Source organism: Lutjanus erythropterus, chromosome 18 (genome assembly GCF_056507025.1).
Source record: "Lutjanus erythropterus isolate fLutEry1 chromosome 18, fLutEry1.hap2, whole genome shotgun sequence".
Taxonomy (NCBI): domain Eukaryota; kingdom Metazoa; phylum Chordata; class Actinopteri; order Lutjaniformes; family Lutjanidae; genus Lutjanus; species Lutjanus erythropterus.
In genome coordinates, this window is record NC_139334.1 from 27,901,236 (window position 1) to 28,023,131 (window position 121,896).

General features: G+C 39.3%; 3 protein-coding genes across 8 annotated transcripts; 1 reads left to right on the plus strand and 2 right to left on the minus strand.

Moving 5' to 3' along the window:
- Window positions 1–44,877: 44,877 nt before the first annotated feature.
- letm1 (leucine zipper-EF-hand containing transmembrane protein 1) lies at window positions 44,878–75,141 on the minus strand. Of its 5 annotated transcripts, XM_084742219.1 has the most exons (16): window positions 74,794–75,141; window positions 65,839–65,896; window positions 64,480–64,972; window positions 57,568–57,711; window positions 56,657–56,794; window positions 56,131–56,334; window positions 55,862–55,981; window positions 55,520–55,651; window positions 55,128–55,286; window positions 54,627–54,725; window positions 53,865–53,897; window positions 52,790–52,924; window positions 52,448–52,641; window positions 51,453–51,485; window positions 50,705–50,861; window positions 44,878–49,866 (listed from the first exon to the last, which is right to left on the minus strand). In XM_084742219.1, the coding sequence occupies exons 1-16, from the start codon at window positions 74,870–74,872 to the stop codon at window positions 49,714–49,716; spliced, it is 2,331 nt and encodes a 776-aa protein (XP_084598345.1). In that variant the 5' UTR covers window positions 74,873–75,141; the 3' UTR covers window positions 44,878–49,713. The 5 variants fall into 5 exon arrangements, with proteins under 5 accessions (XP_084598345.1, XP_084598347.1, XP_084598349.1 ...); XM_084742221.1 differs by lacking the exon at window positions 53,865–53,897; XM_084742223.1 differs by lacking the exon at window positions 51,453–51,485 and having other exon boundaries at window positions 50,705–50,843.
- Window positions 75,142–79,109: 3,968 nt separating this feature from the next.
- On the plus strand, window positions 79,110–100,131 carry nsd2 (nuclear receptor binding SET domain protein 2). Its single transcript, XM_084742423.1, has 22 exons — window positions 79,110–79,236; window positions 81,004–81,659; window positions 82,604–82,772; window positions 82,961–83,127; window positions 84,038–84,463; window positions 85,349–85,568; window positions 87,272–87,372; window positions 87,568–87,676; window positions 87,794–87,909; window positions 88,173–88,262; window positions 88,579–88,705; window positions 90,143–90,346; window positions 91,420–91,599; window positions 92,263–92,419; window positions 93,069–93,271; window positions 93,422–93,525; window positions 93,743–94,012; window positions 94,839–94,955; window positions 95,299–95,440; window positions 95,616–95,722; window positions 96,534–96,732; window positions 96,891–100,131. Exons 2-22 carry the CDS (start codon window positions 81,033–81,035, stop codon window positions 97,163–97,165), a joined length of 4,110 nt encoding a protein of 1,369 aa, XP_084598549.1. The 5' UTR covers window positions 79,110–79,236; window positions 81,004–81,032; the 3' UTR covers window positions 97,166–100,131.
- Window positions 100,132–105,235: 5,104 nt separating this feature from the next.
- Window positions 105,236–121,452, minus strand: jade1 (jade family PHD finger 1). Of its 2 annotated transcripts, none has more exons than XM_084742109.1 (11): window positions 121,073–121,452; window positions 118,890–118,972; window positions 117,750–117,817; window positions 116,357–116,514; window positions 115,638–115,822; window positions 113,418–113,629; window positions 113,036–113,203; window positions 111,410–111,526; window positions 110,094–110,696; window positions 107,743–107,860; window positions 105,236–106,426 (listed from the first exon to the last, which is right to left on the minus strand). In XM_084742109.1, exons 2-11 carry the CDS (start codon window positions 118,936–118,938, stop codon window positions 105,375–105,377), a joined length of 2,730 nt encoding a protein of 909 aa, XP_084598235.1. In that variant the 5' UTR covers window positions 118,939–118,972; window positions 121,073–121,452; the 3' UTR covers window positions 105,236–105,374. The 2 variants fall into 2 exon arrangements, with proteins under 2 accessions (XP_084598235.1, XP_084598236.1); XM_084742110.1 differs by lacking the exon at window positions 121,073–121,452 and adding an exon at window positions 119,398–120,167.
- Window positions 121,453–121,896: the final 444 nt, after the last annotated feature.

Genomic DNA, 121,896 nt, shown 5'->3' on the forward strand with positions numbered 1-121,896 from the left:
AGATATTTACAGTTTCATGGCTCAGAGTGAGCTGTTGTCAGGGGGCTGGAATAAAAAAAAATAACAATGTGCATAAGCAAAATCACAACTGCAATCAAACAACAGCTGTGTAAGCACAGTTGTGTAAGTCCAAATTCATAATGTGAAATATGTAAAAGACGGTGCAGCGCTGCGAGAACGCGAGCCCGTCCACGGTCAGGAGATGAGAAGGTGAAATCGAGGGAAGAGGAAGGAAAAAGGAAGCGGAGATTATGTTTATGAAGCACCCTCATTATGTAACCTTATAGCACCACATTACAATCACGGCCATTCCAGGAATTTCTCATGGAGTTCACATGGAGTAAAATGGCGTCCGTTGTTTTTCTGGCTTTGGCAGCTGTCGCCCTGCTCGGCCCTGTGGTCGCTGAGGATTGTGGCCCCGATGAGGCACGACATTGTTGAGGGAGCATAAGTGCAGCAAAATGCAATACCCCAAGAATGTAAACCCTGACGCCCCCCAACCCCCCTGAGTGCTGTTCTTACAATTATCACACTCCCATGTTCATCACATACATTTGTGCCAGAGGTTTTCTTCAAGACATTACTATGTAGAGGACTAAAGATGGCCCTTTTTGGAAGCGTTGAGTCCTAAAATTCTATAATTATAAGTTGACACCAGTTTTCAGGATATGTTCTCTTATTTAAGGGTTTAATCTTGATGAAACTTCTGTCTTCCTCTTCTTCTTTGGGGAAGAATCCTGAATGTGATGGTCCATTTCTTTTCTTGCTCTTTACTGTGTTAATAACTAAGTATATTAAATCAACTGTCCTTGAATATAGTTGCACTTGCACTTATCCATTTCTCTAATTGGTTTACATCAAATGTTTTCTGGCCTTTTTCCAGTCTGCTGTTTTTTTAAATAAAAGAAAATCCTAAAAAAGTATTTAAAGTGTCCTTTCCATTTAAAATGTCCTTCTTGTAGTGTGTAGTTATGTGTATAGTCTTGCAGAGATTTATTTATTTGCTGCTCTTCTGGGGTGCTCCAAGATGCAGCGGACCACTTTTTGCAGCATATTTCATACATCCAAAGCACAGACTGTAAACTGTTCCCAAAGATATAACATTTCAATGTCTGCATTTAAATGACTAAAAACACTACATATGATATATATGTTGTTGAGTTCTGTACTTACTTTATCCAAATGTTTCCAACAATTTCTAAACATCGGTTCATCATGTCCCCTTGACTATGAGCTAGTTGGTTCCTACATGCCTTTGTTTTGTTTGCTGTACTCCTAAGTTGCTTTTGTTTGCACTGCCTTGCCGATTTGGTGATCATTACAGTTGAAACAGACTTTATCTTATTCGGTAAAACAATGAAAAGAGTGTAATAAATCAGGATATGTTATCACAACACTCAGCATATCAAAAAAGTATGAAATAAATCGCAATAATATCAAGTGTCATGACTTGCATATCATGGTAATACCATATCTTGAGGCCAGTTGTTTCTAAAACAATTTTCAGCAGTTTTCCATCTTTGTCTTATGCCTTTAATCAAGACCTACAAACACAAGTGACAGTATAATATTTCACTACTCATAATTTTGAAGTACTTGTGTTGTACTTTTCCCTTTTTATTTGTTTATTCCACAGATTTTCTGGCCTTTCTTTCTTTTGTTGGCTTCTTAATGCTTGGCGTTTTCTGGCTGCATTAATTCATCAAGCGCACAATCTTAGTGAGATTAATGAAGAGAAATACTGATGTATTTATGCTTGCAAACCTGCCAGACAGAAAATCTGGGTCACAGATTGAGCAGTTAGGAACACCGGACTGCATATATCACTTTGTATAACGTAGACAAAACAAGGCTTTTATCCCTGTGGTCTGCAGCCAAAGATGCAGTGGAGCAACTTTTCACGTTCTAATGTGAAAAGCATATTACCCTGTGAACAAATCATCTGTTAAAAAAAAAAATTGCCTTAACTGTGGCTTGCTACGTCATTAATTTCTCCATTGACTGTATAAGCAAAGGCAAACCTATAATTTAGCCATGAGTGATCCATGAGTCAATGCAGAGCGCATTAATGCTTGAAGTATTGAAGTCTCTGTGAGAGCGAAAGCGGCTCAACACGACCCGCTGCAAATGTTTACCCTGCCTCTTCATCTATCACACTGTACTTCTAACCACCCAATTTATCCATCGTGACTTCTCCACACACCAGATTCACGATTTTGTTTATCCTGTCTCCGATGAATGGAAGGTTCCTGCCCCCAGGTCTTTCTGAAAGTACAATAATGATGATCCTGAATGCAAAGGACCATTTTTTGGCCTCTTGAGTAGTCATGAACCATGTTTAATCCCTCCAGAAGCCGAGTAAAGTACAAATTCAAATTATGTGCACAAACTTCTTCTTGCACAAATTATATTTACATTCAGTGTTTCCCTCTAAAACTCATCTTGTGTATCCTTGAGCTCTTACAAATCTGTTGAATGCATTTCTTCATACATAAAACATTGCCAAGCTGAATCCCTCTCCACTCAAAAAAATGTTTTTCCTCTTGTTTCTATAATTGGATGTTTGAGCTTCAGTGAGACTACATACACACTACTACATTTTTGTTTTAAAACAAAAACTATCTCTGTCCAGACAGGCACTTTGGCACCGTTTCAGTAATAATCTCTGTCAAAGTCAATACCAACACGCCTGAAAATGCGTTTCACATGAACATTCACGTACACTGGGCATGTGCTTGCCAGTGTAAACAGGAAGGAAAAGGACAACAGAACAAAAATGATGAGGCAGAGGAATGTGACTGCTTTCACGTAGTCTTTTCACAGAATGTTATTTTTATTTTTTATTTTCCATTGTTGTATTTTTAGTGTCCATTTGTGTCTAAAGTGGCTAGCTGTGTAGCTGTGTTAGCCATGTTGTGGTGTCAGCTGTCAGCAGCTCAAAACTCGGATCATAAACTTTTTAAAAGAGCATTAAAACTCAAGCAATCACGTGAAAGCCAGCCTCAAATTATCTGTAAGGTTGCAGTGTGACGAATCGGGGTAAGACGTGACGTGACTGATAGACCCACTCAGGAAGCGCAGGTGGAGTTTTACGTCTCTGTTTTAGGTAAAACTTTAAGATGAAACGTAGTCGTATGGATGTAGCCTGAATGATGCTTATGTGCAGAGTTTGTAACTGTAAGGCTGTTTTCACATCCTTACACTCAAAGTTGAAAGTTTCTCTGTGCTCACTGAAAGACAGAGTGATTTTAAGGGGCGGGGTCTACAAGCATGATTTGTGACATCACAACTAGTGTGGAAGTTGAGTTTGCGACCTATACAAGTGTGATGTAGCGATTTCAAGCAGCCAGTGCACATACACTGAGAACAGACCTCACAGTGAAGTTGGAGACCAGCAGGAAAACTTAACAAATTAACAAAATGTGCAGGAGGAGTAGAAGCCTTTTTAAGGATTTTGATGTGGAAATTCAAATCAGACACACATTATTGTTCAAAGTAGTCTATTTGTATGTATTAACATGTCTGGAAGGGATCTTTTAAGTATTTAAAATCCATAATTGTTTACATGCATATTTAATAGCTTGCAGTCTTCTTCCCCTGGTGCCTTTAGCCAACATTTTTGCTAATACTTTTGCTATTTTAAATGCAGGATTTTTACTTTTATTAAGTACTTTCACATTTATAATAATTAAGCCTAGTCTTAATCTGTGGTTTTGAATTTTTTTTTTTTTTTTAGCCCATTCTGCTAATTATTTAATACAAAAGGTGACCATTGAGCATTTTAAGAAATCGGGCGTCAGTGGGTTTTAATTTCCATAATGATATGACAGATTTGCACAACACAGAACACACTACTTTCAATGAAGGCTCAGAGTCTTGAGGAGGACAAACGGCACGAGATGGATGTGGTGAAACTACGGAGAAACAGAGTGTCTGGAACATACTGATCATGCAGATCGATGTCTGAGACGTGGATTATGCTGCAGAAGAGCTTTGAGATGTTTTGATATGTTGTTAGAGCCTCCATCTAACCTACAGAATATTTATATTTAATACTTTAATATTTCACTCAAAATACCCTATAAGAATATATGATTTGTAGTCCAGCACTGACACAACAGGGTCATTTTTAAAGCCAAAGTTCAGATTATTTAAGCGTGGTTGTATGAGGTTCTATGAGTGTTTTACCTGCAGTAGATGATGGTCAGCAAGATCAAAGTTTGAAGAAGTTTGTAGGAAACCAAGCTGCTGTGAACAGGCTGAGCAGGAAAATATATGTAGCCACTTAAAAAAATTACTAGTTTACATGTATGCTGTATTTTCTGTTTCTTCTGCTGTGTTTTCAGCGCTTTAAATTACTGTCAGACAACCATTTCCGATGGGAAACCGGCACTATGTAAGCCAAATATTGCTCTCCCGAAACCAACCAGACTCTATAGGTAAAATCTGTAATTTTATCTTGCAGAACACAAGAGTTGCTGGTCTACCACTGCCTCAGTCTGTTAGTTTTTTTGTGTTACATTAATTCCAATAGACACAGAACAACTGCCCCACAGTTCTGATCCGTCGTCCACATGACTGCATGCAGCAGATCATTTTTGCCCACCTGACTGTGTTAACTCAGATTTTTCTTTCCTTGCTTTTTGTGCTTCTACCATGAATAAGTCGACTATATAGTTAAATTTCTTTTTTTGTCTGTTTTATTTTGTAAATTGACCAGATTCTCTGTGGTGTTTCTTTGTCTGACTTCCTGTCCACTCTGCTCAGGTGCAGATTGAAGCTGCACCCGTCAAAAAGAAGCTCAGCGCTGCGGCACTGTTGGCGGAATTGCAAGCATTGTGTAGGATAGCCACGATTAGCTCTGGTGGACGTGGCGCAGCCATAAGGCGACGCAGCTGAACCTTGTGAAAATAAGCCATTAGTGTGTGACTGGTTTAAAGCAGTCTAAGCAGAGACTGGGCCACATGAGATTTCATTTGGGTCACCAAATAAAAAAAGACTGTAGAAGAAATTCTGCAAATTTACGATTTTTATCTTACGTACACCTTGCATTGCATTTATCTCTCATTCATAAAGCATTTAGCATGTGTATATATTTTCACTGACATGCACCACAATAATAAAAAAGTTGTGCAGAAATGGACAGGAGCATTAATTTATGCACAAATTAATTCTTCCCATGATTTCTTGGTAAGGCCTGTTGTGAATTGGGTAACGATGGTTTGTCACTTTTAAAAAGCGGGTCCCCAGAAAAAAAAAGTTTGAGAAACACTGATTTAAAAGTTTAGTTCGACCAAAGTCACACAACAGCACAAACTACCAGATGAGGCAGCGGTAGACCGGCAACTCCTGTTTTCTGCAAAGTAAAATTTCATCTTTGGAGTTTAGTTGTGCGCCTTTTCAAAGAAATACGTTTTGCCGCTGACCCTCCAGAACAGTGCATTGCTTATCTTCCACGCTCGTACCCTTCTGCTTTTCCAAACTGGTGGCGTGTCGACTGCCGTCTACTGTAAATAATAAACTGACTATCCCTCATACAACCTCACTTCAAATAATCCAAACTATCCCTTTAAGTAAAAGCTCTGAGCACTTCTTTCTTCCTCCACTGGCTCTGTGGGATATCACATGAGACCCTGAGACACTGGACATGAGATCTGAACATATCCCACAAGCCAATCCCCCACCCCTCCAAAAAGTCACAGCTAATCCTGCCCCTGCAGCCCCGTGTCAGCTGTCTGCACCCCCTTCCAGCTGTCTCCCTAATGATATACCTAATGAGACATCTGGGGGGTCTCTCTCTCACACTGAGACAGTATGAGCTAACCGGAGGGGGAGTGCTGGGGAGCGCCAAGGGGGGCGGACCACAGCAACTTTCCCACGTGTCCCAGTATAGCAGTGTGACTAACTCCTGGTTGCTCTTTCATGAAATTTCATCAACTGCTCCTTGAGGTTTTTGACCTGTAGTAGCACAAATCCACAGAGAGAGATAAAGCTGAGCGTGACGTGAAGCTGGAGCGTCGGGGTTATCCGTGAAATCAACCAATATTTGAGATTCATAAGTGCCCACGCACTTGAAAGGATAAGCCTGAGTCAATCAATCATATCTATCCCAGTAGTTCTGCATAATGTCATGGCAAATAAGTTAAGCCTCTGGCTTTAATTCTTATTTCAGCTCAAATCTTTTGAGACTTACACGCAGCCTTTGTGAGTATTTTCAGTCGAGTGTACTGAGAGAATAAATCTACTGTATTAGACGATTCATTGTGCTTTTAGAGGATTTAAATACTCACAGTTGTAGAGGAAGTATTAAGAGCTGTAACTTGAGTAACAGCACTAATAACACACTGTAAAAAATATTCCATTACAAGCAAAGGTCCTGCATTGAAAATTATAACCTACTTAAAAGAGCAGTGTGTGATTATATATTAAAATAAAAATAAAATTTCAAGAAAGAAAATACTTTCACACCTGTCTCTCTTCTGCTGAACAGGTGGGACACATTTTGAACTGAGATATAAAACTCCTTTGAGAGCTCCATTGTTTGTTTTTGGTGCAATGGCTGATGGGTAATCTGTTGTTCACTTCTTTTCTAGTTCACAGTTCCCTCTGAACTGAGCATGTTTTGCTCACTCCAGTTTGGATCTGACTTAACTTTGCTGCATTTGGATTCGCACGTTGTTTTGCTCCGCTCAGCAGGTTTGCTCGATTCCAATCAGGTTAGTCTGTCGCAGTCTGCTGATCAGATCCCAGATGTTGTTAACCTTCATTCATCAGGAAGAAGTTCCCGCAGCAAACTGCTGCTTCACATTCATGTCACACAGTCCTCAGATAGTCCAAACTAACCACTGCTTAGTAAGCATCGATTTGTTGATGTGCAGGTTGCACGGCTCCTGGAGCGTGAGGAATAAAATCTGAGTTCGTTTTTAGGAAGTTGGACTATATTCATCTGTTGTAGTTACTGAAATTGTGTGAAAACATCTTAAAACCTTCAGTTTCCAAACAAGCTTTAGTTGGGTCTTGTCTTGAACTTTGTCTTTTCAAAATGACCAAATCGATGTTTACTGGATTGTGATTACAGAGGAGCAACACTATTGCAGCTAAGGTTTCGATCAGTGGCTCTTCAGAAGTATTTAAGAAATTCCTCACAACCGTCACGTGATATCAACCTCATTAGAGCTCATTAGATGCTGAATGGTTAGAGATCTTGGAGATGCCAAATGAGAAGGGTTTGTGTTGAGATTCTTCTCTCTTTTTTTTTTTTGACAAACCTTTACCATAGCAGCTCATGAATATGCAGATAGTCCCTGTCCTCTCCACCTAGTAGCTGCACCTGGCTTGTCCTCTGTTTTGCTATAGCTAATCGGATTGGTTCCTTAGGTTTATGACATCATATACCCAGCCTGACTGGATCTGTTTTTTTTTGAGGATGCCCTCGCCCAGTAGAGGCAAAGCATGACCCTGTCACGGTGGACCAGTGGGTCCATTGCTTTGGCGTAATACTGGTTTTTCCCATAGCGGTGACAATTTAGAAAAAAATCATTAAAATCTTTGTAATTTTTAGCATTTTCTGTCCTTGTCTACCTCTTCCCTGTAGACTAAACTGCATGATAAAACTTTCTTGGTCATAAACAAAAACTTTTTTCTAACTATCCTGTGGATTATAGGCACATCAGAAGTAGTTACACCTTTCATTATAAAGTGCTGTGCAGTGACTTGGCACCTCATAAGTCTCAAAACTCACAGAGGTATTACTCCAACTGGACCTTAATCTTCTCACAGTACCTTTGGCAACACACCCACACCTTTTATTTTTTTTTATCTGAATGTGCTCGAAGCTGCGACACACATTATGTAACTGCCACATCCAAAACTTTATTCCTTTTATGACAGTTGTCAAATGCACCTCCACCCAAGTCTCTCTGTCTGTCTTTCCAATTTATAGAATGTCACACTCACTGGTTCGAGAGAGAAAAACGGTGTTTTAATGTAATCCATTTCAAAGTTTTTCAGTGGAACCGACACTGAAACACCTCGGGGAGTTTTGTCTCGACGTGTAGCTGAAGGCTTCAAAATGTCTTGTGTTGTCGTGCTCCAAAATAAAAACAATTGTCGTTTGTGGTCCGTGTTTTTTCACTTGTATTTAAGTGTCTGTCTGCGTCTGGATAAGAAGAAAAGAAGATTTGTCCCCGGAGAGTATAACTCTATCACACAGCCTGTCCACAGACAACAAAACACATTACTGTGAGCGGAATGGGCTGCCGCTAACGCCGACCCTGTGGGAAGCTCCTGAGACGGAGCTGATGGCGAGGAAATCACAGAGAGGCGGTTAAAATGGACTCTCGGCTATCGACATGTGAGGTGTGCAGCGAGTCGAGCCATTCATCTTCCTGCTGAAGTCTCAGTTTAACCTGCAGACTTTTACACTCACTCATTCTTAAGAATTGGGATGAAACCGTATTTTTACAGTGTGCTCCTTTTGATTTAATTTTTTATTAAATAGCATTTTTTGCTCAGACTGATTTTCTATGACTTCTCTAAAGCTGATTTTTCCCACTGGGCGGCTCAAGTGGGGTAGTTATTCATTTATTTATTTATTAAACAGAAAAAGTACTAATTTCAAACATTTTATTCAATTATTAAAGAAAACTGAGAGCCATGCCACCTCTGTCAGCATAGATGTAAACTCCGTAAGATGATTTTTTTTTTTTTTCATTTCACAGCACAGTCATAGTGAGCAGCCATTTTATTTTTTAAAGTTGCTCTGAGTTATCTTAATGCTAAACATAATCTTTATTTAGCTGTGATTTAGAAGGGCTACAGAGTTGACAGGATATGGTTGAGACACATTAAATGGCAAAATTATTTAATGAGTTTGTCGAAAAATAGGAAGCGTACCGGTGCTTGAGCAGTATTTCTGCCCTTTTTTTTTAAACCAGGAAGTGAGACAGGTATAGCTAAACATTTCATTTTATGTTTTTGTAAATATCAGATTTGACAAAAATCTGAGACACACATTTTAAGGGCCAACATTTGAATTAAAAAAAAATTTAAAACAAAGATGATTATAATAGTACATTTTTAAACCATGCGTTACAGTACAGTATATTTTATTTTATTTATATTCAGTTCATTTTAGAGTTAGAAGGCTTTTAACACGTTTTTAAATTGTTTGTTGTGAAGTTTTGTTTGCGACAAGGATGCTTTCTGACTCGGAGTTTAGAATTTTTAAAAAATTTAAGTAAATCAAAACATTTTTTAAATGAAATATATTTCATGTGAAGCCTTAAATGGACAGTTCACCCCAACATTAAAACATTTTTTTTTTTTCCTTCAGCCTGTAGTGCTCTTTATCCATCTCTGCTGGTTTGATGTAAGTTCCAGAGTTTTGGAGATATTGGCCATATAGAGATTTCTGCCTTTGCTAAGATATAATGGGACACAATGGCACAAGTGCTGTGGTGTTCAAAGCACCAAAAAAATACATTTAAAAAGACTTTATTGAGGGCAGTTTCATGTAGAAACTACTTTCTTTCTGCAGAAGAATCTACCAGAACTACTTTCTTTCTAATGGTGGTTTAAAGAAAGACAGGACCACTGCTCCAGCACTTGTACACTTTCTATTTTTGATGTGGGAACTATTTTCGTTCTAATAGAAAGAAAATAATTCACAGACCTTGTTGTCAGCAGTTTCATCTGGGAACTATCTCTAAGTATCTGGGTCATGATTTTTGGAGAGAAAAAATCTGATTTCTCCAAAACTCTGCAACTTACACCAAAAAAATCTAGATGGATAAATATGTAGCACTACAGGCCAGGAGGAAAAAAAATATATATTTTTTTTTTTTTTTTATGTTGGGGTCAGAAATGTTTGTTGTTGTTTTTTGCCACACTCTTCATCATACATGAACAATGATAGACTCCACTAAATCCATACTGTGCTCTTCCTCTGTCTCTCCATCCGGTGAGGTTGTTTTGGCTGCGTAATGAAAATAAATGGTGATGTAGCCGCGCTGCAGCGACTCAGCACGCGGCCTCATCCATCCCCATCTGAATGAGATCTATTCGCCCTTACAGCGAGAGGACGCGGAGCTCCCACTGCAGTTAACACCTCCAGACGGGGCTCAGGTTGCTAAATGTGTTTAAATCAGTTGATGTGAGAACTTTGCACTGAACTTCGTCCTCACAGTCACACCGAACCAACCTACGAGACTTATTTTCAAACACAGGATGAGTCCGGTTGAGGGAGAGGAGGTGTCATCTTTCTCTGAAAAAGTGTTTTGAGTGTGTGAATTTCTCAAGTGTGTCCTCAACAGAATATTGTCAGCATTGCCCGTCTGCTTAAATGCATAAAACAACTTTTATAATAATAGACTTTATAAAAGCAGTGGACATAGCGACCATGGCATCACCCACTGGTTTGTGGACTATCCTGATTGAGAGGCCGCCGTGGTAGAGACTTGTAGATCACAAGGTCACCAGGCCCTAAAGCAAATCCTACTTTATTGTCTATAAAATGAGCGTCATGAAGAAGTAGAGAGACCATAAACACAGTAGGAAACTGTTTACCAAAGTCATAAATCAATTGAGAAGTAGCTTTATTTTGCCATAGACTTCAATACAATCTGACTTCTTCTAGTAACCAGTGGAGTCGCCCCCTGCTAGCCATTAGAAAGGATGCAGGTTTAAGGCACTTTAAGGCATTTGCTTCACATTACTTTGGTCAGAGTTGCCAAAGTCAGAATTGTTCTAATCCGTCTCATATGGGCATTAATCATATGTGACAGATTGTAAAACGTTCATACGGGTCATTTTGAAAGGCACTGATAACATTCTGTCTGAATACTCAGCAAGACTGTGTATGAGACTGGTTATCAAAAACAAGTCCACATACTCAAGCAACAAAATATGTTAGGTGAATTTAAGAAGTGGCATGATGGCATACAAAGTCAAAGGGAGGACACATATTCATCCAGGGCAGCGTGAACTGACAGGAAGACGTGCAGAGGAGTTAAAATTGTTTCAGCAGTTTCTGGTAAGCTCTGAGATCAGTCAACAGCTGAGCTGAACACAAAAACACACAAATACACTCCCACAAACACAGCTACTGCTTCCCTTTCAGACTAGCTCACAGCTAACATCTGTACAGTCACTACATTGGCTGTTTGTGGCGAGTTAACGCAAACAGTCCAGCGGTCATATTCATGCGAATGACGTGAGGTGGAAATTTGCCTGGTTTTCTGTCTGAACACACTTTTATTGGACTTAAATTAAAGCAGCAGCTGGTAACGTTGTTTTAGTGCAGTTTCACAAAGGACTGATGTGCACAACCTTCAGATAAATCTGCGAATTTCCAGGGCTTTCATGCTCATACGCTTGTCACAAGTATGCTGCTGGTTTTGACTAATTAAACTAGTTCAAATGATCATCAGGAAATCATTGTTGCACACATATCCATGCAAATGTATAGAAAATCCAACACCTATAAACTTCACACGTTTGTGTTTACCAACAGCTGTGATATTACTTGAGAAAAAAAAAGGCATAATGCAGATTTTCAAACTTGAATCAAATGCAAATAGCTGCCTCAGTCCAGATGAGAACACCCAACACAACACCGCAAAGTTTACTAATGAAGTTCGCTCCCTCCAACCTGGATTTGATATTATAGAAGACTGAGGTTCCCCGCACATATAGTGTTCATCTGAGTTCATTATGGCCTGAGGAGAGGCATAAATTGGTTCATTTGCTGTTTATACTCAGGACTTTTGCCTGCTGGGGCCTTAAAATTACCAATCAACTGAGTGACGGGGGTCGCCCATGCAAAACCAAACAAAACACGAAGAAAAAAAGACTGACGACAAAGAGGGGAAGTAATGAGCAATTCTGGACACGATGCAACACTTGTTGATGGACATGTGCACCTGAATCACAAGTGCTATATGTGAGGCAAGGAACATAAAATAACTGCAGTGCTATATTACAGAAATGACACTATATTTACAATAAAATCACACCGGGAACAACATACATGATGAGTTTCACTGCTTTAGATGTCTTCAAGCTCATTTTTAGGTCAATGGATTGCAATGTCTTTTAATCCAGACCAAAATATTGTAACAACTCGTGGATGGATTGACACGAAATTTGGTTCAGACATTTTTATTTCCTACAGGACTAATTGCAACTTTGATCTCTTAACTTTTCCTCTAGCACCATCATCAGGACAAAATTTTTAATCTGTCCTATGCTAATCTGTCCTATTTCACCCAGTGTGATGAAACAAAAGATATAAATAGAAATTTTCTCTAAATAATGAGTTTGTATCTCAAAATAACGGTAAGCTTTCTCAAAATGAGGAGTTACAAATAAAATATGATAAAATAATTTACTAAACCATTATTTTGAGATACTAATCCGTGAAAAACATAAATATTGCAAACCATTTAGTATGACATCTTTATATACACAGATATTAAACTGAAGATGATGCACAACTACAATAGGCAGCCACAAAGAAATTATTCTTAGGGCAATGAAATGTCCAGGAGCCTCATGCTACACTTTGTGTTTAGTGCTGATTAGCAAGTGTTAGCATGCTACCACACTAATGGAGAACATGGCAAACACTCCAACCACTTAACATCAATATGTTAGCATTATCATCATTAGGGCCCGAGCACCGAAGGCGGTGCGAGGCCCTATTGAAACTGAAGGAATTATTCTTCTTCTTATTATTATTTATCTTTTTCCCCTAAGATCGCATTTTTGAGGGACTAAACAGGCTCAAAAAGTCCCAGATTTTTGCACACTCATCAGGTCTTGCGAAAAATTCGATATTTTATGGTCGTTACAAAGGGGCGTGGCAAAATGGCTCAATGGCGCCCCCTAACAGTTTTCAAAATTGAAGCCCCCTGCTTTAACTTTGACCTAGGCGTACGAAATTTGGTACACATATGTATCATGCCGGGACAGACAAAAAAGCCTCTTGGAGCAACCCCCTAAACCCAACAGGAAGTCGGCCATTTTGAATTGTATTTTCAAAATAAGGTCATTTTTGGCCATTTTCACACGTCATACTTTAACGAACTCCTCCTACAGATTTCATCGAAATGACTTCAAAATCGGTTTGTGTGAGCTCCACAACTGTGTGATCAAAAGTTATTAAAAGATCTTCGTATCGTTGAAGGGCGCGGTCGCTGCGGAAGGGCGAATTTTGATATCTCGCAACACCCACATCAAAAACCACGAAATTGCTATAACTTTAGCATAAATGGTTCGATCTGCACCAAACTTGCTGTGATGGATAATAGTCCCGCCCTGAACACATCTATGTCACAATATTCTGTGATTGTCATAGCGCCCCCTGGTGGCGACAGGAAATGACATGTTTTACTCTTTGAGGTCCTGCTCCAAGCACGTTGACCATATCCAACTCAAATCTGGTCAAACCGTCTTTAACATGTTGATAATCGTGTATTATGAAAATCGTGCCATGATGTCACACTGTCTTTCCGTGACGGAGCGGCGAAGTTGATGTTTCGCCAAAAATGAAAAATTAGCATTAACTTCACTATACTTAGTCGAATCTGCCTGAAACTTGACATGTGCGTTAACGGTCCAGGCCTGAACATGTGATACGAGTTTCGTTAATGGGCGTGGCCAAATAGTTTGGCCACGCCCCTTAAACATCAGCCCCTGCGGCACGTTTCACCGACATGCACGAAACTTGGTACACATATGTATCACACCCAGACGCACAAAAAAGCCTCTTGGACCCATTGCCCAAACCCAACAGGAAGTCAGCCATTTTGAATTTTGCGTCCATTTTTGGCGTTTCTCACGTGTCGTATTTTAACGAACTCCTCCTACAGGATTGATCAGAACGGGTTCAAAATCACTGTGTACCATCTAGACAACATTGTGATCAAAAGGTATTAAAGATTTACGCCCTCATTGAAGGGTGTGGCCGTCAGGTGGCGGCGAAGTTTGATGTCTCGCCATGAAACACGAAATTGCCATAACTTGGGCGGACATGGTCCGATCCCCACCAAACTTCACAAGTGTCATAGAAGTCCTGGTCTGAACACATCCACGTGACAAGCAGGAGACATACTCACAGCGCCACCTAGCGGCGTCAGGAAGCGACGTCGAATTCCTTAAGGGGATGTCAAAAGGCCGTGACAATCACAGAGCCTCTTCGCCCGGGGCGAATCCTGCCACGAGGCCGCGGCCGCAGGCCCCCCCGAGTGGCGCGGGGGTGCGAGGGCCCGTAAAACGCTGCTTGCAGCTTTAATTATTATTATTATCAATTGTGACTTTGATTGTTTGGTCTCTTTTTAGACCGCACTGTTTTTACACTGCAGATAAACCAATGATTTAACCTCAGTACATTTTACACTGAAATCTTCAAAATGTCCACTTTCCCAGACAAACAGATTGACAGTTAAAGAAAATATTCAACCCAGTGTGTATTTTTGGTGTATCATGTGACATTTATTTGTGACAATAACGTTTTTAGTTGTAATTGTTAGTCTTTTGCTTTTTTTATGTTTTGTGCTACTTTTATAAACCTGAGCAACAGTGAATATTTTTGTCATAAATTATTTTTTTTTCTTTTTATAATTCAAATTTTTATTGATTTTAAACCTTCCCTTTTCAAGATAATAATAAAACTTTATTTGGACATCACATTTCATACAAATACTAGGTGCTTCACCATCGGTGAAAAATGCACAGACAAAGACAGGTACAAAAAGTAGAAACTTTAAAATCAAAGATGTGTTCGGAAGCCTCTTGTTTTTGTTTACTGTCACCTGTGCAGTTTCAATTAATTTTTTTCCCCCTTTGATCTAATCTTTAAATAATAATATTAAACTGAAAAGTGGATTCTTTTGTTCTCCTCCGAGTTAGAGGCAGTAAACAAAGAGCGGCGGCGCTGCTGCCGGTGTTGGTTGTTGGTTGTTGGTGGGTGGGGATGAGAGCTGGCTCAGGACTGCATCCGTCACTGTAAAGACTTCTCTCCCTCTCATCAACAGCAGCAGCAACCTGGCACACTTCCACAGACAGCCTTCTGTGTGTGTGTGTGTGTGTGTGTGTGTGTGTGTGTGTGTGTGTGTGTGTGTCTGTGTGTCTGTGTGTCTGTGTGTGTGCAGACGCCCTTCAAACACACTGGACTTGGCCGTATAAATGAGAATGCAGTTACACAGAGAGAAGGAGCACAAGGGAGGAGGAGGGAGCTCCACCTGTCTTCCCCTCCTGCCAGAATGCACCTGGGTGTGTGTGTGTGTGTGTGTGTTGGGGGGGATTGGGATGAGGGATAGGTCTCCACCTGAGTCTCCTTCTAAACAAGGTGTGCCCCACCCCTCCACCTCCTCCAATCTCCTTCCCGTGTTCCCCTTTTCTCCTCCCCCTCATCCTCCTCTCCTCCATCCTGCCAGACGAGGCTGAATTGGTGGATGCTGGGAGGGTGAGGAGGGGTGGGTGGAGAGGTGAGGATGCCAGAGGAGAACCCTCCCCCCACCAACCCCGTCACCCTCCCTCGTTGCTGTTAAGGTGGTCGACTCAGGAGAGGTGAGAAGCTCCGCCTCTCTGCCTCTCTCCTCCTGACACCATCTTCCTGCTCACCTTGCCAGACTGTGTTTGTGTGCGGGGGGGGGGGGTGGGGTGGGGGCTTCCACTTCTGTCTCCTCCCCTCCCCTCCCTAAATTCAGCGCTCAGAAGGTCCCGTCTGTTTCATTGCCAAGGTGGCGGCAGGTCGTCCAGGCGGAGCTCTGCCAGACCCTCAGCCGTCCAAAACACTGTGAAAAGTGAAAAAAGCGTGTGTGTTTGTGTGTGTGTGTGTGTGTGTCCTCGGGTCACCTGCCTGCAGAGGGGGTGGGGGGGGGGGGGGGTGGGGGTGGGGGTGGGGGTGGGGGGGGGGGGGGGGGGGGGGTGCTGAACAGCTTCTGGAAAAGGTGTGGTGCAACAGTTGGGGCGGGTGGAGTCTCATGCACACACGCATTCATCCACACACAGAGCTGTCAGAGTAACTAAGAAGCAACATTCATGAGGACGCCGGCTCGGAGGAATTTATTTTATTCCAAAATTTCCAGAAAATGTACATAAAAGACCGCGTGCATCTATTTCACAGATGGTTTCACAAAGTTACTGACTGTGACATGCAACTTTGACCAGCTGTAGAAAGTTACTAAGTACATTTACTCAAGTACTGCGCTGAAAGGAGCAGTGTGTAGGATTTAGTGTGTAGTGGTGATTTTGCAGACTGCAAAGCCCCTCAATTAATCCTCTCCTTCCAGGCGTGTAGGAGAAACTACAGTGGCCACAAAACTCGCAAGAAATGTGAAAGTCCCTCTCTAGAGCCAGTGTTTGGTTTGTCCACTCTGGCCTACTGGAGAAAAACAAAAACAACATGGCGGACTCAGTGGAAGACGATCTGTGCCCTCTGTATGCTGTAAAAAAAAAAAAAAAAAAAAAAAAACAAGTTGAGAGGACTTAAAATTTTCAATGCAACGCATTGCAATAGATTTTTGAGTTTTGAGTCCAACACAAGTTTTTAAATAAACTTTGGTTGAGAGAATTCACTTTTCGTCTTTAGATAAACTTGAATCTTTGAGTTGTAGAAACAAAAAAAAGAAAGTTTTAAAAACTGGTCACAGTGAGCTGTGAACCTGATTAACATTTACTTTCACTTCAGTTATTTACTCAGTATTATTTTTAAATACAATGTTTTGAGTTTATAAAATTCAAAGCTTTAATCTAAAGAGGAACAGTGAATTATCTAAACAAACTTTTTTAGAACTTAAGGCAACGGACTAAGTTTTGAGCCCAACTTAAATTCTTGAGTTTTCTCAACTTTTTCATTTTAAAGCATGAATATAAAGGGCTCATTCTAAGGTAATATAATATAATAGTCATAAGTTTTCATTAGTGTTTAATCATTTGAAAATAAGGATTGTTGTTTTTCTATTTGTTCTATATTCTGATAATAAATTCTACACACTCTTTGAGTGTTGAATGGTTTAGGGTACTGGAAACACCAGGTAAGAAGACCTCACGCTGAGATTGTTTTTTTGTTTGTTTTTTTTGCCGAACTGCTATTTTCGACATCAAGAATTAACCCCCCAATACACACACACACACACACATACACACACACACACACACACACACACACACACACACACACAAGTAGAGCAGATTGAGGATCACTTCAGTTCAATGAGGAAAGTGATGAAGCTGTAGTAGAAAAAGGAACCCTGCGGTGGAGACGCTGATGGTGATGATGGGATGAAATTGATGCTGATGAAGAGAGTGGACGTCGAGCTTCCAGCGTGCCCGGATCTGATGAACTGGAGGTGAATGAGGTGGAGGAGGGACACAACGATTGTGTAAAATGACAGCTGACGGCAGCAGAGAAAAGAACAGATGTAAAGTTTGACAGCAGCAAAATAACTGGCTGACGGAGATCAAAAATAATTTATTTTTACTATACTCTGTTTTATTGTTGGTCTTAACTACATGATGAAACTTTCTTGCTCATACAAAACCAGCATTTTGGCACAAACAAACAACGTTGTCCAGCCTGGTCAAAAAAAACCCTGTGGTCGTTTTTGTAGTTACTGACAAACAACCTTTTGCGGTTTTGGATTGGACGCTGAGGAAGTGAAGCATGTTTCCTTTTCAAGATGATAAGATGTCAAGCTATTAAACTAATGAAACTAAACGGGACACACAGAAAACCTTTGCAGCAGTTACAGGCGCCATCATGATTAAGAAACCCTTTGGCACCGGTATTCATGGTAGAAGAAAATGATTTACACACAGGTAGAGAGAGAAAAATCAAGGTGACACTGATGAAAAGGCATCTAAGTTGAGCATCTGTTCCTGTTACATTCTGCCGTTTTGGCACTCAGGTCGTCTTTCTGCATATTTTTGTTGGCTTTTATTTTGAAATTAGATGCTATTTATTTTTTTAAAACAAGTGACAACTAATCCTGAAAACTGACTGACGGATCAAATTCAGTCGTTGGACTTGTTCAGGTTTCTTTGAAAACACTGAAAGGATCCATTGTACGAAGATAATCCTTTTATCCTCTTGCAGAACGGGGGGTGTGATTTATGGTTCCCTCTGCCAAAAACGACTCATTTTTCACCCTTATTAGTGTGTTTGTCTGCCTGGCTGCCGGCAGAACGTCTCGATACCTGATCAACACATTACCGTGACGTTTGACGGACAGACCCGGGTCAAAGAACAGTTTCTGCTGCTGATCAGGAATTTCCACCGAGGGATGATTATCATTTTTCAGCCATAGCTATGCGAGTAATGAAAATAAAGGCTTGATTCCAAATCCTGAGGGAGGTTTTCATGGCAGAGAAAGTCAGTTTTGAGTGACAGCTGAGATGCCTCTGACTGTGGCAGGAAGTTAATGATTTGTTTAGCATTAGTACTTTAACTTCTGCAGTTATTTCTGGAGGCTTAAAATGTGGATTCAGACTCCAGCGTCTCTATTTCACCGGATTTTAGGCCTCGATGTCTCTTTAATTCAGTTACAGGCCATTTTATCAAGGTCAGTTAGCGTACTGTTGGATTCAAAGTGCACTCTCAGAAGTAAGGGTTCCAAGAGGGTTCTAACTAAAGGGGTGAGGCTCTGCCCAGAACCATTTGCTTCTGAAGAACCATTTTTTTAGAGGATGGTTTGTCAGTGGTTCTTTGTAAGACTGAGGGTTCCATAAAGAATTCTTTTCATCCAAAGAACGCTTTTGGAAGAAAAAGTTCTTCAAGAACGACAGAACTCTTTCGTCGAGGGTTCTTTGTAGTGTAATATAAAATGGTTCTCTCTAGGTTGGGTAGGTTTAGAGGTTCTCTGTGGGTTATTGCTCACTGAGTGAGTGTTATGGATAAAAACCTTGGATTCTTAGTAGAACCCCCAAGAAAAAACCCTTGTAATATGGGTTTTCAGTAGACCCACCCTAAGTGTATTCCAGAAAAAAAAATGGAATTTAAAAGGTTCTGAATAGGACCCCTTTGGTGGGTTCTTGATAAAACCCTTGGAACATGAAAAGGTTCCCAGTAGAAACCCCTGAGTGTGTTCTAGATAAAACCATTGGAATATAGAAGGGTTCTTGGTAGGACCCTCTTGGTGGGTTCTTGACAAAACACTTGGAAAATAAAAATGTTCTCTGTAGACCCCTCTGAGTGCATGTTCTTGATAAAACACTTGGAATATAAAATGGTTCCTAGCAGAACCTCCTGAGTGTGTGCTAGATAAGACCCTTGGAATATAGAAGGATTTTGGTAGAACCAACTTGGAGGATTCTAGATAAAACTCTTGAAATAGAAAAAGGTTCCAGGTAGAACCCCCTGGACGTGGTCCTGTTAGCACCCTTGTAGCATGAAACAGTTCTGGATAGAACCATTACAACACAGACGAGTTGTCGGCAGAACCTCTCATGAGGGGTTCTGGGTGAAACCTTTCTCTTCTTTTATGTTGGGCTTAAGGTAGAACTCTGGGTGAAAGGGTTCCAAGTAGAACATTTATAAGCAGGAACCAAAAAGGTTTCTCCTATGGGGACAAGCTGAAGAACCCTGTGTGGTTCTCATTAGAACCTTTATTTTTAAGAGTGTACTCTAAGTGCTTCTCAGTCAAGGTTGAGTTCACTGATTAAATCTTCTCTGTCTCACTCTCTCACCTTTATTTATGTCTGATGCATTTTTGATCACAAGCTTGAGAGAAAATCTGCCTGTTTCAGCATCAAAGCGACCTCACATTCTTCTGCATCCCACTGTTTCTTCATATAACTTTTTCACTCTCGCTTTCCTCTCGCCGGTCTCTAATTTCAAAGCGAGCGTTTAGAGATGGGGACGGCCTCGCTTCTCTTTTTCGTCTGTCGTCATCGCCAAAGTGGAACACATCAATCGCACATTTGTTTTCCATTTAACAGAGACGCTTTTAAGAAAGATGGAAATATCCTCTTGGCAGAGCATCGGTGCGCTCTTCCTCTTTCAAGCCGTCTTATTTAGCTGCTTTTATTTCTCCCCCCTCCTCCTCCTCCTCCTCCCACAGCAGAGGTCCCACCACATCTGTAGTGTGGTTTTAAGGAGCAGGAGTGGGAGGGAGGAGGAGTGTGTGTGGTGTAGGAGAGAGTTAAACTTTCTGTGCTCACTCCTGCAGCTCCATCACACCTCCACTGATTACCTTGAGAGCAGGACTCAAGATGGGCTGGGTGTGGTGCTAAGCTAGCTCCGTCAAAGATGATGAAACTGCATCAGCATAGAGGAGAGAATAAAGCATCTTATCTCACCGGGAAACTGCTGGAGGGGGTTCAAATTTGGTCTTTAGGGCAAATGTGGTGAAGCCACAGCCAGAGTCACGGCACATTTCCTGGCCTGCTGGATGCCACTTGAAAGCACCATGGTGGTTTTGCACGTTTTCACTTATTATCCATAAATCTCAAGTGACTATCAGGATTTATTTCCTTCTTGTAGGCGGCTACTGGCAGAGACAGAAACTTTAGGAGTGAACTTAAAGATCTCTTCCACTCAAAAATGTGCTTCTCTTTTGTTCGTGTCCCCTAAAACAGCGGTTCTCAACCTGGGGGTCAGTTGTTTACCTCGCAAGGCAGCTGGATCATGCAAGAATCCATCTTGTTTGTGTCCGCACCAAAAGCGGTGCAGCCAATCAGCGTCCTCAGAGGAACTACTGGTTTTAGGTGTGCCAAAGTGTCCATGTAAGCGACTCGTGTCGAACAAACAATGGCGGCCCCTGAAGAGGTTAGCGTAGCTACTGCAATAGCATCAGTTAAATCAGAACTGGAGAGAGATTTCTTCATTGAAAGAAGGGAAAAGAAGAGCACTGATGGCTTTTATCAATATTGAAAAGATGTTTTTGGTTCAGTGAGTTGAAGTGATTGGTTGAAGTTAGCCAAATGGTTCATCCAATCACCTGCCAAGGGTTTTGTTGAAAGTGCCCTTTTCCAAACAGCTTCTATGGACGGTTTCACAGATGGTTCTGTGTAACAAACCATCTGGCGTGTCAGGTTAGTCGGCTGTGGAGAATAAAGTAAAATATTGTGGCGAATACACACAATGAAATCCAGGAATCAAGCACTCGTGAATCGTAGCGCCACTTTAATTACTTAAAAGTATCGAGTTTGGTACCCAATCCGCATGAAAGCTAGATTTGGTATGTAACTAATGCAAAAGACATAGATTGTCATGCAGGACAATAAACTTTAAAACCTGCAGTGCAGAGTAGACTTGTCAGTACAGAGAGCTAGTGTTAGCATTAGCTGTGTCAACCGCTGCCAGTTACAAGCTAACAAGCAAACATCATAAACAAATAAAAGATGCAAACTACACTCACCATCCTGTCACAAACTCTGTGCACAATCTGAGTCTGAATCCTGGTCTTTCTTGCCACATAAAATATTATTTCACTTTGCGCTCTGTTTTTAACATACAGTAAAAAAAAAAAAAAAAACAGGGACATTTCCAGGGACAGCATCAGCTGGGGACAGGCCAACAAAAACAGGGACTGTCCTCAGAAAACAGGGATGTCTGGCCAATCTCTCTAATGTTTCCTCAAATGACAACACTGAAAAAATATCTACTTGCGAGTATTTTGACTGGTATTATAATTGTGATATGATTTGCAATATTAGAAATAATGATAATTTTTACATTATTCTTACTTTGATAGGACAGGACATATCTTCCTCACCACATATATTATTTTGACACACATTAAGCCTTTAACAAATATTGCACCTGAAATTTGAGTCATGGCGATTTTGATAAAATTTCGATTAATTGTGCAGCCCAACTAACACCAGCCATCTTGATGTACACTGCTGTTTTCTAGTGGTTGGAGCGGATCCAGAATCTCTCATGGAGGGAGAAAGAGTAACCAGGATGTGCCTCCAGTCCCCTTTTTTATTATTATTTTGTATGTGGGGAAAACATGTTCAACAAAATATTAATCATAGCAGTCTAGGAGGAGAACTTTGAGGCAGATTTACGTCACAAAAATATTTCTAATTCTCTTTCTAATATTTCTGAAACTCAACTTTGACTCAGCTGTTGCAAGATTTGATTTTCTTCACATCTGGCTGCCCTAAGACTCAATTAGATGGACTTGAGTCTGAGGAAAAGGCAAACACTGAAAAGCAAATATTCCTTCGGTTGAAACTTCAAAAAGGTTGGGGGGATGGTGGGCACTTCAAATACTTTTTTGATGCTGAGGAGTCTTACTTCATTTCATCTCAGTGAACTACGAAAATCAACTGGCCGTGACTTCAAACTCTCTTGAGAAACATACTCTGTTACTGTAAACATTTAATTTCCTTCATTTTTAAGTTATCATTGCAGGCTAATGCAAATATACAAATGCACTGCTGAAATAAATAAAAAGCCTGTGTTGCTTTTGGGAGGCCGTTACAAATTTAGGGATCATGCATCAGGAGGAATAAAGCAATAAAAGTAGAGTTTTATGTTTAGGTTGCAGCTGATTGTTGCTTTACACATTGCACGCTGGAGTCAGACATCAGATTAAGGGACGAAAAACTCCTCTGACTCTGCCGTCTGGAGTGGAAGAATGTGTGCTTACTAAACATGACGTTGGTTTCAGAGCAGGATACGAATTCTCTCACTTTACCTGCACCGGCTGCTCCCGGCTGACTGAGGGGTTATTTATAAAGCCAGACTTTCTCTTTTCCATTTATTCAGGATGTATAACAGCACACAGGAACAGAAAGCGTCTCGGTCTGTGCGGCGGTGTGAATTAGCCATAATGGTGATAAAATGCTGATGATGGCCCTTAAAAAGCCCTCAGTGAGAGAGCTGCCAATTAGAGGGAGGAGGGTGATTAAATGGGAACAATAAAGCTTTATCTGCTCTGCCTCACACACACACACACACAAGTTTGTACTTATACACTTGTGAGGGCCCTTACTTAAATAATGCATTTCCGGTCCCTTATCCTAACCTCAACCCTAACACTAAATCTGAACCCTCAAACAGTGATTTCAAATAGTTAAAACCAGACAAAATGCCCTAATCCCCCACAGGATATCCTCGCCTTTACAAATATGTCCTCATTTATAAAATGCCACTTTATGTCCTTGCTTTTTAGCCACTTTTTAGCCATGTGAGTGGCTCCACAGATGGAAATGTCAGTCAGACATTGCCCTCAACAACCACTGGATGGATTGCCTGTACAACTATTCAGTAAGTATCAGGGATGACACACGTTGCATTAACGTGCTCCTCAGATGGTCCCATTTCTCGAGATGGGAAGTTGCTCTTCCTGAGCTTTTAAGTCGTAATGTGGCAACAACATGGACGCTACAAAGGGTAGGGTTGTTTTTTTATGTACTTGTTATAGCATCTGGGTGACTGAGATCAGCGTCCCAGTAAAGGTTTATTTGCTATTCAAGTATGTGTAAACAGTTTTAATCTTTATATTATATTTATTTTTCATTATTATTGTTATCGTCATTATTATTTTATTTATTTATTATTATACAGGAAAAGATTAAAAGTTACATAATGAAATCAGTTACAATTGACCCTTCACTAAGCCCCACTTCGAACAGCAACTGTCCAATCATAGCTTAGCAACCCTACCTAGGGCTGAAAGTTTTCCATTTCTCTCCATGTTGAAGCTGTGCAGGAGGCTCAGAGGAGAGTGATACTCAGTGGACGGTGGCATCTTTTCTGCAGTCTCTCAAAAACATGAAACACAAGAGCACATGCGTGGTGAATGGATTAAACTCTGTCTTCATCTGCTCTGACATGAGCTGCAAAGGACTCAAAGACCTCGTGTTTCAACAATTACCCACAATTTCAATGTTATATCTGCCACTGTTATCACTGTAAACTGCATAAATGCAGCGCGAGAATAGAAAGCTTGGCAGGCTTAGCAACAGTAACTAAGGAGGGCGGGGCTTAGCAAAGGGTCAGTTAAACAGGCCTGACTAAGTTAAAGCAGGTTCACATTCTGCAGCACAAAAACAGAGACAGTCAACAAAACAACAAAAACAGCAACACAGACACTTAGAGAGGAGATTCTGCGTTAAATCAGTGGTTGCAAGTGTGTCCTTCCATCAGATAATGTTTGCATGCCAGTTTAAAATTTATAACAGAGATTATTGTTCTAATATAGTAAAGGATCTCATTCCAGAGTTTGGTGCATGTGTGAAAAAAATTATCCCTGACCATAGCTATTTTTATAAGCTGTTTGTTGTTGTGTTCTGGCACTCAGTGAGGGTTGGAGACGTGTTATTGCTTAGAATATGTTAATAATTTAATAGCTTTACTTCAGTTCTGAAAAGTCATAGCATTAGACTATTACAGTGATATTGTCCCAGACTTGTTGCTGCACCAGTTCAGTCCCTAAACCACTAACATGTTGCTTTACCTGATGTATTTTCCCACTCAGGAACTCATTTTTCTGATCATTCTGACACCTTGTGTGGAAACAGTCCGTGTGTGTGAGTCAAGGATCACACCGGCTTAGGACAAAACTGCAGGATTTATTTTAAAGATGCAAAGCAGACCAGGTGAATACAAATGACATCCCGCATCTTCCCGCATTACTGAGCTCACTGCATTCTGATTGGCCGGTCGCAAACAGAGCTACAAGTATGTTGGCTTGTAGAGGGCAAACGGAACAAACATTTGGCCAGATGATCTACACCATGAATACAGGTAGTTGATTTTGATCTGTAGTGTGTGGGCAGGTTGATGCTACACAAGAAACAAGACAAAAAAGCAGATAAAACAACATCAAAGCACATGAAGTATAACAACATCCACTAGACCAGACCTTGGCCAGACGTGGACCACTGAGAGGTTTCATGTGACCCACAGTGCCATCATGGAATACCAAAAATTAAAAGTCTAGCAAAGACAGTCAGTAGCATTTTGCTCACCATTAAACTGTGATTATACTTTTATTTTGAAAGGGGTCAGTGTTGTGTGGTAATGATAATGAACTGTATTTTTTATATCAAACTAACTTAATTCACTCAGTGCTGCACATCCATGTTGTTTATGTTGTGTTCTTCTATTTATGCTGTTATTGTTGCAACCTGTATGTAGCCTTCATGGTACACTGTAAAAAATAAAGTTCTGGACATTACCAACTAAATATTAGCCCACAGTTCATCACATGGCAATTCAGAAAGGGTGACCAACAGTAGAAGTGCCCTACGTAGAACACTTCTGACCAGTCCATTATTAGAGATTTGGCCGTTATTAGGACCTTATATCATTTGTGTCTGGCCCACAGCAGCCTGATCCATTTCTCATGTGGCCCCTCATGAAAAATAATTGCTCACCCCTGTACCAGATGGTACCTGTAGGTGCTAGATTGGCTGCTGTTAAATTTGCTACTGTCATTCATGCTGCCATCAGGATTAACGTTAATTACTTTTGTGAGACCCTAATATTTCCACACGCAACATCAGAAAGTCAAACTTTTAATTTATTCAAAACTAACGACAAACCCTGCCTCAGCTCTACAGTGTTTAATGCTAATCAACATTAGCATTACATCGCATTAAAGATGATGAACATGGTTGTCATTACTTGCTAAACATCAGCATGTTAGCATGGTCATTATGTGCTATTAGCATGCTGATGTTAGCATTTAGCTCAAAGCACCACTGTGCCAAAGTTTAGCCCTACAGAGCTGCGTGCAAAGCTGTAGACTCACAGTCTTGTTACCAAATGTCCTCTCTTTTTTTTTTTATTTCCTCCCTCAGACTCAGAAATACGACAGTACATGTAGACTGTGCAAGCAGGTTATGACACATATTTACGTTTGCTGTTTGATCTCTAGGGGCCAGGTGACTGACCCTTATGGAGAAAGGAAAGGGGGAAGAGACAGCTGGTCATCACCAAAAGTCAACACTGACTTTTTAACTTATATATGTAAATGGCATACTAATTTCATCCAAAACCATGATATTTCCCTAAACCTAACCAATTTTTGGTGCTTAAACTGAACCAAACTGTGACATAACATCTCCAGTGGTCATATAAGTCATTGGCAAACAACCTATTCTAACATGTTACAAAAATAGCATGACCTTGTTGGTCCCCATGCAGGGAAATTCACGTTTGACAAAATGTCTTCACTTTCCAAAAGTGGAAGGACTAAAGTACTAATTGGTCCTCACAGAGATAGCTGTACTAGAGCATGGACACATACATCTTCTACTCACTCAGTGCACAACACACATTCGTGCACAAGTATCATTCTGTCCAATACAACAGCTCACACACACACACACTCACACACACACAGAGCAGTTTTGCTGCCAGTGGAGCGGCGGCGGCAGCAGTCGGGGGTCTGCTTTGTTTCTCTGGAGTTTGTCAGTTGAACTCGGTGATGCCACCAGACACCGGGACCCACTGGAACTCTTAATGAGTCTCTGAGGAACGGCCAGCTGTGCAGCGGCCAGGAAACCCCGTTTAAAAACGATCATTTCGTCCCCACTACTCGCTTCCCTTCCAGACACGCCAACACTGCAACCTGCGTCAGGCCTGACCACCTGCCACACTGCTGCAGTCTCCCTCCCTCCCTCCATCTCTCTGCACTAAACTGTGAACCTGCAGCAGCCGGCCAAACGCTTGGCCTCCAGTCACCTGAAAACATCATCTGCATTTAAATTGAAAACTCGCTTTGGTGACTCATTATCACTCCAGAGGTTCAGGCTGTTTCATTAAGAGGATTTGCATGCAGGAGAGTCGGTAACGTAAACATGTTGCAGTTGCCGTGACTCATGATAAACAGACAAAGACTTTTTTGTGGGTATTGGTGAGTGTGATTAAAAGGTAGAAGTGGGCAGCATATGATATGAGCATGCAGAGAGCAGAGAGACAAATGTACTCCTCTAATAAATATTGTAAGCCGGATATACACTGTAGGATTTTTTGTGAAAGAAACGTGGCGATATCTTTAGTCGTGGCTCCAAAACAGAAGTGATATCTCGGAGATCATAGACTGGGACAAAATTCTGTCAGTGTCTGCTCACTAATAGCAGGAATGTAGTGTGTGTTGGCGTGCAAAGGTCATATCAGTAGACACTACATAGCACAAACGTAGATTTATGTCTGCGATTTTAGCATTTGTAGGTAATGTAATGTAGTAACACAAAAAAAAAAAATTTTTATCAAAAGTAAGGACATAAAATTAAAATAATGCTTTATGTTAATCAAAAACAAGATATTTAATGAATAATTGGGGATATTAGCTCTTTCCCTGCCAGTTTTTTTTTTTTTTTAAGTTTCCAGCCAGCACCAGCTTTTTTGACACTATGAATATGTTAACATGTAATATATCCAAAGAAAGAACAGATCTTCTAGTTTCAGACACAAAAAAACATTTTGTTCTAGCTTCATTCATTATTTTTTTGTAAACACTTGAATCTTGCTTGGTGGCATCAAAAAATCCACTTTCCACATTTTTGTGAAAGACATTTTTAAGCAGAATATCGACTTTATGTTTTTATTTTGTTTTTTTTTTTATCTCTTCATATCACATTTGTGACATCACTTACACCTGTGTGGCTAGTGTTAGGTGTGTGTCCTGCCCCACCCCACCTGAAACACTCTGTACGAGAGGCCAGAGAGACGCTGTCCACTGTCTGTGGCCAGGTCACAATGCTCTCTGACCCACGGATCTGCCGCTGAGCACCGCTGTTTTCATGCTAGATAACACCATTCGTCTTCTGCTGCTCGTTCCAGCAGTTCTTTTCTGCTTAGAGTGACAATTTTTTGACAGATGATTCATCACAGCGTCCCCTACCGCCTGCTGGCAGTGAAAACAGCAACTGACGAGGTATCTCATCAATGGTGGGGAAAAGATAGGCCAAAGAAACACTCATCGTCATTTTAGACCCCCGTTGTGCATGAGAAGGTGTTTGGAAAGCTTGTGCATCAAAGGGTTAAATGGGCTGACTTGCTGTGTTCATGCCCCCATCCCAGTTTTCCCTCTCCATGGAAGCTCCGCCCACTGACTCTCACTGGCAGCTACACACCTGCAGACTATTCTTTCATTAAGGCAGGCACTCACTCTTGCTGCTTTTTGTTCAGTGTGGCTCAGGAACAGTCAAAAGGTATTTTAGCTACCTTTAAAAAAAAGGCCCACCTAAATAAATACAATCCCACTTCAACAAATCCAAACTATCCCTTCGAGAACATAAACCAAGAACACAGCAGCCTCTTTGATGGAGAATATAGTGGCAGTTTGAGAAGTTCCCAGACAGTATCTCCCCCATCCGTGTAGCTCCAGCAGAGCAAAGAAACACTGTGAGAAGTTTGGGAAGTTTTATGACCCCTTTAAAAACTTCTGTATGTACTCTTGGTGACTGCGAGGCGCGTCGGTGAAGCTCTCCAAGACGTTCATCATCATCTACCCACCAATACCGATTCCTGTGAGCGACCACAGAGGCTGGGTGGCCTCCGGTGACGAGCCAGGCTGTTTACGGACGCCAGAGTGAAGGTTAAGTCGACGCCAGATAGCAGAGGTCACCGGCAGCCCGGGAGACGGAGATGGATGTGTGTTTGGTCTGGAAGGCAGACAGGCCTGGAGTCGCTCTCTCTGCTACAGAGAGGCCTCAGTGCAGCTCACCCACTAACTCGCACATAAAAACTCACTGAGCCGTATACAAAGAGCAGAGCTGTAAAATCACCATATACCTTCACTCAAGTACTGGACTCAGGAGGAATGGTGCAGTACTGGTACTTTACCTGCGTTATATTTCCATTTTCCCGATACCTTCTATCTCTACAACAAGGCTGCACAGTCACATTTGTTTGTTTAATAACATCCTATGTGGCCAAAAGTATGTGGACACCCAAACATTACACTCATGTGAATCATGGGTATCAGTCTGCAGCTACAACAGCCGCCACTCTTCTGGTTTCAGGCTTTTGACTGAGGTTGCAACAGCTGACCACTGTTCCCTCCACCACTGCAACATCAGTAGTGTGTCCACTCAGAGTTGCCATAGAGTTACCATTTTTGACACGTTGGAGAGAAAAGACAAAGACACTGTTGCTGCCGGCCATTACGCTACGTCTCCATGCCGGGTTTATTTTTACAGACATGATGAAGACCCACATCATCGTCCATCAGCCGACACTGTCATATGCCAGTTTGGTAGATATCGCCCAACCCTGCTTTCAACCACATTTCAGCCACAAGAACATTAGTGAGACCCAACACTGATCCCACGTAGGAGGGGACGATCTTCGGGGTGAGAACTTTGCATAATGTTCCCTAAAAGTTCTCTAAAGGTGACAAATCTCCTAAACCTTACGGAACATTAGGGACTTTCCTGAACCATCTTCTTTTGGTTATGAACAGGGCTGCAACAGCTTCTATCTTTGAGTTTTTTTCATGACATAAAGGTTTCTGTAATGTCACTAAAGATTCTGCTAATGTCGTAGAAATGTAGTGCAGAGACCTAAAGGGAACATTCTATAGTAATCATCTCTGAAATGTTCCCATAACATCCTGAATGTTCTCTAAAATCCGCCAAATAACGTTCCCCTACCCTTTAAAGAACTCCACATTGTCTCTGGGAACATTACGAGAAGATGTCCTTTACATGAGTTGGTGTTCTGGGATTGTTAAATTTCCAGCTGGGATGTTGGGCAATAAGGTCTGGACTCAAAGTCACCGTTCCAGTTCATCCCAGAGGTGTTGGATGTGGTTGAGGTCGGTTCTGTGTGGGCCACTCAAGTTTCTCCACACCAAACCATCACTGGCTTTTTGCACGGGCACATTGTCATGTTGATGCAGAGCAAAACAAAAACTGTCGCCACAAAGCTGGAAGAACGCTATTGTCTAAAAATACTGCGTCATTGTTTGCTTGTAACAACAAAAACCCTTAATTGAAACAAAGGAGCCCCAAACCATGAAAAACAGATGAAAGAATTTTGGCCAGATTGCAAAATTCTTACAGGGCAACTTCAGTATTTTTCAACCTGGATCCTATTTTCCAACATTTTGTGTTTAAATTAGGGATCTTGACGAGTCCACCCAAACCCTAGGACCTGAGATCTGATCCAGGACCATTACAGGTTTGGATCCACGCTTTATACAATCAATCGAATGCAGGTCGGGTTGTTCTATTTCTGCATGTCCTGGGTCTGTTTAACATCATGTGTAGATGCGAGAGCACCCAGCTGCAATCAGACAGCTCTGATCATGATGGAAGCGCCGTGTGTCTGTTAAACAAGCAACCTGCAGAGTGTAGCTGTGGCCACAAGGTGGCGCCAAATGTGCGTGAGCGAGCACCCCTGCTCAGGAGGTCAAGGGTCAGAGAGCCTGGATGACAAATTAGCAGTGCTAGCATTAGCAGACGTGAGAACTAACAAGCAGATATTGTTTGGTTCAAAAGGGCAAACAGTGGAAGTTGATGCAAGAAAACTGCAAAGCTGATTCTAAACAAACTGTATCATCTGTCATCATGACAGCAAAGTGGAGTGGATTAAACCATGCTGTTTCAACAAGATGAAATATTCCTATATTAGTTCCACAACAGGGAAATTTACAGGGTTACAGCAGCAAAATTGATAGCAAAAATATAAAGAAGCATCAATAAAAAATAGTTAAAAATAAGATGTTAAAATATCAGTACCAAACCTGGGTGTATTTTACCAAAATTTTTGGCAGAGGGATGAATTATATTCATCACAGCCAGGCATGGTGGAGGAGGCTAAACATTTTAAATGAGAAAAGACATACAGTTTTGTTTTGACAACTTGCAAATTAATCTTAACTTGTTAACAGGAATTAGCTGTGACGTCAACGCGGATCGAGTCTGTGTGTCCTGCTGGGTCGGGCTTGACATTTGTTGCACCTACATTGGTTGGGTCAGCTGCAGCTTTCAAATAATAGATGGACCTGGTTTTGAGGTTTTCCGGGTTCAGGCACAAAGTCAACAGTTTGTGGAACGAGTCTAATATTGAGCAAAGTCGCTGCAGCCATCAGCCATGAAACAGGCTGCAATGTAAATCCTTACGGGCAATTTCATCCATCAAAGTGCATCTACTGAAAGACTGTTATTCTAAGTATCTGACAACATTTTGGAAAGGATCGCTACAGTGATAGAGGTTTTTATAAAGAGTAAGATCCTTTTTGTTTAACCAGAAACACAGATTTGTTGCTCTCGCCAAACCCACCAGACTCCATTTACATAAACACACTTCTATCAAACTGGACTGAAACAAAATAAAACTCACCAAAACTGTCTCAGTTCATCTTTCCACTGCTCCAACAACCTCAGCTCTGGTTTGTTAGAAATAAACTCTAGAGTTCGATGTGAAAATATCAGGAGAGGACTGAGAGGGAGGTCGGACATCAGAGAGGCGGCGGGGAAGAAAAAAACACGTACCGCCAGAATATTCTCACAGACTTAAAAATACCGACGTTATCCTTTAATCTGCATCTGGATCCAAATCTACAAAGATACAAACTGTGATAGTCAAAGATGTATGTGCAAGTTTATTTTTCATTAAAGTGCAAAAGTTAATAAGAAAATGGTGTCAGTGTTACAATAAATGTCAGCAGACGAAATCGGGTAAAGTTCTCCAAAACATCAAAGTTTCAGGAAATCCATTAAAATATATATTTATAAAAACGCTTATGGAGACGTTTTAGACAGAAGTAAATCCCTCAGGTGAGCTAAAAGCATATTGGGAAGCAAATCTTGTACAGACATTTTTTTTTTCATTATATCATTTTTTTAAATGAGGATTTTCATCACTGATGCACTAACATAAAAATAGGCACCATTTCCCTCAATTAGTTACTTTTATTTCTCACACCTGGGACAATTTTGATGCTTTTAAAGTAAAAGATCCGAGTAGTCTTCCTCCCAGCCCGCCTGGTGCTGAATATTCAGTAGACCCTGAATCATTGTGACATTTTAAAACAAGCAGAATGATGTCCATTTTGCCAACGTACCCATAACTGACAAGTTAACTACCCATTAAGGACATCCAGTTCAATTCTGCTCAGTTTCATGAGGCCTTTTGAAAACACTTTTCATGGTTTGTTTTCCCTGCTGAGATGCCAGGGAGGTGGAGTTTCCCTATGAGGAACCTTAATGAGAACAGAGAGATTTCAGTGTTTGTGAGTCAATTAGTTCACCAACGTACCTGACACCGTAAGACTCCTCCCACCTGAGCTGCAGCTCCAAGTGTGTGAGGACACACTCTTTTTTTTTTTTTTTTTTTGTTCTTTTGTTTTCAGTCTGTGTGTGTCTGACCTTGGTCTGCTCATTCATCACTCACAAGAACAAGAAGTTTGCCAGTGAGAACATGTATTCACCAGAACACTGTCACACACTGCCATCTAGTGTTCAGACTGAAAACAACATGAAACTGAATGATGAGAATCAGTCAGCTGAAGTTTTTGAAGGCTGATTTTTTGTTTGTTTTGTATTAATTAAGTCATTTATTTTAACTTTTACTTTAATTTGTTTCTCAGTGGTTCTTTCATGGTTCCTTTAAACAGGTCTTTTAGAACACTTTGTGGAACATTTATTTATATTGTCTGAGTTTATGCTGGTTTATTAATTTATATTATTAAGTTTAATAAATGTGAACAATGTCATTCATCTCAACTTTTAAACATAAACTTCTATGTAAAGTACACATTTCTATGAATTTCATGCTTCTGCTTTGTCTGGAAACTTTGTTTTTATCTTTAAAATTAATTTACATCATCTGAGTTTGTTGGTTTAATTGACTTATTTAATTATTTACTTAATTGAGTTTTTAATTAATTTATGTAATTAACTTTAACAAACATGATTATTATAATTAGTAGTAGTAGTCTTCTGATGAAGGAGAAGGTGAAGCTCAACTTTTAAACATATACTTTAATGTAAATTGCACATTTCTATCAATTTTGTGTTACTGCTTAGTCTTGAAAGTTTGTTTTTATCTTTTTTTTAAGTATAACTATTGATAGTTTTATAGAGGTGCCCCCCCAACAAACTTCAAAGTATTTCTTTAATCCCTAGTGTCTTGTTTTTGTGCAAATAAACCCAACTAACACTAAACTTAACAAAATCTTTTGCACAATGAGAAGTCATGAGCTGATAGTCAGGATTTAATTCACTAATTTATTTAATTTGTTTTGTCACATTGATGCCAAAAGTTTTTTGTTTTTTTTTTAAATTGCAACTTTTTTCCACCCTTTTTTATTTCTCTGTGATGGGAAAACAGATCTCTCCACTGAAAACTCTTGAGTGAAAGCCAGAAAATTTTAATTAAGTCAAAATAAAAGGGACCCACTACGTGTTTTCAACAGACAGGGGAATTTCCAGAATTAATGCTGCTTTCCAGTGAAGAATTAATTTACATAACAGCATTATTAAAGGACTTAATGAAAACATTAAACATGGAAAACACAATTATTAGGGATTACAGGGAGGAGAACAGCCTGATATTTAATAATAAAGTGGAACACAAGCTGACAGCATCAGCATGAAGAGATTATTGATTACAACAGGAACAGCACCGGGGGGGCAAGTGGTCAGAGGGGGTCCTGAGTCACAGCTTTCATGCTGGTAAGTCAATTAAATCACTGCAAAGAGACATGAAAACAACTACAAAGAGACAAAGCAACCACTGAGATGTAATATGGCCATAAGAGACATAAAATGACCACAAAGAGAGTTAAAATGACCACAAAGAGAGACAAAATGACCAGAAAGAGATGCAGAACTACGACCAAGAGATGTAAAATGTCCACAAAAACACACAAAATGACTACAAAGAGAGACGAAATGACCACAAAGAGACTTAAAATGACCACAAGAGACACAAAATGACCACAAAGAGGTGCATGATGACCCCAAAAAGATGCAAAATAACAGCAAAGAGACACAAAATGACTACGAGGAGATGCAAAATAACTACAGAAACAAAAACTGACAGGAAAGAGACACAAAATGACAGCAAAGAGACAGAAATTGACCACAAAGAGACAGAAAATGGCAGCAAAGAGACACAGATGATATGTCCTTTCCCAGGAGCTCACTGTCTCATCATCCATCCGTGAGCAGCAGTGTTGCTCTGTTTAAAATGAGTTACGTTTAATAAGAGGTAAACAGAAAAGACAGTCGCAGACAGATGCTGTGTTGAGAGATTTATTGCAGTTTGTTTCAAGCGATGTGAAGAACAGCGTGATCACAGCAGCTTCTGAACAATCCAGACGTCTCAGATGTGTTCAGGTCTCCTCTGTTTAGGAGCAGAATAGGTTTGCATCAGACTACAAGCAGAGCAGACAGACAGCACTGTGTGGTTCATACTGCAGCACACAACATGTGCGGTGACAAAACCAGCGTGTAAAAAACAGTTTTCACCCCAAACGGGGATCAGTTTCTTCTTTCATTAACGTCTTTGTGAATAAGAACTTTGTCTACTTCTACCACAACAACGACGCCCTTCAGATCCTGTGTAGATTTCAAGCTTTTCTTACGCTCACGACTTTTCCGAGCTTTTTAAAGTGGTGCACGGGGCCTTAAATGTGACACAACATTCAGCTGTCGCGACTGATGGAAGAACGGCGGTGACCATAAACGGTGACATGGCTTTGAACTCGCAGAAAACCTGAACTGATGAAGCCTCAAACAGTATGATGCCTGTGTAATAAAGCCTTCAAATGACACCATTCAGATGTTATAACATCATGTCATTAGAGTAGCTTATTACGCCACAAACGATGACTTGAAAATAACAATGATTGGATGTACATCCTCTAGCTTTTACATTATTAATCAATATTATTGCATTATTGCAGAGCCCTCAAAATGTAATTAAGTGGGGGATTTCTTAAATGAACAGATTTTGTTTTGCTTCCGAGCATCACAGAGGGGACACTTTACAAATTAGCACCATTGTGGTTCAGCCAGGTTTGTGTTTGTGTGGCATAATGTAAACTAAACGTGGGCAGATTCTTGCAGCGTGCAGCCTCTTTAAACTCAGTTTATCTGTAGGTGTTTCACAGCAGAGTCACTAAACCACAAAACTCTGCAGAGATTTGTAGTCTATTTTGGATCAACATTTGGGGTTCGTGTTGCACAAACTCTTTTTCAGCAAAAAAAAAAAAATTGAAAAACACAAAGTTAGACACAGTGAAGCTACCAAAAAGAAAGATATTGGTGGTGGAGACCAAAAACAGAGCTAAAAGGAGAGTTAATTTTGGGCTCACATTCAACAAGGAGGCTTGAAACACAACTTTAAATGAATGTTAGTGTTGCTCTGTGTGTGCAGCTAACAGTGTCAGCACTGAAGATCTCTTAATCTGCTCCGTGCAGCTGTGAACAGGCTAAGCAACATGTTGCTCATTTGAGAGACAAATCGGTTCTGTTTTTGCAAAGTTTTGTGCACCTGCATCACCTCCTCGACGTTTCATTTTGCCTGCAGTCAGCACCATTTTTATAAGGATATCTTAAAAAAAAAAATAATAAGGATGAGGCTTGGAAGGAAATCAGGACATTACAGGTGAACTGTCCCTCAGCTATATAGAAACCAGGCTGACCTACAGGAATTACTTTAGTTATGAATAAATAACTTTGACATTTGACTTACTCATTTGCAGAGGGAGGAAAAAAGAAGCTGAGCTGCTGTAACTGCACTTGTAGTATGTTGTATGTTAGGAAAGAAGTGTCACACTCATAACTTTATAAGATCATTGTATGTCAGTGTTGTGTTTACGGCTTGTTCTGCCCCACGTGGCCGATAAAAATCAATGAATGCAGCTTTATAAAAGATGATAAAGTCTGACAAGTGACTGAAATTAAACTTTATATCAAGACTAAGCAACGTAAATGGAAACAGTTAATGGTAAATAAGTTTTCCTTGAGGCAGTGAAGGCAGCGGAGTGAGTGATATTGTTTCCACTTGTAAGGCTGTTTGTTTGGATCTGCACACTGCAAGACTTCAACCCAGCGTTCGCCCACACAACAACAACAGTCAATAACGTGAAGGTCAAAGGTCAGAGGGATGGTGGGAAAACGTATGACCTGAATAAAGAGCTTTACAGATGAATTTCTTTTAACTCTCCTGTTCTTTCCTATCAGTATCATGTGTACTGGTCTTTGATTTATTTGTTATATCGTTGTTATTTTCTATTCAATTTTTGTTTAATGCATTTTTTTGCCTTAAAGCACGTTGAATTGCCTCTGCGTATGAAAGGTGATATACACATAAAGTTGCCTTGTTTTCTTTTTTAAAAGCTCAAAATGTAAATCGGCAATTTGCTTTGTCTCCATGAAAGCTGAGTGAGAACACAACTGTGTCCTATTTATGTCAAGAAATCATATTTTTCTATTTTAACCCACATTTGTTACTGACTAACAGCGGTAAAATAACTTCAAAGTTTGTCTTCAAGCCTGACAAACAAAATGTTGACGCATGACTGAGTAGAAAATCATATTTCTTGGTATTAAACGCCCTCTTTTTTTTTTTTTTTGTTATGAAATCCTAACTCCTTAAATGACATTTCTCCCTCAGAACATACAAACAAAACAAAACAAAAAAAAAAAAACAATGCTTCTCTGGAGGAAATGAGAAATTAACATAAAAGTTCAGTTGAAACCACAATCTCCTTTCGGGACCAAAAACAAGATGTTAACAATTAATGTGTTTACAACCATAAAACATCTGAGGAACAACTTTTTTTTTTAAGCACAGTGACCAGAACTGGGAAGAATAACAGACGACGGATGTGGAGCCAGAATTAACATGATCCCCAGGCACTGATGTCACAGAGAAACATAAAGAAAACAGATGAAATAATTTAAAAAAAAGTTACAGTACAGTACATGAGCACCTGTGATGAGATGGCAGTTCAGCTGAAGAGACTTCAGCTGCGTCGAAACACGTCTTCCTCTTCTTCTTCTTCAGTTTTAACAGTGAGATCTTTTTTTTTTTCTTTCCTCAGTCTCTGCTGGATGAAGCAGCTCGTCCAGTCAGTTTACATATCTGAGAAAACTTCACAGCTACCGGATCAACACGGGAGCTGTGAGGAGGAGAGTCTCCACGCTCAAATATACAGAATGACAGTTTGTGGAGGTGTTTTCTCTGCAGCGGCAGCAGCAGCAGGAAAAATCCCCCAACTTTACAAAACATGACAGACTCAGCTATTACAGTTACACTGATAGAACATCTGGATCTGTAAACATGCAACCCGATAAATGATTATTTCTTCTTCAGCGTGCAGTCAGTGATGGTTCTTACCGCTGCACGGGGAGCTTCTTAACATATTTACATTTTAAAATAAGGCCTAAATATACTTTATACAACAGTTAGGAACTTAAAACGATCCATCTGCTGTCTCAAGTGTCCACTTAATGCAACTGAGTCCCACAGCAAAACACACTTTCTTCACCCCCTTTTGTTATTTTAAATAACTGATCATCGGGATCATATTGAGAAGGACTTAAATAGATTTTTAGTCAGAGAGACTTGACTTTGTCATGAAGGCTGTAGCCACCACTGAGTGTATTTACATGCACACTAGGATCCAAAGTTACAGTATGATTGTGTTTTTGGAGCATCTCAGTTTTGTGTTTCACATGTAAACATCTTATCCAGGGTCCATATTTATCAAAAGTCTAAGAATTAAACTTAAAATGTTCCAAAAGCAACCTTACAGGGTCAAAAAACCTGTTATTATTTGGATTTTTTAGTAAAAGGTAATTAATTTTGTGTAAAATCATCAATATCTCCAGTATAAAAGAGATCAAGAATCTGTATATTTGTGAAAAAACAAACAAAAAAACAGAGATTAAAGTTGGAGAATGGAGCTGGAGTGAGGTTCATGTGACGTAACATCAGATCAAAATCTCCGTTTGGATATAAACAGCTTAGAGGAAAGCAGCTGCAGAGATAAAACACTGTATGTGTCTGATTGCTTATTGTTTATCATGTACTGTAAAAGTATTTAAAAAAAATATCTGATAAGGTGTGAGCTCACAACTGGAGCTCCACTAAATCAAAAAGCATTTTTAGGTCAGTAAAAACTTGAGAGATCGCCATTTTTTTCCCAACAACTGAGTCCAAAATTTTGCTTTTAGTTTTTGATAACTACAGGCCCAGGTTTCTGATCATTCTTTGACGTGTGTGTGTGTGTGTGTGTGTGTAAAGAAGCCAGACACCAAACTCCTCCTCATCCTCAGTTATTGAAGAAATGAATGATCTGGATGTTCAGAAGTGAGAGACACACCTGCACCAATACAGATGATCAGAAACACTCCGCTCAAGACTGAAAACCAGAATACTGGTGTGCATGTAAACGCTCTCTGAGGTCATGTGTTCCGTCCTCATGAAATTACATTTATATGCAATTAATCTGCGACGGCGAATAACATTTTGAAAGGGACGTCATGCCGTCTGGATCCCGTTTTTTTGTAACATAATGAGGAAACATTCATTAAAGTACCTGCCAAATGAACGTCTAAGTTCAATGGCAACATACAATATTTCATTTGTTTTCCCAATAATAACCACTTGCAGCAACGAAAGCATTATTCAGCTTTTTGAGGTTATGTTCAGCCGCTCATTGAACTTCAGGGAAATGATTGTGGTCTTGGTTCAATACTGAAAAAGTCAAAACAGGAGAAGTTTACTTTATTAACATGTAACCCAAACTGAGATCCAGCAATCAAAATGTAAATTATTAAATTTCTGGGAAAGATATTTGCCGCAAATATGGGAGAGAAGCGTCCAATTTTGTAGCAGCGGGAGGCTGATGAAACATTTTTAAGACTTTAAATTTGATTATTCTGAGGCCTACGGGAAAGAATTAATGCATTAAATAATCCAATGCAAAACTTTTATTCCCAGACTCATTTCCTTCGTCTCATGGAGGGAAATTCTGGGACAAGACTCATGACCTCAGTGTTCCTAAAATTCTGGCTACAGGCCTGATTGTCAACATTTGTGCACATTTTTTACAAACCAGATAAAACCTAAACGCATCGGTTACATTTTAATGAGCAGATTACTTTCTAAACATTTCTAAATAACTTCAAGAACATATTTTTTATATCTTATATGCAATAATACCCATATTTACAGACCATACTGTGCAAACATTGTTCATTTCTGATATCCACACACTGCCATTAGCTTCACATGGTAACATGCTGCTCTAAAATAGGTAGTTTTTCTGTATAATCAAGCACTTCTATACCTTTTACCCTGAATTCCTATAAATATACCAATAATCTATAAAGACACTTTCAAAAATCTTTCAGTACTGCGTCAGAACAATTCAATATCAAGGTAAAGACTTTGATTTCCAGTGCAAAAATACATTTCCAGGCTTCACATTTGAAGTTTTTCGCTAAAATTGGATGAGACACAACTGTATCACCCACATTCCTGCAGCTGACCTCTGGCATCGTGCACTGACGTCTTTGAGTCTCAAAAAATAAAAAGGGACTCAGGACTTTGTCTCTGTGAACCCAATTACAAGCAGCACATACAAAACTGTCAGCATCATCTCTTTTGTGTTTTTGAAGCCACTCAAAGACTTTTTTTTCTCTCTCCCTGCTCTGTAATCAACACCTCCTCATCAGAAAACAGAAACTCCCTGCAGCAGACTCGGCTCACACTTCCTGAGATCAATGCGCCTCCTCTCCGTTTAGAGGCTGCGGGCCTGAAACGCCGTCGTTGTGAGCGGGTTTACAGACACGCTTCAGCGTCCTGACAGGCAGCCCAGACAAACTCCTGACACCCAACCGGTGAACTGACTGAAATATCTTTGATTCTCTGCAGAGACGTGATGACGGATGGAAACAGGAGCAGGAACAAAGTGGGAGAGCGTTTAACTGTCTGTTACAGGACAGGCTGTCTGCAGCGTTCAGGTCGACATGTTTTTAGACCTCTGCTGCTGGGTGTTTAAACTTTGCCACAAAACTTCAGCGTGACTAAGTTTACTTTTAACAGACTGAGAAAACAGCCTATTTTTATAGTTGTTTTTACTGTTTTAAGGCTGCACTAAGAAATATATGGAGATCGGTGACCTCAAAATGGTGCGTTTTGACATTTTAACATCTTTTTGTCGCTCCAGTTTAAAAATGTTGGGGTTTTACTCTTCAATTTCACTTTATGACCCATAAACTAAAGTAAGAAATGACTATATCTGACATCTTTAAAATGTGCAGAACCTACAGGACCTCAAATGTTTCCATTTTCCATATTTTCTCCAATAAATCCAGTGTATGATTGTCACTTTTTAAACAAGCCAAAGGTCTGCAACATACATAAAGGGTGTTATGTCTTAAAGTTGTTACCGTTTGCTCACTTTTTTCTGCTTTAATAATTAACATTTTTGCACTAAAATTCAAGCAGTGGATAGATGGGCCCTAAGCCCCCAAATTTGGTGGACAAAGTACATTTTTTTGTGGCTTGATTGTGAACTAAAAGCAGTACAGAAAAGACAAATCAATGCGACTGAACACAGCCATCCTATACTGCGACACCTGGAAAAAGTTGTGTCTGCATCTGTCCAAGACACAATCAGGATTCGTCTCGTCCCAAACAACCCTTAAGACGATTTTTCAGCTCAGTGGTTTAAAAAAAATGTATCAAACACAGGAAAGTTGTGTCAGCCTGCAGTAGGTTTTAGACAGTTATATTACTGGAAAACAGTCTGTGGTCACAAATGGATTAAATCCAAGTTAAACATTTATCTTTCCTGGTTGACTGCAAACATGCTGCAAATCATGACTAAGATGCAACCAACTGTTTTGGAAAATCTGTGGAAAAATATAAAACTCTTTTTTTTTTTTTCTTTTTTCGTTAACGTCCATTGGCTCACAGCTCATGAACTCAAACTACAAACAGGAATCTTAATCATGCTAATGAGAACTTCTCTGGATACATTTACTGGGAACTCTGAGAGTTTGACATTAGACATTTTTTCTGAATGAATACTGACAACTTGTTTTGTTGTGTTCTTTGTTTTTGAACATGTTTCTTTACATATGGTGTGACTTTGCTCACTAAAAATACACTATAGTACTGTATATAACGGCTATTTAGTCCTTTAGGGAGTAACGACCAGGGATACATGGTTTGCATGTTTATATACTGTGTATATACAGTGTTTTTTGTATGCACCTTTTCTATACACGTAGCATAGATATATCATTCTGTGTATTTACTTATTATGACATGCTTAATATTAAATATGAAAGTGATCCATCGACTCCATCAAAGTGATCCATTTGAAATCACTTATTAAAACACTTTCATCCAAGAGCCGTTCCTGATTTTAGCTGTTTTAACTGTTTTAAACTGTTTTTATTTCTTAAAATGTTTTTATTTTCATATTCTTGCCATTTTACACTGAATTATTTTATCTGTTGTCTTTTAAAACCTGACGATTTTCCAACCTGTCTGTTTTATTTGCTGCCCTTTGTGAAGCACTTGTGACGTGAATTTTTAATTATTAATCATTCTCGTGACACCTTACACCACACATGTGGCTGAATGGTTGTTTGTTGGTATTTAATATGGAAACTATCTATCTATTTAATAGAAGACTAAGCAGAAGCCTGGTGCTTGAAACATCACTGATAATAAAAATCCTCTTTTTTTTACAGTAGCTATTATTACAACTCCACTTTAAGTCATCACAAAATATGACAAGAGTGTTGAGGTCATAAATGAGACTAGAGTTATTCAGATGTCCAGCAGAGACATTAGAAGTCAGAGTGAGTCTGCTCTCTTCTTGGTAGATGAGAATCGTGTCCTGTAGTTTTACATCAAGTCTTAGTGCAGCCTTAAAGGTTATATTTCAGATAATTATAGAGATTGAATGACCTTAAAGGACCTATGAGAGAGAACATGTGGTTGAATCTTAAAACCACATCCCCAATATTAACCAGGAAAACTTTTTATCCTTCGTGACAGAGTTTTGAACCTTTTCATCTTTTCTTTTCTGCCACAAAAAGATCAGATCTGCGGACATTCGAGCTCCTGGTTACGAGGTCTCTACCAGTGAACTCTGGTTTCCTGATTTGCACAGGACCATCGGGGCACGTAAAGGGTTACAAACCAGATCTTTTATGCCTTTTATGTGTTTGTGTATCCTGCTTCAGTCTGTTAAAACAACCACTTATACACAGACGTTAAAAATGTCGCTGGAAAAATAAGTCTGGTTGCATTCCAGCGGCGGAGGACGGAGGCTCTGTGGGGAGTGGCAGCGCGTGTGGCGAGGCTGGTAAGGACTCAGGAATGACGGTTTGGGATGACAAATAATAAAAAATGGCTGCGTGGAAGGATTTCAAGATGACAAACGCACACACACAACCTAAAATGGCTGTGTGGAAGTGATGAGTGACGTACGGTGAGTGATGGGAAACATGAGATGTAAAACGGGGGGAAAAAAAATCAAAGAAAATGAAACAAAGAAGAATCCAGGATCATCCATGATTTATTCAAGACTTATGATTCATTTTGTAAATGATGTTTCTTTACATGAACACTTGATTTTATGTTAGAAAAAGAAAACTGATGCTTTTCATACATTCGAGATACTAAAATTAAATCCAGTTGAAGAACATCTCCACATTTGGATGAATAAAAAAAAAAAAAACTTTGGAAACTCTGATTAAATAAATAAATAAATAAACATGATAATTATCTCAAAACAAAAACTCCAGTGGGCTACATTTTTTTAGATTTATTCAATTACTAAAAGCAAAAACATAACGTAACCAAGTTTATACTGCAACATGTCGCCTCACCTTTCAGTCTGAGCAGATTTTTCCTGATTTGTCTTTTTTTTTTTTTGTCTTTCAAAACCACAAAGGATCAACAGTTGATTCCTGTTTTTTGTCTTTCTATGGTACATTTGAAACTTGGAGTCTGGAGTTTAATATCATGTTAGAGAAGCTAAAAACAGCCATACTTGCAGTTATGTTAAGATCACAAGTTATTTATCTTACTATCTCAAGATAACAAAATAATTAACCTGTTATCACGAGAAAACAAGTTTTATTATCTTGAGATAACATCATGAAATTGTTATCTCATGGGAAAGAAACAATTAACCTGTTATCACAAAACAATGAGCTTTGCCATCTTAAGATAATGAAATAATTAAGCCATGATTTCTCAGTAATGAAATAAATAACCCATTATCATGAGAAAACAAACTTTATATCTCAAGATAATGAAATAATTAGACCACTGTCATGAGAAATCGAGCTTTGTTACCTCAATAACGATAAGATAAAAAATAAAACACCGCAAGTATGGCTGTTCTCAGCTTTTATATATCGTGACTGCTAAATATGGGACTAAGAAATTGCTCTTTTGTGTGTGTTCAGACAGAAATTGGCTTCAAATCGCATCTTTCTATTTCCAGTTGAGCGAAACATTCTTGAGTATCCCTGGGTTTTATGAATCTGAGAGACTGAATGAAAGAAACAGATAATCAAGGTGAAAGCGCACCTTGCTTTCTGTCTGAACACATCCTCAGAACAAAAAAGTTTCCTGTGTAAAAAGATGGTGGCTGCACTATTATTTAAAATGCAGTTAGGTCTGAGAGGTCTGAGCTGCTCTTTTGGGTCTGTGTCTATGGAAGCAGACGGGTTTTATTAAAAACGCTGCTGATGCTGCTTTCAGTCTCCTTTCCTCCACCTCAAGAGAAAACTCACATTTTTATATATTCTACAAAACATAGCATTCCTCTAGTGATAAAAAGGGCTAGTGCAAAATACTTAAAAAAGGAAAAAAGTGAGTACATCTGTCCTCAAGCAGTCTGTACAACTACAAGTGCATCAACTCTTAAATAAGCAGCCCGATATCAAGAAGAGAAGCAGAATCCAAACATTACTTTCTTTACTTTTTAAATATAGCATCCTTTTTCTCTAAATTACGTATATTACAATATAATTTTTAACAAATTATACACACTTGTTCCACCTCAAAAAAGGGAGAAAAACAAAATTCAAAAAGTTACACGATGCATAAATGACTTATTGCTTTAAATATTTGTTCTTCTAATACACAAGATCGACAACTTGTCTCCTCAGTCTCAACAGGAATCTTTTAGGACGGTTCGTATCGTGGGTCGCACCACACGCTGACTTCAGCTCAAACCACATCTGACTGCACATTCACACACCTGAATCCAAACATGAACACAGCACCGACTCAAGAAAAAATGAATAGTGCATTTACACAGTGGCAATACTCCACAGAAAACAGCAAAACAGTTGAGACAGCAAGCTAAAATGAGACGGTCCTTCTTCTAACGAGCCTAAAATATCAAATTAAAGTCACTAAAAGGAAAAAAATCAAGGCAGAAAATGACTCTCGGCTTGGTTGCTGAGCTTGACAATGACAAACGACCGATTTAAGCTCGCTGTCAAGACGCTTCTGCTCCAACTGCATCTCTCCCTCCCCTCCTCCCTTACTGTAGGTAGACTCTTATTAAAGACAGCAGCTTCAACAACACAGTGCAACACTGCTGCCAGCGGTGAGCCTGAACTCTGCACGACTGCTCACACTGCAGCCAAAGACGAGGACGCACGATCATACGCTGCCATCACGGCTGCAGAGGCCTTCGTTTGGGGGGTTTCGTAAATAAGAAGTCAGGGGAAATATAAGCAAACATGTTGTTTTTGTTTGTCTGTATTCAGTGACGGGCATGTGGCATTCTGCTGATACTCATATCAGGTTCCCTGCACATTCTTCATTCCAAAATTTGATTATTTTTTCCAGGATTTCTTGAATGCATCTGAAGGTTTGACAGGTTTTCATAAATCATAATCATATTCTGGTTGCATGTGGGAAATATGACTGTCATGTCACATCACAGCTGACATATACATCCCCACAATAAATATACCAGTGCATTAAATGATACTATAGACCTGCAGGAGCACAAACTGTGCAGGAATACAAACACTCTGATGATTGGTAAATTATTTTAGTAATTTATAAAGAAAAAATTAGAAACATTCTCAGCTTCCTGCTCCTCATATGAAAGAATTTGCTGATTTTCTCAGTTTATATATTGAATATCTTTAGATTTTAGACATTTTTTAGAAAAAAGAAACACTTTAAACTGAAAAGGTCATGATTATAAGACAGTTATTTGATTGATTGATTGCTGGATAAACTAAAAATTGATCAAGGACAATTATGATTAGTGATAAATTGTTGATGTCTTTCATCAAGCCAAACACTCGTTAGTTCCAGCTTCTGAAATATGAAGGTTTGGTGCTTTTCACTGCATTAAAAAAATATGCACCTGTGAGGCAATGACATATGATCCAGAAAGTCTGGTTGCAATTATTTATTTTTTTTATCATCATTCTTGATTAATTGCTGAAAGTGTAAAATGTCAGAAAATTGTGAAAATGCCCAAAGTGACGTCTTCAAATAGCTTTCTACTGTAGGGAAAACGGTCTAAAACCAAAAAATATTAAGATTACAACAATCTAATACAGATGAAAGCAGCAAATCCACACACTGGTGAAGCTGGAAGTTGTGAATTTGTGATTTTTTGGCATCCTTGCTCGAAAAATACCTGAAACGACTACTCGATTTTCTGAAAACTGACTTACTGACTACTCATTGGTCTGAAGCCTGAAGCATTGGTCTCCATCAGCCTACATACCTTCCTGGTATTTGTCACTGTCATACAGCTCCCCCTCTGACCTTTGACCCCCTCAGTGCCTAGAAACAGTGGCAGCGCTGCTAACGTACACAGGCCGACCTGCCAGGCGCGGGGACACAAACACCACTCTCTTCTCCTGCCAAGTGTAATCGAGAAGTTGTCACAACGTTCCCGTGACGTGTTTACACTGACTGCTGATTTATGCGGCGGAGAGCATGCCATGTCCCGCCGGATCGTCCCTAACCTAAACACAACCCTCCAGTGGAGCTGGCTGTGGCCCATGTATGGGCCGAGTGTTTACCCCGCGCCCATCAGTGTGACTGGTCCCAGGCGAAGCAGAGCCCTCGCCCTGTCAGGCAGCGCAGTGTCTGAACTGGGACAGAGCCTGACGGGAGACGAACCACCTCTTAATCATCCACGCGTCTGACAGCGGATTCCGGGAACGGATTAAACGGAGCGTCGTCCGCTCAGCGTTATCTCAAGTACCACTTTGTCTTCTGGTGTGAGTTCACACCTGAGCTGAGGGTCGACTGTGACCACGAACTACCCGAAATTCAATTTAATCCAACAGTGAAAATGGATCAGCCTTTTACTGCGAGTTCAGACTGCAAGCAGCGTGAGAAAAACCTTCATGTTTGGACGATAATGAGTCCTGTCAGCTGAGAAATTAATCAGCAGTCAAAAAAATTAGCACCAGCCACATGCTGGTAAAATATAAGAGTAGCTGGTAGACTTCAGACACAATATTATGATTTACTATTGACTGGCTGGTGAATTTGAACATTTATTCTTCAGCAGCTGGTTGATCACATTTTAAAAAATGAATTCCTTTCCTCAAAGCTTCCCAGTTTCTCCATCTAGGCCTGTTATTTAACAGATGACTGATGTAATGCAAACTGTTACTTTCATTTTCAGGCTTGTATTTTAGATTTATACTCATTCCTTCTATGTATTGTATGTATGAACCCATTTTTTCCATACAGTTTATCATTAAGTTTAATGATCAGATTATTTTAACATTACAAATGTTAATTTACAGCTTCATAAAATTAAACTATTGCAGCTTCTTGCACTGACCGACATTCCTTGAAATTAGTGCCGAGTCATTTACAGGGATGCATAACAAATATTGGGGTCAATAAAGGGACATTTATATTATAAATATAATAATTCATGATTTGACAGATTATGTCAAAGCACCTAATCTGAATTATTTGGCAAAATGTTCCATAAAAGCCAAAGGATATTTGTGAAGTTTTGATTAACTTTACTAGAAAAAATATATAAACTTTTAAAGAGTCAGAACTGTGGTTTGTTTTTGTTGCAATAGTGACGTCAAATAGTTAAGTAAGAGTTATTGGATATTAAATTATCCATCTGCTCACCATATCTTAGCCTTTCTTACCCTCGGGTGTGCATGAAACTACAGGTTATATTTACTTAAAATTATCAGTCATCTTATCGGTATCTGCCATCAGAAGCAGGTAATTATGGGTTACTGGCTGAAAGTAAAGTAAAGTACTGATTTTCTCTACATGTAAATTAAGTCCAAAGATAATGGGTGCTGCACAAACAAAACATATGATTTGTTAATGTCTGCTCAGGCTCTTGTGATTGGAATTTTCTCAGGTTTCTCTACTCTTAACATATCAAACAAAACAAATTAAATATTGGAAAGATAATCATTAGTTGCAGCCATAATTGGAATATGTTGTCAGAGTACACAAGATTACAAAAAGCCAAGCTGCTTGCAGTGTGAACATAGTTGAACAAATACCAACAGGCAGTGAGATTACTTCACTTTGTCCTTGTTTACCTACAACCCACACACACATTCACTGCTACAGTGCAAATGAAACACAACTAAAGGACTCAGTTTGTGCATCATACGAGCTATAACTAATATTCACCAGGACTCCATCAGTCCAAAACTAAGTAACATCGAGTAACTCCTCGAGAAGAGAGGAATATCAGAGCTCAACTATCTTCTGAAAATACTCAAAAAATAAATATACAACAGTATATGATCCATAATATCTGTGTGAAGAGAAGGCCACTTTGCAATTAAACTATGGAGCTCAAGATTACCACGGTCATCGAACTACTCATGCGCACAAAATAAACTATTTAACATTCACAAGGAGACACTTTCATCCTCTGACGAGACGACCTCAAAACAACTGACGACTATTTTCTTGAACAGAAATCTAACTCTAACACTTTTCACAGCAGCAACTGACCAATATTAGTTGGACGTGCTGTTTCAATGTCGCTATACTGATTTTACGATCCTTATTCCTCTCAAATATCAGTCAGTCTTAGCTGGTTTGTTCGTTGATTTTTGGGAATAATCAGAATCTGGTAATAAACGTGCCACAGTGCAACTTTGGCATTTTACAGAAATCTATTGAACACAACAGGAATAGATATGAAGAGCTGTGCTTAAATGAGACAAAAGAGTATTATGTAATCAGTACAAAATAAAAAATAAATTACAGTACAGTCGTTTTAATGTTAAAGGAATAGTTCAGATTTTTTTGAAGTGGCGTACTTGTCCATACTCTGTATTACCTACAGCATGCCCCTGGTTTGGAGAGGCAGGCTGGAGTACCTGAGCTGAAGCTAAGCAACGTGCTGCTGTCAATATTACCACCTTAAAACAGCCTGTTCTGATGGGAAACTGTCATTATACGATCCAAATATCACTCTCTCCAAAGCAACTAGACTCCATTGGCAAAAACACTAATTTTACTTCACAGACCACAGCAGTCGTTGAACTACCGCTGCCACTATCTGTTAGTTTGTTTGCATTATATTGTGACATTAGTGAATCTAAACTAGCTGTTAAAAACACCAAAGTCACACAATAACACAAACTAACTAACCGATCAAGTCAACTTTACACCAGCAACTCCAATTCTCTGCAAAGTAAAATTACTGTTTTTGTGAAAGGAGTCTGGTGCTTTAGGATAGAGCGATACTTGGCTTGTGTAACGGCAGTTTCCCATCAGAAAAGGCTGTCTGACGGCACGGTAAAGCTGTAAAAAATATTCTTAATACAGTGTACATGTAATACACTGACCTCATACCCCACTTCAAATAATCCAAACCAATCCTTTCAAGTAAATTGTTACTAATTTCAGTCCTTTGTTGTTTGGACAAACATCCAACACTTCCACAGCATGGATCCTCCATTACTGTTTTAGTGGGAATGATGAACGTAAAGCTGTCGTTTAATTGTTAGAATTAATATATAGCATTTTTAAAATTCAACTCTTTAAACTTGCACACATAATTTGATGTTTTTTTAGTGAATTTCTCAGCTGTGTGTAATTATATTTGGTTGCAGCCACCATATAAAGATCCTATAGCCAGCAATAAGCTACCCTGTCCAGGTACAATTCAGGGAAAATAACCTGACAATATGTGAGTATGAGGGATAAACAAAATGTAAGAGGAAAGAAAATTATGGTGATGACGATGATTTTTACTGTGCAAAGTCCAGAAATGATCTCTCATTTCTCTGAGATGATGACATGATTGAAATGAAAGGCAAGACGGTTCACCTCAAACTTTAAACAATAAATCTCCTATTAATATATTTTCCAAACATAATTTTTCATCATTTTTCTCCTTTTCCAACTCTAAGGTTAGGAGAACAACCATGGTTTCATGTCACTGTGTTCCCTCTTGTTAATTAATTACTGAGTAAAATTACACAAAACCAAATATCCACATATAATACATGATCAGTCTAAAGGAGTTTAACATAATGGCAATTTAAGTTTCTTTGCGATTTTGTGCGTTTTAAAGGCAATATGCCTTTTTTCTTTTCATTTTTAAACTATTTTTAAGAGCTGAATTTCTGTTGAAATGACATTTTGAGAAGGCAGCTGTTACCTCTCAGCTGTGACTCTCCCTCCATCAGCTGTCCAGAGTCTTCTGTGACCGGGAACCAGCCACAACTTCTCACTGGTCTTTTTTTTGTGTGTGTGTATTTTTTTACAAGTTGTTATGTGTCTTTGTGAAAAATGAGTTAGCTGTTGAGTGTGGCTGCCTTTTCCTTTTCAGCCTTGTCTTTGGCCTTTTCCTTCTCCATCAGCTTCTCCTCCTTCTGCAGCATCACCATGATGTCGGCCACCTGAGAGGTGGAGATGTCCACGTCTTCCTTGTCGATCAGTTCCACCACCTGAGATAAAGCAAGACAAAAGGAATTCATTAAAACATTTTGATTGATTGATTTTAAATCTTCAGTATTTCTATATAATGTTATCCATTCATGGCTAAATAAACAAAGTTAAGTTTAGAAAGAAACATTCACAGATAACATCAAAAACTCATCAAATCTGCTTCATCAGGAGTGTTTGTTTGTTTTGATCAGATTTGACTCGCAAGATATTAGATTTTGATTCAAACCATTTTCCAACAGAGCCACAGTCACTTCAAACCAGTGAAAGAAACAAAAATACAGAAATCTCTCATGTGAAATAATCAAACTTGTCTACGCTAAAGAAGTCGTAAGTACAGCAAGTAAGAAGCTGATTGAGAAAAATATGTTTTGAAAGCCCTTAGGACATTTGAAATAATGTATTATCTATCAAAAGAACAATATATTCTGGCCTCAGCTTTCATTGGTGGTGTCACAATGTCAGTATAAAATTGAAAATCAATCGAAATGAGCTTTTAGTTTAAAACATTGAAATCAAAGGCACGTTCAGCGATTCTCGCAGTGTTACAACGTAGCTCACCAGCTGTTATATCACACTTGATACCTACACTTGATCTTTTTAAAGAAGAATTTCAAAATGTAGGTGACAGATGACAGGGCATAATACCAATGATCTGTTGACCTTTACAAATCAAAATATCGATAGCAGAACAAAGAAGAGGTAAAATCAACATGTTATAAGACACACTTTGGGTTGAACTATAGAACAAACCTCTTAAAACTCAGACAGACTTTAATTTTACCTGGCAATTTAAGAAAACTACAAAATGAAAAACACAAAACAGGTCAGGGAACGTACCTTGATGACGTCGTCGATGTCGATCTTCCCGTCCTTGTTGTCGTCGAGCGCCTCGGCGATGCTCTGCAGCTTGTGCTCTGGAATGTTCTGGATCTGCCGCATGACGTTGATCAGCTCGTCGATGCTGACGAGGTTCTCCCTGAAGGTGTAGAAGAGACTGCATACAGGAAACGGTTTGTAACCAGATGTTATGGAAAAGTGGTGGAGAAAATCTGAGGTCAAACATGCTGCATTCAAGGTTCCCAGATCACACCAATCAAACCAATTTTCAACTTTCATTTCTAGTCATGGCAGGTTAAATTATGGTCAAAATAGTCAATTCATGCTCCTTAAAATTAACAGATGGTCTTAACTGATTTGTTAAATAAAGTTTGAAGCTGCTCTGGGCAACTTTAAACACTGGCAACACAGAAACAGCAGCAAAAGGAATCAATTTTGGCATTTAAAGAAGACGTTTAATCACATCTAATGTTTGTTAATTCTCAGTTATGGTCAAACATCCCTGACAAATCTAAACAAATACAGCTTGGACTGTTAAATCTTTCAAATCAAGCAGTTAGATATTTGTATTCAATCTGATTTCATTCATTCAGGAACATTAACTGTTTAAAATGGGTCCACAGCAACCAGTGGGCGGCACTCTAGTGATCCTTTACAGCACAGTTTCAGCAGCTGATGGTTGACAACCATGATGCAATGTTAGCATTTGGCGAGCATGCAAATGGCGGTGAGCCACAGTTAAGCTTACCTTGAGGCATCACTATGTTTAGTAAAGAATAATCTGTAAAATTTTGAATAAATTAGGATTTGGTCTTACAATTCCATAGTCTGATAACTTTGCAGTATATGTTTTTGTTGTTTTTTTTTTCTCTGGGAAACCTTTTTTTTATTTGTTTTATCTCCACCACCATTTTAAAATGGAACTAATGTTGATGAAGATGATGATGATGATGATGATGATGATGATGACAGCAACATAAAATCCAGCATAAAACTAGATCACAGCTAAAGAAAACAAGTAACTTTAACAGCTGAAATAACTGATAAATACACCAAATTATCCATCATGAGAGTCAAAGAAAATGATACAAAGTCAACAATTTAAAAGCTTTTCACTAAATAAACAACATTAGTTGTTTGAACAAAGACTCGTGTTTGCAAGAGTCTTCTTTCAGTTGTGCTAATAAAGACGGTTCCTTCCATCAAATGTTGTCTTTGTGTCATTTACTTTCAAAAGCTTTATGTCGTTGACAGAAACACAAACCACAGCCTGTGAAATGAAGCAAAGCCAAGAGACACAGCAGAGCGTTTTCCTTTAAGGAACAGTTCAGCATTTTGTGGAGCATGAACACACACACTGTAGTTTATTTCGATTCGCATACATGGTTCTCCTCCTGTAAATATTAACCAAATGTGTATTGATCCGCCACTGAAAATAGTCCCTTACAAATGCACTCTTTAGTCCTGATGAAATCAAGTTTGCTAAAAAACTACGATGACCAGCTGATTTGGAAATTACCAAGCCCTTTTTATGCTACATTTCTGACCTGTTTTTCAAGATGGAGATGGATTAACATATTGTTTGTTTTGGTCTTTCAATGGAGGGAGATGTCGATATCAAAGGCCAGCCCAAACACACTGTAAACACAGATTTACTGCACCTTGAAATGAGACCCTTCACTAGGATCCTGAACTACCACAGACAGCAGCATTAGTAGTTAAAACAACACAATCAGCTCTTACCCAACAGGCGGGCTGGACCCACTGTCCATCTGTCCGTCCAGGATGACTTTGTCCTTCTCCAGCTCCAGGATGATCTTGTCAATGCGACCGATCATACGGTTTACTCTCTTCGACAGACGCTGGCTCGCCTTTGACTCCTCTATTGCCTTCTCTTGGCCTGTCTTAGAAAGCTCCTTCTTTATCTCTTCCAGATCCTGGAAAACAAACACAGATGAAACACACCCTCACTCACATACAGAGCAATCATAGGCACATCACAGATTGAGACAAAATACTCTTGAAACTCTTCTCTAAAACTTTTGATTTGGATGGCAATAAATGTCAGTTCTTCAAGACAGGCACCTCGTTGTATTCTTGGACGTCATCCTTCAGTTCCTCGAGCTCTTCCTTCTCCAGGGTCAACAGCTTCTTCTGCTCCTTCAGCTTTGTGCACGCATCACTCAACAGGTCAATTTCTTCTTTAGTGATCTCCTCACCCTGGAACACAAACACATGATTGAAGAAATTCGTTCCTAAATCAATTTGGACTTGTTACAGTACCTCCTTTGAAGCAGACTACATTAAAACTTTTTACATACTGAAGGATAAACTCAGAAGCTTAATGTCATATTTTCCCTCGAAATTGGACTCATGTCACTATTTACTCTAGTTACTTTTAAGAGGTAGGTCGAAAGTGCATTCACTTAACAAGCACCACATGTGCATTTAATATAAACCCACGTAAGAGGCTGACCCAAACACAGAAAATGGGTAAAAGAGGGAAGCTCTGGAGGACGCTGGGATACTCCCCATAACCCCCAAAACACATTACCACATGAGGAAGAAACTCTGTGGAGCTACAAATGCTGTTAGTTACAGTACGGGAGGAAAGGTTCGACTTGGTCAGCCTGGAAGGATCGACAAGGAAAAGAGAAGGAGAAGTCTGTGTAGATGTGGGTCAAACAGAACTTGCAAATCATATTTAGCGTTTTTGTTAGCGATTTCAGAGCACAAGATGAGTGGAATTTTCTGTAATAAGCAAGGAGCTACAATTTTTGTTTCATTCTTAAAAAACAGAGACTTATACTTGTGGCATAAATGGTCAAAAAAAGATATAATTTGACTCTAGTCCTTGTAAATTGTCTGTGATTTGTCTGCACTCTTTGCTTTAATTTACTTCGTCTGCTTTTCATCCTATTTAAGAACACACAAAGCTCATTTCTTGTCATTTGGATTATATTCTTACTCTTACTGAACCTGATATCAAATGGCAGTCTGAAATAGCTTAAACAAATGCCAGAATTTGATGCAGGTGCTGTTTAACCCTCATCTGGGTCCGCTGAGAGAAAAGACCAGATATACTGTGGCGTGCAGGGATAAACTGGTTGGTGTGAGGATGTGAGGGTCGTTTGGGAGGAGAGACATCATTAAACCTAACCTGGTAGCGCAGGAATGTCTGCCACTGTTCAAACTGTGTGGTACAGAAGATGCAGAGGTCATCACATGAACAACAAGTGAACGACACATAAATTACAGTCTGGGTAACAGTCAGTAAACAAATTAAAGTAGAACTCTTTCAGTCATATTGTACATATTGTTTTTATACTTTTTTTATTCTCTATTCATGCTTCTTCACTTTCAGTACTTGATTTCATCTTTATTTTTATTTTTCTTATACTATATTTACTGTTATACACCAATATATCAAGACAACCTACTTGGAAAAAAACTCAGTTCTGATTCTGGTACAAAGCTGGTTAAAGGTTAATAGTACCACTGGGGAAAGAATTATAATAATAAAATATTAGGTGACAATAAATTTAGTTTCTGTTAAAGATATGACATGTTAGTTTAAAAGACAATGACCTCTTAACACCATATAGAAATATGAGTTTTACTAATGTCCGAGAGGGATTTCAGAAAAAAACAGTAATGATGACATGTTAATATTTACACAAATTCATTGAAATGCAAAGAAGTATTATATATAGACGTCATCTGATACTAACCACAGCTTTTTAGTGAGGATAATGTCTGTTGTCTTAGTCATTTTTTTATAATACTGGTATATAAAAATGCAAGCAGAGTTCTTCAAAGTAAGAAACTCTGATTGCAAGATTGCAACTAAAGGTAAAAAAAATGTAAGCAGCATTTCACAGATATCTGCTGATCTCACAATCTATATGTTTAAAGACTTTACCTTGACTCCTTCTATGACAGGCGCCGTGTCCCTCAGTGTCTCTGACTGAGCAGCCATGTCAGCTTTAGCCGGCTCGGCTTGAAGCTCCAGCTCACCCTCCTGTAGAAGACAGTGATGGGGCAAAGCACAACAACAACAAGGCTAAATAACATCATGAAAGTTGAAGAAGATGCTCCTTGTGCATTTAGCTAAAATAATCACATATAAACACCTCATGAACTGACAAGAAAACAGGTGTCTAAGGCTGGGTGTTGTACCAAAACACTATTAAAGAACAGACCAAAGTATGTCCACAATGTCCAGGAACTTAAAATTGGCACAAAAGCTTCTTAACATTCTTAAATCAGACATTTCTTGATCTACAGTCAGAATTTTGGAAATGTTCTGTATTTTGTTTGACCAAGTTCTTGCTTTAAATGTCAAGATTGCACTCAAAGGAATTTGAATATTTTCATACGCAAAAAAAACAAAACAATAAAAACAAATGATCAGACTTGTTACCCTGGCAGCCTTCTCCGCAGCATCCGCCAACCTCTCCATCTCCCTGTCCTTGTTGTCCTGGCGTATTGCCTCCTCCTCCTGTAGTGTTGTCTCCAGCTTGGCCTTATTGTCCACTTTGGAAAGCTCCATCTCTGCCACCATCAACTGGGCCTCCTTTGTCTGGAGAGGAGAGGGTAGAGTAGAGCAGAGTAGCAAAATATTTACCTTTATAACAAAAATACAACCATAAATTGTACCTTAAATTTCCACAGCTGAGCAAAGATGCAGCTTTTCTATTTTTTTAAATACTGTTTAAAAACTTCTTCACGTTTTATCAACCGAGAATTATGATTTCACCACTGCAAACAAGACCATAATGGAGTCAAATATCCCAGCTCTGTCTCTTAACATACCACCATCTCAGGCAGCGTCTGCAGTGTTGTCTTCAGCTGGTCGGCGGGGGACAGGGTGTCGGGGAGGTACATGGCTCGGGACAGCAGCAGCAGGGACGTGGGGATCTGCTGGGTCAGATGCAGCTCCAACCACTACGAGAGCCAAACAGAACGTGACCTTAAATCTCCAGAACCTTATTGTTTGAGTCTATATAGTCTCTGATAAATCATAAAATAGAAGAATATTTCAGGTGTTGAGCCTACGACTACTAAAATTAACAGAATTAATAGTTAGTTCGTTTTCTAACCAAAGTAAAACGCAAAAACAATGGAAATCCTTCATCTATTGTTTGCTGTTGTTACCTGGCTGAGTTGTTCTCTCAGTCGCTCTTCTGTGACCCCAAGAGATCTCATTCCTCTGACACGACAGGCTGCCTGCACCTCGTTCACGTTCAGACTCTCCACCCCTTCCTCTGCTATCAGCTGGAAAAATGGAGTTCACACACAGTGTTTAGTGATCAAACATTTCTGATTTTACTCTTAATGAAAGTGTAGCTGTACAGTGCTGGTAATGATAAGGACAAATGTGATCATTTCGAGAGGACAACTTTACCACAGAGGTTTGTTCATACCTTGTCATCTGCACGAATGGCCCTCAGCTTCATGATGAGCTGGAAGCGGAGGAAGTTGTTGGTCCCAATGGACTGGAGCTCCAGGAGGCGGCAGAGAGCCACCAGCTGAGGTCGGGTCAGGTTGTCCAGAGTCAGCTCATCCTCAAACAGTTTGGAAAATTTTATGATCTGCTCATTACTGGGACGCTCTCCAGAGTCCCGTATCTGCAAAGATTAAAAAGTTATGGTTTGTTAATCATTCCAGACGAAGGAAATCTAAAGCAGGACAGATTTTCATGCAAAAACACATGCAATAAGACTGAGAGGCCTGGTTTTGCTCTATTTTCCCACATTTTTGTGTCATAGACAGGATGTACTGAAATAAAACTTAAAACAACGGATAACAATGAATACAGAACTTATTTTCTTAACCAACTGTGCATTATATCAAGCAGACACAGTTCATCATTTCCACCACCAGAGGGCAGTACTGAGCCTGTTTTCACTCATCTCATGATGCTCTGTCACAGTCAACACAGACACCAACCTTCTGGAAGAAGGTGGAGAACTCCTCCGTCACGTTGCCCTGGGCAGCCTTGTTCCGCAGAGCGATCTCCTCGATGGTGTCCTGCAAGAACTTGGCCATCTCCAGTTTGACTCTCAGCTCCGTTTTTAATCTCTCCTCCTAGAAACAACAGCATGTTACAAATTTATTTAATTAAATTTATCAGTATAGTTTACAACAATAACACCAGCATAATGGATTTTACAGTGTTTGTGCCTTGTGGTGAAAGTGACTCTGATTAAGACAACAGAAAGTAAAGAAAACAAAAAAAGTGACAAAATAAAAAAGAAAATATTTTAAAAATTGCAGAATTATAAGCATTAGCCAAACGTAAACAGAATATTAGAACAGGTCAGGGATCTCTTTATGCTGTGGTTCAGACTGTAAGTAGGATTAACCCTTGTCAGGATGAGACACCAGCCTGATCACCTCATCAGGATCCTGGGTGAAAGTTCATGTCATGGATTATTCAAATCTGAATATATTTTCACTGATACAACATATGGGGCACTGCAATACTCATTATTTAGAAACATCAATCTGCAAAATAGTTAGATAAACTCCCACAATATGCTGCTGCTGAGCTCAGCGCTGCGACACTCTCTGGGTCTAGCTTCTCAAATGTGAGGAGGAGATGAGTTTTGGATTAAATAAAACAAGCAATGTGAATAAATCCTCTTAACAATTAATCAAGAAATTAAACAGAAGATTCATTTATGATAAGAATAATTGTTAGTTGCCGTCTTAGTTGAGCTTTTGTGTCTCAAACCCCATTGGCTTACAATGTAAACCTAAAAACAGACCACAGTTTTTAATCACAACTACAACAGCAAGCAAAATAACTGTCAAAATTCATATTACGCATCTTTTCTATGTTGTGCAGGATTGATTACCTTCTTTGACTGTGTCTCGAAGGTGGACGGCAGCATGTTGGGGAAAAGTTTCAGAGCTACAGGAAGAAGGAACTCCATGAAGGGGACGATGATGAACACCAGGAAGGGAAGAAGTCTGAAGACGTCGGCACATGTTCTGAGGAACTAGAGAGAAAATATGGAAAAACTGGAATTAGAATCGACCCATTAAAAAGAGACCTTTGTGAAAAAAAAGAGAAATGTGTGTGTCTTGGAGGTGATTTTAATAAATGTCCATGTTTGGTTTTGACAAATTAATGCAACATTAATCACATTAGACCTGTCAGGATGTTATTGACTTATCATACATTATACGGACATTACTTTAATAACTTTACTGACCTGCATGTTGCCTGTTATATTTACATGCATTTTGTTTTGTTTGTGCATTTCCCTTCAAGTGATAGTTGAACATGAAATCAATCAATAAAAAAACAATAAGTCTCTGCCCCTGGTTTTATTTTATTTTTTGTTTTATTTATTGAGGATATTTCTCTTCACACTCCAATTCCAATGTATGAATATGCTTTAAAAATTTAAAATAATTGCTCTTTGAAATAGTGTACTTGTGTTATTATACCATTATATTATCTTGATAACAGTGTAGGGCTGGGCAGTAAATAGATATTATGGATATCGTGAATGAGACTAGATATGGTCTTAGATTTTGGATATCATGGTATCGTTTATATTGTGATATGGTGTAAAGCGTTGTCTTTTTTTCCTGGCTTTAAAGGCTGCATTACAGTAAAGTGAAATAATTTTCTAAACCTATCAGATTGTTTTATTATTTGTCTTTACCCATGTAGTCATTTTATCCACATTACTGATATTTAATTATGAAATATCTGATTGTGTTAATATTTTTTCAGAACTACCAATACTCATCCCTGCAATATTTTTGAAATATTTATATTTGGTATTTGTTCAACAGTATTGTGTTATTTAATTTTAATGATATCGTCCAGCCCTAACAGTATATTATTTTAGACAAGATGTGTATACTGAGATGTATATATTGTGGTGTATATATAGTGGAATAGCTTAAAAATATCAAGATATTATTTATAAGCCACATCACCCGACCCTTTTTAAGGGGTGGTCTTAAAATGACAATAATACTGTTTATCACAATTATTTCTGGGACAATGTATCAGCCATAATAAGTAGTTATCATGACAGGGTTAGTTCACATTTGGTGACCAAGTGTCTGCTTGTGTTTGGATTTTCAACAATGACTGCAGGGCACGGGCCCCCAGGTACCATTCATTACCAGCAGGCTGAAGTTTGCACATGCCTCCAGCAGGGAGCGACAGAGAGCAACAGCGAGCAGAAAAGCCACCAGGGATTCATGTGAAAATGTGTACCTCATCTTCCTTTGTCCCTTTGTACAATCACCCTGCTCAATCCCTCTTATAACAGTTTCCACAGTCAGCACTTCTAACCCTGTGCCCATACATCCCCGGAGCAACAGAAACCTCCTAATTCATCAGTGCGTCATTTGCATGGAGCTGTATGGACCAAAGTGAACATTCTGCCTCACAAGGCTCAAAAACTGTCCTCTTGAGCCAACAGGAAGCTCATTTGTTCGGCACGGACCTGAACAATCCTCAGAGTATAGAAGTACCAGGCCAACACTGGTCGACTTCATTGTACGGCTGTCCAACTGTGGCTTACTGACCGAGCCGGGACACAATCCCAAACAGCCGGCTACAGAAATGGCCCCGAGGGGAGAAGGCCAAAACACGAGTCCCTCTTTCTCTGCCCTTTCCACCTGCATGTCAGAGGAAAAGTAGGGTGAAGGAATTAGGCCAGCATGAGTGAAAGAGCCTTTGTCCGCAGCCCCATTGACATGTATATCATCTCCCAGAGTTCCACATCAAAGCAGGGAGGAGGGGGTGACAGATTAAAATAGAAGGAGCCTTAAATGGAGGCCTGAGTATTGTAAGTGAATATGAAAGGGGGAGATTAAGGAGGCAAAACCAGTCCAGGTTAGATGAATGGGGTGTAGATGGGTTCGGGACAGGAGCTCCGAGGGAGTCAGCTGCATTTGAAAAGGTGCAGATGGGACGGTGGTGTGGGTTTAATGGGGGTGAAATGACCACAGCACTGACCACAGCACTGACCAGCAGCTCTGTGGTGAGGCTTTATTCCCACTGCTTCTTAAATACAACCACGCAGAACGTGGTACCTGGTACCTGTTGAATGTATATACTGTAATGTCGGGCTTGGCAGTAACTAAATTATATTGTTTATAGTTTCACTTTCCCTGAGTCATACTGAGACGTTCTGATATTTCCCAAAATTCAGTTGAGCGAATACAAGCAAATAGAAAAACTTACAACATAAGTTTTTGTTTGACATGTTTTTAGTTTTCTCAAAAGTAATTAATTAATGTGACACTGCAATAAAATGTTTCAATATGTAATAATGCATCGTTTTGCCAATTATTTTATATATACTGATATTTAAAAAAGGAAACATTAATACTAAGATACTGACTTAAACTACACTGACCATCAGTAACTGTTATGTACCTACACACTATAGTACAGACTGTTACGCTTCATTATTTCATTTGTCAAATAACAGGATTCAAATATGACTGACTCTGACGATAAGTAGTAAAGATAAACATTAATGCTGCAGGTCAATTTCCCATTAATTTTACGATAGCAAAATTAATTATTTACAGGATCAAACAATAAGGATTGTCTAACAGTCCAGGGCCAGTAAATGTCAGACATGTAAGTGTAATCAGCCAGATCATTTGCCTGATCAGGCCACTGCTCTGAAAAGTTTTTAAAAAACAATTCAAGACTTCGCTCTGCTCCGTCTGTTTCTGTCTGTCCTTGTGCAAATGGAGCGTGCCGACACAGACTCAGGCCGGCACGCTTGTTTACTTCATAGATGAAATGGGAGTCATTCCTAAAACAGCATATGAGTTGAAACCAGGGCACAAAATCATCACAGCCAACAGCCAAATGCCGGTAAAATTTTTAAGTGGCAGGTTATTTGCTTCATTCACCAGCCCCAGAAAATCAAAGGTAATCTATGAGTGACTAATAAAATTTGAACATTCATTAGCCATTTGTGCGATGGAACATGCAGCTGAGTTGAGGATGAGGATTCAATACACAGGATACTCAGGTTTTGTCATAAGTACTCAATAAAGTCTGATAAGTCGGGACTGTTTAGGGACCAATAACTATCAGAAACAGACACTTTACAGCCAAAATCTGCCAGTGGAGCCACTTATACATATTCACAGTATATATTAACATATACTGTGTAAACTTTTGTGTGAAATTTTAATCAGGGACAGTAGGAATTTTGTGTGGGCTACTAGATTCTTGACCCACTTGCCCACCTGGAGAATGTCAATGGAAACATGAACCTCCACATCAAGAGTCACTGAAACAGGGAGCAGGCACATTTCAGCTCTTCACTGTACTGTTGCACCATCCCTTTGCAAAGCAATGAGAGGTCCCACTGTCATCACGTGTCAGGATGACTTGTGAAACTACATTGCAAACATGTCTCTGCACTGATGTCTGAAAGTGTACCACTTGTACATTCCTCTCAAAGGGATTTTTTTTTTGAATTGGGGTTGTATGAGGCACCCATTCAGAGTCTGTGTATTCTTACAGTAGATGGCAGAGGGCATTTCCTGAGTTCGGAGAGGCAGCAGCAGAGTACTGGTGTGGGAAGCTAAGCAGTGTTTAAAGAGTTAGTTTGGATTCATCAAAGTCATACAATCACACAAACTAACAGTATGAGGCAGTGGAAGACGAGCAACTCCTGTGTTCTGTGAGGTAAAACTCTGATTTATCCAAAGAAGAGAGCAATATTTGGCTTAAATAATGGCGGTTTCCTGACAGAAAAGGCTGTCTGACAACAAGATGGCAGTGAAAATATTCTAATTATAGCATACACTTAAACTGATACAGATTTGTTATGTGGTTTAAATACATTTTGTTGCTGACCCTGTCCAAAGCATTACATTGCTTCACTTTCCTGCTCATACTCTCTGCTTCTCCACACCCGGGGCATGTCGACTGACATCTACTGTAGGTTATACACTGACTATGGATAAAGTACCTCACACAATCCCACTTAAAATAATCCAAACTATCCCTTTAAGTTCCTGTACTGCACTCTAATTACATATGAGCAGGTATTTCATCATCTTCTATTATTTTTAAATGTTGTGCAAGATGCAAAGATGGATGAATGCTGGAAGGTGGGAATTCTCTGACACTGCATGATTTTGTCCGTTTCTCAAAAAGTCTGCAGCTCTTGAGGCTCAAAGCAAATTAAATCAAATAAACATATACACATGGAGCTACAGTAGCTTAGCTAAAATGTGCTTACCAATGCTAAATACTATATAGTATTGAAGATATTCAGTTAAGTGTGTTGATTATGGTAAAGTCTACTCATCAGCCTCGCTGTAAAAGCTTCAATGTAAATTTCTGAATCTGGATTTTCAGGAATAGTTCCTGTCAGCCGCACTGGCAAATAAACAATCATCATTTAAAGGGAAATGTTTTCGTTTTAACTCACTCTGTGTAGTTAAATAGCACAAGCAGTTGGTGAATTCTGAATCTGTGTCTTGTATCTCGGCCAAAGCACATGGAAAGTTTCCCAGATAGACACCAGAGGGCTTGTCAACCACAGCAGCGACTTGCACTTTAAGTGCCAATAATGGCCACTAAGTCTGTACCTTCCTGTACTATTGAGGGACATGTAACAGTAAGAGTGATCTAAGCTGACCTGCTCATCTTCCCTGAAATGACACCTGTGTACCTTCACCTGCATTAGGTGACTGCAGCAGGCCTCAATCCAGACAGCAAGAGGCAGATGATGTCAAAGAATGAGATTAAGCTCCCCTTCACAGATTTTGTAATACTTCATTCCATGCAAATGGGTGAAAATAATGAATTTTAACTTCAATTTCCACAGTAACTGGCTGTAAACTCTTTATAAATTCAATCGTAACTGTGTTTATTCTGCATCAGGTTTAATTGGTAAGTATAAAACCTTCTTATTATCCATGTATGAATGAATAATCTGATTACATCGCAAATTAAAATCTAATTACACACATCTTATACCCCTTGTACTGTAATCACTGTATAACCCAGAAACACTTTATTTATTTATTCAACATGTTTCAGCCAAGTAAAAATTTGTTTTATGGGTATTTTGACAAGATAATTCATCACATAGCAGTTGTATCATCATCAGATGCTGCAAATGTTTTAGAAAAATGAATTCAGGTTATGATGGTTTTGCATTTTTTCTACTGCCAGGGATTGTGTTGTGGAAAACATGGTAATTGAATCGATGATGAGAAACTAACTATAAACAATAGGTGAAATCACAGTTAAATAAAGAGGGTTTTTTTAAGTCAAAGAGGCAACACGTAAAGCTTGTTCCTAAAGAGCTTTAATCAGGCAGCGCAATCTGCTGAGCGCCTGGTGAGTAAACACTCAGTGTGCAGCCAATTTCTGTAATTGATCCCATTAGGTTTGCGAAGCTGTGGATTAAACATTATAGAACAAGATGTCTGTGGAACTGCGCTGTCAGAGTTAAACCACGCTCAGTCATCTCTGATCTCTAAACTCATGCTGGTTATCTGCTCTTTAAACTCTGAGCTGCCTTCCACTGGAAATACTGGCTCATGGATTTAAGGTTTACCTACGACCTTTTCTTCAGGCCTTTTAACAGATCTTTGAATGTCCAATCAAAATCGATTTAAAGGTCCAGTTCTAGATTTATGGGCAGAATATGGCAGAAATGGAATATAATATTTACAAGTATTTTTCATTAATGTATAATCACCTGATAATAAGAGTTGTTGTGTTTTGTAAACTTACAATGAGCCCTTTATATCTATAGAGGATGCAGGTACTCTTCCATGGAGGCAGCCATGTTGCATCACCGTGTTTCTACAATATCCCAGAACAGACAAACCAAATACTGACTCTAGATACAGCCTTTTGCGTTTTTGGCAGGTCTAGCAGCCACCATAGATTCTCCTATATGCTTGGAAAGGGAGGATGAGGTGAAACGTTTGCAGTCTGCAAGCTCACTGCTAGTAGCTACTAAATCCTTCACACTGGTCCTTCAGGTTTGCTCAGTCATGCCCCCCTTAGTTACTGTTGTTTCACCTGGCAAGTGTTCATTTCCCCACATAATGCTGTTTACAGTGGTAACCATGACACAGGGCCCAACAAAAAGGATTGCCTGCTTGCCCAGGGAAGGTGAAAAAAAAAAACAGACAACAATCAATTTGTTCACTGATATAACAACTGTCTCTGATTTTTTTTTCTGATTTTAACAGCTGTAGCTAGCTAGCTGATTAAGCTAATTTTAACAATGTTTTAAGTAGCTCTGTTTGGCTGTATTTTGAATTATTCCAAGTGACTAGTTAGAAAACAAGAACCCCATAAGAGGTTCTCACGCAGCTGATGGCGACATATGATACTGTGCTAAAAGGCTGAGGCTAAAGTCATGCATGCATGCAGAACAAAGCTAGACAGACCTGCTGTGCCTAGTTACAGTTGCTAAGCTATGATGAAACAGTCGTTCAGGGCAGGGGTTTAGCAAATGGTTAAAACTGCTTCATCACTGTTAGCAAAGTGAAAATCAAGATTTATGGCATTAAATTATACACTTATCATTGCTCATTGCTTCTCACGGAAAAGAAATGAACACCTAATACTCCAAGGGAGCTGCTCACAAGCTAATTGTAGGACACTTGTTATCACAGGTGTATGAATGTGAGTGCATTCCAAGTAACATTAATAAAAACATCATTACCATCATCTCATCATCATCTCTACAGGAACTACAGAATACCTATATTTAATTCCCTGCAGACCTCACCTGTCTCCTCTCACGGCGGGACAGGGCATGTCCGTTCAGCACCCTCCACAACATTCGTCCAGCAATGGTGGTATCAATCCACAGCAGCCTGAAGCCGTGGTAGTAGTGCTTTATTTCATCTATAACCCGTTGTCTGAGCGTCCTTCTCACAGGTTCTGCGTCCAGCGTGGGGCTGTACACCGGCCCTCCTTCCTCCAGCTTCTTCTTCTTGTCCTTTAACGAACGCAGCGACTTCTCCACCTTGGAGTCGTCCCATCTCCTCCTCGAGGTGTGTATCCACCGAACACCAGGGATGTCCTGCGGCCGTGCTATCGTCCACTGGGGCCCCGTTGTGATCGCTGGGTTTAGTGAAGGAGAGGCCCCCAGCACAAAACCACAGTAGAGCCGCTGTGAGTCCGAGCTCTGGCAGGGGCCCACGTAGCCGTCTGACAAGGGGAGGGAAGGACCGTATGTGGAGACCTGGGACAAACTGCCGGGTCGGAGACCATCAAGTCTGAGGAGACAACAGGATGAAGAGCTTCAGAATACAAAATATAGACTGAGTCTCAGATAAAATAAGACGTACTGCTTCAAAATAAAATACTGACTTTAAAGACAAAATCCACACACCCAGTTGTGAGCAGTTTCATGTATGAACTACGTTCTTTCCAGTACTTTCTTTCTAGTTGAAAGGGAAAGTTAAAAAAAGCAATTCTGATAGGAAACTACTCACAACAATGTCTGTGGATTATCTTTAGTAACCAGGTCATGATTTTTGAAAGGAGGCATTGCTGTTGAGTTTTTCACTTGTGTGTCATCTGTTTCTCTTATATTCAAGAGAAGGCAGACATCTCTACGGACGATATCGTTAATATTCAGCAACACCAAAACTGTCTAGATGGATAAAGGACAGAGGAAAAATGTGTATTTTTGATTTTGGGGTGGACTGTCCCTTTAAGACAGTAGTTCTCAAACCGTGAGGCAAGCCTGATTGGTGGGGTGTAGAGTTGTCTGATGTTATTGTGCTAATGTTTATTTTGCTAAATTCATCCTTTTTTAGTAGTTGCTCCCTTTATCATTATTAATGATTGATTAAAAAAATGTGGGTGGGGGATGTGAACATTTTTCCTGCTTCTGCACGACAGTATGCCTAATTTAAGACAAGATGTGGGGAACAGAACGCCAATCTGGCTTGAACAGGGATTTATTTCTAATGTAAAAGCAGCCTCTAAGAAACTACAATGCTTTAAAGACCTCTGACACTCAAAATGTTATATAACACTGTCTGCTAGATCCTTATCTATCATATTATATAAGTCATCTTCAGATTTTGTAGGAACTGCAGACACTGTATGGGCCCAGCGCATGTAATTGGCTTACTTTTGACTGGAGAGTCTGAGTGCTGTGCAGTTGAAACAGGCACCATCTTGTAGTTTCCCTGAAAGGAAGAAAAAAAACATGAGCAGCTGTGTTCTGATAATAAGCCATTAGACAGAGAGGGACATAAACACACATAAGAGCATACTGTATTCAGGGATTACATGAACTGCTGCTGATGAGCAAATATCTGCTGGCTCTGGTGGGTCTCAGACAGTAATGGAACATGTTCTTTCTGAATTCACTGACCCAGCGATGACACCAGCAAAGACACACACACACACACACACACACACACACACACACACACACACACACACACACACACACACACACACACACACACACACAAGTGCTTTTAACTGGTTAAGACAGGATATAACGTGAAGTTACGCCTGATGTCTTTCACAACAGTTTCGGCAGGAATGTATAATGAAAGTGTTCTGCAAACTTAGACAGGACTTTTCACTGTTTCCAGGCTTTAAAGCCACACCTTTATCACATGGTAGCATGCAAAAGCTCGACCCAAAGGTTGATCAAGATAGCCTCAATTCAGTTGCCAAAATGTATATTATATTGAATAATCTTCTTGTGTGGTGGGATTTTTATTTGTCTATAACCTATTTAGAGATTATCTTAGCTACTTCTTTTTTAAAAATAGTTTGTAGTGTATATTATCTGTAAAGATCTCTACCAAACACATGAAGTGTATTCACGCTCTGTTAATACACTGATCTGTCTTGGAGGGCAGGATATTCACACCCTCTGTGAGGCCCCACAGAGGGGCTCCCAAACCCCTGAGGCCCACTGTCCGCTGTGACGTACATGCAGAGAGAGAGAGGGCGGAGTGGGGAGACACTTTAAACCAATCACGTCGGAGCACATGGCTAAGCCACGCCCTTGCTCTGGCGCTCACATGGCCGGCTGGAGTGAATCCAGCAAGGCCTGGTTGAACATGACAGGCCGTGGCCTGCAGCCAGGAGGACACAGAGTTTACTGGAACAGTGTCACCTTTGTGGCTCAACAGCCGGCAACTGTAGCACAGAAAGAAAACCCTGGAAATACAGTAGATTAGCTAACCCTCCACCATTCACCTGCACTGTACAAGCAGCTACACTCTGCTGCAGAGTTAACACTGTGGTTTTATCCCCTAAGGTTTTTTTTTACAGTTTTGGTTTCACATTCACGCCCTTGGATAGATATTTTTGTAACTGTGGTTGCACAGCTAATACACTTACTAATTACAATATGCTACTAATACTACAGTATTAAGTATAGCACAATTGTGTATGAAAATATTTCTTTATCATAGATCAAAATATTATTTGGACATTAGGACTGTCCTGTATAGCTTTTTTGAGCTACAAAACTTCAGCTGCAATTATTTGAAATTTTTCAAAATGACACCTGGCAAAAAACATCTTTATCACCATAGTAGACAGGGATGATATCTACTCCAATATTATATGGTCAATTATTTTCTTATTTTTATTTTATTATATAGGCTAAAAGGACTGCTAATGACTGCTGACTGATATTTTGCACATGCTTATATTTTATTTTTTTAAAGGAAAGCAGAAGCATTTAAGAAAAACAAATTTTATACAAACAAAAAATGCTGTTCACATCAGATTTATTATTTGATAAAGCATATTTTTTCACATTATTTTTCTTTGTTTTTTTAATATTGCGATAAATGTATCTTGAGTTTTTGGTAATGTTACATCCCTATCAAATACTAATTTTGGTGTTGGAACACCATGGCATCAAACGAAGCTTCAAAGCATTCAGTGCAGCCCTACTAGAAATACAGGATACTGTGTTTTCTCTTAATCATATGTACAAAAAGTCTACAGGTGAGGTGTGGTCTTCATCTGAAGCTTCCACGATGTGCTGCTTTTACACACAGACACAACCATTAAAATGGCTAAGTGTCATGCATTACGCCACGTTGGCATAAATACTAAACCTTGAGAACCTTAGTTGATTTTTTTTTAAACCAAGTCAGTTTTATTTATAGAGCCCAAAAACACAAATTTGCTCCCAAGGCCTTTATAATCTGTTCAGCACATGACACCCTCTATTCTTAGACCTTAGATATGGAAAAAGACAAGAAACACTTTAACAAAAAAAAAACACTAGAGCTCCCAGGAAGAGCAGCAGGCTTCCCACACATGCAATAAATGCCAGAATACTTATTTTAAAGGGTTAATTTTTATACAATTTAATTGTCAGCTTCTCTGGCAATGTGGTCACAGCATGCTATGTAGCCACAAAGCTGCAGAACACAGAGGAGATTGTGACTCATTCACAAAACCTCATTCAAGAGAAAGTAAAACTACAAATGATTACAGTTAATGCAAAGCTTCTGGCGACTAGTAACCACAGTAATATAAAACCAAGTACATTTATTAAACCTTGATTAGAGTAAACATCTTATGGTAAAAGTGACATGAGGACATAAATCAAATGCAATGCTCCCATCAAGTTTTTCTCATCTACTGAAGATTAATGTTCATAAAGGAAATCAGGTTTTGTAACCAACATAATATTGACATTATAGTTCTCTGTGCAGCTGAGGAGTTTATGTTTTCATGAATTTGGAGAGTGTTCCACACAAAAATACCTAGTAGTTAATGATTAGCACTTGCTAAAGCAAGAAACTGTATCTTGTATTATATGAAGCATGTCTACTGAACCTGCTGAACTTGGCTCTGATCCAAACTGCAGTGAAATTAGTTGGAATTCTGCACAACGTGGATGTTGATGACTGTAATACAGGACTTAAACAGAAACATCTCAATCTCTGTTGACATCTTAAGCATCACTGTTGCATTTTAAATTAATCTATAGGCAAGTATTAATTAGCCATTTTGAAGTTGGGTAGGACTTTGTTTAATATGTTTATGGCCTTGATTTGGTCTTGATCCCCTTTAAAGCTCATCTTGACTCAAACTAAACTAGGTCAGGCCTCGGGAGGTCATGACTAGGTCATGCTTTTACGTGCAGTGCAACAGCTAACTCAAACGTGACCCACAGCCTGCAGCTGTCTGACTGTGGTAAAACTGCAGTCTAATAACACTTCCTCATTCACTGTGTGAGACCAGCATATCACCCAACAGGCCTGGAGCGACCTCTTTGAAGTGCTCCTGTAATGAGCTTGAATAAAGACACATCGGTTGTTAAATTTAATCTCACCTTTTTCAAAACAGATGCAGCTGTCTTGTGCAAAAGCAACCCATATATGTGCAATATTTTAAGGTGTAACTGAATACCTAAGAACAACATATTGGAGCTAAAGTAAAATATCTGTTGTTTTACCCAAATTGTGAGCTCACATGTATACTGTAAGTCAGGACTGTTGGTATGGTGACATAATTCAATTATCAACTGGACAACTCCCATGACATTTGTTTCTTTTGGTGTACTGGTGGTGCTCTGAATCTAATGCAAATAGTTCAATGAGCTCTAAACCCAGGTCTAAACCTGGGCTATAAACCAATAATGATATGTATTGGAAAAACAGACACTTCATCAATAGCTATAAAAAAAAGTGTTCAATAAAATGTTCAAAGGTTTCACTTAAACATATTAAATGCAAACCACCATGAAAGCATATAATAAGCACACTTATTTCTTTTTATTTATTTGTGTAAATTTATTTATTAGCATCTGTTTTTCGTTGCTGAATTATTACCTGTATGCCTGGATATTCCCAATCTTTATTTAAAAACAGGTCATAAAAATCTATCAATATAAACTGAAATAAAACATTTTATTATGATACATTTTCCAGATATACATCTCAGTCACCCTACCTAGGTCTCTTTGGAAATGTTTAGCTACTTCACTTAACCTATATTCTTTATATATCTGTTCAGCTCCATAGTGGACTCTTGTAAACAAACCATAGCCTGGAAACAAACGTGACATGACTCAGAAGAAGCGTGTTTATTGGACAGAATGCTGGTGAGCCAAAGTCCAGACTGTGGTTTAGTGGCTCTCAAATGTCGAGCATCTTATTTCACAGTGCCCACATAATGTGACGTTTCTGGGTCGCCTCCAGTTGGACAACACTCTCACTAATACTGAGACTGAAACTCACATTTTTAAGGGTTCTCAGAAGTGTGTGAACTCAGTTTAAATGACAGCGGTTCCAGCTGGATAAACAACACAAAATGAGTAAACGCTTTAGGTAATCAAACGCACCGCTCTGTCCATATGTTGTTGCAGATGCTCCCTGACAAACCACTGAGTGCACCTACACAATGCATGTTGTGCTATCACTTAATCACAAGCGAAACTTTTTTGTGCCAGCTGTATTTCAATGAGGCTGTGTTATATAATGCTATAATCTTTACTACTTCTGACCCTACAACCTTTGATTGACGACAGCTACAGATCAATTCTGCAGAGACAGTATACTGGTCAATGTTCAACAGTCACAGCAGGACCTAAAGCCAAACAGGCAACTCAAGATTTTCCTCATTATCCTTATTTATTCTTAGTAAGTTGATTGTTACAACAGGGGCCACTTACAACCTCTGTGAAATCAGAGGTAAAATTTCCACAGATTGATTGTTATCAATTGTGAGATGTTCACAAGCAAGATATGATTTTATAATGTAAAATATTTCAACAAGAATAGGAGGCAGTGTCTCCTCGTCACACTACAGGTATGCAATAGCACTCATATCAGCACAGACATGAAAACAAAATGAGAAAATTAAGCTCAGTCTGTCTCAGGTGCAGTTATAAGAGGCTCTGACCTTTCCTCATGGAAGCAGTGCAATTTGTCTGATAATCTGGGCCTAAAGCCAAGAGCACAGTCTCAGTCCAGCCAGTGCAGACAGACGAATTCCCTTTATGACCCTCTCATCTATTTATAAGCATGGCTTTAATGCAACAACTAAACTACAGAGATAACAATGTTCTTCTGTAGAATTGTCCTCTAATGTCTTGAACACCACTCCCTGACAGCTGTGATATACAGCAGCTAACATACAACTCTTATCAAAATCATGTGGTGATATGAAATTACTGAGTTGGTCTGGAGCCATGTTCAGCACTCAGTTTGACCAGTGCCCAGTTCAGTCAGTCACTGGAGAGATAAGCTTGCAGAAAAAAAAACTGGGGACCTGGATAAAATAATTAGGTAGGCAATTAAGGTAGTGCTAACTACTAATATATTAGTTTTGGGAGTTAATAATACAATACGACTTTATATCATAATATTACTATGTATTGTGAAGCTGTGAATGTTCTTAAAACTTGCGTGAAAAACTGGCAAATAGCTAAAATAACCTACAGTTTTTTACCTAATCCAGTGTTTTAAATATCTGAAAAATTAAAGTAAGCTTTCATGTCATATACCAAGTGTGACAAAATGTCTGGCAGTTAATAAAATCATATCAGACTTGCTAGTATTGCAATACTTATTTTGATAATTATTTACTGTTGCAACACTAAATATCTGCTGCACAAATAGAAAGTGCTGGTTATTTTTCTCTGTATTATATAAAATTACAGTTACAAGTACAAAGTAGTATGCCAATACTGATATTATGGAGTAAAGAAATTCAGATATTGACATTGGACAATATTCTTCATACAGAATGTAGAATATATAAATAAACTCTGACTGTTCGCAACAATAAAAGTGGTTAATAGTATATACACAGAATGCTGCTATAAAGCTAACAAATAAAAACAGTCTGCATTATTATTTGTTAAGAAAATGGGGGGCATACTGGACAATACATACGCTGATAGCGATATACACTGATAAAGCTCTAACAGGCCGATATCAGACAAATAATGTCAGTCAACTGATATATTGTTCAGGCTCCACTTTGTGTGTGTTTATTTTGGCTGTTGGTCAAACAAATTAAGCAGAATTATGTAATACTTTGTCCTCCGATAGCTGGATAATACTGTAGAGCTGCACCAATTAGTCAATTAATTGATCAGTTTACAACTATTCTGTGAAATTACTATTTTGATAATCAATTCATCTTTTTTTTAAAGAAGAAAATGTCCGAAGTCTCTGATATCAGCTCTTAAATACGAGTATTTTCTGTGTCTTTACTCTTCTATCACAGTCACCTGAATATCTTTGTGTTTTGGACAAAACATGACATTTAAGGAAGTCATCTTGGCCTTTGAGAAACAACATTTTTCATCATGTTCTGACATTTTATGGACCAAACAACTAATAAATTAATCAAGAAAATGACTGTCAGATTAATCATTAGTTGTAGCCTTATAATACATACTGTAAAGGGAATACAGAGTTATCTTTGTGTGTTTTTGTCTGTCTGCCCAGGAGCTGCAAATGGTTGAAAGTATCTAGTAGAAAATCTGGTAAAAGTATCTCATCACATGGTCCCTGACATATAAATGTAATAAACTACCCTTTGACATTTTATAGCATTACTAGTGATCTATTGGTTAAATCAGGAGATGAGACAAATACTGCAACCAAAAGTGAAAGTCAGATGTTAGTAGCAGCCCTAGTTTGGAAAAATTCCCACAGTCCTCTGCTATTAGAACATACCCATTCTTGCAGTTCAGCATTGCTCAACCTTGTATAAGCAACATGAATACACAGACAACCACAACAACTGTGTTGCATTGTCATAAAACAAGCCACTTGATGAGATAAACGCACCATAGAACCAAAATACAACCTTATTCATTTAAAATTACACCATTTTTTTCCGCTCATGACACTATCTCCATGGTGCTGAATAAACAGAAGGGAACCTGTGTGCCATGACAACAAGCATCCTCTCAGACTGCAGCAGAGGGAGCGGACGCTCGCCAGCCAGAACAGACACCAGGCTGTCCTCAGATAACCTGATCCTGATTTGCTCCATATTGGATTTCCATCAGAAAGGCGTGGTGTCTCCAGCTCAACCATGTCTTAATATCAACAATTCACTGACAATCAAGACAAACTGTGCTTCATGATCGCAAAACAAGACATTTGGTTTAACCTTTGACTATACAGCAGTATATAGCCTTGTAGATATTATATCCACATTTTGGTTATCATTATAGAAATCCTTTTCTTTTTATGAGATTGTTTTGGTAGATTGCCCCAAATGTATAAATGTAAACTCTAAAAAATAATCTTTGAGATTTTATAATGACTCAGAAGGTGAGACACTGATACTGCAACCAAAAGTGAAAGTCAAGCACTAGTAGTTTGGAAAAGCAGAAAAATCCCGAAGTGCTCTGCAATTGCAACATCACCATTCCTGTGGTTCAACAAATCTTAAGGTATTTGGTCAAACATATTGTGATATTTGATTTTGGCCATACTGCCCAACCCTACTGTCATCCTTTTAATATCATAGCTGATGTCTTTGGAGTAATATTACAGCTGTGCTGAAAAGTACTGAAATCACTGAACATTGAAATCATCACCAACTTTTACATTGAAAACCTCTCAACAATTTGAAATGACATCATGGCCTTGGTGATGTCAGTGTTTTCATTGACAAAACAACCCCACATAGCTGCATCTGCATCTGGGAGACTGTTGCTAACTTTGGTTGATGCTGCACAGAATTTATTGTGAGTTTATCAAAGAACTGTACTCAAACATGGCTATCAGGATAATTAAAATTTTAAATGGTACTAGCGTACAAATCATCTGGAATTTGGGCGTGGTTTATTATGAAACCGATTATAGTTTAATCTCTTAACTCAACACCAGTCACCAGTTTAGTCAACATAATACACACACCTTGTAGTCGGCAGTTTCATGTAGGAACTATTTCCTTTCTAGGGTAGATTCTACCAGAACTACATTCCCTCTGTAGTACGATCTACCAGAACTTCTTTCTTTCTACTAGAAAGAAACTGCTCACAACGAGGTTTGTGGATTATCTTGAGAAACCAGGTTATGATTCCTGGAAAGAGACAGAGGTGTCAAATTTTCCAAATGTATTTTTGGAGCTTTGAGCACTATAAGTCCAGTGCCATTGGACAGTCAATATCTCCAAAACTTATCAACTCGCACCAAAACAGTCTAGAGGAATAAACAGCAATAAAGGTAAGAGGTAAAATATGTATTTTGATTTGGAGCTGAACTGTTCCTTTAAGGATGTCTCCTGCATGCTGAAAAACAGAATGGAAGCTGTCTGCCATGACAACCAGCATCCTCTCAGACTGCAGTGGAAGGAGGGGGTGCTCAGCAGCCTGAATGGCACCAGGTTGTCCTCAGATAACCTGATTCCTTAATTATGTTTTTGCTCCATATTGGATTCTCACCAGGAAGATGCGCAGCCTCGAGCTCAACCTTGTCTTAAAATCAACAATAAACAGCCGACTACGGTAAATTGTGCTGCATTGTCGCAAAACAAGGCATCTGAGTTAACTTGACGCGATCGGCAGCAAACCACAAAACCAAAGCATAGCCTCAGTCGTTGCGAATCCCACCATTTTTCCCTTCCTCTCAAAGCATCTTGCTTAGATAAGGATATCTTCTGAATAAACAGAGGGGAACCTGTCTGCCATTACAAAAGCATCCTCTCACACTGCAGTGGAATGGGGGCGCTCGCCAGCCTGCTTGTCCTCAGATAACCTGATTCTTGATGTTGTTTTGCTCCTTATTAAATTCACGTCAGAAAGGTGCGGTGCCTCCTGCTGCACAGTCTCACCAGGTGATGACGCTAAACCTCACATGCAATACAGCCTCGATGCAAAGTAATAACTGATTTGTGGCTTAAAATAATACATGATGAATAGTTTAAAGTGTGATGCTCAGTTATGTGCCGTCACCTTGAGTCATCAACCATCTTCCTGGAAACCCAAACAGAGCGCACCCAGTACCACCTGCCACAGTCAAGACTCATCTAGATGCTAACGTGACAAGTGAACTGTTAACTATTGACAAAATAAACACAGACAATTAAGTTCCACAGTAACAAACTGACATATAAACCTTACCTTTTCTGAATTCGTTCTTTAACGACCTGGACGTTTTCATTAAAGGTGCCCGAGACCTCGTAAACAGGATTAACGCCATGCGGAGGCTTTCGGTCTCAACTCGCTACCTTTAACAGTTACAGTAAGTTACAAAGCCAGCTAGCCGGTTAGCTAACTTAGCCGCTGCTTGTTTAGGACGTCGAAACGAACGGACCGCTGTCGAGTTACACAGAAACACCAAACTCCTTGTACGCTTTTAACGAGCTACGACTCATGTATAACTGTACATCGGAAAATTTAGCTCCATGTCATGCCCTTCCCTTCTCCGCGGATGACAGCTAGCCGAGCCAGGCTCCCCAGTGACGTCAATCTGCTATTGGTGTTTGTTAAGCAGCGCGTGATGTGAGAGGGGGAGAGACTTCCGGTACGTTTATAAAATAAAATCCCGTGTTTCCGAGTTGGAGTTGCAAAGTGGTTGTTGAGTTGCCTTTACTTGTCAAGGTTTTACTTGATTATTGTGGAAGAGAAGTACAGTATGGATTTGTTTTGAGACATGCGATAGAATACACAGGTTTTATTGCCATTGTACAGAAAACAGTGAAATTATCACCCCTGCTCTGAATCAGAGTAATGAAATAAAATAACACAAAAAGAGACACAATGAAACACACAGGAATAAAAACAAACTCAGCTAAATAATACTTGTAGGTTAAAAAAAGAATAATAAGTAAGGTAAACACTAAAACACTCAACACAGTGAAATACAACTACTAAACTAGAATAAGTTAAATGAAAAAAAAAAACTAATAAACTCATGATTAAAATATACATACAAGCAATAGGATATGTGTATTATTGCACTAGTATGAATATGATTAGACTATAGCACAAGAATAACTGTAATTACTGGAATAAGTGTAATATTGCACTAGTATGGATGTATATTACACAAGAATAGTGTAGTTACTGTTACCTAAATATTATTTTTTTAGTAGACCGCACACATTAACCTGAAGTGTGCATGCAACCACTAAGATGTATGAATATATCAAGCTAATACTTTTTATAATTTCTTCATTTAAAGTTTATTTTTCAGTGACAAGCACATAGCATGAACCAGTGTCACATACCACAGCATTTATAGCCTAAGTTAGTTTTAGTAAGTAGTTAACCTTTCCTTCTAAGGGCCTTTAAAATACACAAAATGCAATGGGAAGAGACATACAAAAAGACCAAACACAAATTAAAATTCAATAGGAATAAAAAATAAAACTCAATGATAAGAACCAGGTCATTCATGACTATTTGATCCTTGCTTGAAGACTGCTTTAACTTGAGATTAAAATGATCCCAGTTATCATCCATCCTCTACTTTTGTCCTATATTTTCTATTTTGTCAAGCAGCTTGTTTCACTGTGTTGTCTATGGGTCATATAGCACTTTGAAGATTTGTTAATGTGCTGTTTAGGAGATTAACATAAAATAAATCCAAGCAGTCTTTTCAGTGATACTGTGAAAGAAGTTCTGTACTGATCATGCAGCTATTCTTGTTTCCATATCAGTTTTTTTAAAATTCCCATTTAAATTGCATATCCTCAAGATGACTATAAATACTTCATTTAATTCATTTTCAATCTAGTGTACTGCTCCAGCACACATTATGATGGACGAGGGAGTAAAAATTAAATATGTGAAGGCAAAGCTTCAATAGACTAAACAATATAAGCAAAATTAACACTGGTACAGTATTATCAAAGTACATTAAATAAATCATTGTGACCAAACTGAGATTTTGCTTTATATCCTAATGTACCTATTGCATTCTGTCACGCTTGTCTTCAGTAAAAGTTAGGGTGTGTGATCCTCAAACCAGCAGGATGCTGTTGGTGTGAAAGTGAAAGAGCAGCATCTGCCCCTTCCTCATTACCGCCACTGAGACGCAACTCAGTGGCGCAACTGTGGCTGCAGAGCTGCTCAGTGGTCTGCAAAGAAGACTGTGGTTACACAAGGCAGCTTTCAGATGTGAATCTAACTGTGTGACTGTGAGCAAGAAAGCATCAGTGGAAAGCTTTCATTGATAAGTAAAGAACCTAAGCATACAAATAGGTCACCAATCCTGCAGTGAAGTGACAATAAAAAATTGTGTAAATGCACATTTTTGCATCTGTGCTGTTGTTCCTATGACCTCTAGTTTGAAAACAATTATTTAATTGCATGTCACCTTGCCTTGACGTCTGTTTCCCCATTTATTTGTATTTTTGTTGGGTTTTTTTTGTTTTTGTTTTTTTTTTTTTTACCTAACCCCATCAGCTTTGTTGAACATCAGCCCAACTTTAACACTAATCTCAACTGTTAAATCTGGAAATCCTAAACATAAACTGACAAAAAGCCTTACCCGAAACCAGAGGACAGCACCATGAGAAAGGTGAAAGAGATTTTAACTTCTCTCAGGTCTACACGTCAAAGATTAAACCAAATGTAATAATCAAAGCAACCAACATAATTCTTATTCTTAGTGTTTTGTGTAAATTTTCTAGAAATCCTTAAAGATTTCCACGTATTGTTGTTTCATCATTGTCTTTTATTTTGAAATGCAAACTTTTGCCGGAAGTCTGTTATGTAGTTTTATTATGTTTTACGCCCCCCAGCTTTGACTGTTGGTACTACAGGTTTGTGTTTGAATTTTCTGTACAGTAACTAAAGTGGAGCAAGGAGGCATCAGGGCCTGTGCTCTGCTGTAACCAGGTTATTGCTTTGAGAGGGAGAGAGGCATCAGTGAGCATTTAGTTCAGGGTTTGTTTGTCTTTTTTTATGATCTCCTGAGTGATGCATTTTTAGAGCAATGAAAGGACTCATGATAAAAGTCAATGTAGTGTTTTTGTCTTTTCTGCTTGTAAGAGAACAGGGGGACTGTATTTCTGGCCATTCTGTGGTTAAATATTAAATTTACTATGGATCAAAGCTGATACTCAACTACTCAGATTAAAATGTGATTATAGGATTTGACCTAAATTAACATGAGGGTTCTGGTCATTCACTTTTTTATCCACCAGCTAGAAAATATTGAAAATTTTACCAGTCCCTCAAAAGATAGATATATTGTTTTTTTGGACTGGTGAGTGAAGCAAATCTGCCAGTGACTTGCAAATTTCACCAGTAGTTGCCTGGTGACTGGAATTAATGATGTGCCCTGCTCTGGTTCTTTAGGGTCAGGGTCCAGGGCCAACACCACACTTCAGAGGATTACAAGCCATCCTGAGGGAGTACACTACAATTAGAAAAATATACCACCACCACTGTTACCAGTTGCCATTACTGCTTTAACACAGCCCAATTCAATTACTTTTTTAGAAGGCCAGTGTCAATGGGCTGTACATTTACATTTCCTATGTATGACCTGTAAAGTTAGGAATTCAAATGTGTAAAACAATTCACCTTTTTATTATTTGTCTTCACTTTAACAAATAATGCACCTTTGTTATCCCAGATTACACGTAATTGTTGTTTTAATAAACACAATATTTGAACATAATTATTTCATCAAATTTGACTGCCCTAAATTCCCTCTGTTTAAACAACCTAAAACTTTTCAAAATATTAAGTGTTTTTGTGCTTAACAACAAACATAACCTATTGAATGGGATAATTTTCTTACTGCTAAAATGATAATCTCCCAATTAACAATTTAAACACTCATAAACGTAAAATTTTGGCAGTTTATTTAAAACAATCACAATTATATCCTTTTTTTCATATTTATAAATGATTTAAAAAAAAAGGCCAGATTGAAGTCTTAAAGGGCCAGATTCCAGGTGGACAAAACTGCTTTACATATATTAAAGCAACAACTGTTAAACAAGAATATATGTAACGACAAAATTCCTGAATTTCTCTTAATAAAATAGGGATGTTGATATCATTCATAACATTAGACTGTTTTGACTGCTTTGCCTTAAGTTGTGATAAGATGCTTTTGTAATGACTTCATGTACTGTAGCGGTTATGTCAGATTTTGTGCCCCATCATAAACCATCTCCCCTCCCTTTTCTAAGACTGGACCACCAACCTTATACCGTTATTACGTGGAGATAGTTTTGGCGTGGGGAAATACAGGCAGCATACTGCCATAATAGCCCCAGCCCGTGTACTTTATTGTTCTACGAAACAAATAATCATATATAGTCACAGTAAAGCACCACCGATTAAGAGGGATGTAGAAAAATGATGCTGTGAAAACAGACGGGAGACACCGGGGTCAGCTACTTCCTACGGTTGGGTTTTTTGAAAGGACCGGTTGGAGCCTCGCTCTCCTCCCGACCAATCGGAAGTGAGTATTTTTCGCGCTGGTTGTCCGGAGAGTTTGAGTTTCCCGCAAGCTTTTGATTCGACTTGAATGAAATCCTCCGCTTTACAGGATGAATACGGGCATTATTTCCCTTTAACCACCGAGAGGAGATTCAACAGGTAACTGCAAAGAAACGCTCTTTCATGTTATTGTCAAGCCTGGGGATATTAGCCGGCAGCAGTTTTTTTGCAAGTACACTTGTTCGGGCCGACCATCCATTTTAGCAAGGGAGGACCTGCTAGCTAGCATGCTAGCTAACTCTGCTAACGTTGACTGTGCAATTTGACTTGGCTTCAATGGTGCGCTGCTTAGCTTTAGCTAACACGGTTAGCTTTTTGAAACGAGCTGTCATGGCGCCGACAATTTGAGCATATCACTGAAACAACAGCAGAACAGTTTAAACAAAATACGGCAACCGCCCAGACGTGCCATTATTTGCTTATTCACGTATTTGCATTAATCAGATAGGTTAGCTAGCACGTTAACTGCATTTTAGCATTTGGGTGGCGGCTTTGTCGGTCGCATCCAGAGGGGAACCCTTGATTTGCGAAAATCTCGCGAGAGTTGTATCCACTGTTTGTGTCTTGTTCAACTAGTACAAAATAATTGTATTTCTAATGTAACAACGTTATGGTTTCAATCCAGATATGGTTGGAAACAAAAGACACTTGGTCATGGATAAAGAATGATCAAGATTTGGGTGAAAATGATCACTCTCGCGAGATCTTTCGCGGGTGTGTGGTTCGCTTCTAGACACCACCGCGGCTTTGTCTATTTGCTGGAATGCGGCGTAATGGCTGACTGTAATTTAGCACTGACAGAGATGCGGTTGTATGGTATGGGAAATGCTTGTCCTCTCATCCATGGCTGAGATCCATGAGATTCCCACATCGTGGCTTCTGCTTCAGATTGTAGTCGGTATCCGTTTCATGCATGACATGGTGGTGTAACCTAACTGCTGGCTAAGGCTGGTATTTTGCAGGAACACTTTTAACATAATTTAATGTTACTGGATAACTGTAAAATGAGCGGTTCTTTAAACGTTTTCTCTCCAGTTACTGTAACGTTAACTAGACAAGTAGTCTTCTCGGTACATTACAATTAACGTTACATTTTAACTTAAACCTCAATGCAACATATCAGCTTTTAATTGTAGTGGGGTGCATTTAATTCCATGAACTACTCGCACTCCATTAGCTTTACTACTCCGACTTGTCAGCTGCTTCCATTTCCGCGGCTTTTCTTGCCGGTGATGCGGTGGTTACGCGGCACGGCTAGCCGCCCACTCATTGGGCTTTCGCTGCATGCGGTGGAGCCTGCAGCCTGCGTCCTGCTTCTCCATACCGCTCTGCCACAGATTGCAGCTAGCCGCTAGCTAGTCTTCTTCCAGGAGAAAGCAGACTTAAAATTGTCGCGGTAAGAGCTTTTCCGCCCGCCCAGTGGTGTTTTTTTTCCGTATGCATGGATGTAATCCGAAATAGGCTTGACTTGACCTCGTTCATGTTAGTTGTTATCATCGTGTATGTATGGAATTCATTGAAGCATTAGTATTCATCTACTATACATAGGTATTGTTGCGTCCGACTCTTGGTTATTGGAGACGCTCGACTTTCTGATTAAAAACACCCAAAACTACGCTGCTTTAATATTCCGTGACAGGTGCAGTTTTCTCTGTCGCCTCCAAGCTCTCTGTTCATGCTCCGCTGGAGCAAGTGAGTGCCATTTTGTAAAATGTGTAACGTTATGCTCTTAGGATTCATATCCCAGAATGCCATTTTACAAGTTGCCAGAATGGAGAGCACAAAAAAATCGACTGCATGATGATGTAAATGTTTTCTGATGGAACCTGTGGAATAAGAAGTTTCTGTGTGGTCCCTGTCCTGTAGCTCAGTGAGCCTGGAGGGGCTTGGATGGGATGGACAGCAAGGGTAGTTCCCTGCCTTCGATGCCTGAACCAGCCAACCCAATCAGCATGAAGCAGCCGCCAGAGTCCCTCAGTGTACGGAAAGGTGGGGGGGATATGAGCAGTGACCCTGCTCTACTAATGGACAAAGCTGCTGCACAGGTGGCCACCACACTACAAGATGACGGTGTCCTTCAGAAGATGGCTGGCCATAGTCATAACAACCACAGCCACGAGAGGCTCAAAGACCTCACTTCCCGTGTGCTTAATGGGGACCAAGATGCGCTGCCACAGCTTTGTGCCCCGGAGCCACCTATGCTTAAAGCTGCTGAAGTCCCTGCTACGAATGGCACCCACCAGCACAACTGCACTCCTCATACTGAACCTGAACCTGAACTGAAGGTGACGATACCCCAGGTGGTCAACCAGCCAGTGTTTGAGCCATACTGTGCCAATGGGACCAGTTTGGCCACAGCCACCGAAGATACTATATCTGGATCCGAGAAGATGCAGGACATAAAGAAAAGGAGGGGGAGACCTCACAAACCAAAACCTCAAACAGACCTCAGTTCCTCTGCCATCCCTGTGGAGCCACTTGACCACACAAATGCTGTAGATGAAGATGGAGCAGCTGATGAGGTTTTGCTTTTAGACTTATTTTTTTTTTAAAAAAACAAGGATGACTATTTGTTTGAGATAAAACTTCTGTTTGCCTGTGCCAAATATATGTACTGTAATATGTCTAGCTAATACTGGTTCAAAGACAAATATTAACATAATAATGTACTATACTTGTTAGGGATGGTGACACAGTTACTTTTTGTCCCAATTTTACCCATTTCCATGCTGATAATTTTTAAAATGGGTATATTAAAAAAAAAAAAAATCAGAAAATCACATGACACCTACGAGCCATTAATACCAAATTAATTACAAAACCAAATATGAGTACCAATATGTACCAATACCAATATGAGAAACAAAATCATTTGTGCTGAAATACATTGAATAAAGAAATAGTCCATTTTACATAAGTGCCATAATTTAATAAATATTTATCTTCCTGGTTTTGTCCATCTTCCTTGAGGATGTGTTCCAACACTGAAGTGTATGACTGTGCACTCCGTTCTCATGTCTCATAGGTTTTTATAGGTCAGGGCACAAACATACAAAAATACTGGAAATGTTTGGAAGTGACGCAGGACCCATGTTTTGTATTTCTATAAAGTAGTTATTGCTAATTTTGAGAAGGAATCGATAATGAGTAGCTGGTGAGAATTGATGTGTCGATCCTGCAGAATTGGTCCCTAACAGCTGAGCTCACAGATGGTATTAAGACAAAATGACAATTTGTATGAACGTGAGGTAACAGCTCTAGGGTTTGAAAATGAATGCTTAACATAAAGTAAATGTGAGTTCTGCATGGGATTAAAACATGTAAAATTGCTACAACATTTTCATCTCTTTAAACCTAAATGCACAGCTGCACAGAGTGTGCGACAATCTATTGTATGTGTGTCAGAAACCATGATTAGTTTCTGTTTTCACCCATTGATTAACTGATTCCTCTTTCTTTTCTCCAGCCTGATCTCATCCCAGAGTTGACTGAAGAGGCTGCAGAAGAGTCTCCTTTGCTGATCTGTTTCTCTGTTGGTGATCTGGTTTGGACCAAGGTGTCAGGATACCCCTGGTGGCCTTGCATGGTGACCGCAGACCCTGAATTCAAGTGTCACTTCAGACAGCTACAGAAAGGTGAGATAAATTCACTCCCACCCACATCATTTTAACTTTGCTTTAGGTGATGTTGTGATTTATTAAATATTTTCTAACAATGAATATAGTATAACTATTATAGGTACGTATGTATGGGACATATTTTCATTTTAGAAAAGTAGAGTTTTTATAATGTATTTTAATTTAATTTCTTTCTTGTTTTTTAGCTGCCAACAGCAGGTTGGGCATCCTTTACCATGTGCAGTATTTTGGAGATGCCCCAGAGAGAGGGTACGTCTTTGAGAAGAACATGGTGTCCTTCACCGGAGAGGATCAATACCAGGAGCTTAGCCAGGGCAACAAACAATCAGCCTCCCGTGTCATCCACAAAAAGGTAAATTGGCACCTTCTCTTGTCTGTGATGCTCCTGCGTATTTGCCTATGTAGATGTGGTCTGCTGTTGTTTAGAAGAACGTGGCTCAGAAAATCTTGCAACACGAAAATCTTGCACTTCCTTAAAATGTTTCATACAGGATTCTTTCAACATTCAAGTTTAGAGAAGTGCTATCGAAATGAAAAACCAGGACTATTAAAAAGAGTTGGTTTTACTAGTAAATAACAGAATATATTTTGCAGCTAGGTTGGTTACAGATGTTTTCCTCTGAACCTTATACAAGCAGTCAGCCTTTTACCCCATTTACTCAACAGCAGCAAAAATGAAAGGAGTGATAAATTTATGCCAGTAATGCACAAATGTGCACAACTGTGACTGCTAATCGAGTATGTAATTTAATTTTCAGATGTTTCCTGCAGTGAGCGAGTATTTGTTTTTTAATGCCATCTTCTTAGTAGCAACACATGTTCCTCAGTTCAACACAATGATTAAACATCACTACGGCGTTGTAGGGTTGCACATTATGATTAAAAATATCATATTGTGGTTATCTTGACAGATATCGTGGTTATGATATGGTTCCCAATTGGTGGGAATGATCATTTTACATCATGATTTTCAGTTGCACTGTAAAAAAAAAATATTAAAATTATGATGATGTGTTATTGTAGAGGTCTGTTCCAAACAAACATGTTTTCTTTCATCTGAAGAACATGATTTCCAGACCAAAGCATCTGTGCCTCTACAGTACAATATTGTTTTGTCAGATATTTTTTTTTGCAGATTCTGCAATTTGGATATTGTGCTTTTCTACATTGCAAATTTGATAATATTTTGATTGATTTTGCAGCCCAACTCTGTATTTTTGCCACTTGTTGTATAATCTTGCTGTTTTCTCTGTGTCATGCAGACGGCTGCCTCTGTACCCCGTAAACTCCGGGTTCAGTGGAACATGGGTGTCATTCAGGCCAAGGAGGCACTCAGCATGTCACTGGATGACCGCATGGCCAACTTTGCATTTCTGTACGATGACAATGGGCCTCATCTCAACCCCCACATCATGGAGAAGTTGAAGCCAGAACCAAGTGAAGAGCCAGACCAGGAAACAGATTCTAGGCTGAGCCCAGATCTCCCTTCTCTGCTAGAGGACCCTGCCGATGACTCCACAGCCGCCCCTCACTCCCAAGACAGCACTTCACCAGAGAAAAACGCACAAGCATCCAGAACAAAACTCAAAATGGAAGGATGGCAGAAAAGGGGCAAAGACCATCTAAATGATTTCCTGAACGACGCCGTTTCTTCAGGAGAAATGCTTCATCCACAGCCAGACTCACAGGTTAGGATCACTCACTAAAATTTATCATCAGGAGAACACGTGTCATCGTGTGTCCTGTAGTGTTGGTCAATATATTACATTTTTCCAACCAGCCACCGTCAGCTCAACTGGTGATTGGTGATATATTTGCGCAGGTGTATGTGTCCTTGGGAGTTACAGCTGTGGGATGTGAGCTACCATAGGTTTGCTATATTAAGTAAGCTGTGTGTGCTCACTACATCTAATAAGTAAACTAAATTAACTTAGAAAACATCAAGAAACGTAAATATTACTACATCTTTTTTCCTTGTTAAATGGGAAAATAAAACCATAACTTCTCTTTTGCAAAACCAAGACTTTTTAAGTCATTATGAAACACTTAATTCAAACTCAGTAGAAAAACAAAATAAAACTCACAACATCATTCTTGATTAGGCTTTCCACTGTTCCAACAATCACCAACTCTGGTTTGGTCGAAATAAATCCTTAATTCAAGTTAGAAATGAAAATAGTCTGTCTGTACAGGCTGTTTTTCTCGCACATGGCGCAGTCACACATTCACAAAAGTAACGCTGGTGAATTTGCATCTTTGCTTCACATAGAGTTCAACTTTGGTGAACTCTTACTGGCACTTGATCCATCCAGACCTGTAAAGAACAGTCCTCAGGTAGAACGGTTCAGCATAGTAAACCATAACATTAACCTACAATTAGCTGCAATTCTTACCTCTTTATATCAACTAAAGTGTGTAAATTATCAAACAAAATCAAGCTGTTAACATACTGAGAGCATTTTGGAATGGAAATAGTGGTGGAACCCCCATTAGGCTAATATTAATCGTATTTTTGGAAGCCTAAGAAAGTTTTTACTCGTGCCATTTAATGCATTTGGTTGTTTACTCTGTAGGATCCCACCACTTCTGCACCAGACATACAAGCTGAATCCGTTATACCTCAGAAGAAAAAGAGGAGACCCAGACAGGCTCAGTCTCCCACAAAGACCGTGAGGAGAAGGAAAAAATCTGCAACGGACAACACCTCTGACCCCGTGAAGAAAAGGAAATCAAAGCTGGTTTCTTCGACAGAAGACATTTCGGATCCAGTCTCGCTTCCAGTTTCAGTTCCAGGTTGGTTGAAACTTGAAACTTGGGCAGCAGACGAATACTAGCCATCAGTCAATGGTTGGTTAAACCTGGCCGTGGCTGGTATTTGTTTACCAGAGCTGTGGAGTATTGTGCTGTAAATTGCCACGTGGCTAGTAAAATAGTGAAGTGGTTGGTTTATAGTGGAATTTAACACTTAATGCAGGTTTCGTACAAAGTTTTTAAAGTTTGGAAAATGCTTAATTTTAGCTGTTGTATTTTCAAGGTTCGAATATGTTTTGAATTTGAATTAACTTCTTAAAAAAGGCTTTGATATTTCATCTTCACTAACACTCATGTGAACTGTAAATCTTCTGATATTTGAAATGAAACGATCTTTTCGTCATATTTGTCATTCATAGCTACATAAATCCTCTGTTCATCCCCTGCTCTGGAAATTAACAAGCATTAAATCATGATTAAAACATACAAAGTTAGTATAAACGACTAATTAAAGTGGAAATACACATTCATTTCTGTAGGTGTAAAGGAATTTGCATTTGCACTACCATGAACAATTTAGATGTGATGATAAAGGATTCAAAAGTCCGGGGGTATTTGGTTTAGGTATCTTAAAAGTGCTTGAATCTCTTTTTCTGTACAAACCCTGTTAATGTGGCCAGTATATTTAAAAATTCATTCATTCATTGTATGTAACGGCTTATCCTTGAAGAGTCACGGGGGGCTGGAGTCTATCCCAGCTGACATTGGGTGAGAGGCGGGGTTTACCCTGGACAAGTCGCCAGTTCATCGCAGGGCTGACACATGGAAACAGACAACCACTCATACTCACACCTATAGGCAATTTAGAGTCACCAGTTAACCTGTTATCCTGCATGTCTTTGGACTGTGGGAGGAAGCCGGAGAACCAGGAGAGAACCCACACGGACACAAGGAGAACATGCAAACTATTTACTATACTATATTTCAAAATTTCCCCTCTTAATTGTTGTGAAAGTGATAAAACTGAGTAGGGCCTTTATCCTTGATAGCACTGAACTTGGAACTGCAGAGAATTATGGAAAAGCTGTTTGATAGTTGTATGTTGTGCTTTTTAATATTGTCACACAATATCAAAATCCCATATTTACTGTCACTTAGAAAAAACAAATTTTAATGTCCATTGTGTCCCTATTAATCACTATTTGTGAAACAGCTAAAGTTTTAAATTATACTTGATAGTTGAAGTACTGGAACAGTTATTAATCTCATAATTTGATCCTCTGTAGTCTGTAGTTAAGCGACAAAATTGTGTTTTTACACACATTTATCTTTGAATTGTTTTAAAAAGAGCCTTCTGTTGTCGTAGCTGACAAAGTGAAGAAAAGGCAAAAGAAAAAGACTCCCGGTGAGCAGAGGACTGATTCCTCAGGTGAGTCTGTTGTCAGTTAATTTTTGTGTAACATTTCCCAAAACGCAGAAAGTTCGTACAAAGTGGACCAAAATTTATGAGGATAAGAAATATCTCTCGAAGCGGAGTGTGACAAATTATTTTGGCCTTTAGCATTTTCTTGAGACCATTTATGTCCTTGGCACATGGTGGGGAAAAAGCTTTTAAATGAGTCATCAGGCGACTCTTAAAGCTGCCTGAAACACTTTCAGCATTTCCTGTTCTAACTGTTAACAGCAGATAACGATCTAAGTCGGTAGAAAATTGGGGTGTTTAACCGTTTTTCTTTTGTTTTTAGTCAAGCGGGAGCGGAAGAAGACCTCTAAAAGGCCGCTAACAGATGCTGGAGCAGAAAACGGTCAGCAGCCTAAAAGGAGACGCAAAGATGCTGAAAACCAGGTGAGATTTCAAACCCGGAACTGCACCTGTTCTTCCAAAGAAACGGCTGATATTGAGGAGGAGCTTCTTGAAAATGTCTCAACAGAAGCAATATTTAAAAAGATGTAGGAAGAGGATTTATTTTAATGAATTTTGTTTCCGAAGTCATTGGAAAGCATTGATTTTCTTGTTTGTCATGACAACAAACCTTCTCAGGCCTCGACTTCAGAGGGGGCAGAGAAAAAGCAGAGGAGGAGGAAGAAAATTGACAAAGACGTGAAAGAAACCAAGAAGCGACGGAGAAAGTCAACAGCTCTCCTCACTGGTAAACCATCTTGTTTGTTTGTATTGAAGATTACTCTCTGTTAAATGCACACCTGAAACCTCTGGACAATAACAGTCAAGGCTGCAGAGCAAAATCACGAACACTTTCTTTTCACAGATGATCAAGACGCAGAGAAGCCAAAGCGTAGGAGGAAAAGGAAACAGGATGGAGAGAACCAGGCCGTGTCCTCCAAGGCAAAGAAGAGGCGGTCCTCCCCATGTTCTGACCCTGAGGTGAGAGAGAAAAACCTCTGATTAGTCATTTTAAATTATTATTTTGTTGTTAAATGATTATTTTAAGAATATTTGAGAAACCTACCAATGCAAGTTAGATGGTATTAATAAAATTACACAAGCTCATTAATTTATCAACGCTTCAAGTCATCTTCAAACATCATTTTTGAGACCTTTTATTTAATTTTAAAAATGAAATGGGAACTGTCTGAGATCGCCTTCATCTCATTTATTTAAAGTTCACCACATGTCGTTTGCTGCAGGGCTCTGGGAGCGAAGGACGTCCTGATTCTCCGAGTGACAGCTTGGATGGGACGAAGAGAGGCGAGCGGAAGAAAGAGTTTGTCTGCCTGGTAGGTCTGCCACCTCAGCATTTTACTGCACTTAATTTCAAATGAAACAACAAAAACACTTCATTTAAATCTGGGACATTTCTTGGGAAAATGCTGCTTCACTTGTTTCTAAATACAAATCCAGGTGAAGTGTTTTATATAAAACACGCTGGATGACGCATGTCTTCATCCTTGTATGACCATTTGTGTAATCAAAATTTATTTTAAATGTTTGTGGGTTTTCACAGAGATGATAACGGCTCTAGTTCTCCTGTAATTCTGTGGTGCACTGAAGAGTCTCTGCATACATTTTGATCTGCGTCTTTCTCCCCTACAGATGTGTGAGCAGCCTGGCGAGGGCTTGGTGCCCTGTGAAGGCCAGTGTTGTGGGATGTTTCACCTTCACTGTCTGGGCCTGTCATTCAAACCTGATGAGAAGCTGCTGTGTCAGGAGTGCAGCACAGGTGAGAAGCTCAGTTATTTAATGTTATAATAAATGAACTCCTGCTGCACTGCAACATGTCATCAGCCGCTTAGTGGACAGTTTTACCTCAACAGCCATCAAGTAGGTCCATTTCATTCACAGCTAATTATTACATTTTGGTGTGAATTGAACTGTTCATCTTTTTGAGCAGTTCATGAGAAATTGATGAATGAAATAACGTCTCAAAATGTAATTTTGTTTATTTTTAACATTTTCTCTGACCAAATAAAACAAAACAGAAGATAATTATTTAGTCATTCAGTTTGCAATTACATGAATATATTAAGTCTGCAAGAAAAAAGTCCAAACTCTCTGATTCTGGCTTCTTAAATGTGAATATTTTCTGGTTTCTTCACTCTTCTTTGACAATAAGCTCAATATCTTTGTGTTGTGGACAAAAAAAGACATTTGAGGACGTCACTCTGGGCATTGATCGACATTTTTCACCATTTTCCCTCTTTCTATATTCAAACTATGAATCAATTTGTCAAGAAAACAATTGAATGATGTATTGCCTGTGGAAAAATAATGGTTAGTTCCCTGGAATATATACAAATATGAAGTTCAAACAACTTTCTAGTTTTATATTTTAGAGTCTAACCAAATAATGTTGGGTTGTGGTTGTTTTCTTTTTCTAAATCATTTCTGATTCATATCTTTTGATATTGTGGAATAGGTAACATGGCAGCGGCCTATTATCAGTTAACTCCTGATTCCCACAGGCTTCGTACAGAGTCTCATGAATTTTAATATACTGGTTAAAAAAAGCTTGTTTTTCAACATAATTTGCTGTTTCATCTGCACAATCATTCATGTAAACCAAAAATCTTTCTACAGTTTGAAATACAGTGATACTGTTGCAATATCTGTCAGTCTGCAAGACAAATCCTCTGTAGATCTTTCAAGAAATTAGCGAGCATGAAATTATCATGAACAAAATATGCAGTCAAATATGAACAGCTGAAAGTGGAAATATACATTGATTGCTGTGGGTATAAGGGAATTTGCAGTTGCATTATAGAAACAATGTAAATCTGATAAAGGTTTGAAAATGGTTGAATTTTACTCTCTTCACAAGGCATTTATTTACATATTCAGTTTACAGTTACACTCATGAGATCAAGCCAGCTTCTAGTTTTAAATTTTAGAGCTTGTAATAACCTGATTATCAGTTTTTTTTCTTCTTACATACATATTATATATTAACTCCTAATCTCCACACTTTATGCCACACACACACACACACACAGAGAGAGAGAGAGAGAGTACCTTCTTAGTGTGGACAGAGTGGGTGGTGGTAATAGAGGAGTGAGAGTGGGTGGCTGTTTTTGTGATAACAGACGTAATGTTAGTAGCATGTTCTTAATCATTGCTGTTTTAACTTTCTTTTTTTTCCTCCTGTGATTTCTCTTCTCAGGAATTCACTCGTGTTTCAGCTGTAAGCAGTCGGATGGCACGGTGCGCCGCTGCCACGTCCCACACTGTGGCAAGTTTTACCACGAGGACTGCATTCGCCTCAACCCCCTTACTGTGTTCGAAAATAAGGGCAGCTTCCGTTGTCCCCTCCATACCTGCCTGGGCTGTTTCTACGGCTGCCGCACTAAACACAAGGCCAACAAGGGTGAGGCTCTGCAACAACACATTTTTTTTTTTTTTTCGTCTGTTGGGATTGTTTTATATTTATGGCTGCTTTTAATGCTGTGTCTCGAGTTCAATCCAGGGCGCAGTAAATAGATCATAATCATCACTAGTTGTTAAAGTTTAAGGGTTGCCATTTTTATATTTATATTAAATATATAAAGGCAGTTGACCTTTAATTGTTCTTTCCTGGCACGCTCAACTGGAATTTATCTGAGCTTTTTAAAAGCTGTGTGGGCTGGACATTTTTGAGTCAACTGTCCATTTTACTAACTAAAAAGGAAATTCATCATTCTTCATCAGCTAGGAAAATAATGCCATTTACACAGTTTCAGAGTACATATAGTAAGTGTAAAAAAAAAAGAAAAGAAAGAAAGCTGCAACAATTAACCAACTATTAAATTAAATCAGTTTTAGCAATTTTTAAAGGAAAAAATGTCAAATTTCTCTGATCCAGCTTCTAAAATATGAATGTTTTCTGATTTATTTGCTCCTCTATTACAGTAAACTGAATATCTTTGTGTTGTTATATTTTTAAACCAAACAACTCATAGATAAATCAAAAAAATAATTGGCAGATGAATCGACAGTGAAAAGAATTGCTCATTGTAGCCCTGAAGGAGATGTTTAATGTCCACAAAAGTTAAAGAAATGCAAAAATAAAGTTTCTGATTATTACTTTATTGCAATAACAAATCATATGAACCTCACAGTTACAAGCATGAAATTTAAAGTTAAAAAATAGTTGAAGAAAATCTGAATTTATTTGCAGAAAGTGGTCTCTTGTGCCTTCCAACTGCAGCCAGGCCACTTTTTCTAGAGCCTTGAACTCACTGAAAAGAAATCCTTTTTTGCTTTTTCTATTGAGGATACATGGCATTATGGCATTTAATGTGGTGACCATTTAAAAACAAGGCAACAGTGAAATATGATCCAGCCATCTGTCATTAGACTCTGACAGATAGGACAGTATAAGCATAGTTTTGTAGACTTTAAGGAAGAAATGGTGACTTGTGCTTCTGAGTGATGTGTATCCTCTCGCTCTCCGTACTGTAGGCAGGTTCATGCGTTGCCTGCGGTGCCCCGTGGCGTACCACGTTGGCGACCTGTGTGTGGCTGCGGGCAGTGAGATGATCACTAACACTGCTATCGTCTGCACCAACCACTTCAATGCCAAGAAGGGCTACAGCCACCACAGTCACGTCAACGTCAGCTGGTGCTTCGTCTGCTCCAAAGGTTTGCCCCTTTCCTCCTCTATTACCCACAAAGAGGGCAGTTACCAACAGCCATATATTGATCGTTATTATTGTCTACTTAACCCATTAATGTCCAGTGGTGTGAATATTTTCTGGATTCTTTACATCTCTGTGACAGTAAACTGAATTTCTTTTGGGTTGTGGGCAAAGCAAAACATTTGAGGATGTCATACTGGGCTTTGGGAATACTGATCAACGTTTTTCAACATTTTCTGACAGTTTATAGACCAAACAACTAATTGATTAACCAAGAAAATAATTGACAGATTAACCGATGGTGTTAATTAACATAAGTTGCAGACCTACTGTATTTCCACCTGTAGTTCTGTGAAAAAAAAAAAAAAAAAAAGAGTAATGCCATGTGACTTTGACTAAATGTAGTTCAGAAATGGCTGTGTCCCAAAAATTAAATGTTATATCTTATATTAAGTGCTAGATATCACTTAATATCACTTAATATCTGGCTAACCCTAACCCTATTAACAAATGCATATGTGGTTGTTTTTTGGACCTCTAGTCAGACTAATTTTGCTGTGCTTGTGTTTATCACCCTTGTCCAGATGACTCAACTGTAATTACTGTAAATTGTTCTCACATTTGTCTAAAAAGCCTTTCAGGTTTAATTTAGTCTGTTTCGTTGCAGGAGGGCGGCTGCTGTGCTGTGAATCTTGTCCAGCAGCTTTTCACCCCGACTGCCTGAACATCGCTATGCCTGATGGGAGCTGGTTCTGCAATGACTGCCGGGCAGGAAAGAAACCGAAATACAGGGATATCATCTGGGTCAAACTAGGAAAATACAGGTTAGAGAAACTAATCCTTGATTTAGTATTGCTACTTTTTCTAATTTCAGGTTTTTCTTGTGTTGTATGGAATTTGATTTTATTAATTTCCGGGTCTAGATAAGTATGGGGAAAAAAGGAAAAGAGTATGGAAAATTATTTGCATTTCCAGGCTAGAATATAAAATTCAGAATTTCTACGAATAAACTGATCATACAAGCAGCATGTTTTTTGTTGAGTTTGGAGCAGGCAGCCAGCGCAAGCGATGCTGTTAAAATAACAGTGTGAGGCTAAGGTAGAGCTACATTTTCCTCATGACAGATGTCTGAGTGTGCCGTTCCAGATATCTGTCATTGACCAAGTATGCAAACCTAATAACAGATGCCCGAAAACAGGTTTTAATGATTTCAAATTACAGATTAATCAAATCAGTAAGGTATATGTGCAGTTTTAAATATTAATAGCTATATACAGACTGAAAAGTCTGGTTGGCAACTGTTAAATTTGATCTGAAACATCTACAGAGAAGTCTGGAAGTTTGAGTCTAGGAAAAGTATGGAATTTTGAAATGGGTAATGTTTAGGAATCCTGTAATTTGTTGTTCTGTATTGACACGCAGACCCTTAATTAAACTCATATCTGCTCCTTCTTTTTCTTCTCTTTTCTCCAGATGGTGGCCTGCAGAGATCCACCACCCGAGAAACATCCCCACCAACATCCAGCACCTTAAGCACGAGATCGGAGAGTTCCCCGTCTTCTTCTTTGGCTCCAAGGACTACTTCTGGACTCACCAGGGCCGAGTGTTTCCGTACATGGAGGGAGACAGGGGCAGCAAGCACCAGAGGACCGCCATTGGCAAAGTTTTCAAGAATGGTGAAGATCTACATCCCAAAAATACTCATTTCATGCAATTTCTATAACCTAGTGATTAGTCATTTAAGTGTTTTTTTAAACGCCAACTTATGCTGAATGTTCAGATCAGTGTTTCCTCAAATGAACGTCTACGTTGTTTTGTTTCCTCAGCTCTGTTGGAGGCCGAAGTGCGATTCAAGGAGGTAAAAATGAAACGAGAGGCCAAGGAAGCACAAGAGAACAGCAAGAAACCACCTCCATATAAATTTATCAAGGTGCGTGAACCTTTGTTTTTGTCTCTCTGTTAAGATGCATTTTGAAAGATAAAAAACAATTACTCTGTGTCTCAAGAGTTTACTATAAATTAAAGAGTAAATGATGAACTTTGGGCCTCTTTACCTTTATTCCTTCCACAAAAGACGTATAGTCTAATTTTTTCAAATGTTTCATGGTGTCCCTTTTTCTTATGTTTTTGTTTTTTCCATCTTTCAGGTCAACAAACCCTTCGGTGGCGTTCAGGTCTACACCGCAGACATTTCTGAGATCCCCAAGTGTAACTGCAAGCCGACAGACGACAGACCATGTGGGTTCGAGTCCGAGTGTCTGAACCGCATGCTGCAGTACGAGTGCCACCCTCAGGTGTGTCCCAGTGGGGAGCGCTGCTGTAACCAGGACTTCACCAAACGTCTCTACCCAGAGACCAAGATCATCAAGACGCCCGGCAAGGGCTGGGGCCTGATCACTTTGCGGGACATCAAGAAGGTGAGGAGACGGGTTTTCCTGCTACAAAACTAACTTTAAGCGTGACCAGCCACTGTCTTATGCTAGTGTACATAAGGGATGTTCCTGGCAACTAACTTGCTTGTCAATTAAACACAAATTTTATTTGGATTTGTCAGCTCGTCTGACAGTAAGAAAGAACAATTTAATTGATCGTGTTAAACATTGTCTGAAAACAACAGCATGTATCAAGAGTCACTGGAAGCTGCTAATAACATGCTACAAGCACGTTGTGTCGTGCAATACAAAAACTGCACCTTATCCTTCAAAACCTTCACTCAATGCTTCAACTTTTAGGTTAACAACATTGTTCATGTTCATTTATATAAGAAAACAAAGTGCAAGATTCCCTCCAATAAAGGTGTATATGTTGATCTTGTTTTTGGAAATGCATTTTGAGAGGATGAAGACTGCTCTTTATGTTTTGGCTGTCATCAGTGTAGAGAAGGAGACATGTTCATTTTATAATATCAGTAATAAATCGTACAGTTGTGTGTTTTTGGTGACTTGAAATTAAGTAAATCAGTCAGGCTGATGTTGGCTCATTGATGACAGCAGGAGGAAATGAAGTGAATGAAGCATCGTATTTTACTGAGTGTCCGCATACCCACTTAAAATCCCCTTAATGTTCTGAACATAAAAACTTCTAGAGGATGTCAGTATTTCTTTATGGGCAGTACAGCCAATATTCATCCATTTTAAAATGACTCTGTAATGCCTGGATAGTCAAAAATCCTGCAGCTCAGCTCGGGTCATTTCCAGTTGAGACGTCGCTGGTCTCTGGTCTGACGTGACGTTTCTCAAACAGGGCGAGTTTGTGAACGAGTACATCGGAGAGCTGATAGATGAGGAGGAGTGCATCGCGAGGATTAAGTACGCCCACGAAAACAACATCACAGATTTCTACATGCTCACCATTGACAAGGTAAGTGCCAAACCGGAAATAGGAAGTACTTTTTGCTCCAGTGTGTCGGGGTGCTGTGTTCTCAGCAGCAGCGCCATTTCTACTGGGAGCTAAATGAATAGAGTGGTATTGCATTGGGAATGTTGCATTACAGGATACTGTGACATTACAGTAGTCAATACTACAAAAACAACCTCAGCTTCAGGTTATAAATCTGTTAAAGATGATAGCATAGATAATATAATACAGGGGCAAAATGAGTAATTATGGTGGAAAATAAGAATTCAGAAATTCTAAAAGTATCAAGTTAAATGAGAGAAAGGTGCATCAAATCACTTACTCAGATTTTCTTGATCTTCTTCAGGACCGTATCATTGATGCTGGTCCGAAAGGGAACTACTCTCGCTTCATGAACCACAGCTGTCAGCCCAACTGTGAGACGCAGAAGTGGACGGTGAACGGTGACACACGGGTCGGCCTGTTCGCCATCTGTGACATCCCAGTAGGTGAGACAAGTTTAAACAAGACTTATCCAAACTTGTTTTCTGCAGATTCCTCTCACATGTCTGTTTTGAAATATTAAATGTCCCTCTCATACATCTGCTGTAACTGTTAGAATTGTTCAAAGTCCCCACTGCTTATCAAGTTTTTCCTGTTGTATGTATTTGTTTTGTTTTGCAGGGACTGAGCTAACCTTTAATTACAACCTGGATTGCCTCGGGAATGAGAAGACGGTCTGTCGCTGCGGTGCTCCAAACTGCAGCGGTTTTCTTGGTGATCGACCTAAGGTGAGCATCAAGGTCATGTTCAAATTAAATAAGGTGCCAGAATCGTTATGAAAACGTGTGATATTGACAGTACTATTTTTGGAATATTGGTTCAAATACATGTTTATGTATATTTAGTTTGATCAGTGGGTCACGTTCATGGGTTTCCAGCAGTTTGAAAAATTTGATTTGAGAGCTGGAAGCAGGCAAAACAATCACTGGGTCTATTTGAAGCCTTCTATTTATCATACATTATTTCTGAAATTATTTTATTCTTCACAACACTGTATATTGTCTGTACTGTATTTATGAAACAACTTGGAAATGAGCAGTTACTTGGGGGGCCGGTTGTACAAGAATGTGGTTGGATTTTTTTTATATAAGAATTTCAAAAGCTTCCTTTTGTATAAATAAATGGTATTTTGTTGTTGGTTTTAGCTGCTAATTATTAAAATTAAAACAAGAAACAAGAAAGTATTGACAGGTAGACCTATGTACATCAACAAAGGAAAATGTCAAAAAAAACAAAAATGGTAAATTTGCTGTTTTAAACAGCCTTCAAGGCCATTTGAGGTGCACTTTAATGCATCACAGTCTCTGTGCGTGTGTGTATATCTGTAAATGACACCAAAACGCAGTCCTGGCTCTAAGCAGTTAAATGACTCTTTTGATGCTTGGTGGCTATTAATTTCAGACCCTGCCACTTTGTATTCTGATCAGCCTTTTTAGAGACCGATCAAAGTATTTTGCAGGAATAACGGACAATAATAATTTATGGCTAGATCCACTTAGAATTGATCAAATATACCTCAACTTGCCTTTTCCTTCGCAGAACTCAAATGGCCAAACCGCCGAGCCAAAAGGGAAGAGGTTGAAGAGAAAATACAAAAAGAGGAAACCTGATGGAAAGAAGAAGTCTGAGGACGAGTGTTTCCGCTGCAGGGACGGTGGACAGCTGGTGCTCTGTGACAAGAAGACCTGCACCAAAGCTTATCACCTGTCCTGCCTGAACCTCACCAAGAGACCCTTTGGTAAGAAACACCTGAAATACAAAACTGTAACCATCACACCGTGCATTTTGTAGTTATATTAGCTTTTTAAAATCTTTACTCTGCCGTTGTCCAGGGTTTCACCATTCAGACCGGCTCTGTTCTAACCTTTGTGACCATATCATTTGTCCCCCCTGCAGGCCGCTGGGACTGCCCCTGGCACCACTGTGACGTCTGCGGGAAAAACTCGGAGGTCTTCTGCCAGCTCTGCCCCAACTCCTTCTGCAAGGCTCACCAGAAGGGGGCGCTGCGCCTCTGGCCCGCCACCGGACAGCTGTGCTGTCTGGAACACGACGAGCTGGAAATCAGCCAGACTCAGACTACTGCCACCATCGCCAGCCGTCCTCCTAAAGGCTCCAGGAAGGCAGGAGGAGCCAAAACAAAGGGCTCCAAGAGGAAAGCAGCAGAGGCCTAAAATGACCTTTGACCCCCTCAGAGAGCCAGAAGACCAAACCAGACTCTGACGCCTGCTTTCCCGTTCACGAACAAATATAAACCCCACGTAATAATTTCTTCAAGATCGCAAGAACCAAGGCACTGTACATCTTCGTCATCAGGGAACGCCGCTGATCTCTCACATGCTAACTCCTCACACTCGTCATATTTTTTTATTTTTTAACATTTTCAGGTTTATTTTCACTTGTCTGCACTGAGGCGAACCATCTGTGGTAAAGCACAAAACAGCGGAACGAGTGCAGGTCAGGAAACTTCGGCTAGTGGATTCTAACAGTCATTCTTCCACCAACCAATCTGCCTTTTTATTTTTGTTTTATTGATGTCTTTTGTTTTGATTATTTTTTATTTTAGAATAACAAACAAAACCAGTCGGTTTCTGCAGAAAAAAAACTGAAACAGCCGGAAGTAAAACTGAGCGTCGCCGTCTGCTAACTTGAATCTCAGTCTCTCAATCCCTTCACTCAACACGGATGATCTTGAACAGCAGAGTTTTATAGCTATATCTATATATGTGTATATCAAAGACCAAAACTATGATTACTGGAATAGTGTAAGTCATCAAACAGGTTGCCAAATGGATTGTTTTTATTTTTATATATAGTGTATATATGCCAGATGTAATATCGAACACCAAGACACTATGGATAGGCCTCAGATGACCTCTTTACTTCGATTTCGTAGCCATAGGTTACATTTAACTGTAGACTTTTGTTTGCTATTTTACAACCTGTTATTTTGTTTTAGCTCAGTTTTACTGTTTAGATTTTTTTTTTTTTTTTTTTCGTATCAGCATGCTGTATAATGGCACCACAGACCATTTATCTACCTGCCTGTCCAGAGTATGAGGGATTACAGAAAGTATTAAACCGAGAGCGCTCTTGAAACTGCCGTCTGACGTAAAAACACTACTGGGAGGTTTACAGGTCTTTGAAACTCTCTGCTCAACGTTAGAACCAGATAAATGAAGGAATACGTGTGATTTTCTTGAACGTTTTTCTACATTGAGTTTTGAGTCTGAACCTTAAGGTGCTGTTTATTTTTCCACTGAAGTATCTGAGATCTGAGGTACAAAGATTTTTATGTATAAATATAACACATGCTGATTCAAAAACATTTTTTTGAAGGTGTTTCAGTGTCACTGGCTGGGCTTTTTATTGATGATAAATTCACTGAGTAGTTCATCTTTAGCTGACCTCGACTTTTTTAATCCTCAGGAGGTTTTTAGTCTCAAAACTGCATCCTGCTTGTTGTTTAATACTTTAACACAGGCTAACAGCACACTGGCTAACAACTTGTAACTGCAATTTTGGTATTTTTTTCATATTTGTACTTGACATGCAGTTTTTACAAGGAGGGTTAAGAAAACTATTGAGCACGGTGGCCATTTTAGGACCTGTCAGACCTCAACGTTCTTCACTCTCTGTAGTCTGTGAGCTCCTTAAAGCCAGTATTATACGTAACAAGTGTGCTAGGGTCTGTGTGATGTACTGAGGGTGTACACGTAGGCTCTGTGTGGACATCTGCGTACCTCCAGTGTGTCATCACAGTGCAGATTTGTCCATGTGGCCTTTACAGACACTTATCTACTGTACACGTGTGGAACACTCCAGAAAGTATTATACACAGATCTAACTCCATGGTGCCCGCAGCTTTTCCTGTATGGGCCTTTTTTCCACCAAATTATCCTTGGTTCTTGAACCGGTGCCGCTCAGGATTCTTGGAACAGTGGTGCTATCTAATGAACCAGCCTGCACTTCCACCAGTTTTCAGTGGAACCTTTGTAATCCAGGATGTCATCAACAGAGGGCGCTGCAGAACGCACAACAACCTGCAGAACATGACATGTCTACTTTGGTTCCTAAGGGAAAAAAAACAGTTTATTTTCAGTGGAAGTGTTCTGAATGGTTCAAAATTAGGTGCTTAAACTGAACGGGGCCGGTTGGTGGAAAAGGGCCTACGAGTGTCCATGTGGGAGAATGATACAGCCTTAAGCCTAAACAGTACATAACAACATAATGCTGATGCTTCCTTTATGTCAACTGGAATCTCTGTTACCATTTTTGATGAGCAGCATTTGCATCATCTCATCTAAATCAAAATTACAACAGAGAAACTCAAAAATAAACAAATGTGGGTGACTGAAGTCAGCCAAAGATTGATGGAAATTAGTTAAAATGAATAGAAAATATGTATTTTTGATTTTGAGGTGCACTTTCCTTGAAGTGTTTTTTTTTTTTCCCAAATGTCAAATTCCAATTTTGTGATCAAAAAGTTTTTTTTTAGCATAATCTGAGATTTAAAGACATGAGAAGGCAGATTGATCAGTAATAATAATGATAGTTGCAGCCCTCATGCTTATCTCTTTTGTTGTTGTTTTTTCACCTGCACAGAACGAATCAATCAAGATTATTTTTGGTGAATTCTTCTTGTGCTGCTTAAACACGTCCAATCTAATTAAATTGATGCATTTAAATATCATTCATCATTTACGTGTAAGATATGATTACGGCACAAAAAACAATCATTTCATACTTCATCTTTAGTTTTTACTAATTTCATCAGTCAACTCGTGAGCGTGTCTTAGGACAATTTGAGCACAGGAATCATGTGAAACAATGTGTTTGTAATCAGTGCATGAAAAGTTCTTGCAAAGCAACGTTCTTTAAATCTTCAAGTCAATATTATAATTTGCATCACCATTATACATGCAATCGGCTCTTATGTTTTAAATCGATGAGGGCTGCAGCTTACTATTCTTCAGTGTAGATTCATCTGACAGTTATTTTCACAATTAATCTTGCAGTTTCAGAGCCCAAAGTGAAGTCTTCAGATGGCTTATTTTGTCCAACCAACAGTCTTAAACCTGAAGACTTTTTTATTTATTGTCAGAAATGTCAAAGAAAAGCTGCAGATGCTCACAGTTAAGAGGCTGGAACAAGCAAATATTTTTGCTCAAAAAGGACTGAAACATTTATCAAAACACTTGCCAACTAATCGTTGCAGCTCTAAAGTGATGAGCCTGACGTCCATTAGACCAGAGCTGTTTGCAACAGAGTCTGGAAAATGTCCTATAATGGCCACTGTAGTAGGAGTTTTGACACCATTTCAGATGCCCGATGCATTCAATGCCTTTGAATGAATCCGTCATATTCAAGTCTGTCCTTTTGTCAAGCCACAGAACAGTTAACATTCAGAGTTGTTAAAATCATCAGTCTCTCTTTCAGATCGGTCATGAGGCTACAAAAAAAAAGTCTTGTGCCTTTTTTTTAATTTCATACTCGACCAGTTGGACTGTTTCATCTCAGAGTCTGAATCTCTCCAATCAGACGGCTTGTTTTGGACATTTTATCTTGAAGCCACTATCGGTGCTTTTTTTTTCCTTATAAAACTTCCCCTAAAAACCAGATTAGAGTTGTACAGAAACAACAGGAGGCCGTTTTTTTGTTTTTTTTAATTTACCTGCACCTTTTTATGTTTTTAGTGTTTTCATTTTTCCCAGGGCGTGTGAATGGGACATGTCCACAGGTGCAGCGAGTCTTGTACGAGTATTTTCGACTTTGTATGTATCCTAACCTTTGTGTTGAGTGAATGTAGTCCAGCCAGTTATTTTTGTAAGCACTGTTAATTCCCTGTAGAGCTGAAGTGTAATGTGTGTGCGTAGGGGTTTCATTCTGTAACTACTGTCATAGTAAACCAGAGACTAATATGTACATAATGTATAAGTGGTAATAGTGATGCATCTATTGTAAATATCATACAATTTCTCAGACATTGGTATGTTTTTGTTTTTTTGTTTTTTTTTTCTTTTCTTGATGCAGTGCTGAAACACTTTTGTGCAGGATCTCACATCTGTTGAATCGTGCAATAAAAAGTGACCAAACGTTCATGTAAGTCTGCACATCGGCTTTTTATTTTTTATCTCTTGTGACAGCTTTAAACCTCTGATTTTAAACCAGACTCATCTAAAGAGCTTTAAAGATGTTTTAAGTTCACAGTGATACTCAACGTGTTTATATACATTTAGTTTACTCAGTACTTAGTATCAAATCTAACAAACTGAAAACTGTTGCATCAGTAAAATTTCAGCTGTTCCTGCTAGTCTGTCCCATAATCCCTTGCTTTTGTCTCTCTGGAGCTCCAGATACCAGGCAGGTTTTGAACTGGGTGCTGCACCGCTGCAGCCTGTAGGACCACTGACAATCCCACCACGCCACCAAGCCTCCTTCACACTGAGCTTTTCTCTCTGCGCGCTCTAAACTCTTCACTTTGAGTGTTGGACTTCAAAATACGTTTGAGTCTCGAACTCACATTCTCAGCGTTATCAAGCAGGTCTCTATCATCCTGAGCCACTAGATCAAACAGTTAAATTGTTTCTTAGAGGTTTTGAGTCTTTCTCTGTGTGTTTTTCTTCATAATGTGTCACACTGAGGCTCAAACCCACAACCTCAGAACTTTCAAGCAGTTCACTTTCTCCATGAGCTATTCAATCCATCATATTGATTGGTTCTGGCCTGGACACCAAGTTCAGGTATCACAAAGGGAAAACGGGTATCAGAACATTTCGTTCTTTAACATAAATGATTGAAGAAACAACTTTTCCTGGAAAGTTGTTTTGTAATGTGTCTAATCAACAGACACTTTGTGTTCTTTGATCAGATAGTTGTCAATATATGATCAATATTTCTTGTTTACTGTTTTTTTATTTTGGAAAAGTTCTTGTTCAGCTCCACTAAAGACAACTACTAGGACTGGGGCTGCAACTAACAATTACCTTTAATTAAGGAAGAAAGAAGATTAGTATTTTTTCCAAATTTTACTCCTTAATTTTCATCATGGATTAGTCAGCAGATTATCTGTTTGCTATAATTTCTCAGAGCTGAAGGGGACGTCTTCAAATGTCGTTTTGTCCAAATGATAGTCCAAAACCAATTGATATTAAGTGTACAAGTATAGACACTGATTAACACTAATGGATTAATCAGCTGATCATTTCAGTTCAAAAACAAACCATTTTTCTGGCATCTACATCAAAACTGTAGTAAAAAAAAAAAAAAAAAGTTGTAAGCTTGTAAAGGTAAACAATCATACACAGACTTTAAGTCCTCCAGAGTTTTTATTCCTCTTTGAGACAAAGACAAAACAATTTTCATTTTGCATAACAGTAGTACAGCAGCGGCCGAGGGTACAAAACGCTTTTTCAATTTTCAGTGTAAAAATAACTCTACTCATACCTCACACCTGTGCCGTCCTCTCGTAGTGCAAACGCTTCAAATAAAAGTTAGGCACATGATGGATACGATACGATCGCAGTTCAATTACACTTAAGTGCTGATGACAAGAAAACGTCATTCTTGACTCCTTTGTGTTTGTTTGTGGATTCCCAGTTCATGATGTTCAACAATCGCAGACTGAAGAGACACGATGACAGCTGGAGTTTAAGTGGTGATGAGAGGGCAGTTTGACTTCCTGTTTGTAGCTGTTAACATCATCTGACAAAGCTTGGTTAAAAAAAAAAAAAAAAAAAAAAAAAAGACCTATAGAGTGCTATTTTTGCCGACAGGATGAAGATTATCTGTGTCAGCGTTTTTTCCACTAACTGAGTTTAATACTATGTCAAAAACAAATTACATTGCAAGCTTATGGTCCCAAGCAACAATCACAACTTCTAGTTGATGCTTTTGCTTGTAAATATCTGAGCGAGCGTTTAAAAGGGATAGTCTGGATTATTTGAAGTGAGGTTGGATGATGTACTTGTCCAGAGTCGGTGTTATTAACTACAGTAGATGGCAGTCGATACGTCAGAAGTTTGGGGAAGCAGCAGGAGGACCGGGACAGGTTGCTAAGCAATGTAATACTGTGGACAGGGTCAGGAGGAAAACTTACTTAAAGCAGCAAAACATATTTAAAGTTGTTGTAGTACTGTAATTTGGAAAAAGTTCCATATTAAACTTTCAGCATGATTTAGTTCAAGTTTTCTGACTTCTGCTCCTCCTTGGTAAAACCAGTATTATACTTTCCCCGTCTGTGAGGGTCTGCTAAGGTCCGTAAATCTTGTTACTGGAGGGTGTGCACACAACCTTTCTACGGACATCCGCATACACCAGGTCGTTGTGAGCACACAGACACCTGAGCATGTGTGGAACTCATGAATATCCTCCAGGCCGAGGTATAGCGGAATAAAAACAGAACAAATGATCTAAATAACAAATGCTCGTCCACACGTCTGAGCCATAAGATAGTATTTGACAAGCTGGGAGTAAAAATCAGGTCTTTCTACAGAATCGCACCACGTCTTTAAGCCACCATAAAGAAAAATAAGTGTACACTATATTTAGAATATTTTCACAGCTTCACCCTGCTGTCAGTCAGGTTTTCTGACAGGAAACTGCTTTTACATTAGACAAATATCACTCTCTAAAGAAACCAAACTACACTGCCATGATCAGTCACAGAAAATGTAAGTTGATGGTCTACTGCTTCCTCCATCTGTTAGTTTGTGTTTTTGTGTGACTTCACTGAATCAGAACTAACCCTTCAAATGGGGGTACTAGTGCCCCTAGGGGTACTTTTAAGTATTGCAAGAGATTTTCTTTAAAATGGTCATTTAAAATATATCAGTCATGCATAATTCCTAAAATAATCATACTATGATAAGGTCAACAAAAATTGTAAATAGTTTGATTAAGCCACATCAATATTTATAATATTCCTACTTCCAATGCAGTCGTTAACTGCTATAAAACCTCACAGAAAACGCAATCATGTTCAAGATTAACCGTCAGCAGGAAGCCGACAGTTTTGGTGTTGAATGACCCGAAAATGGAGCCAAAAAAATACAACACCAAAAATGATTTGCGCGGGTCGATGGGTACTTGGCTGAAAATGTATTTCATTGTTGAAAAAAGGCTTTACACGACGAAGCCACATGATTAAAAACTTAACATAAAATTACTGTTTTGCCAAAGGAGTCTTGTTGATTTGGAGAGAGCGATATCTGGTTTATACAACGGCGAGTTCCTGTCAGAAAAGGCAAGGTAAAGTGGTCAAAATATTCCAAATATAGTGTACACTTTAGGCCTGGCTGCACAAGTTTCATATTATCAGGGGAACTTGTGATTTAGAAATTACTGCCCCGCATCTGTGTTTTGTGCAGCGCATTCACACAGCATAAATGAAATCTGTATTTTACTTGAATTTACTGACATTTTATACCGATATGATGTCAAGGTTCTGTATAACATCAACGTTTCAGAAGTAGAGCGTCTGTTCTACAGCAGTTTTTTTTGCCCACAAGCATAAATACAGATGTGTCTCTCATCATCACTCAATATACGAATTTCATTCAATATAGCTGATCTCAATCTCAAACTAAAAGCTCATTTCAATCAACTTTTAATTTAATATTAAAATTGTGACATACTTGTTCAGTTTTCTGACAACTGATTTACACAGGACTAATGTTAGCACACGACCTCTGTGTTGGGTGAAATATTGTTGGTAATTTGCGGTGGAATTTGTACTTAAATTACAGACGTGGAAGATTTGCACGACTTCTGCAAATATTACAAACTGTTCGACGTCCCCAGGTAACACTAGTCCTGTCTGAACAGGGTTTTGAACTGATATTTGTCTTATATGATGCCGATTTCCTGTTGGAAAAGGCTATCTGATGGCAGGGTAAAGCAGTGAAAATATTCTAAATATAGTGGACACTTTAACTAATACATATATTTTTTTTACAAGGCTGAAAAACACATTTAGCTGCTGAGCCTGTCCACAGCAGTACATTGCTTTGTTTCATGTTGGTTCTCTTCTCTGCTTCTCCAAATTCAGGTCATGTCAATCATCATGTACTGCAGGTAAAACACTCTGGACTCAGGATAAATACCTCATACAACTCCACTTCAAATAATCCGAACTATCCCTTTAAGTGGCAACTTGACATCTTTCTACTTTTAAGGAAAAAAATAAAAATAAAAACTAGCTCAAAATAAAGTAAAAAGTAAAATATTTCCCAGATTTACATATGTTACAAATAAAAAATAAATATCAGCTCTGTTTTTAATCTACGATTCATCCAGAAAAATAAAGGTACAAAGAGCGACCGTCGTTCTTTTCCGACTAACACAGTGCAGCTTATTTTTCAACAAGTGTTGCTCAGTCCGCCATCAGGACGCCAGCACGCCCCGGCGGATGATGTCAGACCCGTAGCGCCGGCTGAGAGACGAGTCGCCCCTCAGCTGGTGGGAGTGGCATCGCTTCAAGCAGGGCTCCATCTCGCCATCGGCCGGCTTGGAGTCGGAGGTGTAGCCGTCATTCTCCGTCCCCGTGCGGTGTCTGGTCCTCGGGTATGACGGCTCCGGCGTGTTGGTCAGCGGTCTCAGCAGCGGCTTGCGGTGCTCCTCCTCCTCCTCCTCCTCCATCATCAGAGGCCTCTCGCTCCTCTTCGGGATCCTGAACTTCCCCCAGCCTTTCAGGTGTCCGGCCACGGGTCTGCTGGGTGTGTGCGAGCCGTTGGCGTGGGGTTTCCTCAGCCAACCATTGGGTTTCGTGGTGGCGTCCGAGACCACGTTGGCTCTGTTAAATTTAGTGTTCACATCCAGAGAGGCGGGGCTTCTTTTGGTAACTCCCTCGTCCATCAAGTAGTCGTCGGTGTCAGAGTTCCTGATGTCAACCAGCCTGATGGAGACAGTTTTCTCCAGATGTTTCGACCCGAGCCTGTTCTTCGACTGGCTGTGGAAGCTCTCATCGCTCCTCCTCTTCCTCCTCCTCTCCTCTTGTTCGTGGTCGTTGTCTCGTTTCCGTCTGACCAGCGCCTCGTGTTCGAACTCCCTCCTCAGGCCTTTCCTGCTGTCAGGTTTGTGCAGTTTGATGGTTTCCTGAGCGACTTCTGGCTTCTGAAGCTTTGGGAAGTGAACGTCCTGGCTGATGTCAGAGGTTTGGATTTTGGCGTCGCTGGCGGCCTCAGCAGGTGCAGACTCTTTGATTCGGGAGCCTTTGCTCTCCTTTGATTCCAGTGGTTTGCTCAGATTGTCCTTCTTGTAAGTGTGCGGGGAGTCAGAGAGGCCTTTTCTGTCGCTGCTTTTCCTTTTTTCCTGCTTTAAAGACGCTCGTTTGGTTTTCAGTCCAGAGTGGCTCCAGGAGGAGCGAGACTGGGAGCCCTGAGAGGATAACCAGCCCAGAGAGAAGAGCTTCTCCAAATCCTTCGCCGAGGGGTTGCCTGCAACACACACAAGGGATGGAATTAAATTGTGGTGAGAACTGTGGTATGATTAGAAATGAGAAATGAGATTTAATTGATCCAAATGCCACGCCACAGGATTTCAGCATCAACACAACTGTTTTATTCTCTGAGTCTGAACACAGAGTAGAAAAAAGGCTCGCAGCCTCGACTCCTTCTTGTTTCTAGCAGCAAAAACAAATAAATATCTGTTGTCCAAATTAAGGATTCCTTTCTAAAAACTCACAAAAATAGTTACTGATGTTTTTCCTGTTTAAAAAATATAAAGAAAATTATTCTTTTCATTATTTTGACATTTTGCATAAATTTTCCAAACAGGAAAATGGTTTCAGTAATGACTTTCAAGTGATTTCTACCATAATTACCCAGCCGTAATCAAAATGATTAGAGATCAGATCCACCTTTAACGGCAGAAATATCAGATCAAAGCTTGAATATAAATCCTTTCAATGTGGGGGCAAAGTTTAAAACAGCTGACCCAATAATGTCGGATACTTTGACTCGGTTTATTTAAGTACTGAAAAGAGGAGATACGAGTGAATGAACTTAGCATTTTAGTAAAAATGTACAATTTGTATCATTAGAAATCCTAACTGATACCTGATGAAGGTCGCCCAGACCAAAACATCGGATATTTAATAAATCAACAGAAAGCGAGACAGTGTGCGGGAGTCTTTTCTGGTTTTCTTCAAGTATCATTAGAAATACTTAATCAGCAGGGTATTATCATAAACTAAAACAAAGTAAACAGTGAAAATGATACCCTTTAAGAAAGAACAAACTAAAGTAAAACTAGCAAACACAGTCGTTAAACTAACTAAAACTTAAGAAAAAATAAATCTAAAATAAAATAAAAACCAAGTGAAAATCCAAAACTATTATAACCTTGATCTGCATGTTTCAGTATGTGTTGTTTCTTTATGACAGAAAAAACTTAACTCATCCAAATATTAACTTTATCTTTATATTTGTTATACATATATAACATATGTATAGGTGGTCAGACCTGTTGTTCAAGATGATTCTATTAATGATTCTTTATCTACAGGCTACAATAAAACATCACCTTCTGCCAGCAACATTTTTATATTAGAACATGAGCTTGAATGTTGTTTTATCATCTTAAAAATAATTTATAAAAAATCTAACTTGTCTAACAAAGTCAGTCATACCATTAACTTGTATGAGAACTGACTATCAGGAGTTTCAGGACACGCAGCCCTGACATGTTACCACCTAATGAAGTTCATAAGATTCGTTTCCTGAATGACGTTCACGTCCTCTCGTTGACTCACCTGTGAGCAGCTCGTGGTCGAGCAGTCGAACTTGGTGCTGGAAGATCTGCTCCTGGACTCTCCACAACGAGCGCTTCATCTTCTCCCTCCGAGTCACCATGTAGGTCAGGTTACGAACCTGAGGAGCAACAGCAGCTTCTTTAGACACATCCTGTTCATGAACTTAAATTATCATCCTCTAACTATGGAACTGTAGATCGTGACACTGCAGATCATGTGTAGAGTTGTGTTTTTCTCGTTTTCTATCAATGCAACATGAACATCTTTGAATATATAGATGAGGGGTATTCAATTAAAATTCAAAGAGGTCCAGTTAGAGAAAATTTCCTAAAGCAAAGGTCCGGAACATCATAATGTCTAACTTTCTCGAGTGGGCCGAACCAATAAAATTTAAGTATAATCTATCGATTATTCTGCCGATTAATTGAGTAATCAGATAAGAAATATTGCGTGTTCTGCATTTTTTTTTCTATTACATTACTTTTGCTTTATTTAAGGACAATGGTAATATACAAAAGAAAAGATAAGACAGGTCTATTAAATGAACAACTATAAATTGCTAAAGTAAAAATACTCAGCAAATTAACTTTACTTTTAATGTAGATTAACTTTTACTGTTTTCACTTTACTTTTTACTTTTCGAGGTACAAAGGTAAAAGTAAAGGTAGTAATGTCTGCAGAAACCACAAACAGAATGGAGAATGACAATTTTGTCATTTTTATTTTTTTAATCAGTCCGAGAGGACGACGGTATCAATGATTGATTAGTGAACAGTCTGCCCTCCTCTCCTCCCTCACCTGTTCACTCTGCTGTGAGAAGGTCTGAAAGTTTCTCACAGAGAAACACAGACTCTCCTGTTTTACGTATAGGCCTCCTTATATAGTTGTTGATCAGATAAACCAGCGGCAGAAAGACTAGAAAAGTTGCGCTGGTAAAATAGAATCGTCCTGTCAAAATTTAAAATCTCTTAATAATTTATTGGTTATAGGTCCGGGTCCATATAGGACGGCGTGTGGGTCCGGACTGCGGTCCGCCATTTGGGGACCCCTGATATAGATTATATGATGTATTCTCTTAGTTACAGTTATATACTGTGCATGTTTTTATATATGCCTATGCATCACTGTTACTTATACCTTTATCTATATCATGCACATCTACTACAGTACTTTAAAGTTTGGCTGACGAGGACACCATTGAAGTTTACATCTTACACTGTCAAAAGCACAAACATCTCATCCATGAGTAGATGCAAGCTTTCTTCCTTCAGCAATATTGTACAATTGGCTGGAGTAGAATAAAAAACAAAATGACATCTCCAAAACTCTGCAGCTCACATCAAGGCCATCAAGATGGATAAATAACATTACAGGTAAGAAATGTGTAAGAGAAATAAGAAAGAAATAAAATATCTATTTTTGATTTTGGGGTGTCCGTTTAAGAAGTAAAAAAAAATGTGCATGTATGGTCTAAACTACAGGTCCAGATCCAATTATTTATAATTTATTAGTTAGTTTGGTCAACAATTTTTTGACTTTTATTCTATGCTGAACTCCTTTTGACAGGGTTGGATTGTAACAGATTACATGTAACTGGGATTACCTCATCAGATTACAAAAAATAAGTAGCTATAGTCAACCTAGGTTAGATTTGGAGAAAGTGTATTAGGTAATTAGGTTAGGTTAGTAACATTGTTAAGAATTACTTAATGACACTTTTGAAAACATCTTTAAAATATTTGCCGAACTTTTTGTGGCTGTGCTCACTTCTTTAAAGTATTAAGTTGCTATATTTTCAGTGACTGATTCTAAAATACTCCAAAAGTATTCAGATTAGATTACATATTTTTGTAATCCAATGGATTATATTCACTAAAATTGCCATATAATTTGTATTCAGTGAACGACAACATTTCAAAGTAATCTGAGCCATCCCTGACAGATGATTACTTTTCGTGGATGATTTCGATGGGACTGCTTCATGTCTCACCTGCAGGAGAAAGCTGTTCTCCAGTAACACAATCTCAGGCTGCAATACAACACTGAGTTTCTCAACACCTGAATGTTGTATGGTTCCCTAGTCTGCATCTAATTTCTTTCATTTATTTATGTTATTTGAAACAGTTCCCTCTGTTTCCTACCACATGTGAATTCCTCCTCTCAGGATCAATAAATCTGATCTACAAACAAACATCTACACTGCTCTCTGAATTCATGAACATTTATTTAAGCTGTTTCTCTGGCTGTCAGATAGACCATCACTCCCTCTTGCTGCAGATGTTTTTCTTCCTGTCTCTGCTCGTCCCTGTGCTCCTATGAGTCTTGTTGCTGCAGGTGACATAGAAACCTACCCTCTCCAGATCCTGACGGAGGTGCGTGAAGAGCTGCAGGCGTCGCAGCAGCACCTCCTGCTCACGGCGTGCCAGGCTCTCCTCCTCGTCCTTCTTGGGCGTGAGGAGCGGCTGGTTGAAGGTGGCTTTGCGTTTCAGTTTCCAGTACTGGTACAGGAAGTCCACGACCTCCGGTGGCAGCTTCAGGTGACTCGCCACCTCCTCCACGTCCACAAACTGGTAGAAGTCCTCCTCCATCGCCTCCAGCTTCAGCTTGCGGAGGTTGACCCTCTTCTCCTGCTGGCGGCTGCTGAGCTCCTCCAGTTCACCCGGCACTCTGTTGACGGGCTGGGGAGCCACGCAGGGCGACGAAGAGGAGGAGGCGGCGTCCTCCTCCCCTCTCACCCTGCCTCTCCGCTTCCCTTTCTTGTCTCTGGCGCTCTCCTTCTCCTCCTCGCCTCCCGAGTCTCGGTCCCTGGACTCGGCGCCCTCCAGCCCCGAGTGTTTGGGGCAGTAGGACTTAAACTTGACCTCGTCGTCCTCGGTGAGGATGGTGTTCATTTCAAGGTTGGCGTGGAGGCCGCACGTCACGTGGAAGGCAGTCCGGCAGTTTTTCGCTGAGCACTACAGCAGCAAACACAACAAAGTTAGACCTTTAAAATCACAAAGTATCATCTGACTTATAATAAACTTAAATTTAATGTGCTTTGAAAAGAAACAGAAGAGATTCTTACAGCTCAGAAAATTAAAAAGAAAACTGAGAACATTTGTTTGGGGAGAACATTTAGCTGTCTCTTTGATAAACTTAACTGGCAGGAACATTTTAAAATCACAGTTTCTAATGGTGCAAGTGTTATATTATTTGTTGATTTCTTCTGATACACATATGCAGTAAATACTATCATTACATGTAATTTATCATTACATATTATTTCTCTCAGTTCTTATTTCTAAATTTACTCAAACCTCAACTTGCAATGTTTAAAAATGATGAACAGATGATGTTGCACAAAACACTGCAGCAGCTGAATAATCAGACTTGTTATACAGTTACAACAAGTGTGGACTAGAAGTGAGTGGTTTTACTCTGTTACGCTCAGAACTGTTAAAACACATTTAATGCAAAATATAACCGACTACCAACAAAGAAACATGTTTTGCCTCCTCCCAGCTCCAACCTGCTGAGCTGTGAAATCATTACAGTTTCATTTCCCACATTAACATTCTGCAGTATCTTAATTAATCGGAACACGCTGGATCACGCTTTTCTTTTCACGTCTCATTAAATGCTTGTGTGTTTCTGTGCTGTGAGAGTGAAACATGAGCGGCGACTCTACCTGTATACACGCTCCAGTCTTCTCTTTGCACATGCAGCAGATCAGAGCCCATCTGTTGCTGGGAATTTGGGACACATTGGTGATTGGCTCCATCTTCTCTGGATTCCCGATGCTCACCTGCACAGCAGATTTCAACGTGTAATGGGTTACATGTTGTTCACATGTCAGCACAGGTGGTGCTGAGAAAAATCACCACCATGTGTGCAGAACTGTTCAGCGACTGATGCTCCAGTTGGAGTAAAACCTTCTGTTAATGTCTGAGCTGTGCAAAAACAGCTGTGAGTGTTTCACGGCGTTTGGTCCAATAAATAACAAACACATGACAATTAAATTCATTCAAGCTACTTCCATTTTCATGTCATGTGCTTTAATTTATTAACTCATATGTAACTAAGTAAATATTTTTAAAACAACAATGTCACAACCAAACAAGTTAATCCTTTAGGAAGCTCTGATTCAGGCCTGTAATCATGCAAATTCTACCTTTAATTTAATTTTCTTTTCAGCCAAAAAAAAGTGTTAAGAATAACAGGAGAAACAGCAGCCTAATGCAAACCAGCAGCTTCTAGTTCAACGTGTATTTTTGACTATATCAATGTTTAGTTTACTATCGGAAGATACTTTCTTTGAAAATGTTTCTAACTGCAATGTTAACTGTTTACCAATTTGAGAATTATTAAAATGAAGGCCAGGGTGCAGTTAAATTTGCATGAGTCCTGGAACAGTGACATGTATCTAAAAATCTAAAAAAGTAACAAGGCTGTAACAAATCCTTGAGAAACTCAAGGACTACTAAAATTCGTTGATGCAAAATGCTTTGTTTAATCCATATAATCATATATATAGAGCACTTTGTTTCACACAAATTATTACTGTTACACAACGCACTTACGCTGTTGAGACGTGATGTGACGATGTGATGGCGCAGATTGCAAAATAGAGGAGCAATGAGAAAATAGTGAGACACAAAGAGAAGAGACGGGCCGGAAAAAAACAACAAAATGTTTAAAGTTTGTGTAGTTTTCGCTTTGTTTCAGCTTTAAATGATCGCAGTGTCTGACAAGATAGCATCAACATTAGTATTTAACGTAAAGGAATACGATTACTTGTTGAGATGAAGGTATAGGAGATTTTTTACCACAGAAAATAAAATGCTGCAGCTGATTTGTGAAAGCCTGAGCATCATAATAGTCTCACATATACTCCACTCATTAGAGCCTAAAATGGACCAATCCAGTGCAGTGGGTATATTCAGAGTTCCTGGTTTGGTTTTGATAGATAATATTATTGTGTGCAATTTAAGCAACAAAAATACTGATTTTTCTAAAAAAGGAAACCAATTAATTGTTCACTTTAAGAGACTTCTTGTTTTCTCCTTTGCTTATCTACTACTGCTCTTTAACAGAGCAGAAATACTGCTTATCTGATTACTTGATTCACTGATATAATCTGTAGAATACTCAATTACTGAAATAATTGATAGCTGTAGCCCTAAAAAGTACATCAATTATTTGGAATAAACACACATACACACACACACACACACACACACACACACACACACACACACACACACACACACACACACACAAATAAAGACTGTGAACAAGCAGATTTTATCTTCACCTCTGGAATCCACAAGGCACAGCTGACGTGGACCCACTTGGTTCCACTTCGGGTCGGCTTCATGGCTCCGCCCTTCTTGGGACATAACTGGCACTTTGGCAGAATGCCGAGGGCGCAGATCCGACACAGCCAGCTTCCCTTTGGGACCTTCTGGATGCCGTAACAGGCCTGGCGAGAAACACAAACACAGGGCGTCTCAGCCTCCAGACAGCAAGCAGAAATCAATACAGCAGCAATAAACAGAGGCACAGAGAAAATGTGTTTGTGTGTCAGATGAAACCACAGCAACAGCTCATCTGAAGCAAGCTTTTCACTTTGCTTTTTACCACAAACACCATCGTCGCTGTCAGTTAAATGAGCCTGCGTGTTGTTGACCTCTGACCTGGTGAACGCAGATGTTGCACTTGTCGCAGAACACCATCTCGTTGTTGTCCTCCCCGTCGGGCGACTGGCAGACGTCACACACCACGTCCTCGTCATACTCGATGCCCAAACCCTCTTCCGTCTCCATGGCGTGTGTCATGTTCTCGTGGCAGCAGCGTTCAAACTCCTCCATCACCCGCTCCATGGTGATCTCGTCCAGCGGTGGCAGGGCTGGAAGGATGTAGAGTAAATTTTATCTAATTAGCTTGTCGCAAAGTACTCACATCACTGTCATACCTCAACTCTCCTCCAGAGAGAATCACAATTTTTAAACTTCAGTCAACACTAATTAAAGTATCTACTTTGTGAATTGAGAAAATTATACAACAACTGTGCTGTTTGAACTTGTTGAGCTGAAAATGTCATGGCAATCAAATTAAAAACGCTCATTTCTCTCGGCGTAAACAGCTGCCATTTTGGAGATAACTCTTTCACCCAACAGTGACAATTCACTTAATTGCAGGTTAAACTCTGAAGTTTATACTGTGAGTCATCTGACCAAAAAAAGACACCACAGAAAGAGCTCCACTGTAGACAACAATGTGTCTCTAAACAAAGATGTGGTCAAAGCTACATGAGCAGCCTAAATTAAATCAGGAGAAAAACAGCGGGAGTCTCTCCTCGAAACATAAACTCTGTGAACCCAAAACCTGATCTAAAGAGACATTTCTGCTGAGCTAAGGACAGGAAAGACAAGAAAATACGTTTTCTGATTGTAAACCTGTGGTGTGGTTTTCTTTTCACAACCAGGGACGATAATCAAAGTAAATCTGATACTTCTGCTGAGAAAAACACAAATGGCTTGAAAAAGCATCCAATCAAAGCATCTTCAAGTGTGTGGAATAACACTGAAATTCAGACTATGAAAACAAGGCCTTCAACTGACATTTGTAGCAACCGATTTAGCATCTTGTTCAAGGAAACTTCAGAGACTATTGCTGTGAAAATTGAACAAGCTGCTTAGTTTTGGGGCTCTGTCCAAAGCATTTTTTTAATAGTTTGGAACAGGAGCGCCACAAATTTACACTCTGCTACAAATGTCGGCAGTGTGACGAGGCACTGAGCTTCTTTCCTGCGCTGAGAGCTGCACGTTTTGTGTTTTGTGTCAGGTCGATGAGACTAGAAAAAATAGCACATTTTAGGCTAAACATGGTGCCAGCCAGTAAATGTCTCTTTTCACCTAGCCGTCCAACTACAGTGAAGGAGGGGTGGAACGAATACCACAAATTGTGTCTTGCCACATTACTCCTTGAACCAGGCTCTGTCCAGCTCTTGATCCAAACGATAGTGCTTGCCAGTGCTGCACAATTAATAGAAATTTTTGCAGAATCGCAATATGGCTTTCTACAATTTTCAAAGCACAGGAGGTGCAACATTTGTTAATAGCAAAATGTGTTAAAAAATTTTTAAATTAATGAATGTTGTGAGGCAGAGATGCCCTGTCCTTCAAACCAGACTTAAAGAAAACATCTTAATTTGGAACAGATTCCAGCAAAAAAAAACAAAAAAAAAAAAAAAAAACACACCATAGTAATTTTAACATGCTTTTCAATCAAAATAAGAATAATGATGTAAAAATTATCGTTACGTCTTATATCACAAATCATATCGCAATTGCAATATCAGTCAAAATATTCACAATTAGATATTCTTGTCAAAAACCATTCAGCTCTAGCACTTGCCGAGATGTTTCCTCGCCCACAAAATCTCATGAACCCTCACAGACCAGCAGGTTCATCCTCTCTACCTTCATGCTTCAGCCTTCCCTTCATCAACAGCAAGGATCAGAGCAAATACTCTACCTAGTGCCGACATTCTTATATTCAGCATTTTTGACGACACAAACTACCTGCGAAATCAGCTACTTTTCCTGAATATTCTGTATCATAGCAACCAAAGTGTGTCAACTGAAAAAAAGGCGTCTCTGAAGTGCTCTCAAATGCTGCAAGCTGAGTGTTTTCAGAAGAGCGCCTGGTGTTTTCAGCTGTGAAAAAAAAACCCTTTGGCGGACAGTTCTTTAATCAAACATGCTGCTGAAGTTTGAAATCACCGTCTGATCTCTGACTTCTCAGAAGATTTCAAAGATAGGGCTAACTTAAAATGAATTATAGTATCAGATTACAAAGATAAACTTTACTCACAGGAGAAAGACTTTTCATTTCTGTGTTCTGTGACTCACCCATCTCTGCAAACTCCTCGTTGGCAATCTGCAGCCAGGCCACGTCTTCCTCGTTCAGGTCATAGCGGCACATCCCTTCCGCCAGCGTCCGGATGTCCACGTAGCCCAGTGCCTCGGCCCCCGACGTCCTGATCAGCTTCTTTGGCCTGATGAACATGACCTCCTTTCCCTTCTCTGCCAACACCCTGTACAGCGCAGACAGGAGACATTTAAGTTTACCGTCCTGAATATACAATATAGGAACAATGTGTGGTACATTTCAACACATTTTAAGGATTCTGAGGACAAAAATACCACCTGTAGGGTCCAAATGTTGGTTAAAATTTCCCATTTTGTGGAACTGTGGACCAACGGCAACAGACAACTTTTCAAATCTACATTTTAACGATTTGCGTAAATATAGGTTTGAGAAACAGGTGTTCAAATTAGCCGCCTGTTACACAATGCTGTGACATCTCAACATTATGAGTCTCTTCTACATTCCCAGTCCAATGCAACACAGGATCAAACGTGACTTTCTTGGTCTCCAAGGCCAGAGATATACTTGCTTTTAACTATGCTTATGGACCCCTGTGCATCCATATGCATCATGGCTGCCTCACATATGCTGCGTCTATTTGGAGTGATAGTTGTGCTGGTCCTCAGAAATTAACACTACACATACATGTGGTCAAACAGCAAGTACATCTCTGACCTAAGCTGTCATTTGTGTGTCCTACCTGGCAACAGGCTGTGGGATGGACTGGGGACTGACAGGAACCTGGACGCCCTTCTCCCACTCCTGCCTCCACGGGTCGGCGAGGACGTAGTAGTCCTCAGGGTTCAGCTGGTACGAGTCATGCACCTTCATGGCTGTGATCAGGTCCGTCCTGAAAACCTGCAGCAGCAACATGAAAACAAGAGTCAGCACAATTTACTGCAAGCAGTGAATTATTCCAACACGGTCACTCCACATGCAGAGAGAAAATTGTTTTTTTTTTGGTGTTTGACAGTTTGCAGATGTCAGAGGAAGTCAGCAAAAATCAGGCTGTTGTTCTTGATATGTATTGTCTGGATCTTTTTGTGCAAATATTCATAAACGAAACATGAGGCCCATCAGAAAATACATAAAGAAACATTGTAAATGTGGTAAGATTATTAAATATTCTCCTCAGTAATCATATAGCCACATTGTGTCAAACAAAATACTGTTATATCAACATTAAAGGTTTCATATAAGCTCCAAAAAGAGCAGAATTACAGTGCAAAATTGTATTTTTTTTTCATCTGAATTAACATATAATAACCGTCTTTACAATCAAAATAAAGCTAACATTTTTAAAGCATGTATTTTTCCATAGCGACATTGTCTATCAGTGTTTGTACAGGCTAAAACAACACTACTGCACATTGTGTACAGACAGCAAAACAGAAACCAGCCAATCAGGAGCCTGCTTAGGGCCAGAGTCATTGTTTTGTTTTGATTTGATTGGCTGTTGGTCAGAGGGCGTGTACAGTGGCCGGCAGGGACCAAGTCCACAGGCTGTACATTAGATAACAACAGGCCTGTTCCCATGCCAAGGGCCCACTGTACAACATGGAAGATTACATTAATGAAAGTAACTAATAAAGACTTGTTTTATGAGTACTTATGTAGCCTTTAATTTCAGATTAACACCTTAAATCACAAATATTGTTTAGCAATTTTTTAAACTAAAACAATCATGTTTTTAGCCTATTTCCCCAAATGTAAAAAATAAATAAAATGAAGCAAACAACATCACAGGGGGAAAGAATAACAGCAGAAGATCATTCAAGTTCCTGCATTATGATCTCTACATATGCTCATTAAAATCAAATCATCCTGCTACCCCAAATCCAAAAAAAGTAAGGAAGCTGTGTAAAGCACAAATAAAAACAGAATACATCAAATTCAGATTCAGTGTAGATTTTTACAAATAAACAAGAAAGGTAATTAGTTTGAAGATTAAATATGTTGTTTTGTGTTGAATTCAACTAAATATAGCTCAAAACGGAGTAGAAAATTATTGCATTCCGTTTTTATTTTTTATTTTTTACACAGTGTCCCAACTTTTTCAAATTGATTTTGATTTAGAGTTTAGGCCGACGTACCTCAGAGGGTTTCTGCCCGGTCCCCCTCCTGGGCTGTGATGAATGTTGGGACCAGCAGGTAGAGTTACCTGGAGGAGAAACATCACGGAGCGTTAAACACCTCAACATTTCTTCTTCTTTGTCTGTTTCTGCTGTTGGTCGTCATCTAAAAATGTATGGATTTCCCCCACAGAGGAAACTTAGAATAGTCATTTGAATAGTCAAAATGGCGCAACTGACATTTTCTGTTTTCAATTTCATTTCTTTACTATTAACTAATTTGAATTTGGAGTTATCATATCAGCAGTTATTTGTCATAAAAGCCTTCATTTGCACTACCTAAAGGACCATTTCATTAATGCATTTAACATTTCACCTACCAAAATCCTGATTCCAAACTTGGCTAAAAGCAATTTACAGCAAGAGCTCAGGGTTTGTTTTAATACCAGATGGCACATCTAAGATAGTGAATATTAAAAAAAAAATCAAAACAGACACGGGGAAACATCTATACATGAATTTGGTTTTCTGTGATCAATAGCTTACTCCACCGTTTTAGAGATCTCAGATTTTGGTGAGGATGAAGAAACTGACAGTGTTCACTGAAGTCAGATGTAAACCTGTCTGCCTGACCTGTCAGGATGTCTTTAAAGGTCCAAATGCACCTCCTGTCCCTACTCTGTCTCCTGTCTCGCACACTGTGGGCTTTCTTTTCCTTTTCCTTAATCTTTGTCCATCTGGTGCCCTTCTTTCTTTTCCTTTCTCTTGCTTTCCTTCCTGTACATTAAGTATACATTTACTGGCACTGACAGCAACAAGATAGAAGACACACTTTCAGGAAAAGACATGTGGTCTGACAAAGAAACTGTGATGCCAAAATTAATAGCCAGAAAAGTACTTAAGCTGAAAAAACATGCAACTTTTACAAATACAAACAATTAAATATTAAAGATACTGACTGATTATCTTTGTGTAATAACTTACTATAAGTCAAAATTACATGTGGAATTTAAAGATAAAAGTTAGCATTTCTTCTGTTCTCCTGACCTTATAGTGCTGCTTTGCACTTTCACTTGAGAAATTAAGGAACTTGGCAGGATTGTACTGACCTCATTCAGGTCTATATTTGGACTGAGTCAGGAGAGACATAAGTTTGCTTACTTCCATTGTCAGAGTCGTCACTGCTGCTGGGGTGCCTGCTTCTCTTCATCGTCTTCTGTCTGCGGAGCTCCGTGCTGGGAACACTTCACAAAGCAGACCAAACCAGGTTAGATTACAGCAAGGATTGATTACAAGATATACAGCTATGATGGGAAATTAAGTTTTTCCTCAGTGTCCCACAACTGTCCCAAATTCTACTTTCAACTGTCCCAGACTGTACAATATTGTCCCAAATTGAAATTCGGTTTTTGTAATTCTACATAATAAAACAGTTTAATCACTTAATTACAGAAATTCATATAATTCAATATCATATTCAAATTAAGTCTGACTAAAAACTTATGTTACATTACAATTCCGTGATATAACTAGTCTAATTTACCCCGACATACTGGATATATCATTAAATATAAGTTAGTCTCTCCGCCATAAATACAAACATACTTGTGACATAGACATGTAGACATTACCAACATATTGAAGTTAATTTAAAAAAATGCACACTCACACTGCTGCTGAAAACAGTTCAGATACTGATATGCTTAATTTCTAGCCAAATAATCAGCCCCTTTCCCATCTTCTGAGGGCGGTTTTGAATTCAGGCATTAAGCTAAGAAGAGGAGCATGGCTCTCAAAATGTATCTACTCTACCAGAATATCAGCTCTTGGGCAAAGACAGGTAGAGATCAGAGCAAAACAGTGGAACACGAGTATTTCCTTGCTGATCTGACAGCACACCAGCCCTGCAGGGATGTGTACACACCACGACCACTGTTACGCGATGACAACAAGAAGCAACCACATGCCACAGGAAACAACGCCCTGCAGGGCTCTGAGTTCAAACTACAGCGTGCAAAAACACCATCAAGGACTCTTCACTCCTGACAGGTGGAGATATCTCTGGGTCTGCTGCCAGCATGCACAGGGGAAAGGTGCTAACCATAACTTAACCGGCTAAGTTAACAGCAGGCTAGTCACGGTTTGTGTAACGCCCCTTCTTCCAGCAGAAAGTATCGGCTAACTAACTGGCGGCTAACTTTGGCTAGCAGACTAAACAGCTGATATTCAGTGTTACCCAGGCAACGTGGTAACGCATGCAAGGCAGTATTGAGTTTTTACGATGTGATCGCATTTTGCTTCAGAGCACCCAATACAGCGTTGCATTTTTAAATCAGACTACAAACTCTAGCAGGGTAACGTTAGCCAGATAGCTAATCTCCCACTACCATTACGCAACATGCGGGCCCACCCACACCCGGCGCCTCAAGTGGAAATGTTGTTTATGATAAGGATGATTTTTTATTTTTTTCAAAATATTCCGCTACGTGCGTTTACTTAAAACAAGCCATTTTACAAAACTGGCCAACCAGAAACCGGTTCATATCGGATGGGTTTACGTTATATATGCATATTTTTTCTACAGGCGTAGCAACGTCAGTCTGCACGTTTAAGTTAGCTGACGTTGGAGGTTAGCAACAGCGGCTAGCTCGAAGAGAACTCCGGACCCGGGACAGATCTCGCGAGAATGATCAATTCAACCCAACCCATGGGCTTTTCCTCACGCTTCAGAAGTATTTTCTGTCCCTAAACGTAACAAGATTCTAACAACGGCCTTGTCACATTCTAAAATATGATACATTTGTATAGCATGGACAAGCAATGAACGTCGCTAACAAATCTCGCGAGATTTTCGCAAATCAAGGGTTCCCTTCTAGACGCGAATGCTACATCGTTAGCTGACGGCTACACCTATGTAACCATAGTTGGCATTTAGCATTAGCCAATGTTGCTAACATAACGTTGGCTTCTACGGCACCCCTTATTAAACTCTACAGCCCCAGCCAGCTATCTGTCAAAGGTTAGGGGTCAATAATTGATTCAAACAAACTGTCTGAAATAAACGTGAACACATGCATGAAACGTGTTAATTAATACAAAAAATGTAATTGTGCTATCTTTGCGGCTAGCCACCAGGGCACAGTGTGGCAGATTTACCAGCGATCCACTGGCTGAGGTTAATCTTTGGCGCCATTTTAAATGACGATGTCGCGTTTTCCTAGCGGACTGCTAGTGCGACCATACTGGAAATATAAACTCGCTCAAATAGCCCATTAAGAACATTCTGGCACATATGCACATGAATTAAATTCGTGTAGAGTTGAAAAAAATTGGACAGTACATACAGAGCACGTCAGGCCGATGCAAGCCGGTGTTTGAGTTTGATGTGAAGCGCAGTTTTAGCCGTGAGTTCCGCTTGACCCGCATTCCACATACACAAACACAGAGCGGCGGCGGCCGGGGAGGAGGTTACCCTGCCCGGGCTGTAGCTCCGTCTGTAGGCCGCTTGAGGGCACCAGAAGCCCCTTAACCGGTCCAGGTGCCAATAATTCAACAGAGCCGAGGATTAATGCAGGAAGAAATTCATCATAATGTTTCCAGAGTTATAATACAAACCCACGTTCCCCGGCTGCCAGTTTAACTGTCAACAAACATAATGTGAATATAATTCTTTCCATAGTGTGCATGACTCAGCTGTCCCATTGACTGACAGTCACTCCTTTTTTGGCAGTAACACACAGCTTTATCTATTAAAGGGACAGACCACCAATAACACTCGAACTGAATCGAAAGCTTAAATATAATGTTAGAGAGTATATGCAGCATAATAACATAAATAAATAAAAAACATATTAGTCATCTTAGCAGACTTTACCAGGGGCCCACAACTCTTCCTGCCAAACTATTTTGGAATTCCAGATTTGAAAAATATTAAATGGAAACCAATTTGAAATTTTAATAATATTGTGTTACCAACGAAACTAGAGGTTTCATTTAATATTATACACTTGATGAAAGATTTGTTTTGCAAATAAGAAACAGACTTTTTCTTCTGTTCCTTTAGAACAAAGATACTTTATATTTTTAATTATTTAAGAATGAAATTAATTGTTAATTAATTAATTATTTTGAACCTCTTTATTTTATATGGGAAATACTACATTCACAA

Excerpts from the sequence above, each read along its gene's own strand:
- jade1 (XM_084742109.1), bottom strand. The coding sequence starts at position 118,938 with ATGAAGAGAAGCAGGCACCCCAGCAGCAGTGACGACTCTGACAATGGA. Across the intron at positions 115,823-116,356 it reads ATCCCACAGCCTGTTGCCAG|GGTGTTGGCAGAGAAGGGAA; the intron begins GTAGGACACACA and ends TGCGCTGTACAG. Across the intron at positions 111,527-113,035 it reads GTGCCTTGTGGATTCCAGAG|GTGAGCATCGGGAATCCAGA; the intron begins GTGAAGATAAAA and ends TCTGCTGTGCAG.
- nsd2 (XM_084742423.1), top strand. The coding sequence starts at position 81,033 with ATGGACAGCAAGGGTAGTTCCCTGCCTTCGATGCCTGAACCAGCCAAC. Across the intron at positions 87,910-88,172 it reads CCCCATGTTCTGACCCTGAG|GGCTCTGGGAGCGAAGGACG; the intron begins GTGAGAGAGAAA and ends CGTTTGCTGCAG. Across the intron at positions 96,733-96,890 it reads CCTCACCAAGAGACCCTTTG|GCCGCTGGGACTGCCCCTGG; the intron begins GTAAGAAACACC and ends TCCCCCCTGCAG.
- letm1 (XM_084742219.1), bottom strand. The coding sequence starts at position 74,872 with ATGGCGTTAATCCTGTTTACGAGGTCTCGGGCACCTTTAATGAAAACG. Across the intron at positions 64,973-65,838 it reads CTCAGACTCTCCAGTCAAAA|ACTTGATGGTCTCCGACCCG; the intron begins GTAAGCCAATTA and ends TTGTCTCCTCAG. Across the intron at positions 55,652-55,861 it reads TGAGAGAACAACTCAGCCAG|TGGTTGGAGCTGCATCTGAC; the intron begins GTAACAACAGCA and ends TGGCTCTCGTAG.